The following is a 104,411-nucleotide window of genomic DNA, read 5'->3' on the forward strand; positions in this document are numbered from 1 at the left end:
TGGTGGGAGTGGGGCTGGGAAGTTTCCTTCCCAGGGCTGTGCCCTTACAGGTCAGGCGACCCTAGACAAAACCAGGGTGGTTGAGGAGCCAGCAAGTCTGGCTCCCAGCTTGCTCTCTTGTGGGAACAAAAGAGCTGGCGTTCGGGAACGTGGGAGAAGGGGACACCCCACACAAGGCCCCAGCTGGTGCGGCCAGGCTACAGGGTCCCGGCTTCTTCTCCATTGCCGGGTCAGTAACAGGACTGGAGGATCTGTGGGCAAGCAGGCTTCCAGCTGGGAGGCCTCAAGCCCTAGCTGACCCTCAGGCCCAGGCTGGGCCCTCATGGCCAGAGGTTAAGCCTGGCTTATCTCTCCAGCTGCCCTGTTCCCTGCCACTTTATCATGGAGGGTGGGCCGGTGTCAGAGCCCGGAACTCCCCTCCCCGCTGCCCGTGGGAGAGGGCCCAGGTGTGAGTAGAAGGACTACGCTTGGGCTTAGCTGGGAGACCTCTGTCCTGGGAGAGTTTAAAAGGCCCCAGGACCTTCTCCGCATCAGCTGACCTTCCCAACTGACTGCAGCATGCAGGGGCTGCTGATTTTGAGTGTGCTGCTGGGGGCTGCCCTTGGCAAAGAGGACTTTGTGGGGTAGGAGCATGGAGAGGAGGGGGTGCTCAGAGGAGAGATGGGGGAGCATTCATCCGCCAGCCAGCGCCTGGGGGAGATACATGGGAAGATGGCCAGAGGGTAGCAAATTAGCACATCCCAGAAGGCAGGCTGACGGGGGACCAGGCCTGAGAAAGGGTCCAGTCTCTCAGGACAGCCTCGTGAGCCCTGGAGAATCTGAGCCCTGAAGAGGAATTTTCAAAAGAGGAGGCAGGAGGAGGCCTGGCGGTCTTTGGAGAGAGAGAGTCTAAGCTGGGGCGGTGACAGCAGCAGTGTCTAGAAGGTTCCAGGGAGCCTAGGCCTCCCATTGCTGGGATCCCCTGTGCTTCCCCTGCTTGGCCCAGCCCCCCTGCTCCCGCCTGGGGAGCGTGCATGGCCGTAGGAGCTGCTCAGGCCCTCAGCCTCCCCTCCCGCTCTGCCCAGCCACCAGGTGCTCCGAATCACTGCCGCCGATGAGGCCGAGGTGCAGACGGTGAAGGAGCTGGAGGACCTGGAGCACCTGCAGGTCAGAGGACGTGGGAGCAGCCCTGAGGCCCCAGGGTACCTCTGAGAGCAGACGGGCTTGCCCCAGACCTCCACCCACCTGGGGCCACCTGGGACCTGGGCTCTTTCTCCCCAGCCACCCAGGAATGAGCCATGGGACCGATGATCCCTGTTAGGATGTGATTTAAACCTCCCAATTCTGGAAACTTGCTGCCTTTGCGCATCTGAACAAAAGGGCCTCCCCCACCCTCCTCCGTCCCAACTTCTAGTTCTTGTCTCTCCCTTGTTGCCTCCAAGCCCCTCCACTCTGCTTCCTGGGCCATTCACCTGACCAGACGACTTTGTGCCATGCCCAGGGGTTCCCTTCATCCTCTTCCCCTCATATTCATGCCCTATCCTCAGTTATATGGGAAATTCTGGCGCCAACGCTCCCTCCCACGGGTGCCCTTCCCCAGCCTGCAGTGACAGTGGCTTTTGTCTTCCCCAGTTGGACTTCTGGAGGGGCCCTGGCCAGCCAGGCTCCCCCATCGACGTCCGAGTGCCCTTCCCCAGCCTCCAGGCTGTTAAAGTCTTCCTGGAAGCCCATGGCATCAGATACAGGATCATGATCGAGGACGTGCAGTCCCTGCTAGACGAGGAGCAGGAGCAGATGTTCGCCTCCCAGAGCCGGGCCCGCAGCACCAACACATTTAACTACGCCACCTACCACACCCTGGATGAGGTAAGGGACCCCGGGAGGGCACTGCTCCCCACAAGCACCAAGCTCTTGGTCAGACTGGCAGATCACATCAGGGCCAGCCTGGATGTGTGTGGCCTCTGCCCTGTCTCCACGCTGCCTGGAGGCTCTGGGTTGCAGCTGCTCCACATTCAGGGCTCACAGCAGGCTCGCTCAGGGAGCTGCTAAGCGAGGCATCCAGGCTCCCTTCGGAAGCCATGAAGGCAGCCTTCCCTCCTCTGCCCCTTCAGATCTATGACTTCATGGACCTGCTGGTGGCCGAGCACCCACAGCTTGTCAGCAAACTCCAGATTGGCAGCAGCTATGAAGGCCGTCCCATCTACGTGCTGAAGGTAATGGGTGCATGCCAGTGCATGTATGTGGGCACTTCCTCAAGAATGGATGCCTGCATCTGTGCATAAGCCCAGGGTGACAGAAAACATGGTTATACAGACTCCGTGTGTAGCACAGGTGTACAAACACCTGTACACACAATTTAAACTTTTAGGTGACTCCCCTGTTCCCAGTAAGGTGGCACATTGTGCAAAGTATCCCAGAGTTGGGTAGTCCAAATAAAATGTTTTGCTCGTGACCTTCGACAGAGCTATGTGTGGGCCTGGGAACACGGTGGGGCCCGGCAGTCTGGCCAAGTCATGTTTGCCCCACGCTACTCACTCCAGTATTCTTGGGCTTCCTTGGTGGCTCAGACGGTAAAGAATCCCCCTGCGATGCGGGAGACCTGGGTTTGATCCCTGGATCGGGAAGATCCTCTGGAAAAGGAAATGGTTACCCACTCCAGTATACTGGCCTGGAGAATTCCATGGACCGAGGAGCCTGGCAAGCTACAGTCCATGGGGTCGCAAAGAGTTGGACACAACTGAGCGACTTTCACTTTCACTTGAGCTGAGGGCAGGAAGCTAGGCTCTGCAGGATCCCTGTCCAGACCCACCTCCGTCTCCCACCTGAGTGATGGCCCCTCAGATGGAGCTTCAACCTGGGGTACAGAGACCAGACAGCCTAGGGTGCACTCCCTTTCTGGGGGGTGAGATGGGGCCCCAGCTGAACTATTTCCTGTTCTTCTCATCCAGTTCAGCACTGGGGGAAGCAACCGTCCAGCCATCTGGATCGACTTAGGCATCCATTCCAGGGAGTGGATCACCCAGGCCACTGGGGTCTGGTTTGCAAAGAAGGTGAGCCTGGGGAGGTGAGGGTGCTCTCAGCTGGTGGTGCATTGGTATCCACGGCCCACAGGAGCCCTGGCCCCTGCCTCCCATCTGGAAGCAGAGGGAGGCTAAGGGCAGGCATCCATTGGTCCAGCCAGCAGATGCATGGCCTGGCCTGCTCTGCCCCTCTGCTCCCTAACACCGCCCTCCCCCTGATCCCAGTTCACAGAAGACTATGGCCAGGACCCGAGTTTCACCGCCATTCTTGACAGCATGGACATATTCTTGGAGATTGTCACCAACCCTGATGGTTTTGCCTTCACCCACAGCCAGGTATAGCCCTTCTCCTGTTCTTGGGGGAAGCGGGGCAAGCCTCTGTCCTCTGAGCCCCACAAGCTACTCTCCCCTAATCTCAGCCCCTAGAAGTTGAGGGAAGGACAAACAGACCTTTTCTCCTTGACTAGGGGTTCTTGACCTTGGCATTCTTGACAGTCTGGGCAGATAATTCTTGGTGTGTCGGGAGCTGTCCTGCGTAAACAGCATTCTGACCTCCTCAAGCCCCCAGATGAGACAACTGAAAACATCTCCAGCTTGTGGGGGACAGAACTGTTCCCAGTGGAGACATACTCCCCAGAAATTATTTCCTGCTTCTATTTTATTTCTATGGGACAACTTGCGACCAATCAGCTATGTATGGGGTTGGGGGAATGCCACATGCCTTCTTCACTTTCCACCAGTAGAACCCTCTGCCAAGTGCCACCTATCATCTCCTCCATTTTCCTTCAGCCAAGAGCCTCCTTTGCAGATCTTCCTCCCTGAAAACCAGTTGTAAATGGTTTCTGATCCCCTACTGTGTCCACACCCAAGCTCCGTGTTGATTGTGACCCCTATGGGGTGGCTAACCATTTTCCTCTCTCAGAATCGATTGTGGCGCAAGACTCGATCTGTCACGTCGAGCTCCCTCTGTGTTGGGGTGGACGCCAACCGGAACTGGGATGCCGGCTTTGGGAGTAAGGCCCAGTGTGGTTTGGGGAGCAGGGACGGGACCCCCAGAATGGTTTTTTACCATCCTTTGTCCTGTTGCTCCACCCTGCTCCTGCCCCTGCCATGGGGGCACGTGGGGAATGCCGGGCCCTCCTCCAAGGTACTCAGTGAGGAAGGTGGCCTCTGAGACCTACTTGCCAGTAAAAGGAAAGTCCTCCCAATGGATCTGAGGTCTGAAACCCATCCAGGGGTTTTCTAGTCTAACTTCAGCCCCTTCCGTCTGTGGTCACTGCACTGCAGGGAGCAGTCTCACATGAGGACCCTTCTTACCTCTCTGGGTGTGTTCATCAGCTCTGTTCAAGTTTGGCTGGGGAGGGAGGCCCAGGACCCCCAGGTTATAAAAGGCCTCTGCCCTTTCCTTATCCAGGGTGGGGGTTAGGCCTCGTACATCTCACCTCGTGCAAAGACCAGAAGCCCCTGGAAACCAACTACTCAGGTATAAAGAATGCCAGCTCTCCTCTCTCCCCTCCCACAGAGGCAGGAGCCAGCAGCAGCCCCTGCTCGGAGACTTATCATGGCAAGTATGCCAATTCTGAAGTGGAGGTCAAGTCCATCGTGGACTTTGTGAAAGACCATGGGAACTTCAAGGCCTTCCTCTCCATCCACAGCTACTCCCAGCTCCTCCTCTATCCCTATGGCTATACGACACAATCAATCCCTGACAAGACTGAGCTGGTATGTACCTGAGGTCTGCTTGCCCTCGCATCCCAAAGGCAGCTTTGGGCGGGCCCATCAAACCTGCTGAAGGCACGAGGGCCTACGCTGTGCCTGGCGCCCCTTTCTCCCACGGACCCCTGATGGCTTGGGAAGACCAGCAAGGCTGATTAGACTCTCCGCCTGGGAAGCTGAGGCACAGAGTGCTTCAGTCACTCTTGTCACGTGACAGAGCAAAGGGCAGGGCTGGACTTTGAGCTAGGACCACAAGTTCACACTTGAAGCTGCAGAATGACCAAAGGGCAGTGACGTACCAGCCAGACAGCCCATAAGCTCAGAATCATAGGGCTTCTGAGTTCCTGAGACTGACTCTGCAAGGCCCAGTGGGCTCCATGCTGTCTGCTGGGGGTGGGCTTCTGCAGGGCGTGTGCTCCTGGGTCACCCTGCCAGCCCCCAGGATACCCTGGCACTGTGGTTATGGGGGATCTGGGGTTGCTGGCCGTGACAAGTCATCTTGCTTGGCGTTTTCTCCAGAATCAGGTGGCTAAGTCCGCTGTTGAGGCCCTGAAGTCTCTGTATGGGACCAGCTACAAGTATGGCAGCATCATCACAACAATTTGTAAGTGTGCACGGTCTCGTGGGTGGTCCTGGGAGGAAGCTCAGTTGACTTTTCCTGCCTACGGGAGTGTCTCTCCCAGAGGAAGTAGCCAGGGGTGCCCCAATGTGGGGAGCATGGACAAGGAGAATGGCCCCGGCTGACTGTTGGCTTGGTGGGCAGCGGGCCCTTTCCTGACGTGAACTCTGCTTTCCTTGATACCTTCAGACGAACACTTCAGTTCCTCTGAGAACTCTTGTCCCCTTATCTTGGGGTTAAATCCAGCTTCATACATGGAGCAGGTAGAGAGTTCTGCTGGCCTTGTAGATCCCCCAAGAAATTCAACTTAAAAAATACTTCTCCTCCAATGCCCATCTATTATAGAATATATTTTATCTTTGCTCAGCTTACTTATCCATGCAATGTATCAAATAGAATTAAGTCAACAAATGTTTATTGGATACCTACGATACACTAGGGCTTGTTTTGTGTGCTTGAGATACAGTTGGGAATAAAATCAGCAGACTTCTATTCTAGTCAGGGACAGACAATTTATTCTAGACAATAAACATGAATAAGGAAATGATATTGTGTGTTAAGTGATCAATGCTAAGGAGAAAAAGAACTCCCAGGACAGGGTGAGGGGACTCAAGTAATGGGGGTAGAAGTGGGACGGAAGAAGGAGCCTCAGTGAGAGCAAAATTTGGGCAAGTGTTGAAGGAAATGAGGGATGGAGCCAAGAGGCTATTTGAGGAAGAGATTCTAGGCAGAGAAATCTTCTAGAACAAAGTCCCTACCACGTGCTCTGGGGTGGTGTGCTTTGGGAACAGCAGGAAGAGCAGAGACTCACTGGCTGCAGCAGAGACAGGTCGGGGGTGGAGGAGGTTCCGTAGGGCCCTGGGGGGATACAGCAAATTTGGGGTTCACTCTTCAGGGAAGAGTCCTGAAGAAGCAGGGCACAGGGACACACGTCTGACTTCCTGCCCCAATTGCCCAGTTTTGGGGGGCAAGTGGGGTCACCATCTCACCTCTGGCTGGCCTTGTTTTTGGACTGTTTAGAGTTTGTTTGGAGACTGTTTCAACCCTGAATGAAAAGGTTTTTGCTTTGTTCAGAGTGTTGTGGGGTTCAATTCTGACCTGGAGCCACCTCCTCCTCCCCAGCCCAGTTCCTCAGGAGCTTTGTTTATCTACTGCAGAGCTGTCTGCCAAAGACAGCCGAGGGCTTCTGCTATGACTCTGGCCCTTTGCACTTTCCCTCTGCAGAGCAGGACCCTGGGGGACAATCCTGGTTACCCAAGTGGGCAACTCTGGAATATGTGGGGGCTTGACCCAAGCTACTATTAGATGGAGGTGGCTTTCAAAATCATGGGAGCTTCCTTGCAGACCCTAGTGAGAGGAGAACCATTGCTGGTGTGCCTCTCTGGGCCTCTTGGACTGCAGTCTTTCAGGGGAGCTTCTTGGGAGGAAGCCAGGCTGCTTGGTCAAGAGCCGGAAGGTAGCAGAGGCTGACTCCAGTCGACACTGCATGAGGCTCTCGGCTTGGGACTGTTAGCTTGGCCCATGCAAATATTTTCAAGTGAGTGACCTTGTTCTGCCGGTTCTGCTCCTGCCGCAGACCAAGCCAGTGGAGGCAGCATTGACTGGTCCTACAACCAAGGCATCAAGTACTCCTTCACCTTTGAACTCCGGGACACGGGGCGCTATGGCTTCCTGCTGCCAGCCTCCCAGATCATCCCCACAGCCCAGGAGACGTGGCTGGGGGTTCTGACCATCATGGAGCACACGTTGAATAACCTTTACTGACCCAGCCCTCCAGCACTCTTTTCCTCCTCCTCTTCAGCCCTACCCAGGCAACCAAATAAAGTCCGAGAGTACATGGAACAGAATGGACTCTCGTGTGGGGATGCATGTGGCATGTCTGTCTTTTCAAGCCGGGGCAGAAGTAATTTAGTTCCTGCAGATCTCAGTGGAAATGTGTGGGTGGTTGGACTAGATGACCCTTAAACTTCCCTGCATTCCAAGGTCCTGTGAAGTTGTATCCAAGTGGCATCTGTTTTAATGAGACCACCCTGAGCTCAGCTCGTCAGTGGGGTGATTTGTTCATACCTTAGGAGCAAGCAGCAGCCACAGCTGCTAACCAAATGCCCAGCACCCCGCCGTGGTAAGGAATTCAGCTTGTACAATAGTCTAGCTAGTTGGCTCCATTCATCTACAAAAGCAATAACCCTGAGTATGAAATAGAATAATCCTGGTGGTCACTGCTTTCCCAGATGGATGTCACAGTCAGGCAAAGCTTTCTATACAGCAAAATATGGTCTCCCACTCCTGAACTAAATTGGAAGAAAACAATTGCGTTAAACGGAATCATTTAAAGATAAAAAACAAACACCAATCCCAGGGCATTTTTATTAATTGAAGTTTATCGCAAAGACTTTGCCTTTAGAGACAGAAGTAGTTTACTTCTCACTGCCACACGCTTTCTAGCATCTCTAGTACACTGTCTGCACCCCGTCTCCTCTCCCACCTGCCACCGCTCCTGATCATTTGCAGAATTTCTCAAACGTAAGACTCTCCTCTTGATACATCGCCTCCTCAGCGCCTAGAACTTGGCTTCCCTCCTTGGGCTTGGTGATTCTGGTGTCTGCGATATCACCTTAGTGGCTAGCACCACAAACACGTAGCATATATCTCAACTTTTTTTCAAAGCAAGAATCTATATTCATTTCTTCCAGATCTCTTAAGGTGTGACTGTGGAGTAGGGAGTCAGTCCTAAGAAGTTACTGGGAAGTTGAGGTAGGGGGATGGCTTGGTAGCTCCCCAAACAGGGGAGCTGGGGTAAGGATGGCAGCCTTTCCCTGTATCAGCCAGACAAAGTACAATGCTTCCAACTCCAGTGACTTAAAAATTTGTGTCTTTTTCACATACAGTAGCCTGAAGTTCAAATGCTTTTTTTTAAGGGCCCATTAAGGAATTTTCATCTTGGAGTTTTAAAAATAATCTTTGATTTTCTAAAATTAAGGTATAGTTGATTTACAATATATATATATTAGTTTCAGGTATACAAAATAGGGATTAAAAATTTTTATGTATTACACACCATTCATTTTTTATTTTAATATGTTTTTCTACCAAACATTCTGAAAAATAAAAAGGATGAGGCTGACTATACATATAGTACACACAAACTTACACATATATAAGTTTATGAGGCAAGGTGAAACGGTGTTTCAGTCTTTACAGAAAGATGATCTAAAGATTTTATAACCCTTCCTTCATGTTATCTTTTGGGAAGCATTTCCCTTCAATTTATGTAGATAAGCTGAAACCCACTGTGATGGCTCAGCAAAAAAAAAAAAAAAAAAGACAAGGAAAAAACTGATCTCACTGCTTAATACAGACTGATAAATGAAAAAATATTAAGTTAGCAAGATAGTGTATCCTCTTATTAAAACTGGATTACTTAGGGATCCAGGATAGAATTGCTTAATCTAAAGTAAACTGTATTCCCTGATAGCAGAGGCCACTTGGTTTGGTATTCAGTCTGCAAAACCCTCAGAAATACTTGACATACAGATACCCAATAAATATTTGTTGAACAAATGTTCTCCACATTTACTAGAAAACTTTTCATTTTTATAGTCTGTATTTTTGTAGGCTTGCAAGTTATTTTGAATTTTCCTGAGCTGCAATTTAGAAAGTAATGCTCTGAACAAGTAAAAGTATTAAGAAAGCTGAAAAGACAAGAAGCATAGCACCAGAATGAAAATGCCACGAGGGCAGGAACTGTGCCATTTTGCTCAACACTCGGTTTCTAGTGACTGGCCAAGTACATGACACGTATCATGCACTTAATAAATGCTTCTCAAATGGAGACATGGAAATAAATTAAAATTTTTTAACTTTATACTTTGCAGATACATATTTTTATAAATCTATGGATTAAAAGTTTTTATTTTCTAAATAAAACAATGCTAAAAGAGAAATGATAATTTTAGAAACTCATACAGCATATATGAAAAATTATTAATAACCCTGAGAGGAAAAGAGCCTTTATAAGTAAAAGGGGTTAAAAAAAAAAAAAGACTTAACATTTCAAAAGAAAAATAGAAGATTTCTTCCCCGAAGAAGAAATACAAAAAGTTGATAAGAGAAAGATACTGTTTCTCTGGGCAATTTTTTTTGTACATTAAAGAAAAATATATTATTTTTTTCCCCATCAGATAAAGAATAGAAAGACTGACAATTCAGTATTATCAAGAGTATGAAGAAATAAGACCTGTCATATACTGCTGGTGGGAGGATAAATTTATACCACCTTCCCAGGGGGAATTTGGTGATATAAATAAAACATTTCAACATATTGCTGCTTTGACTCAGTAAGTCCACTTGGAGGAATTTACTTTATAAAAATTCCCTGAGAAGTTCAAATAAACACATGTACAACATTGCAATAATAAAAATTTAAATAAAATAGAAAAGAACCTAGATAGATACCAGTATTAATATGGATATTACATGTTTACATAATGGAATATTGGGAAGCCGTTGTAGTCTGTGATTGATATGGAAAAATGGTCACAATATACTGAGTGAGACAAGCTGGTCACATGATGGAAATATTCTAAAATAGGATTGTGGTAATGCTTGCTCAACCCTGTAAATTTACTAAACTCCACTGAACTGTATCCTTCAAATGGGTGAATTTTATGGCATATGATTTGTATTTCCACAAAGTTTTTTAAAAAGCAGGCTATAATATAGTATATGGAGTATGAATCTCATTTTTGTTTGGAAAACATATACCCACTATGCCTGGAAGTAGATACTCTCCAATAATAATAATCGTGGTTACCCTAGGTGATGGTTTTTCCTCTTTACACTTTTCTGAGTTTCTTGCAATGAAAGAAGCTACTCAAACACACCAGATCACCTGTGGGTAACGTTACCTAGTATCAACTTATTATCAAAATCAAACATCTATATGACCGTCTTAATTTGTGCCCAGATTCTTTTTCATAATTTGTCTAAAGTCATTTCTTCTGCTGTCGCCCTGAACAAGGTAATTGTCTTACTTTTGGAAAAGTTCATATTCCAGACAGAGCTGGAAGTAAGTGCCCTACCAAGGGCAGGGTACCAACATCTCCTTGTTGGGGCCAGAGGTGGTGCAGGTGACAAATCCCAGGAGCCCTTGCCGCTCACATTCAATTCCTGCAGCAATCTGGGGAATTAATTAGGCTAATGCCTATTCTCCAGGAGTTTTCAAAAATCTTTATTTTAAAATGAACTCATTTACTCCATTCTTAGACCCTTATCCATGGCTCTCAGTGTGGCCTGTGAAGCCATCGGTGGTCCATAAGAATCCTTTGGGTGGTCTTTTGAATTAACACCAAGATATGTATGTCTAGCTTTGGCCTGAAGTTAAAATTGAAATGTCACTGAACACAATCCAGATATGACCTCACCAGTCCCTCATCCAGTGCAGGGCTGTTCATCATCTCAGTGATTGTTTTGCAAGGACATGTGGGACTAGGTGGATTTGAAGATGCAGATGGATTCTTGCTCTAAGGACTCTAAGGTCAGAAACATCATTCTGTGAACACACTGAGACCCAGATGCTCCTTACAGGAAACTGATATGACCAACCAAAACATTCAAACTGGCCAGATGAAGGAAGAGCTCTGAGAAAGAAGCACAGAACACCCGTCAAATCTGAAAAAAACTGTCAAAGGGTAATGAATTCTCCCCAAAGCTTTCAGGATCCATTTGGCAACTCAAACTGTGAGCATCATCTACCAACCCCAGAGACAAAGACGGCCAAATGTTTACTGCCAAACTAAAAGAAGAAAGTTAAAAGTCTTCTTTGTAACCACAGTGGTGTGTTCAGCTACATTTTTAGAGGACTGCAGTGGAATGAGAGCTCTGCTCACACACGGACAGAGGTGCAGAGGTTTGCTGCTGCTTCCTCCCATGAAGCCTAGGCCTGTAACCATGAGCCAATTCACACAATTTATGTTTCAGCCTACATCAGAAACATAGCCACAAAGGAAAGAGAAGATCGGACACAAATCATATCAATATGGTTTTATTGGAGAGTTCAACCATCAGGAAAACAGCCTACTTTCCCCGTACAATCTGTTGAAAAGCCTGTAACTCCCCTTCCCTAAGTGATACCTCATCAGGGACACGCTGAGAACCAAAACAAATCTCAGAAACCCTGGGGCACCTGTCTTCAAGACAGGTCACCAGACACAGACAGCAGTGGAACGGGGAAATTCATGGTCCCAGAAGCACATGCTTCTGTCCCTGAACTCCCACTGCCCTTCGTGTAGGTAGAGGAGGAAGGCTTTCAGTGGAATCTCAGGTAACAGGGAAGGGAGGGAGGCGGACAGCCAAGGGAAAGTTACATTTTTGTTGGTGAACTGGAGGCATGGCCAGGGAGAGGGTGTTGGGCCCACCCAGAGGGGGAAGCCCAGAGCAGTGCAGTTTTCTCAACCTTCCAGCTCAGTGACTCAAGGGCAAGTTGCTTAATTTCCACTCGACCCTTAGTCTCTCCCTCTAAGAACGGGGGTGCCTACCTTGTAGGGATGTTGGGATGGTCAAATGAGTCAAAACATAAAATGAAGACTCTAAGAATACTACCTAACACATAGTAGACGCCCCATAAATGTTTATAAGCATAAATACCTGGAAATCTTTAAGACTTGAAACCAAAGAGAAAGTAAAACCTGCTCTCAGATGGGGAGATGGTGTATAACCCGTAGCTGATGAATTCTGAAGGCTATGCTGAGCCTGAGGGGACCGTGGAAACAGGCAGACTGTAGACAGCCAGGGTAACAGTAAAGGTCCTCACAGCTTCCCGGGCACCTCCTGCAGTGGGTAATCTACAACTCTCAGAGTTACGAATGCCTCGCCTACGAAAGGACGTCCAAGGGGACAAGGGTAACAGCCTTTCCGGTCTCCAGAATGGCAGGCCAGGGCTGGGTGACCGCCACGGTGGGCCTGACATCCCAGACTGCAGTCCTGACGGATTTCTTTAGCTCACTTATTCACATATGCTTATTAAGGGGCACTGTCACGTAGCTGGTGATTTTTACCTTCTAGGAGCTTACAGTCAAAATAATTTTTAAAAATGTAGTCAATCAGTCCGTAGTGTCTAATAAGTGACCTCTGTTGCCAAACATTTCACCAGGTACCTCAGGATGTTATGCATGTGAAGAGAATCTGAGTCTGCCTTCGGAACAAAGAGGATCAGCACCAGAGAGTGAGGCCGTAAGGGGATGGGGTGGCGGGGGAAGGAGGCAGTAGAGTTCTGTAAACACATAAAATCAGGCACTGAATCCCGTTCTGCCAGGATTCAGTGCTGACAAATTGCCACCATTACACATTTTATGCCATAACTGACCTGCGTGCCGATTTAAGCACATGGCAATAGCAATTTCAATAATTACTGCAATTTTAGGAAAGTACTACTACCCAAATGTATTTTGAACACTTGGGAAGCACAGTGTGTCCTGTTTATTGTTTTCATAGGAAAAACATATTAATTTTCATCAAAAAAATAATTGAATAGAAGATAAGCATATCATCATGCTCACATAAACTGATGTAAAATACACATTTCTGATGTTTCTTGAAAAAAGAAAAAGGAGAGTATCATGGGAGTTACAACTTTGAAAGAACTGTGAAAAAATAAAAGCACATTATAGATACTGGGAGTATTTTAGAACTGGAGAAAGAAAGGTTCTTAATGATTATCTTCAGGATAGAACAGGAAGGGAGTCATGGATTTAAATCCAGGTGGACAGAAATTAATTATCCCCCCTAAAAAAGTCAGAGAACATAAAAGACAGAATCTACAACGAATATATAACGTGACAGAAACCAAAACCAACACAAGAAAAATTGCCTACATATTTCTTTCTAGCCCAGGACTCTGACTTCACTTATATTCCACAAGGGAATTAGAGAAAAGATGTTTTGTTTTGTTCTGTGTTCTTGGTGAGTAGCCTAAAGTCTTATGAATTTTTGTATAATCTCAATAGCACTGCGGGAAAAATCCCTCAGCAACTAATGAACTCTATTTGCTCTCTTTTAATTCTGACTTATACCCTAGTCCAATATGATTGTGCTAGTTCTGACTTTCTACTAAAGGTGAAAAATAAAATTACTTTTAGGCCATTTAAATCATTCTATGTCTTTCAGTAGACTAAACCTGACATTACAGCCCGAGATGTTCTTTTTGTACTCGAATGAGTAATGTTGCCTTCTCCTCCCTCTTCACTTCTTGCTTTCACGCTTCCCTCCTTCCTCCCCTCCTTTCCTTCTTTAGAGTACTGAATGTATTAGTTAGACTTTGACCATCACTGTTGCTCAGAGAGAGGAGTAGCTGTACTTTGAGGAAGCATTTTCCATCCAGGGGGTCCTAAGTTCCCAGGCAAGAGCAGCTCGCCAGCCTCTGCAACACTGATGAGAGTCCCATGGTATTGTGTTTAAGGTGGCCATCAGTCCCTGCTGGGCATGGAGAGAAACCCAGACCTTCTAACTGGAGAGCTAAGGTCTCCTGCCCTAACTGGAATGATTTCCTGATTCATTTATACAAAGAAAATAGGCGTTCCTGGGAGATACAGCAAAAAGAAGTACACTTTCCAATCACCCCAGGCTCATGTGACTCCCCACAGATCATCTCAACAGAGAGGGAGAGAGAAGTTGGCAGACTTCAGCATATTAATAGCAAACAACAAATTAACAACTATGTACTTTAATCGTCAACATTCATAATTGCACAGAGTATCACAGATCACTTAAATAATACATGTCAGTTAATCTAATGAAGAAACTAGTCATGCAGAACATTCAGAGCAATACCGTGAGCGTGTAAAAACTGTCTGCGAGTGACACTTAACACAAAAAGTACAGAATGAGAGCAGGTCTTTGAGGAGCAGTTATATAAAACCCCTACCAACAGGCAAAGCACTATGGAGAGACACACGTCAGTACAGTCAACCTGCCAGGTCTCTCCAGTAAACGCACAGCAACTCTAATAGGATCGGCTACACCGACTGTGCACACACACACACAGCCATTTCAAACGCTCTAGTGTTGTGTGGTGATGGGAATGCAGAATAGGAACAAAAGGGGCTACCACTCACTTGTAAAACTGAATCCAGTGGGGGAAATCTAGACTCCTGACTAGTCGACTTGAAAATGGAATAAACAGAACTCTGTTACAGAGAAAAAAAATTTCTTAAAAATGTATATGTGTCCAAAATGGCTGAAAATCTTGTCCATGCTAGGGGAAAGTTGAATGTGGAAAAATTTGCATTAAAAAAAATCTATGCTGTAAAGAAAATAAAAAGCCAGAGCATTTTGGCATTAGCAAAAGGCTGAACTTAGTTCTCAGGCAATAAATTTATGGGGAAACATGACAGGCTCCTCATTAAAGCTTTGTGTACGTTGGCTGAATTTTATACAAGATTCTTGAATCTTATGGAAAATTGGGCACGGCCTGACATCTGAACAATGTCCCTGGTTTGTTTGATTTCTAAAGCATCGGAAAATGTTGCACTTTGGAAATCAAGTAGAGAAGAATAAACACACTAAAATAGAACTGGGCTGAATCTGAAAGTTATTTTTCCATATGTCTCTATAAGATATTTATTACCTTTATTTCTCCTACAAATACAGCTTCCCATGCTGGAAATACTGTGATACCTTTTTTTTGGTGGTGAGAAAAAGAGTCCTGTTAAGACAAATCTTCCCCAGCAGCAATAACCACCTAAGGATAGGCAATTTTCAGCTGGCTTTTCAGAGGCTGGTTGCCATGACAAAGAGCACAATTTATTCCTCAGTCCCTTATCACAACTACAGATCACAGACCATAAAAATTAACAAGCCTCTTTTTCCTTTTCCTGATGATTTCAGAGTTCCTCATCCTTACCTGAGGTCTTTTGTTCCCCCAATTAAATGGAATGAATGTCAGTCATCTAGCAATTCAATTAATGCCGATTCAAAATTCTGGCCAAACAAGAATCTATAATCACAACCTCCTAATCACAGCTCAGTCATGAGAATGAAAAGTAAGCAGGAAATTGCACTAATTACTCAATTAGACTAATACTGTATTTCTAAGTAAGGATTTCAGGGGTTGTCAGCTCTGACAAAGGGCTGTGGAGTCGTCCTCACCTTGTGTGCTGGTGGTGACCCAACCAAAGCCAGTGTTTTCAAGGGGCCATGATTTCTACCCATCTAATATGAATATGCCTGAGCTGGATAATGGAAATTTACAACTAATAAACCAACCACAAATGAGGGGCGACTCCAGGGGGCTTCAATGAATGGCTCTCAACCCAGCCCTGTACAGTGGATAGGGCTTTCCCATGAGGGTGGCTGAGCACACATCATCACCTGTGCTGGCCCCAGAACATCTCGTGAGGGGGAGCTTCGCACACATGTGAGAGCGGCTACTAAGTCTTAACTCAGTAATGCTTACAGGTATCGGCTTCCAAACTCAAGACAGAACGTGCATCGGGTGGGTGCTGGGCAAAAAGCTCCTCAGCCAGCGGGTCCACACCTGATGGAGACCCTGGTGGCGGCTCTGAATCTTCTGCACCCCCAGGGGCAGCTTCTCAGGCTGCAAAGCCTACCTAGAGAACCTTCGTGAAACCAAGAACACTGAGTGAAAAAGAACTGGCTGGGAAGGACACACAGATGTGCCTGAAGTAGTTACAAAACAATGCAGGACACAGACCAAAACAAACTCGACCTTATTTTTTAAAAAATGAAAGCCTAAAAAAATTAAGACTTTTTTCCTACTCAGTTTCAGAGACTTAAATATTCTGTAAACAACAGGGAGGACACTAGAGCCTGTCATGCCTCTGGTTTTTGTAAAAATCCTTCCCAAGCTGGATGTGGGAAAGGAGCTGGAGATAGGAAGAGGGCCTGGCACACATGCTGAGGTCTTTGCAGCAGTTTCTGAAATGACCAACTTGGGAACTGCTCGGGGTTCCAAAAGGAGAGAAAACATTTATTTGACTAAGGCAGACAAGGTCCTTTACTTCCAGGGTTTGCCTTGCAGGTGGCCACTGCCCAGTAAGCGGGGATTCTGGTGGCTGGCAGGGCCCCCGGCAGGCAGGTTCTGACCGCTGCGGGTGCCTGGAACCTTGGCATCTCTTCCAGAAGCGTTAGCTTGGCTCAGCCGGCCTGGAGGAAGCAAGAAAGCAGGGAGCAGAGCTGCAAAAATGATTGCAGAGACAATCTGCCAAGTATACTTTTAAACTAATGAAGTCTTATGCTACACACCACTTTTAAGCTAATGAAGTTCTGTTCAGCATCTTCTTTAGGTTAAAACTTACTCTTGAGCCTTGAGATCAATTAGAAGGTGGGGAAGAGGGTAGGGATGAAAGGAAACCCAGATTATTGTTCTTTCCTTCCTCTCCACTGTCCCAACCAACCTCGCCTATTCGTCATTCCTTCTCACTAGAGAAGGAACAGGAATGACTAGAGGAGAAAGAGAAAGCACTGTGTCAAAGGAAAGGCTGGAAGTGTAAGAAGCAGCAGCAGAAGGAAGCAAAGTTTTCCAAGAAGGAATCAAGGGCTTCCCCGGTGGCTCACTGGTAAATAATCCACTGGCCAATGCAGGAGACATGGGTTCAGTCCCTGGGTTGGGAAGACCTTCTTGGAGAAGGGAATGGCAACCCACTCCAGTATTCTTGCTTGGAAAATCCCACGGACAGACGAGCCTGGCAGGCTATAGTCCTTGGGATGGCAAAAGAGTCAGACACGACTTAGCGACTAAACAATGGTAATGATGAGGGGAAAGATGGAATGCTTTGTATTCCAAGAAGGAATCTGAATGCTTTAGCTTAGCCTCTCAGCTCCTCCTAAGATACCCACTTCATTTGACTGAAAACTTTTCTTTCAGTTGTCTGTGTGCAATGCCTAATTCTTGCCATCAGCTGGGAGCACCTCCGCTCACTCATTTCCCTTCTCCTCACATAGCACCTGCATATTTCCCTCCCCCCTGCAAATATTTTAAGAATCTGAATATAAGAGATCAAGCTTCTCATATGATGAGGTTGATGTTCAAAGCTGTAAATCTCAAGTTCTACAGAAACATTATTTCCAAAGGTCAAAATATCTTACTAGGATTGTCTGCAGGACCCTGGTCCTCTTCCAGGTAATATTCTATCTTCTTTAGGTCTTCCGGGGTAAATCTCCATTTATTTTCAGCTGGTAGGGGCGGTACTTTGGGACTGGATCGTTTTCGGGCAGAACCAGGAGGAAGGGCCTGCTGGCAAGATGCTGGCAGGGAACCTGTAATCAGTCCTTCTGGGAATTTCTGAGCTAAGACTTTTAGACCTGGGTATGGAAGATCATCAGAAAAAGCACTGTTAGCATGGTAAGGCCAAGGCAAACCTGGAAAGGAGCCCACGTGTCTCCTCAACACAAGGACGGGAAATCTTTCTTAATTGCTTCACCATTAAGTAAATTACACCAGAAAATGTCCGTTGTTATGTGGGATTCTGAGAATTCCACCAGAAATTGCTTTGCTCAAGTCTTCAGCATTAAGGCTTTCTTACAGAACCATAAAGCAACATCATTCTTTCAGGAATTAGAAACATGTGCTGATTGAGGTAAGGGAAGTTTCACATATCCTGACTCCCTTCCGCCAGCATGTTTTTTTTCTATTTCCAGAATACTGAATTCTGAGCTCTGCAGGGGAGGGGAGGGGGGAAACTCTAGGAGTGAAGCAGAAGGAGTGTGAGTCCAAGTATTTGCCTTTTAAGTCCTAAGCAGAACGTAGCCCCTCACCTCCAGAAAGCATGAAGAGGTTCTCAAATCCCCGCTCGCACATGGTGGTGGCCGCCTGGCTGGCCAGCCTCTCGTCGTCGTCATACAGGATGATGATCTTGCCGTGGGCATTTTTCTAACAGTCACATGAGTTAAGGTTTGACCACACTGAGCTAATGCTCCTAGACTATACAGAAATGCCGAAGGAAGGAAAGCAGTCAAGGTTTGCCTATCTTGAGTTCAGGGAGCACGGGATGACCCCTCTTCAGGGCATCCTGGATTTTTTTTCCTGTGCTGAAAACCAGCACAAGCTGGTATCCTGTTCTTGTGTGTGTGTGTACACATAACTCTCTCTCTCTCTATATATATATATATCTCTCTCTCTCTCCAAGATGGCACTAGTTACATACTGTATACTCTTTGGCCCTTTCATCTGTACAGTCCTGGAGAGCAATTATTATAAACTCCATTTACAGATGAGGAAACATAAAAACTTGAGTGCCTGGTGTGTCCACTGCAGCCTTACTGAGAACGGTAAAAAAGTGGGAACCGCCTAAAAGTCCAGTCCTCCAGAGAAGAATGATTTAGTAAACTACAGTAAATCTTAAGATCAGATATTTTACTGCACCAAAAACAGAGTTTATACAGAGCTTGTGTTAGTGTGGGGAAATTCAAGTAATAGGAAGTGGGGGAAGCAACACACTAAATTATATATCTAAGTATGACTTCCACTTTGTTAAAAAGACTACGTAGAAGACCGCCTGGAATAACATACACAAAAGATTCCCTAAGAGTTTCTTATGCAGTTGTGTGGTTATCGGGGATTTCAGTTTTCTTTTTTATATTTTTCAGTATTTAAATTTTCTATTTGTACAATTTTTATGAGCAAAGCAAACTAAAATTTTAAGAAGAAAAAAATTAAAATAGAAGGAAAAAATTCAATCCTTATATTTTACTTGGGGAAAATGAAAAAAAAAAAAAGCTTTCTGGGGAAAAAAATGTCTTAGGACTAACTGTCAATAGATCCTAACTGTTAATCTAACGTTTCTTGTCCAACTGCAGGATGGACTAGAAAGCAGCCTCAGCAATAGCTAAAGATCCAAATTCTAAAATATGCTAAGTTAGCTAATTAATATCAGTAATAAATTTGATTCTTACAATCCTTATACCACCCAACTCCTTAAAGTGCAACAAAGGATACATACTCAAGAATATCATTTGAGTAAGGGTTCATTGTTCTAGACAGAGTTGCAATTGGGTAACTGTAAGCTGCAAAGAGAAGAAAAAGCTTAGGAAGTTTGTAGTTCTCAGTACAACTTGGCTCCAATCCCTAGCTGGTTTAACATCTAAGAGTTAAACATATTTTCAAACTCACTAGTGATAAACATAAATGCTTCTGTGAGAGAGAAGAGAACAGGACACAGTGAAGGACAGGAAGCATTCTGACATTTAGCCCTGGGCCCCTGATCCCTCTGAGAATTTCCCCAGCCTCTCTCAGAGCATGCGGTGGAGCCAACTCACAGGTTCCCGGAACCCCTCTGGCTAGCACTGTGCTGACCACAGGGTGTGGGTCGAGTCTGCCTGGGCTCAGGACCGGGCTCTGTTCTTGGGAGTGAGACACTGAAAAGCCTTTCTCTCTTACCTCCAACAATGTGGCACTGCTGGTAAGAGTCTCTATCTCGTACATCTAGCAGCAGGAAAGGGCAGTCGGGATAAGGTTTGTCTTTGGTATTGGGCTCTGTTTTCTTCACAAGCCCTTTGTCTAGATCCAGTTCCCCAACACCACTGATGACGCTGCAAGTGCAAAAGTAGGTCGGCAGACACTAGTCAGGGGTGGGTGGCTTAAAGGTCAAATGCGTTTCTTCAGAATGGCGAAAAGAGTGCTCAATGTCTTTTCAAAAAACACTTCAAAGGAAAAGGAAAATGGATATGGGCTCTCAGTTCTGTCTCTGAATGCAAGGTACTATGGATGGATTCTTATTCTATCACCCTGGACACCAAGGAAGGGATCCACTGTCCATACTCACCTTCAGAGAGTGCATGTTAGGTCATTAGCATGGCAGAGGGGGCAGAAACTGTAGGGCACATGCTGCCTCCAGCAACAAGGGCAGCATTCAGAGAAAGAAAGAGGCGAACAGTTAATCCAATGGAATTTTGATGAGTGTAAGAAAGCAGAGCAAAAGGAAAGAATAAGGTTGACCGGACAGGAAAACTGAAGACATTTCTATGTATATTATATGTAACATAAAGTAACAATGGTGTTTTAATATATTTCATATACTGTGACTTATCCAGTATGTCTTATCCTCAATGTCTTTAATAGTTATCTGTAGTCACTTAAATTTTTATGGGTTATGAGGTTAAGGTTGAAGAGGCTTTTAGATTTTGTGGCATATGATAAGACGGTGGAAAAACTACGATTAAAATGAGGAAGGTTTGTTTCTGACCCATTTCTGAAGTCATAGAATTACCAAAGTTGCTTGCCAGGTTAATATAGGCAAAATGTGGCACAAACATGAGTTGGAGAAAACATGTGTTATGAGCAAAATGCCAAGCAGTGAAATATCTGCACTGGGATAAGAAGATGATCACTCTTCTGGTAATATGGAGACACACATGCCAAACCACAGGCTGGTTGGTCTGTAGCAATAGCTCCTCTCCCATCACAGCAAGTCGAAGTCTGCCTTTAAATCCAATGAAAAGCTACAACTCTATGCCATATGGTGCATATTTTGTTGATCAAAGAAGAAAAAACTATGTCATATGAAACTACATCCTCATGGAAGCCTTGTTCGTCTATCTTGTTTTGAATGCAATTTTAGAGTCCCTGCACAGAAGTAGTCATGAAAATAATAGTAGTGCGATTGACAAGAGCAGTGCTGTCCCCAGTAGAACTAGCTTGTCTGGTAGACCTGTTTTACCAGTAGAAGAGATGGATACGTGCAGAACATTAGTACCATCTTATAACCGACAGTGAATACAGGTGAGGACGTGCTGCACCGTGAAACTGCCCCGTGCATTGGAGAGCTGACATCAAGACTGCTTTCACTCTCCTTTGCACCTATTTAGTATCAGAGCACTATGTGTGGCGCTCTGTTTTTCTTCTGATTCTAGACAGGGTAATTATAAGCTGCAGCAGACAGAAAAGGAGAGGGGGGGAATCATACTCTGAGTCAAAAGACAGTGGTTGTAAAACTGAGTCCTAATAGCAAACTTGCATATGTGAAAGCTCAGAAGAAAGGGGTTGAGGAGTGAAAATTAAAGCTCTCCTATCAATATATGCTTGCATCAACTAAGAATGCTGTGAAAAGATTCAGGAGGTGGCATTTATATATAGAGAAAATCAAATGGCTGGGATGAAAATGTGGGATTTCACAACACCAACCTGTTTCTAAGGTAATTAAATCATTGACATGGTACCTAGATTAATGAAGGTAAAATGCAGTGAAAACATGAATCTGATAAGAGCACCTCTGAAGAGTTGAGCGGCTAAAGTCCCCGGCTCCCTCACTGTTTATGAACTGCACGGGGCTTGGCGACTGCTCCCCAGGGCTCCCATTCCCGTTGGTCTTGGCAGTGATTTCAGCATCAGGCTCTGAAGTTGCAGAATCATTGTCTAAAATGAATAAATAAATAAATTTAACCTCAGAATTTGTATTTACTTGTTAGGTAGTTCCACTGAAAGTAGGTGGAGAAAAGGAACTCATATGATCATTATTAAACTGTTCTCTAAGTTCTAACATACAGATTCTCAAACTGTAGTCTGTGGACCCCAGGAGTCCTAAAGACCCTTTTTCAGGGGATCTGAAAGGTGAAAACTATTTTCATAATACTACGATGTTATTTGTCTTTTTTATCATGCTGCGGTTTGCACTGAGGGTAACCATGGCAATAACATTTTTTAAAAAGTCCCTGATAAAGTAGTAATCATAATTTTTATTAAATGTCCTCCTTAAATAACACATCTTTAAAATATTCTGTGTGATGAAATGGGAGAATCCACACACAACAAATTTGCTACATACTAACATCCCATTGGTGTTTCAAGGGAAAGTATGTGTGGGATTCGTGCTGCTTTTGCCTTGAACTCCACTTTTATGTGGAAGAAAAATTGACATGAAAACTATAGTTATTTAGGTTTGTGCATTTGGCATATATTTTCTAAAAGATGATCTAAGTGAATTTCTCATTTCAAGGAAAACAACCAATGGTATTTGTTGCAATGATTAAATTTTAAACAAAAATAGAATTTTGGAAACTATTTGCCACCAAGAGCTTGACTTCTTTACCATCTTAATGACTTTCCTGATAAGATGGGTGTTGAGGTTAATAAATGTGACTTTTTGATATTGTGTAGTGAAATCTGTCAACATTTGGAAGATAACTCTTAACTCAGTGAAAGTAGTGAAAATGAAAGTCGCTCAGTCGTGTCCAACTCTTTGCGACCTCATGGACTATACAGTCCATGGAATTCTCCAAGCTAGAATACCAGAGTGGGTAGACTTTCCCTTCTCCAGGGGATCTTCTCAAACCAGGGATTGAACCCAGGTCTCCTGCATTGCAGGTGGATTCTTTACCAGCTGAGCCACAAGGGAAGCCCAAGAATACTGGAGTGGGTAGCCTATCCCTTCTCCAGGGGATCTTCCGGACCCAAGAATCGAACCGGGGTCTCCTGCATTGCAGGTGGATTCTTTACCAACTGAGCTATCAGGGAAGGCCTCATCAGTACTTTCCAAATGACCAATGAATGATGTTATAAAATTATGTATGAGTAAAAAATACATTCAGAGTTCAAAACAGACCAATGGGCTCAATGTAACAGGGTATGAAAAGTTCATTGATATGGTTTCAGATTCCACACTACAACCAACCTTTAAGAAGGTACCAGCTATCAAGTTTTGATGTAGCGTCAAAGAAAAATATTCATATTATATGAAAGGGCTATTAAAATGTTCTTCCTTTGTTCAATTAAGATCTGGGTGAGGCCAGATTTTCTTCAGGTTACTTCAGCCCAAAGAGTATATTGCAACAGACTGAATGCAGAAGGTATGAGATATTAGCTGTCTTCTGTTAAAACAGACATTAACATGACTTACAAAAAGTGTGAAACAATGTTATGCTTCATATATATTTTTGTTTTGGAAACACAGCTATTTTGCATAAAAATGTTATTTATGTTTGCAATGGGGTTAATATTATTATTTTTAAGGTAAATAGCAAATAAATATTCTTAAAATTCTATTTAAATTTTTAATATCACAAGTATTAATAGATATAATTCACAAAAACCAAAACTCTTTGAGGTCGTCAAAAATAAAGTGTAGAGGAAGACTAGTACCAAAAGGCTTGAGAATGTGCTGTTCTAACCAGTATAATGAAAGAATAAATAGAAATAGGAAGTGTAGTTATTAAAGAGAATATAAAATTTTAATTTGCATATAACATACCTAGAAACTTTAAGAGAATCCTATGAAAATAAGGAGAATATTCATAAATATGTTAGATTTTAAAATTAATCTAGATTGTAAGGTTAATTTAAAAAAATAAGCTATTTATAAAATAAATAAATACTGACAATCAAAATATTTTTTCTATATACCAGTAAGAAAATAACATGAAGAACATCTCATTTACAATAACAGCTAGTTACAAAATATACTGTCCTAGAAAATTAACCTATTAAAGAATGTAAAGGCCCTATAAAAACTGATAAGTGCTTTATAGGTCTTATAAAAATTTTACTTAGGGACATTAAAGAAGACCTGAATGAAGAGAGAGTGACATATTGTGCATGTTCCTGACTTAGTGATTAAAGTAAAGTGATGTTAATCCTTTCCTAATTTAATTTTCAGCCTTAAAACAAATCCCAATGGACTTTTTAAAAAAAAAAAGCTTAAAAGGATTTTAAAGATGAGAAGAAAAAAGATATATGTATATGTAATTCGGAGAATCTGCCTTTTCAAGTAGTCACATATATTGAAAAGGTAAAGGATCAAAACAGTGCAGTAGAACAATGGAAAATTACAAAGAACACAGAAACAAATCCTAGGAGATAGATATATATATATAAATCTAATGTATGTTAAAGGTACAAAAACCAGTAGGTAAGAACTATTAAATAAATAGTGCTGGGATAATCTGCCAACTATTTTAAAAAAGCAACCTTAGATAACCTCTTCTTATTTTGGATTTTATGACTCTAAAGCACCAAAATGAAAATACATCAGGCTAACAGATTTAATCATAAAAAATGCAAACCTCAAATATGTCAAAAGTCAACACAAAGAAAATTAAAAATCACAAATTAGGGAAAAAATCCATGACATGTGTAAGTGAGAAAAGGTTAATATACTTAGTTCATTAATATTTTAAAACTAGCTCTTTAGTAGAAAAAAGATTGTATGCACAAAATAAAAATGCAATCAAGATAAAACCGTTAACACGGAAAGGAAGCCTTCTTTGCACTCCAGAACTGCAGGCCATCAGGCCCCTTCCCCCAAGGGAACTACCTTCAAATATTTGTCTCCTTCCCAAAATGAAACAACTACATATTTTACATATATTTATTTCTCCTCTTCTTACATATCCAGAAAGACGCTATTCATACTGCTCTACACTATGGTTTGTTGTTTACTTTTTTTTTTAACTTAATAACATCAAGTAAAGATTTTTCTCATTTATTTTCAAGGCTATATTGGTTTCCAATGAATAAAGAGATCATAATCATTTAAAGATTTTACAAATCAGTAAGTAAAAGATGAACATTCCATTAGAAAAAAGCAAGAAAGGACATGTCCTCAAAAGAAGAAATATCTATGGCCAACAAACACAGACATGTATGCCAAGGCTCGATCTCGTTTTCCGATAAATTAAAACTAAAACTATTATATACCGTTCTTCATCCATCAAACTGGGAAACATTTACAAAAGTGAGAACTATTCAGCACTGGCTAGGATGGGGAGAAATGGGTCTTCTTATTTGTTCGGTGGGAATACAAACAAGTAGAACCTTTCTGGAGATAATGTGGAATCAGCGCTGAGCATCTTAAAACGGTTCCACCCTTTGACCCTCTGCAGCAGTTTATCTTCAGGAAATAAGTCAGAACCATATAAAAATTTATGTATTTACATTACAACATTCTCTCATAAAAATGAAAAATCAGAAAAACATTAATGGCCAACAATAGGAGAATAATTAAATAAATCATGGCATATCTAAAGGCTAGACATTATATGACAACACAGCCTTTACAATTGAGCTTTGAAATCTATTTAATAGCAAAGTTTTCATGATAAAATGTTCAATGATAACAGTATAATACAAAACTATATACGAAGAGCATGGATTTGGGTGGGGAAAATAGACCAAAATGTTAATAGTGTTTATTAGTTATTTTAATTTTCTTCTTTATATTTTTTTTAACAGGTTTCTGATTTTCTAGAAATATATTTTAAAGCAGGGAAAAAATAAATATTATAAAAGGAGTTTTTTTATTCCTTCAAAAACAGCCAATGTGTATACAGATACAATCTGCTCTACAAGCATTACTGAGTGAGTTATTATTCTGTATAGAGCACTAAAAACACTAATATTACTCACACATTATGGTGTCCTACTTTACAAGAGCCTATTTTGCTCTGCAAATTTATCTCAGAAGAGAAAATTGCATGTGCCCATATGTCCTGGTGTTGCAATCTCGACAATGAATTAAAGGACAAAATCCAGGTACTTTATAATAACCAGGTTAAAACTGGGAGTACTCGTATGAGGAGACTCAATTATCTCTATTACAAAGAGCCCTTATTTCTCTGCAGTGTGAGAGGCATCCGTCAAAAGATAAATTCCTGCCTTTTTCAGATTCTCTTTATCCTCCCTAACAAAAACAAGCCCAGGGAAATGACAGTTGAGTTGTACAAACCCAGTGTTCAGTCTTCCTGAGAAACTTGTCTTGAAATCAGAAGTCAAATTCCTGGCCTATATCAACCTTAACAAAACACATCCCCCTTCAACAAGCAGCCGCACATTGACAGCTGAGGACTTCAGGATGAATAAAGACCTTTGCTCTGTGGATTCTTTTCATGACAGTACACCTAAGAGGCTTTCTTTTCAACTTGGTATTTAAGAAAGGAGATCTGGTGCCTATCTGTCTTGCTAGTCTTATCTCATAACCCTCACTCAGACCCCAGTCAGACTGGGTTATGTGATTCCCCAAACACGCTTGGACTTCTCCGTGCCTTTGCTCAGGCTGCTCCTCAGCCTGAGACAGTCTCACCCTTAACTTGCACCTGTTGAGATTCCAGGCCCTGGAGGCCATGGTATGCACGTGCACACATGTATTGGGGGGGAAAATAACAACAGAAAGACAAGGTTACTCATATGACAGAAATTCACATGACTCCATGTAAGCAGAGCTGTGTCTTTTTCATCTTCAGCTGTAGTCCCATAGCCCTAACTCTGTGGCCTGTACATATACAGAGAGCAGTAAAAATATTTGTTTAAAAAATTAATTAGTATATTAAACACATTTAAAACATTTAAGACTAAAAATGTTACAACCAGTAAACCAGACAGCTTTTTTTTTTTAAAGAAATAAGAATTAGCAAAGCAGCAGATAGCATTTCTCAGAGAGTCACAATCTAATTACAGACAGATACATCAAAGTCCCTGTGAACACAATAGCACAGGATCCCACAGTCAAATGGTCAACTTGTTATTTTCCCCAAATCCTCAATTCTCATTACCTTCTAGCCTTTGAATCTCCTCAGCTGTCACTTCCAGTGTTTGATCAGATAGGGACGCAACCTGGATGACCTGATAGAAAACAGAATGAAATGTGTAGATGTGTGTATGTTTGTCTTTAAACAGAGGCAATTCTGGTTTTAACAGAAGACGAGGAAATATCAATCAAAGATCTCCTGTTTTAAGAAACTGTCAGTGTTCCCAGTTGAAGACTAAATCTCAGGTCTTCTTACTTTGACGGCAGTAATTACATTACATTTTCTTCATTCCAGAAGAAAAAACTTGTTTAAAACATTACACAATAAACTCAAAAGACCAAAAGGATAATTTTGGACAAGAAACATAAATAAGGGTTTAAAACTGCCTTCATGTATATTCTAGTTTCAATATAACATGCTATTTCTTAAAAAATGCATAACAGCATTGTATTAGAAATTATTCAGTGAAGAAATAAATGTAATTATGGATATATTGATTACAATGTTGTACACCCAATACATAGTTTTTAAAGTACTTTTCTGTTGTAGGAAGTGATAAATTAGGAGATTGTGATTAATATACACATACTACTATATATAAAATAGATAATTAACAAGGACCTACTGTATAGCACAGGGAACTCAATATTCCATAATAACTTATATGAGAAAAGGATCTGAAAAAGAATATATATACATATAATAACTGATTCACTGTGCTGTACACCTGAAACTAACACAACATTATAAATCAACTGTACTCCAATAAACATTTAAAAAATGGTACGTAAAATTCAAATTAAAAAATAAATAAATCACTTTTCACAACTTAGCTCATTAGACTAACATCCACCTTGAGTTGCATATCACTGGAACTTTTGTTTGGGGGCCAGAGAGACATTTTGTCCATAATTTTCAAATGAAAGAAGAAAGTGACTTTCCTAAAGTAACAAAATAGCCCATGGCAGAAAGACTTGGAAAAAAGAGTACAGTCATAGATGGGAGATTACCTGCTTTCCACAGAGAAATATGTCCAAGCAATAAAGAACCCAGAATTCTAGATTCTCATTATTAAGATAAATTGACAAGGAAAAGTAAAACTTAAACTACAAATTTGATGATTAAAAAGTAGAATTTATATTTTACTGTATAAAGTTCTTTTCAAAGAAAAAAAGTTTCATCCCAATTAGCCCTCTCATAGGTGAAATATAAAGAAGCAGAAGAAAACCCTCTGCAAACATTACTCAGAGTTGAATTTAGAAATACAGAAAGTAGCACAAATTAGATAGTCTTTACTCCAATGGAAGATCATTAAACTTACCAGCTGGGCAAAAGTTGTTACTTTTAGTCTCTTGAAAAGTTCATCTTTTTTGTATCTATAATCTGCAAAGCAGAATGGGACAAATATTTTTCCAGGTTTATTTTGCTTTCTTGGAGGTACTAATTCTTTCTAGTCATCAAGAAATTTCATCAAGAAATGTACCAAAAAATGGTATATTTTTCCAGTTATCTACATGTATTTCCTTGCATTACCTCACTTGATCCTCCTGATACCCTCAGAATTAAATGTGGCAGGTGTTATATCATTTTTGCTTTGGCCAGGAGAAGCCTCCAGCTGAAATTCTAAGCTACCTTTTTGGGTCCAGCAATTTTACCTCTTCCCTTTATTTTTATTGGTCTACAATTATCCTTACTATGCTGTCTCTACTTTGACCTCATTGTATAGCATCCATTTTTGTAAGTCCTTTAAATCCTTTTCAGAACAAGCAGGGGATAAATATCTGAATTTTACAAATGAGGACAGAGACCCAGAGAAGCTGAGGTGCCCTAGGTCAAAAGCTGGTAAGACATTTATACCCCAGTATTCTGTCTCTGTCCTAGAAAGAGAATAATTATTCCTGAGGTTACAAACTATGCTAGAAATGGAGGAAGACCTTTTTTTCCTGGAGTCAATACTGGGCACAAACTTATGATTGGTCCTGATAATTTCTTGTATCAATTTTCCTTCAACTTTACTTCAATAAAAATCAACTTATTACAGTTTTGCAATAGGAAAAAGTTCTGGAGATCTATTGTATGACAAAGTAAATATACTTAACAGTACTGAACTGTACACTGAAAAATTTATAATCAAAGATTTATAATGGTAAATCTTGTATTGTGGGTTTTTTAAAAACCAAAATTAGAAAAAAAAGAAAAATCAACGGAAAACATCAATATTTATTCAATGCTAGCTTTACAATTCTGAGACATAACTCAAACTTTTGCATCCATTTGTGAAACAGTTAAGAAATACAGCCAAACTCACTTTATTATTTGTCCCATAGAGGCATGTTAAAACCTGGCCTCCCTAAACTTTTCTGAAGAAGACTTGCCAGTTCTGAAGAGTTTCCAGCATGGAACTCCTGCCTACCCCTACTCTTCACTCTTCTTCTAGTTTATATACTGACATCCTTGACTCCTTAAATACTACCTTATTATTTCAGAATTACTGAAGGTTAGCTGGATAATTACTCAAGTCTCATAAACAAAGAATCCTAGCAAAGGAAAGGCTTAAAGGTACTTAATATTATTTACTTGGTTATACTAATCATTCCCACGAACTTTCCAAAACACCAGCGCACACCAGATAGCTACTTTGGAGGATAATGTGAGCATGGTTTACCAAACACCTTGAAGCTCAGAGTCGGGAAATGATAGGATCTTAAAAACATGCCTTCTCTAAGTACCTCAAGACTCTTTCTGATGAGGAACTAAAGCTTCTCTGTTCTAAAATGTCCTAAAGATAGCAATTTGGCTAAAAATTGATTTTTCTTCCTGGAAATTCTTAAAACAGTTTCTTCTAGATACAACAAGATAACAAACCCAGACGCAAAGTAGCTTCTAAAACACATCAGAATGCAGACCCGAATAAGCTGAGCAGAAGCTTTAGAAAGTGCAACTCAACTACAGTATTTCTCTCAGTTGCCATCAGCTTGCCCACCCAAAGTCATTTATGTAAATCAAAACGGCAATAAGTCAGCCAATGAAAATAGTCAATAGCTTTAAAAGAAGTTTGCACTGTGGCATTTATCCATTGCTATTCTTTTGGTATAGTTAACATAGTTGGAAGTACTACTCTAGTTCTTCACATTCTATGTACAAAATACACACATTAAAATCCTCTTTATATAGAAATCACCTTAAATAAGAAAACAGGCACTGCTGTTTTCTAATGATCGGCATTTCCAGCATCCTCTCATACGCACTAGAAATTGCACTGCACGTTTGAACCTGAACTCTACATACCTGGTTCTGGTTTAGAAGGACAGCCATCATGAGGACTTTCTGACATTATTACTCAGATAAAAGATTAAGCTAGACGCTTTACAGTAAGTCTTAAATTTTATAAAAAGGATAACTTGGAAAGCTCTGTCAGTCTGTCCCTGCAAGGGCGAACAGAGCTTTAAGAATGGAGCTTCTGCTACTGTAGCTTCTCCCGGACTCTATAATGGGGACAAACAATCCTAGTTTCAGATATGTTATCAAGTGTTGCTTCTCCGGTAAGTCTGGAGTCTAAGTGTGTCTCTCTCGAGTTACTGGAAGGACAGAGACCTAACTATCTAGGATGCTTCACACCGGGTCCAACCAGTGTCATCTAACCACCAGAAGCCAAGAATGGGCTTTGTGAATGGTCAATAGACACAGGGTGTCTATTTTCCCCAGGCAGAGTTGAAAGAATATTCAGATCACAAAGGAATTCTGCGTTTTCAGGGTTCTGTTAAAACGCGTTATTAGCAAAGGGAAGTTGGGCTCACAGTGGAAGACAAATCAAAGGAAGTAACAGGACAAGGTTTGTGATTTCACAGAAAGACATGGCATCTAAGGTAATCTGAGAAAAGAGATGGGTTTAGGGTGTCACAAAACAAGGCAACATTCTCTCCTCCTTCTGACCCAAAAGAACACCTACAACAGAAGATGGGAAAAGAGAAGGAAATATTTTCCAAGATGTAGATCCCAAACCAGAATCTGAAGTAATTCTAGCTGGAGAATCAGCACAAAGTGTGTGAAACAAGGTGAGTGGAACCTCCTGTCTTACTAAAAGGAAGCCCACAACTTCTGAAGAGGGAAGGTGAAGTACGCATTTTCAAGGACTCTAACCCACAGGTATTTCTTTTGGGAGATAAGCTCCATTTAAAGTTGATATATCACAGAAACCACATTGTGCTTTTATGAGGAATATTTTAAACAGGGTTTCAGCAAGCTGGGTGGCATGGGACAATTTTTATATGGGACAAATTTTGGTGTGGATGGGTGAGTTTACACTCGGCTACCTTTGCTTAGGCGGTGAAAAAGGCTACAAACCAGAACAGAAGCAGGCCAGTTGAATTTTGCGCCCAGTGGATGAATTAAGGATGACAACAATAAAGTTTAGGTGAGTAAACAAGATTTTTTTCATAGTTTAAAAATTTAATATACACATATGTATGAGTGTAAAGTGGAATATTTTGCAGATACATAACATTTTAAATATATAGCATAAATGTATAAAGTATAAAATATATAAGAAAAAAAGGATACTGTGATATTACACATTAAAAAACAAATGTCTATAGCATCAGTCCTTATAGCTGAATGTAGCAAATAACAGATTCAGCACGGAGCTGCTCCTGCTGCTGCTGCTGCTAAGTCGCTTCAGTCGTGTCTGACTCTGTGCAACCCCATAGACGGCAGCCCACCAGGCTCCCCCGTCCCTGGGATTCTCCAGGCAAGAACACTGGAGTGGGTTGCCATTTCCTTCTCCAATGCATGAAAGTGAAAAATAAAAGTGAAGTCACTCAGCCGTGTCAGACTCTTAGCAACCCCATGGACTGCAGTCTACCAGGCTCCTCTGTCCACGGATTTTCCAGGCAGGAGTACTGGAGTGGGGCGCCATTGCCTTCTCCAGGAGCTGCTCCTGAGTCCATGTCTATTGTCTGGGGTTTCTCAATACTGCAGCAATTCAAAAGGAACAGGAACATTATCATTTAGATTAAAAGTCCTGCTATGTATGTAAAAACAAAAGTTCTGGTGAATTCTGGATTTGTAATATTTTCTTCTCAGAAGGTATATTCTACCAGAGCCAGGTCCTGAACTGCTACCAATCAGAGCACCTCTCTGCTCAATACTGCCCTAGCACTGGGTTCTCCTACTGAAGCTATGAGCAAATCCATCTAAGAAAACAGATGTCCCTGCTTCTCTGATTCTGGCCATGATGTGTACATTTTACATCTGTTTTGGACACAGATTGAAAAATTATAATTTTGTGCAAGCGCAATGCACTCAGTGACTAGAAGCATATCTTTGCCAAAGATTAGTTTTTTAAAAGGATGTGTATGAAATATGATTTTTAATTAAAAGAAAGCTGACTGCAATGAATTTATAATGCATAACACTACTTTAAGAATAAGCTCTTTCTCACACCTCTCTTTCGTGAATACTGTCGAATTTATACTGAAAAGAATGCTATGAAATAAGATATTATTACTCCTATCTCAGGTACAGAGAAAATAAGAAAATAGGAAAGATTAAGTACCTTGAATACAGATCATAAAGACTGCAGTGCAATGAAACTAGAAGCTGGGGTTCTCACTGCTTAGCTAGAGATTATTTCATATTCCAACATTAATATCTCCCATGGGATTTAAGGTGGGCAGAACTCAGACCCAAAGACCACAGCCTCAGCAGCTGACCCGATGGTACAGTGTTCCCCACATCCTTCAGGGCATCTGCCATGCTCACCTGACTCCCATAGCTTTGTATGTGAGTCACCTGTAGAGTATGGTTAGGATTGTTAATAACCAACTTCCAGAGCCACTATAGGGTTCCATTACCCCACACCATAAATAGTCTTACTCACTTTTTTTGATCTCTTCTAGCTTCTCAATGTATTTAGTCATACTGTTACCTAAAAAGAGAAGGATTTTAAATATGCTTTTAATGGAAGAAAATGACGTCTGAGCCTTCCCATCCTGTTTTTACAGAACTGCAGCAGACAAATGGATCAGACAGTAAACAGTCTTTATACGGCATTGTTAAAAGATAAGGAATCCCGGGAAATGTTTTGGTCAAACGTGCTAAGCTGAGGTGCACACCCAATAAACATTAAGAAGTCCCCCCAGGCACTACAAATGATCGCTTTATGTAATTTCTTTTGTTTCTGAGTTAAGCCTTTCATCCTCCATTTATTTGCCCCATAAGCTTTTTTTGTGGGGAAGGTGTGCAGAGGAAGAGAAAGAAGCAACAACCTCTGAATGTCTAAAATGAGCTGCCGTGCCCGGCCAAGTAACCCTTTCCTTTTCACTGAATCTTTGTGGTTTCCTTCTCTTCCCTGAACTTGGGTCTTCCACTATTCATGCTGATACTGCAGCCTGAACTAGACCACACAGTCTGTACACCAGTATTCACCATGGATTTGATTTGCTGAGAAATCACAGCAGATCCTCAGCACTGTGGGGAGTCCCCCACCCTCATGTTTTATGGCCTGGTTCTATAACACTAGGTTCTAGCCAAGGTGGTTTGGAGAGTTTTCATGCATTAAAACTGGGCCAGGATCCTTATGGTTTCCAAATGAACTAAAGTCTGGTTCTCAAGCCAGGGGCTATTATTTTTTACCGAGCATACTTCGATTTGATTCAATTCAGCACAGCAAGCTCTATCTGGCACCTAACATGTATAGCAAAAAAAAGGAAAACACTAAAAATACTTTTTCATTTCTAAAACTGTGCTCCTAACTTTTAAGCCTTGAGAGCAACTAGTCAGTTTCAGTCACAAACTTTGGGTAAAAGAAGTGCTCCCGATTAATGGTATGAACTTATGGTTTTCAGCACTGTTCTGAACTTTTCTTCATGTGTAGGTGACAAGCAGAGAAAGAAAATTATTTCTCTGAAACTCAAAGCACATTTTCAAAAAACAACTTAACATCACTTGTTATTATTAAATCTATACCATCATGGAATAAAATTTCACTGAGTTAGAACATTCTTTTTTCATCTGGCAACACACAGTCCCCAGATCAGAACCGAAGAGCAGGACTGATTCAGTGCAGTCCTGGACCCAGACCGTATCCTTCCAGAAGCTCAGAGACGTGACAGTAGTAGGGCTGCTCAGAAGGCCTGAGGCTTCTCAAGACAGACACTGAGAACACCTCAGAAGAGATCCGAAAAGGCCCAAAGCCCAAGGCTGGAATCAAATATGATCTTTTCTAGGTTCTTCAGGCTGGAATGAACCTGAGATGTTGACCAGATCTCCACAGTGGAAACCATGAATCCTTCCCAGACTCACAGCCTCTCCTGTGCAAGTCTGCACTTGGGCGGGAACTCAACTGGTCAGTACTTGGGTTAGAAGACAGGGCAAATGGCATGCTCCTCACTGTCCCACAGGCTTACTCTTAAACGACTTTATAGGAGCTTCTGGTTGCACATTCCTAGGCCCCTTTCAATGCCAGGCTGTTGACGTGGCAGTTAGTTTCTTTTCACTGGAGAAGCAAGCTTCAGGTCTCCTTCCAGAATTGCCGAAAAACTGAGGTACAAAAAGGTCCACTGACTTGTCCGGAGACAGCAAGTTAGTAACTAAATTGAGATTAGTATTCCCAACCTCCTGGTTTCTAACATGGCTCACAGAAACACACTGCTTCTCTAGCTGTGCTGTTTTAAAAACATGATTTCACTGTGAGGTAAATACGTAGGAAGTGTTACTTTCTTCATAGTAGCAGGTGGGAACCATTTCATGCTCTCAAATTCCCTGAGGCATGCTATGCATGGGAAACAATAGCCAACCTTATCAGATAGTCTTTATTATTAAAACACTGCATTTCCAGTCTATAGCAGTTTCCACTAACAATGTGTCTAAAATCCATTTCTCAGTCAGTTAACAACATGTTCAGAATATTTACACAGCACTTCATCTTGTACCAGCAGAGCCTCACAATGACCCTGTGAGGTATGTTTTCATTCCTACCGATTATTTTTTCCACTAAAGGAGAAGGCAGATACAAAGTCTTTTGCAGAGGTGTACAAATACTTGGCAAAATTAGGAATAAATCTAAGAGTGCTATTGATAACAAGCTTTTTTCATTATGGCTATTCATTCTCTCCTGTAGGGGGGAAATAAAAGAAAACGGAAGATTTCTGCATTGCTTCAATTGGAGAAATGACTAATCAACACAAGAGAAATCCTTAAAAATGATTTTAGAAAGTACGAAAAGTAGTATTTTTACCCCACCTCATGTACTGCTTGTATCTTAACTAAGCAGCTCATCTTACTGGATCTAATTTCATCGGAAAACAGCTTTTTGACCTTTTAAAAAGAATACAAATGAATCAATTCTATAATTGACTTATTTATAAACATATTTTTATTTTATACAAAAGTAAGGAGGCTAAAAGACTATCAACAGAATAATTTTTTTAATTGAAATTACACATTACCGCCAGATATATTTTCCTAGACAAGACTTTGATTAAAAAAGAAAGTCAGTGGCTCCCCACTGCTTACTGACTGAAGTTTAAACTCCTTGCTCTACTGCTGAAGGCGCCAACATCTTACCTACCTCTTCAATCTTGCCTTAATTATTAAACTTGACAAACTCTGTGAGTCTTTGGCTCGCTAATATGTCACCTTGCCCACATAATCATAATAGCTCACCCAGCTGGAAGTGACCTTTCCCTCCTCTGAACTTCTATAACACTCAGCTTACCGCTCACAAGTCATTTATCATTGTACTGCCTTATTTGTGTGTAAGTCTTATCTATCTTATTATACTGAAAGCCTCAAATAACTATTTACACGCACACAGACACACAAACACACACACAGAATATCTTTATCCTTTCCACTGTCTAGTGTTGGAGGCACTCAAAAATATTTGCTAAATGAGAAATACTATGAAGATGTACTAGCTGAAGAATCCTTATAATGGATCATATCATAATGTAAATAATCATATCCCAATTTGCTTTGAGTTTTTGGATGCCTGATTTTCTCTAAGCTATACACAACTTGATTTATATATAGTACATATATGTTACGTACTACTTAAATGACCCATATTGTTTTAGGACTCAGGTAATAGAAATGTATAAGGTGGTATTTAGCCTCTACTTAGTTTATAATTTAAGTTTCCAAAAAGAGATATATAAAAAGGTTTTACAAATGGAATCAAGAGAAAGAGACAACTATATTGATATTGCTAAGCAAAGATACAGCACAATCAACGAACTGAGGGGCTCATTCATTAGAGTTTTTCCTTTGTTTTCCTATAATGTAATAACCTTATTTGTACTGAGCCAGTAAGAAAAGCAAGTGATTTTGAGCAGCAGTAATCTAAAGTGGTTAAGATTTATAAGGCAGGAACTCAGTTGCTAAGAGACAATTCCACTGCTTTATTTTTCTTCAATATTTCCCTCCTCTATGGAGAAGTTCTTTTGGCTCGGAAGGAGCAGAAAGCGTGAAAGAGGCACAGAGGTCCTTTGTTAATCTCAATAAGTTACACGAGCGCATAGCGCTTTCTGGTTTGTAAAAGGCTTTCACATACATTTCTTCCTTTGGTATAAGAAACAGAATTAAATACCAAGCAAAGATGAAGAGTACCTAGTCTGTAATGAGTTTCAGTGCTTAGGATCAAGGCTATTAGCAGATATTCAGGAAAAGTAAAGACTAAGAAGAAAAAAAGAAAATGACTAGTTTGTATGGAGATAAGAAAAGTAAGATGAATTTTTAAAAAATAAAAAATGGCTACAAAAGACTGAGTGGAGATAGTCTATGGAATTTTAGAGAGCTAAAGAAATTTGAAATTAGATTGAATATAGATTGAAATGAGAGAATAATGCCAGGAATGAAAGCGTTTAGGAGACTAACAAAGGGAGAGCCCTGTGGTTTGGAAATTGTCCCTTAATCAGCCTGCAGGGCTACAGACAGAAACCCAGAGAGGGTGCTTGAGAATACACAAGGGCCCTGCGGCGGTGGCTGAACAAAACGCCGGCAGGGATTTCATCGGAAGCATAATCCATTCCGGGCACAGTCTGGCAGTGCTGGGGAGCTGGGAAGATACACTCAGGAACCTATGGAACAAAAGAAATATTTGAAGTTCAAAATAATTCCGATATTTCTAGCCATGGCTATACAATGGTGTTTGAATTTATAAGAGAAGTAGCGTCAGAAGGACAGAAATAAAATATTATCTTTACCCAGGAAGAAGATATCTGGCTTTGAAGAAATCAGTAGAAGGCGATTTGGGTGAAGATTGGAGATGCCACAAAATTCTTGATTTCTTGGGATTAACTCTGAGTTGCTCACTGTTTGGTAAGAAAAGATTAAAGACCCATCTATTTAGCCTAGAAATGAGAAATGCTCATTTGTTCCTGTGCCTATTTCTGCTGCTCTGACTGCAGAGCTTAAAAATCATACCTCAGACAGGAATTCCTTACTTTTACTTGACCTTTAAAGTCAGTCTGGTGTTTTCACAGCCAGGATCCCTCACACTTTTCGCCTTATGGCAGACACACATAAGTGGTAACATTTGGACACAACACTGAGGTTTGGGCTGTCTCAGGCCCTGACGGCTAGCCACAGGGCTAAAGAGATCAGTAACCCATAGGCTGCTGTACTGAATATACAGAGAGGTAAGTCACACACACACAAAATGAATAGAAAAAAATGAAAATCTTTCCCTTAAATTGACTTTAACATAATTTTTAAAATCCAAAACAAAAAATCAAACACTAGAATTACATTTCTTCCATACCGACTTTAAAATACACTTGGTTTCCGGCAATGAAGCGCACTTTGGCCCTTCCAAAGGTATTATAAAACTAGACTTCTGCTTCCAGGAAGATGAGGTAGGATGTACTTTTCTCTACTCCTCCAGCTAAGTACAACAAAATCCCCAGATGACCCACAAAATAGGAGGAAATATCTGCAAATTATCCTTCAGATAAGGGTCTACTATCCAGGGTATATAACAGAACTCTTGTAACTCAACAATAAAAAGAAAAATAACCCAACTGAAAAAAGAAAACCGGCCAAGGATATGAATAGCCATCTCTCCACAGGAGATGTATAATTGCCAATAAGCACATTAAAAGGTGCTCAACATCATTACTCATTAGGAAAATGCAAATCAAAACCACAATGAAAATACCACATCACACCCACAAAGATGACTATAATCAAAACGATGGACAACAGCAAGTATTGTTGAGGATGTGGAGGAAAAAAGAGCCCTCCTACACTGCTGGTGGGCATGCAAAGTGCAGCTGCTCTGGAACACAGTTTGGTAGTTCCTCAAAAAATTAAACCCAGGGTTAACATCTGACCAAGAATTCAACTTCTAGGTATATAACCAAGAGAACTGAAAACAGGGTAAAAAACATGTATGCTAATGTTTTAGCAGCATTATGGTCAAAAAGCATAAATAAACCAAACATCTATCAAATGATGAGAAGATACACCAATTGTGGTGCTGTGCTTAGTCGCTCAGTCGTGTCCAACTCTTTGTGATCCCATGGACTGTGGCCCACCAGGCTCCTCTGTCCATGGGGATTCCCCAGGCGAAAATACTAGAGTGGGTTGCCATGCCCTCCTCCAGGGAATCTTCCCAACTCAGGAGTTAAACCCAGGTCTCCCGCACAGCAGGAGGATTCTTTACCATCTGAGAAATCAGGAATAGCTATATAAAAGAATATTGTTTAGCATTAAAATAAAGTATTGACACATGCTAGAACAATGATGAACCTTGAAAACATTATGCCAAGTGAAAGAAGTCAGACACAAAGGTCACATGCTGTATGATTCCATTTTTACGAAATATTCAGAAGAGGCAAAGTCAGAGATACAAAACATAGATTAGTGATTACCAGGAGCTGGTAAGAGTAAGGCATAGGAAACTACTGCTTTGGGTATGGGGTTTCTTAATGGGAAATATTCGGGTGGCGCTAGTGGTAAAGAACCCACCTGCAAATGCAGGAGATGCAACAGATATGGGTTTGATCCCTGAGTTGGGAAGATTCTCCTGGAGAAGGAAACAGAAACCCACTCCAGTATCCTTGACTGGAAAATCTCATGAACAGAGGAGCCTGGCAGGCTACAGTTGCAGGCTTCATGGGGCTGTAAAGAGTCGGACATGACAGAGCATGCGTGCACACACACACACACAGAAATATTCTACAGTTAGATAGTATTGATGGTCTGACAACCTTGTGAATGTTCTAAAAATGTCTGAATTGTACATTTTTAAAGGTTGAATTTTATGGTTGTAAATTATATCTTAATTTAAGAAAACATACCCAGTTGGAAAAAAAGATTGAATGGAAAAAGAAAATCCTGGAAGGGGTAAATTAAGAGTTTGGGATTAGAAGCTACATATTACTATGTATAAAATAGATAAACAAGGTCCTACTGTAGAGCACAGGCAACTATATTCAATAGCTTATAATAACCTATAGTGGAAAAGAATCTGAAAAAGAAAATACATTTTATGTATATATATATATATATATATATGTATAAAACTGAGTCATTGCTATACACTAGAAACTAACATGACATTATAAATCACCTTGCCGGAGAATTGATGCTTTTGAACTGTGGTGTTGGAGAAGACTCTTGAGAGTCCCTTGGACTGCAAGGAGATCCAACTAGTCCATTCTAAAGGAGATCAGTCCTGGGTGTTCTTTGGAAGGAATTATGCTGAAGCTGAAACTCCAGTACTTAGGCTACCTCATGTGAAGAGTTGACTCATTGGAAAAGACTCTGATGCTGGGAGGGATTGGGGGCAGGAGGAGAAGGGGACGACAGAGGATGAGATGGCTGGATGGCATCACCGACTCGATGGATGTGAGTTTGAGTGAATTCTGGGAGTTGGTGATGGACAGGGAGGCCTGGCGTGATGCAATTAATGGGGTTACAAAGAGTCAGACACAACTGAGCGACTGAACTGAACTGATACTTAAAATTTTTAAAAATACTGGACATTATATATAAAACAAACATAAGAAGACTCTGATAGGTGGAGCAAGGAAGGCAGATTGGCTAGGGACTTTGGGACCTGAGCAACGACATAACGGTTGAGCTACCTGGGGGTGTGTGTGTTTGTTTTTTGTCTCATTACCCTCAACATGGAGCTGAAGAAGCCAGAAATCCAAATATACCAACAGATGAAAAAATTCCTAACAAAAATCTGCTATCTCCAGCCAAAGGACAGTAAGACAGAAAACTATCAGATAATAACTACCTTATTCCAGTTGCATTCCACAGAAAAGCTATGTCTTACCCTTACCTGCCCATAAAGGCCAGATGGAGAATCTTGATTTTCATCTTTGTTGGGCTGTGATGAGATGCTATCAGAGTACCAAAAAGGATGAGAAAGAGGCTGGGGCTGAAAATGCACTCAAAGATATAATTGCTGAAACCTTTTCAAATTTGTTATCAGTCCCTGGTGGCTCAGACAGTAAAGAATCTGCCTGCAATTTGGGAGACCAAGGTTTGATGCCTGGGTTGGGAAGATCTGGAGAAGGGAATGGCAATCTACTGCAGTATTCTTGCCTGGAGAATTCCATGGACAGAGGCTACAGTCCATGGGGTTGCAGAGTCAGACACGACTGAGAGACTAATACTTTCAACACTATCAAATTTGGCAAGTAATATAAACTTCAGATTTATAATAGAAGGAAATACTGTTTGGCGTTTACTCCAAAGAAATCCACAGTAAGATGTTATCATAGTCAAACTTCTGAAAACTAAAGAAAGAAATCTCAAAAGCAGCAACAGAAAAATGACACCTGACCTATATGGGAAAAGCAGTTTGAATAACAGAAGATTTCTCATCAAAAATCAGGTGTCCAGAAGAAAGTGGCACAATATTTTTCAAGTGCTGGAAGAAAAGAACTGTCAATTGGAATCCTATACGAAGAGAAGACACCCTTTAGGAAAGAAAAGAAATCAAGACATTCTCATTAAGGAAAACTAAGAGACTTTGTTACCAGTTCAGTTCAGTTCAGTTGCTCAGTCGTGTCCGACTCTTTGCAACCCCATGAATCGCAGCACGCCAGGCCTCCCTGTCCATCACCCACTCCCGGAGTTCACTCAGACTCACATCCATCGAGTTGGTGATGCCATCCAGCCATCTCATCCTCTGTCGTCGTCCCCTTCTCCTCCTGCCCCCAATCCCTCCCAGCATCAGAGTCTTTTCCAATGAGTCAACTCTTCACATGAGGTGGCCAAAGTACTGGAGTTTCAGCTTTAGCATCATTCCTTCCAAAGAAATCCCAGGGCTCATCTCCTTCAGAATGGACTGGTTGGATCTCCGCAGTCCAAGGGACTCTCAAGAGTCTTCTCCAACACCACAGTTCAAAAGCATCAATTCTTCGGCGCTCAGCCTTCTTCACAGTCCAACTCGCACATCCATACATGACCACAGGAAAAACCATAGCCTTGACTAGACAAACCTTTGTTGGCAAAGTAACGTCTCTGCTTTTGAATATGCTATCTAGGTTGGTCATAACTTTCCTTCCAAGGAGTAAGTGTCTTTTAATTTCATGGCTGCAGTCACCATCTGCAATGATTTTGGAGCCCAAAAAAATAAAGTCTGACACTGTTTCCACTGTTTCCCCATCTATTTCCCATGAAGTGATGGGACTGGATGCCATGATCTTCGTTTTCTGAATGTTGAGCTTTAAGCCAACTTTTTCACTCTCCACTTTTACTTTCATCAAGAGGCTTTTGAGTTCCTCTTCACTTTCTGCCATAAGGGTGGTGTCATCTGCATATCTGAGGTTATTGATATTTCTCCCGGCAATCTTGATTCCACCTTGTGTTTCTTCCAGTCCAGCGTTTCTCATGATGTACTCTGCATATAAGTTAAATAAACAGGGTGACAATATACAGCCTTGATGTACTCCTTTTCCTATTTGGAACCAGTCTGTTGTTCCATGTCCAGTTCTAACTGTTGCTTCCTGACCTGCATACAGATTTCTCAAGAGGCAGATCAGGTGGTCTGGTATTCCCATGTCTTTCAGAATTTTCCACAGTTTATTGTCCACACAGTCAAAGGCTTTGGCATAGTCAATAAAGCAGAAATAGATGTTTTTCTGGAACTCTCTTGGTTTTTAGACCTATCCTAAAGAATGGTTAAAGGAAGCTCTCTAATTAGAAAGGAAAAGATAAAAGAAGGTATCTCAGAATATCATGAAAAAAAGAATTCACTAAGCAAAACTATGCCTCTTTTCAAGTACCCATGGAACATATACCAAGATGGACCACATCCTAGACAATAAAATAAACATCAATACATTAAAAAAAATAATATATACAGAGTACATTCTCTAACAACAGTGGTATCAAACTGGAAGTCATTAACAGAAAGATAACAGGAGAATCTCCAAATACTTGTAACTAAATAACATACTTCTAAATAACCCATGGATCAAAGAAGTCTTAAGAGAGGTAAAAAGATACACTGAAGTGAATGAAAATGAAAATTCAACATATAAAAATTTTTGAGACATAGCTATTAATCAGTGCTGAGAGAAATTTGTATTACTAGCTATATGCATTAAAAAGAGGAAAAATCTTTAATCAATAATCTAAATGCCTATCTCAAGAATCTAGAAACAAGAGCAAAATAAACCCAAAGCAAGCAGAAGAAAGGAAATAATAAAGAGAAAAACCAATAACATTTAAAACAGAAAACACAGAGAAAATTCATGAAACCAGAAGCTGGTTCTTTGAAAAGATCAATAAAATGGATAAATCTATAGTGAAGAAAAAAAAGACACAAATTACCAATGTCAGTAATGAAAGAGAGGCTTCACTTCAGACATTACAGATATCAGAAGGATAACAAGGAAATGCTACAAACAACTCTATGCACATAAATTTGAAAACTTGGATGAAATGTATGAATTCCTCAAAAAACACAAACCCACAACTCATCTAATATGAAACAAACAATTTGAATATCCCCTTAACTATTAAAACATTACATTCAAAATTTAAAAACTCTCAAAAAAGAAGTCTCCAGGCACAACAGTTTTATTGGAGAATTCTACCAAATATTTAAGAAAGAATTGACACTAATAATATACAATCTCTTCCAGAAAAACAGGAGGGAATACTTCCCAACTCATTTTATGAGACCAGTATTACAACAATACTAAAACCAGACAAAGACAATCCAAAAAACAAACCAAAACTACAAACCAATGTCCCTCATGAATAGAGACACAAAAATCTTTAATGAAATAATAAATAGAATTCAGTAATATATAATAAGAATTATTATACCATGATTGAGTGAGGTTTACTTGATGAATGCAAAACTAGTACAATATTTAAAAATCTATAAAAGTAATCCATTGTATTATCAAGATAAAGAAAAAATATGTATGATTATATCAGTTGAGGTAGTAAAAAAGTATTCAATAGAATTCAATTGTCATTCGGGATTAAAACTCTCAGAAAAATAGGAACAGGAGGAAACTCCCTCAACCTGATACAGCGAACAATGAAAGACAATGATTTCCCTGTAAGTCTGGGGTAAAGATAAGGATGTTTGCTCCAATCACTCATTTAACATAGCTCTGCCAGTTCTGACCAGTGCAATAAGGCAATAAAAGGAAATAAACACATGTAGACTGGAAAGGAAGAAATAAAACTTTCTTTTTTTAGATGACATGATTGTCTACATAGAAAAGCCCAAGGAATCTACCAAAAACTCCTCCCTTACCTAATAAGTACTTTTAGCAACATCTCTGGATACCAGTTAAATGCACAAAATTAAGCTGTATTTCTATATGCTAGCAATGAAAACATGGACACTGAAGTTTAAAAATACAATACCATTTAAAATTGCTCAGAAAAAGAGAAATACTTATCTGTAAATCCAACAAAACATGTATAGGATTTATATGCTGAAAACTGTACAATGCTGATGAAAGAAACAAAAAGTCAAGTATATGGACAGAAATAGCATATTAATGGAATGTAAGACTCAACATAGGAACATGTCAATTTTCCCCAAATTGATAAGACAGGTTGAATGAAATTCCTATCAAATGTATATCAGTATTTTTAAAGTGTAAATAAGATTATTCTACAGTTTACATGGAAAGCCAAAGGAATTAGAGTAGCTAAAGTAATTTTGTAAAGAAAAATAAAGTGGGAATAATCCATCTAACCAATATCCAATTTACTATATACAGCTACAGTAATCAAGACTGTGGTATTGGCAGAAGGATAGACATATAAATCAATGGAACATGGAAGCAACCTAGATGTCCATCAGCAGATGAATGGATAAGAAAGTGGTGGTACATATACACAATGGAATATTACTCAGCCATTAAAAAGAATACATTTGAATCAGTTCTAATGAGGTGGATGAAACTGGAGCCTATTATACACAGTGAAGTAAGCCAGAAAGAAAAATACCAATACAGTATATTAATGCATATATATGGAATTTAGAAAGATGGTAACAATAACCCTGTATGCGAGACAGCAAAAGAGACACAGATGTACTGAACAGTCTTTTGGACTCTGTGAGAGAGGGTGAGGGCAGGATGATATGGAAGAATGGCATTGAAACATGTAAATTATCACATGTGAAATGAATCGCCAGTCCAGGTTCGATGCATGATACAGGTGCTTGGAGCTGGTGCACTGGGATGACCCAGAGGGATGGGATGGGGAGGGAGGTGGGAGCAGGGTTCAGGATGGGGAACACATGTACACCCATGGCGGATTCAAGTCATTGTATGGCAAAACCAATACAATATTGTAAAGTAAAATAAATTAATTAATTTTTTAAAAAAATCAATGGAAGAGAATACAGAAACCAGAAATAGATCTACATAAATATGCCCACTGGTTTTCGACAAAGGTGAACATACAATTCAATGGAAGAAATGCAACCTTTTAAACAAATGGTGCTAGAGAAATTGGACATCCTCAAGCAAAAGTTAATTTCAATCTAAGTTGTACATCTTATACAGAAATTACCTCAAAATGTATCATGGAAACATTTTGTTACATATAAACAAATATTTATAAACAAATAAAAACATATAAACCTAAAATACATAACTTAAAAAAAATTATGATAGAATATCTTTGGGATCTAGGTTAGGCAAAGCATTCTTAGGCCTGACAACAAAAGCAAGATCCATAAAAGGAAATACTAATATCCTGGACTTTACCCAGATTAAAAATTTCTGCTCTTTGAAAGACCCTGTAGGAGGATAAAAACACAGGCTACAGACTGGCAGAAACCATTTGCAAACCATGTATCCAACAAAGGACTAGTAACTAGGATATATAAAGAACACTCAAAATTCAACAACTAAAAAGCAAGCAATCCAATTAGAACACAGGCAAAAAAGACAAACATTTCAGTGAAGATGAAATACAGATATATAGATGGCAAAAAAGCACACAAAGAGATCTTCAACATCATAAGTCATTAGAGAAATGCAAAACACAAGGGCAATGATAGGCTACTACACATCTATCAGAATGGCTAAAATTAAAAATGGCAACACCACCAAATGCTAAGGATATGGAGAAACTGGATCACACTGCTGATGGGAGTGTAAAACGGTCCAGTCACTCTGGAAAACAGTTTGGCAGTTTCTTAAAACACTACAAATGCAACTGCCAAACAACCTAGTAACTGCACTTCTGGGCACTAATCCCGGAGAAATGAAGGCTTATTTTCACACAAAAATCTGTATTCAAATGTTTATAGCACATTTACTTGTAACAATTAAAAAGGGGAAACAATTTAAATGTCCTTCAATAGGAAAATGATTAAACTTGTGACTCTGCAATTCCATGGATAGTAGCCCACCAGGCTCCTCTGTTCATGGAACTCCCCAGCAAGAATACTGGAGAGGGTTGTCATTTCCTACTCCAGGAGATTGAACCTGAGTCTCTTGCATTTCCTGCATTGGCAGGCGGATTCTGTACCACTCTGCCACCTGTGAAGCCCATGGTGCATCCATACTATGGAATATTCCTAAGAAGTGAAGTCGCTTAGTCGTTCCCGACTCTTTGCGACCCCACGGACTGTAACCTACCAGGCTCCTCCATCCATGGGATTTTCCAGGCAAGAATACTGGAGTGGGTTGCCATCTCCTTCTCCAGGGGATCTTCCCAACCCAGGGATAGAACCTGGGTCTCCTGCACTGCAGGGAGACTCTTTACCATCTGAGCCACCACTCAGGAATAAAAAGGGATGAACTACTAATACATGCAACAACCTGGTTAAATCTCCAGAGAACTTCCTGAGGAAAAAATCCAGTCAAAGTTATATACTGTATGATTCCATCTATATAGAAGTTGTGAAATGACAAAATTATAGAAGTGAAGAATAGATTGGTGGGAGCCAGGGGTTAAGGAGCAGGTGAGGGTGGAAAGTGGATATGAAGTATCCTTGTGGTCATGGAAAAAAAGTTCTATATCCAGACTCTATCTATCACTGCCAGTATCACGGTTGGGGTAGTGCAGTATAGTTTTGCAAGATGTTACTATAGGAAACTAGGTAAAGTACACGGAATCTCTGTTTTATTTCTTACCATTCCATGTGAATCTACAGTGACCTCAAAAGCCCAGATGGTAAAGAATCTGCCTGCAATGCAGGAGACCTGGGTTTGACCCCTGGGTTGGGAAGATCCCCTGGAGAAGGGAAGGGCAACCCACTCCAGTAGTCTTGCTGGAGAATTCCAGGCAAGAATGGACAGAGGAGCCTGGTGGGCTACTGTCCGTGGGGTCACAACGAGTTGGACACAACTTAGTGACTAACACTATCTATAGACACTAACAAGTTTAATTAACAAAAACACTAGATTAAAAAATTCTCAGAATATAAAAGGATATAGGCAATTATTTTGTATTGTAAAAAGAAAATACAAATATCTCAATTTCCAAAAAACTGAATTATTTTCAGATATCATAATTGAGTCAAACTTTGGTTATGAGTTGAGGAACTGAGGAGAAAGAAATGGGTTTTCATTCATAAAACACAATTCAATTTCCAGGAGGAAAAAAAAAATGATGTAATAAACAAATCTATATAGCTGAAAAACATCTCAGCTCTTACAAATTTTAATTTTGAGAAGGCTCCAAAAGAAAGCATTAATCAGTCTTTAAAACATTATCTGTACTTCTCAGAGAAAATATGTATTTTTAATAAAAGTACTTCCTTCTCAGAATAACTTTTTCCAGAAGGGTGGATCACAGTTGCAATTATGGGGAGATAGGTAGAGACGCAGGAGCTGAGGGCACTGGTGGTAGAAGAAATGAGGCTGGAGGAAATAACTGGGACAGCGTAGCCAAAGACACAGGACACAGGACCTCAGGCCAGGTCTCCAAAGTTGACTTTTTTATCCTGCACACAAATCCTAGTTCTGTCTCCTTTATTGAACTTTAAGTAAATCACGTAATCTCTGGACTAAGATTTCCTCTTCCTCAAAGACAGAGATAACATTTTTTACCTCCTCCCATAAAACAGGATATTTGCAAGGACAGATATCTGAACAGCACAAAAATGTTTGAAAAAAAGGTCCCAAGAAAGTATCTGCAAAACAGGCTCATTTAAAACATTTAAGTCCATTTTATATGGGGAAAAATGCATAACAGAAGAAAATAATTTTGAAGAAGACTAGGAGAAAGAGAAAGAAAATGAATGAGATTTGAACAGTCAACATATCAATTTATTTTCTTAGTTGTCTTGAGGTTATAGGTAGAAAATTCAGTATTGCTAAAGGCATGTGGTACTCCAATCTACTAGCAAAGCCATCTTAATAGGATGGATTTTCCACAGCAGACTTTAAGAGGTTGAAAAAAACTAAACAAACAACCAAAATCTCACAAGACTGCAAATCCACCAGGGGATTGGGGAGTGGTTTTCATCCTGACACTGAAAAATGTCAACAGCATGGAAATAAGCAGTAATGCACTCTTAAATTTCATTTTACCTGAATTGCAGCACTAATTTAATTTTGTCTGGTATTTTAGTTACTCATTCAAGTCTGTCTGCCTCCACTTGAATCTAAGCTCTTTGATTGCAATAATCAACAGTTCACACTCATCTTTACATGTCCCATAGCCCAGAACTTTGCATGTAGCTTCACTCTGCAAATAGGGAATTGAACATGCACAAAGTATAATCGATTACTCCCAGGTATAAGCAATATACTTAAATTGCTTAATATACTTAAAGGTGTTCCAAGATAGAGGTGACGTCCTGATATTTTTATTAGCCTCAGTCCTGTAACTTATTAAACAATGTTTGTTTGTTTGTTTTTTAATCAGTTTTGCAATTTATAGTAAGCTCAATTATGTGAGTGGAGTTTTTAAAGATAATCTGAAAAATAGCTTTCATAAGTCCTGAACTCAAAAAGACATCAGACAAGACAGTGAGAAACTTTTAGCTATGATTTGTTATCAGGCATGACATACTGCTTTTTGTCAATAATCAGCTATTAAGATTTTTTAAAAGTTTTAATTTGTTAATCTTTACTCACCAGTGTCTAGTCTTGACTTCACATGCTGATACCTTGGGTTTTGTGGTATCCTTCTGGTCAGATACTAAAAAATAAGAAAATTCACAAATAATTGGGTTACTGTTGGGAAAGGGACAATGTACTTTAACAATTAGAACAAATTCTAAAATTTAATTGAATTTAAAGATGGAAGGAGCTCTAGAGGTCCACCTGGGCTCCTCACTACAGCTTCTCCACAGGTGAAGATGGTTATCATGTTCTGTCAAAACATTTCCATATTTTGTCAAAATAATCTCATAGCACTATGCAATTAGGAAAAAAGCTCTTGAAAATGATTTCCGACATTGAGCCAAAATTGATCTAATTTCCACCCAGTCCACTGATACAACCTAGAATGAACCATTCCACCCTGCCTCAAGCAAGCCATTAAAATAACTAAAGGCAGCTCTTTTCTCCTTTTTAGTTTTCCCCTTCAGATGATGATTTGAAGGCTGTCTTCTCTGGATGCCCTCTAGATTTTATCTATGCAACCTCTAAAAAATGGCACGCAGACCTGAGCACACTGCCCAGATGTTGCCAGGTCAGGACCCCGCTTGGCAGGTCTTTCCTGCAACTCCCCTTGAGTTGAAGCTTCACAGATGTCATCGTGATGGCATCTGCTCTCACGGCAGCTGGGGTGTATCATGGGCTCAGGGAAAGTTTATGGTCAGTAAAAAGCTGTCAGGTCTCCCCTGTCCTGTGCTTTGGTAGTAAATCTGAATCTAAGTACAAGGCATTTACCCATATTAAATTTCAGTGGCATTTTCAAAAGCCATTAAGAGAGGGAAGGCTAATGAATAAAGACATTACAAAATACAATTTTCTTGCTCAGGCTTTTTTTCTGGCCTACAAGTATGAAAAGCAGATGTTCAGTGACAGGTAGCAGTGGAATTTGAGATTAGAACTGGGTAATATCTCTCCAGCTTCATTTTCTGTTCTCTCCCACATGTTCCTGGGTTGAAGTTGCCCAAATGTTCTCCAAATGTACCAGGTTCACTCAGGTTTCCAGTCTTAGCAAATTGTCAACTGTCCATGTGTAAAACTTCACTTCCTCTATAAAGGTGTCCAGGGTGAAATTAGCTACTTTCTCTCTGGCTCCTAGAGGACTGAACCCTGCAGTATTGTTTATACCTTGACCTTCTTTTCTAGCCTAGGATTTCCTTGAGGGTAGGAATGATAACTTACTCAAATTTGTTTTCACCCAGGACCTAGCACATGGAGGGCACATTTACTGATATTCAACCAATAAATAAATATCTAGAATGAGGATTTTGTTGTTTGCTGTTCAGTCACTCAGTTGTGTCCGATTCTTTCTGACCCCATGGACTGCAGCCCGCCAGGCTTCCCTATCCTTCACCATCTCCTGGAGCTTGCTCAAACTCATGTCCATCGAGTTGGTGATGCCATCCAACTATCTCGTCCTCTTATCATCTCTTTCTCCTCCTGCCCTCAATCTTTCCCAGCATCAGGGTCTTTTCTAATGAGTCGGCTCTTTGAATCAGGTGGCCAAAGTATTGGTGCTTCAGCTCCTGCATCCGTCCATTCAGTGAATATTCAGGATTGATTTCCTTTAGGTTTGGTTGATCTCCTTGCAGTCCAAGGGACTCTCAAGAGTCTTCTCCAACACCACAGTTCAAAAGCATCAACTCTTCAGTGCTTGGCCTTCTTTATGGTCCAACTTTCAAATCCATACATGACTACTGGGAAAACCATAGCTTTGACTGGATGAACCTCTGTTGGCAAAATAATGTCTCTGCTTTTTAATACACTGTCTAGGTTGGTCATAGCTTTTCTTCCAAGGAGCAAGTGTCTTTTAATTTCATGGCTGCAAACACCATCTGCACTGATTTTGGAGCCCCCCAAAATAAAGTCTGCCACTGTTTCCATTGTTTCCCCATCTATTTGCCATGAAGTGATGAGACCAGATGCCATGGTCTTCATTTTTTGAATGCTGACTGTTAAGCCAGCTTTTTCTCTCTCCTCTTTTACTTTCATCAAGAGGCTCTTTAGTTCCTCTTCACCTTCTGCCATAAGGGTGGTGTCATCTCCATATCTGAGGTTGTTGATATTTCTCCCGGCAATCTTGATTCCAGCTTGTGCTTCATCCAGCCTGATATTTCTCATGATGTACTCTGCATATAAATTAAATAAGCAGGGTGACAATATATAGCCTTGATGTACTTTTTTTCCCAATTTGGAACCAGTCTGTTGTTCCATATCCAGTTCTAACTGTTGCTTCTTGACCTGTATACAGGTTTCACAGGAGGCAGGTCAGGTAGTCTGGTATTCCCATCTCTTTAAGAATTTTCCACAGTTTGTTGTGATCCACATAGTCAGTGGCTCTAGCACAGTCAATGAAGCAGAGGTTTTTCTGGTATTCTCTTGCTTTTTCAAGGATCCAATGGATGTTGGCAATTTGATCTATGGTTCCTCTGCCTTTTCTAAATCCAGCTTGAAGTTCATGGTTCATGTACTATTAAAGCCTAGCTTGGAGAATTTTGAGCACTGCTTTGCTAGCATGTGAGATGAGTGCAACTGTGCGATAGTTTGAACATTCTTTGGCATTGCCCTTCTTTGGGACTGGAATGAAAACTGACCTTTTCCAGTCCTGTGGCCACTGCTGAGTTTTTCAAATTTGCTGGCATATTGAATGCAGCACTGTCACAGCATCATCTTTTAGCTCAGTTGGAATTCTATCACCTCCACTAGCTTTGTTTGTAGTGATGCTTCCTAAGGCACACTTGACTTTGCACTCCAAGATGACTGGTTCTAGGTGAGTGATCACACCATTGTGGTTATCTGGATCATTAAGATCTTTTTTGTATAGTTCTTTTGTGTATTCTTGCCACCTTTTCTTAATATCTTCTGCTTCTGTTAGGTCCATACAGTTTTTGTCCTTTATTGTGAGGATTATATTACTATATTACTATTTAGTTTCTTAGAAGAGAACATTAGATTTTAAAACCTATATCATTTGCCCTTGAAAACATAGTTAAATTACAGCATGCCCTGTTGGGAGGACTGAAAAACAAATCCACATGTTAAAATACTTTTTCAAATGACTCACAAAGCATAAAAAATAGGGTATATATATATATATATATGTCTTACAGAATATCTATTAGTCAGAGTTTTTGATTTTGTAAACCAGGGAGAATTTTTTAAAATTGGGATACCTACAGAAAATTATCCACATTTAATTTTGACAAGGACATAAACAAAAACAAAGTAAAACCTCACAATTTCCATCTGCTATTTTAATATTAAAAAGAAAGAAAAAATCCTAGAATAAAAAGATCAGCTCTACAGTGTTATTAAAAAACTCATTGATATTGTCTGTGTTTTTCATTTCACCCCAGGCAAATAAAACCTTTGTCATGGACACTTGGCATGAGTACTCAGAGGTGGAACCCCCGAGCTTCTTTATCCTGAGACAGGTTGGAAAGCTCCATCTGATCAGCAACCCCGCTGTCGGTAAGAAAAAGTGACTCTAACGTCTAAGATGAAGACAGAGAAGATTCTTAAGTGAGAGATGGAAAATATTCAAAGACTGAAAAGAGGACTATAGGATGAGTTCCCCAGAGGGAGACGATACTGTGGCAAAACAAAATAAAACGAACAACAAAAACCCAGGGAAAATATGTGCCTGTTAAATTAAGTCAAGGAAAGCTAAAACTCGAATTTAGTTATCGCAGGCTAAGGGGTTTTCTTTTTTGTCTTTCCCTTTCTTTCTTCCCTTCACACGCTGTATTTTTATAGTTTCTATACACTGTTTCCTGTTTTTACTCTTGTTTTTCCCACTAGTTTCCTAGCAAAGCTTATTTTGAAAGATTCCAGGCTAGTTTCTGCTGAACCAGGGGGATTTGTCCATACCTCAGCCAACATAGCTAAGAAGTGAGGGTGTCTCTGGGGACCAGGTGTGGTGGCAGCAGAATGATGGGGGGAGAGAGTGTGGACAGCTGCAATGGCTGAGCCTTTCCCGCCCCCGGTTTTCCCTTACATAGACTAATGAGAAATCCATATGTTACAGGACAAAAATGTAGTGTTTCTTGCCCATTTTCCCATTTTGGTCCAAATCCTTGTTCCTGACTTTCTGGTACCAACCATAACATAAAACTCTCGTGTTCTAGCATATGCAGAACACAGTTTATGGAACTGCCAGACTTTTTTTCCTTAAAATCCTTGCTTTCAGGGTGACTGTTTCTTGACCTACTGACCAACTAGCTTCTTTTTTTCAATTACATAAACAGGATGGAATGGTGGAAAGTGAAAGAGCTGAGAAAAGCAGCTGTTTCAAGGAGGACTATTCATTCATTCGACAAAGGCTTATTGAGCACCAACCATTCATTCAGTCGACATCTACTGGGTGCCTACTAGGAGTAAACTGCCATGCTGAGGACACAGAGGTAACAAAACCCGGTCCTTGCCATCCAGCTCTCTCTGATGCTAGGATGTGAGACAAGCGAGCAGATGTCACACTGCATGATGAACAAGCAGAGGGAAGCAGGGGGTGTGTGCTAAGATTGGAACTACTTCCTGAGGAGTGACTTCTGAGCTGAAACCTGAGGGCTGAGGAAGTCAGTCAAGCTGAACTAGTAGTGGGAGCTGCAGGGTTCCTGGTAACCGTCAGACCTGCGGGACTATGGGCAGTATGGGGCCAAGTGGGGCTAGAGAGGGCGAGAGCAGAGCACAAAGGGCCTCGTACTCATGCTGAGAAACCTAGAGTTTATTCTGTAGATCACTATGGATCCTGTACATCAAAAGGGGCCATTTTGCTCCTCCAACTCACAGGGATATTTGTCAATGTCTGGACTGGGTGGTGGGTAAGTTACCAGCATCTAGTAACTAGAGGCCAGGGATGCTGTTAAATATCCTACAACGACAGGAGGAACCCCCAACCCCCAGAAAGAATTAGCTGGCTCCAAATGTCGATCGTGCTTAAATTGAGGAACCCTGGTGTTGATGGGAGTAACTGAGGAAGGTTTAGGGAGAAGGGATGGGATCCTATTTCCATTTTAGGAAGATCACTCTGGCAGCACCCTGGAGAACTAATAGGATCATAGTCAAGAGTGGAGGTACAAAGATCAGGTAAGAGGTTGTGCTCAGAGAATCTGTGGTCCTAAGAAAGTGGCAGTAAAGGTGAGAGGCAGTTTTAAAAAGTCTTTAAGATATAAAATCTTTAAAACTGACCAGTATAACAGGGGAAGGGCAGTGATTGTCATTGTCGTTCAGCTGCTCAGTCGTGTCCAACTCCTCGTGACCCGTGGATGGTAGCCCACCAGGCTCCTTTGTCCATGGAATTTTCCAGGCAAGAATACTGGAATGGGTTGTCTTGGACTGCAAAGTGATCCAACCAGTCCACCCTAAAGGAGATCAGTCCTGGGTGTTCATTGGAAAGACTGATGTTGAAGCTGAAACTCCAATACTTTGGCCACCTGATGTGAAGAGCTGCCTCATTTGAAAAGACCCTGATGCTGGGAGGGATTGGGGACAGGAGGAGAAGGGCACGACAGAGGATGAGATGGTTGGATGGCATCACCGACTCGATGGACATGGTTTGGGTAGACTCCGGGAGTTGGTGATGGACAGGGAGGCCTGGTGTGCTGCAGTTCATGGGGTTGCAAAGAGTCGGACACGACTGAGCGACTGAACTGAACTGAAAGGACCTTCCCGACTCAGGGATTGAACCTGTGTCTCTTGCATCTCCTGCAATGGCAGGCAGATTCTCTTCCACTGTGCCATCTGGCAAGCCCAAAGGACAGTGATACCATTCCCCCAAAAAAGGACTTAAGGAGGAAGCATATATTGGAAAACATCATGTATTCTGTTTGGGGCATTTTGAAAATGAGGTATCTGTGGGTTATCCAAAATGGAAGTGGCAAGCTGGATATCTAGGGGGTCTGCGGCCAAGAGAGATTTCTGAACTAGAAAAAAACAAGATTTGGGGGTTGTCAGCATGCAGGCAGCAGGGGAAGCCATGGGAATGACAGAATCACCACTGGAGAATGTACAGGCTGAGGGGGAAAAATCCCCAACGTTTATGGTCAGGTGGAGAAAAGCACTGTGGGTGAAACTTGCAAGAGGCCACAAGAAAGTGGGTCATGAGAATTAAAGAGGAGTTTCAGGAAGAAGGGAATGGTCAACAGCGATTGATGCTGTCAAGTCAGAGAACAGGAGATCAAATATGAACAAGTGAACAAGAATGCAGGTCAAGGAAGAGAAAACAGAAAAGTGCATTTGGACTGAATGAACCAACAGTGGTTGATGACCCTGCTGGGTGCCGTTACGGTAAACTGACACCAAAAAAAGCGAAAAAGCAAGTTAAGTGTATGAGAAGGGAGCATAGTAGCCAGTTGGGTCTTTTTTTTTTTTTTTCCTTCAGAGTCGCTAAGGAGTAGTTTTTGTTGTCTGAAGAAAGGAGAGGTTCGAGGATGTTTATAAACAAATGGGCTGAATAAAAGGCTGAAAATGAGGCGAGAAGTTATGAAAACGAGGGAGTAGGAGAAGATGAGGCCCAGAGCCCAGGCGGAACGTGCAGCTTTGGAAATATATTTAAGATAATGAAATAAGGGGACTTGCCTGGTGGTCCAGTGGTTGAGACTGCGTGCTTTCAATGCAGGGGGGTGGGTTTGATCCCTGGTTGGGGGAAAAAGGATCCCACAGGCCCTGTGGTGCAGCCAATAAGTAATGAAATAAGATAGGTGGTCATGATGAAGGTTCAACGGGAGGGAGGAGGGAGAAAGTTGAGAAAGTTCATGTTTGTGGTATTAGTACAGGCTCTTTGAAAGCAACCAAAAGTGTCAGAGGCCCTTTGAGGGCTTACATCTCTAGGGAGGGTCGAAGGAAAATACCCTCCCCATCTACCTGCCTAGATAGCAGGTAGTCAGCTATCTAGTTTAACTTCTAGTCAGCTTTCAAGACCCAGCACAAGCACATCTTCCAGGAAGATTCCTCCTCTGGGGAGTGCAGCCAGATAGAAATCTCTTCCCTGCCTAGACTGTCACAGCACTTTGTACCGTTTACACCCCTCACTGCCTGCACTGGGACAGAGGCTCTACCTCTGTACCTGGTACAGGGCCTTGCGCCAGCGTGAGAGTAGTTAAGTACTGCCAGATGCGTGGAGGTGGTCCTGAGACCTGAGCCACATGCAGTGTGAGTGCTAGTGCCCTGTGGGCAGCACTGACATCAAGGGCTGGAGGAACCTGGAACAGAGAGAGCTCTCACACTGGGGGTGATACAGGAGACTGAATGGAAGAAATGGCACTGGAGCTGTGTTTCAGGGGTTGAACTTCTGTGGATAACAAAATGGGGAAAACGGATGGAAAAAGTATTCTAAGTGGAAGAAATTATAATAGCAAGGACACTTTTAAAAGCATGTTTGCATGAGTGCTAAGTCACTTCAGTCGTGTCTGATTCTTTGCTACCCTATGGACTGCAGCACGCCAGGCACCTCTGTCTATGGGATTCTCCAGGCAAGAATACTGGAGTGGGTTGCAATACCCTCCTCCAGGGGATCTTCCCAACACAGGGATCGAACCCGAGTCTCTTATGTTTCCTGCATTGGCAGGTGGGTTCTTTACCACTAGCACCACCGGGGAAGCCCCAAAAGCATGTTGAGAGAACAGCAAACTGTTCTATTTGCTGGAGAAGACCCAACGATAATAAAGGTAATTGCTGCTAACATTTACTGAGCACTTAACTGTGTTGTCAGGCACTCAGCTAAGCATTTCTCCCCATTCTCTCCTTTAATCCTCACAACCACCAATAAAGTAGATACTAGTGTTAGCCTCATTCTACATATTAGGAAACGGGAATAAAGAGGTGAAGTGACTTTCTGAGGTTAGCTGGTAAGAGTGATAGAACCTGGAATTAAACTGGACAGTCTGGCTCTAGAACTTGAACTCTTACTCTACTGCACAGCCTCATTCAGGCAGCGGTTCTGAATATGGGGTCCATGGATGGAACTTAGGAGGTCCATGAGTCCCATGAATCTCTATGTAAAAACTTCGAGTGTATGTGCATTTTTCTAGGGGAAGCGTCCTTGATTTTCACCAAATTTTCAAAGGGGTCTATCACCAAATAGTTAAGAATCACAGGTATATAGAATCCTATGCCATAAGGTTGGACATGGATACAGAAGCACCAGGTGGAAACCCCTGAATTTATAATAGCAAGGTCTGAGGGTCTGGACTAGCCCTGGAGATGATGGAAGATACCAGAAACACTGAAATATGAGCCAGACAATCAAAGGAGTATTTTGGCAGATCACTATTACATGCAAGGTAAGACCATGTATTTGTGAATACATGGATGTTGGGGAAGAAGGGAAAAGAATGAGATGTCAACAGTGGGGTTTTTCTGCAGGAAAATCACTAAAAAAAATGAGGGAGATTGTCTGAATCACAGGTCACTCAAAAACGAATAAGCTTTTCTGACTTCCCACTTCTTTTCAAATGAAATTCACAAGGTTGTTCACATTAAAATGACAATGTATGATTTACAATTAAGGACTTAAAAAAAATTCCATTACATATTTTGTTCAGAATTTCTCTACTTATCTCATTTGCATAAAGAGAAAATCAATAAAATGAAGGCACTAGGTATCAATTTTAAAAGAGATTTTTTTTTTTAATCGGAGTTTTAATCTGGTCCAATTCTGCTGATCTTAAGCACCAGTCTGGACCCACGTTGCATGTGCAGCAGCCCTTACTTTGCCAGCAGCTACCACCTGTGGTAGACTGTATTTTTCAAGATGGCCACAACAGGATTTCCCAGCCCACTTACGCTGTGATGTTGACACTCCTCCCAATGAGGGGTGGGGACCTATGTTCTTTCCCCTTGAATTTGGGTGGGCATGTGACTGATGGAGGTGATGCCACAGGACTTCTGAGCTGGATCATAAAAGACAACACAGCTTTCACCTGGTTCTTCTGAGACACTTGTTCTTGGGACCCAGCTCACACCACAGGGAAGGCCAAGTCACATGGAAAAGGTCGTATGTAGGTGGCATGGCTGACAGCACCAGCTGAGGTCCCAGCAACAGACTATATCAGCAATCTGATGTGAAAAAAGCCTTCAGGATAACTTTAGACCCAGTTTCTGTCTGTCTGCAAAACCACATGAGAGAGCCCAAGTAATTGCCAAGTTGAACCTAGTCAACCTCTAGAACTTGACCAATAATAATGTCAAGTTATTACATCTCCTATACACTCTCTCTCTCTTCTGGGGGCTTTATGTCCTTACAATAGTATCCTTTTAATGAGGTTTTTACTGAGGTTTTGGAAGGGAGTGCATTTGTTCAATACACTGTCTTCACCCAGTAGGTCATGATCCTACCTTCTTCAGTTTGTTGTTGTTCTAAGCCACTAAATACTGAGAAAACTCATGACAAACCAACAGATAATTGGAACGCCATCTCACCCTTTTTACTTTCTAGCTAACCTCCTTGTTTTATTTATATTTTTTGGCTGTGCCATGCAGCATGTGGGATCTTAATTCCCTGACCAGGGATTGAACCTGTGCAGAATGCAGGAATGAACCTTGCAGTTGAAGTGCAGAATCTTAACCACTGGCCTGCCAGGGAAGTCCCTCTAGCTATGCTCCTTGTTGGTGGGGGGGACCCCTACACTAAGTAACTGCATCTTACTCTTCCATCCGTTGCAACGTGGCCACTGTCCGCATCATTCTACTATGGTTCCTGGAGGAGCTAGCCAATGTCAGAGATCCCCTACTGCTAAATATAAGCTACTTTTCAGCCTCTAACTCACATGACCTTTCTGCACAGTGTTATATAGTCCCATCTTCTTCAGTTTTCACTTGACTTCAATAATGGCTCTCTCCTGATTCTCCAATGACTCATGGATCCTTCTCTTAGCCATTTAAACACTGTCTTCCCTAGGATTCCATCTTCTTAATCTGTAAGTTCTCTGTGGGCCATTTAGCCTTAATTCTATTTACATGCTTCTAATTTCCAAATAGTGAACTCTAGCCTTGACTTCTTGGAGAAGGCAATGGCACCCCACTCCAGTACTCTTGCCTGGAAAATCCCATGGACGGAGGAGCCTGGTAGGCTGCAGTCCATGGGGTCGCTAAGAGTCAGACACGACTGAGTGACTTCACTTTCACTTTTCATATTCATGCACTGGAGACGGAAATGGTAACCCACTCCAGTATTCTTGCCTGGAGAATCCCAGGGACAGAGGAGCCTAGTGGGTTGCCATCTATGGGGTCGCACAGAGTTGGACACAACTGAAGTGACTTAGCAGCAGCAGCAGCCTTGACTTCTCCCAGCTGAGATATATTCATTTACTCACTTAACAAATATTTAAAGAACAATTGTGTGCCAGGCAGTGGCACAGTACAGACAAGATCCCTATCATTTCTTGTAGATGTGCCAGAAATAGACAAGCAAATAAAATAATTACAGATCATGACCTACTGGGTGAAGATAGCATATTAAACAAATGCACTTCCTTCCAAAACCTCAGTAAAAACCTCATTAAAAGGATATTATTTTAAGGACATAAAGCCCCCCAAAGAGAGAGCGAGTGTAGGAGAAATGATAACATGTGTTTTTAGAAGTCTAGGAAGCCCATCAACAAGTGAAAATTACTTGATATACTCAAGAAAATTGAAGGGAAAGCCAAGAAAAGTTCTTAAAAGGCCCAGAAATTGATAGCTCCAGGCACCTCCAGAAGTAAAAGGGCTGAAATAAGCAAAATTGGTTGAAATTTGAATAAGAAGCTAGTGGATCTTCAAAACCTTTTCATTCTGTGCCACTGGGTGACTGCCCTTCCCTCACCACAGCAGCTATCCATAGAGTTATTTCTTGAAAAGGGTTTTTGGACTTGGGGCGGGATGGTTTCCAGACATAGGGAAAGGCTATCATTACTGAAAATAGGGATATTAAGTGACTGGTGCATACTCATGTTGAAATTTAGCCCCTAACTTTAATTTCTCCAGCAACTCAACTAGGCTTCTACTCTCAGGCTTCCCTGGTAGCTCAGATGGTAAAGAATCTGTCTGCAATAGAGGAAAACCGGGTTCAATCCCTGGGTTGGGAAGATCTCCTGGAAAAGAGAATGGCTACCCACTCCAGTATTCTTGCCTGTAGAATTCCATGGAGAGAGGAGCCTGGAGGGCTACAGTCCATGGGGCTGCAAAGAGTCAGACACAGCTGAACAACATTAAGTGTACAAAAGAATTGTCTTAAAAAATGTATATATGTTAATTAAAAAATACTTTTTTGCTAAAATATGCTAACCATCATCTGAGCTTTAAGCAAGTTGTAGTAGTAACTCAAAGATCACAGAACATCATAACAAACATTAATAAACAGTTTGAAATAATTGTGATAATTACCAAAATGTGACACGGAGACATGAAGTGAGCAAACGCTGTTGGGAAAATGATGCCAAAAGACCTGCTTGATACAGAATTGCACAAACCTTCAATTTCTGAAAATGCAGTATCTGCTAAATGCAATAAAACAAAATACGCCTGTACGAATACACATAGTAGCATCATTCATAATAGTCCGAAAATGGAAACAACGAAAGTGTCCATCAATAAAAGAATGCATGAAAAAAAATGTGGCATATCCATGCAAAGGAATATTACTTAGTAATAAAAAGAAATTAAATATCAAAGCATAATACAACATGCATGAGCTTTTAAAACATTATGAAAGATGCTAGTCACATAAGACATTTTGCATAATTAAATTTACATGAAACGTAGAGAACAGGCAAATCCACAGAGACAGAAACAGACAGGAGAGGATTAAGGAGTGATAGCTAGAGGTACGAAGAAGGCAATGGCACCCCACTCCAGTACTCTTGCCTGGAAAATCCCATGGATGGAGGAGCCTGGTAGGCTGCAGTCCATGGGGTCACCAAGAGCCGGACACGACTGAGAGACTTCACTTTCCCTTTTCACTTTCATGCATTGGAGAAGGAAATGGCAACCCACTCCAGTGTTCTTGCCTGGAGAATCCCAGGGACGGGGGAGCCTGGTGGGCTGCTGTCTATGGGGTCGTACTGAAGTGACTTAGCAGCAGCAGCAGCAGCTAGAGGTTACAAAATTTATTTTGGGGGTGATGAAAATGCTCTGAAATTGGTTTCTGTGATGACTGCACAACTCTGTGCAGATACTGTTGTTGTTTAGTTGCTAAGTTGTGTCCAACTTTTTCCGACCCTATGGACTGTAGCCCGCCAGGCTCCTCTGTCCATGGGATTTCCCAGGCAAGAAAACTGGAGAGGGTTGCCAATTCCTACTTCAGGGTATCTTCCTTACCCAGGGATTAAACCTGCATCTCCTGCATTGGCAGGTGACTTCTTTACCACTCAGCCATCTGGGAAGCCCCAGTATCAGTTAGGAAAATGCAAATTAAGACCTGTCCGACTCTTTGCGACCCCATGGACTGTAGCCTACCAGGTTCCTCCGTCCAATGGATTTTCCAGGCAATAATATTGGAGTGGGTTGCCATTTCCTTCTCCAGGAGATCTTCCCGACCCAGGGATTGAAGCCGGGTCTCCTGCATTGTAGGCAGACGCCTTACTGTCTAAGCCACCAGGGAAGTCATCACTACACACCTATTAAAACAACTAAAATAAAAAATGCTTCTAATACTCAATGTTGCCAAGAATGTAAAAACACTGGATTTCTCAAACACTAGGGCTGGGAATGCAAAATGCTACACCCGCTCTGGAAAACTGGTTTGGCAGTTTCTTAAAAAACTTAACAGATGGGACTTTCCGGTGCTTCAGTGGCTAAGACTCTGTGCTCCCAATGCAGGGTTTAATCCTTGGTCAGGGAACTAGATTCCACATACTGCAACTAGGAGTTTGAATGCTGAAACTAAAAGATCCTGCATTCCACATGCTGCAACGAAGACCTTGCACAGCCATATAAATATTTTAAAAAGAAACACACCTAAATATAAGCTTACCATACCACCCAGCAACTGCACTCTTGAGCATCTATCCCAGAGAAATGAAAAGTAACATCCACACAAAGAACTGTACCCCAAAGTTCATATCTCTGTTCTGTTTGTTGCCCAAACAGAAAACAACCAAAATATCCTACAATAGTTTAATGGTTAAACAAACTGGTATACATCCACAGAATACTAATCAGCAATAAAAACGAATGAACTATTGCTACAGGCAACAACATGAATGTGTCTTAACAGTACTATTTTGAGTGAAAAAAGCGAGTCTTAAAAGGTCACAAACTGTACGATTTCCATTTACGTAACATTTTCAAAATTACAGAAATAAGAGGCCACATTAATGGTTGCCAGGGGTTAGGATGGTGAGGAGGAAAGTGGGTGTGACTAGCAATGAGTAGCTTGAGGGAGAGATTTGTGGCGATGGAATAGTTCTCTACCTTGATTGTAAATCAACACTCATGCAAATCTTGATTATATTAAATCTACACATGTGATAAAATAGCTCCAAACTACACACATATTGTACAAATGTCAAATTTCTGCTTTTCATATTGTACTATATTTACATAAAATATAATCATTGAGGGAAACTGGGTATAGGGTACATGGGGTCACTTTGTACTATTTTGGAAACTTCCTGTGAATTTATTTAAAAATAAAGGTTTTTTTAAAAGGACATTAGAGCTCAAATCAGAGTTCTTAAGAATTAACAACATGATGGCAGAAATTAAAAACTCAATAGAAAGACTGGAGGATAAAGTTACATCTTCCAAAGAGAACAAGAAAACAAAGCTGTAGAAAATAGGAGATAAAATTTAAGAAAATTAGGGAACCAGTCATATAGAAGCAATATCAGAATAATGAATTCAAGAGAGGATGGAGAAAATGGAGGACGTGAGTCAACAACAATTTTTAAAAATGTTTACAGAATAGAAAGACATGAGTTTCTGGTGCCTCTCCCCCCAAAAAGTGAGAACAAACACTATCAAGAAATATCTTTGTGAAACATCATAATGCTGGTCACAAAGAGAAGATTCTATGAGCTTCCAGAAAGGAACACTCAAGTGGCATACAAAGGAACAGAATGGTTTTGAACGCTCCACAACAAAAAGTGAATGCTTATTAGACAACAATGCAATGTTTCCAATAGACTGATGATTTCTAACCAAGAATTCCATACCTAACTAAGCTCTCAGGCAAATAAACATGAAGGTAAAATAAAATTTTTAGATATGCCTAATGTTGTAGACATAAATTTAAAATATTTATTTCTTATGCAATCTTTCTTAAGAAAACAACTGGCAGTTGTGCTCCATGAAAACAAGAGAGTAAGCTGAACATCTTTATCCAGGACACAAATACGCAACCATAGAGGGCATCCCTGTTCCTCTACCCCTACACTCGTAAGACTATTCATCCTCTTTCTCCCATATTTCTGATCTCATTAATGGCATCAGCACTAATGAGTAGCCCAAGCTCAAAGTCATCCATCACACTCTCATTTCTCAGAGTTAATCATTAAGTCAAGATTATTTTATCCCCTAAGTATTTCTCTCTGACCCTAGTTCCACAGCCTTACTTGAGCTCTGTATCATAACAACCACCTAACCCCAATCTCCCTAGCCCCAGTCCTAGCCCCCTCAAATCCAGTGTCTGCAGTGTGATTACAACTACCACCTAAAACACGCAACTGATCATGGCACTGGGCTGCTTAAAACCCCAAAGCTTCTCAAATTCTGACCAGCAGTCAGTAGGCCTTGGTCAAAGTGTTACTCTTCACACCAACCTCCCCTACATCCATGGTAGACATTACAATGGATCATGGCACTCCCCTGCAGAGCCTAAATTCAACCTTTCTCAACAAAGGTGCAACTTTCTCAACAAAACTCATAGACATCCATCATGAGATGAAACAAGCTGCAACTCCAGTTTATTACACTGGCAAGGCACAGAGGCCCTGCCTCTCTACGAGGTGCTGTCTACCTGAGTGTTTCACATCTCCTTAACTTGGCTCCGGCGGTCCTCTCTGCCTGGGATGTTTCTTCATCTGCCTAGTAATTTGAGACTTCGGATCATCTCCAGGCTACTTCTTTCATTCCCTCAGGTGAGCCCTAGCTTTCTTCTCTGCTCTCCTAACATCTATTCTCCAAACACATTGAACTCAAATTGTTTATAAGTCTTCCTCACTAGACTTAATAAACAGGCCTTGTCTGATTCTCTTTGTATTTCTAGCAGCCCCTGCACAGTAGGAATCCAGTAAACATTTGTTGCCGTGAAATGACCCCATGTGCAGAGGGCAACTGAGTGTGAAACTGCCAAGTAAAAGGTCTTAATCGAGGAGGAGGTAAAATTTATGTCATATTTTGCGTCCTTTCCAATTAGCTTAGTCTACTTATTCCTGCTCTTTCTGTATCCCCATAATCAGAAATGATGGTTCCTTTGATTTGGTTCCTTTAGTGTTTTGGGCTTCATCCTGATGTTACTTATTTTTTTAGCTGCCATTCTTAGACTGTAAGCCCTCTGAGGGAAAGGATTGTGTCTTCATGCACTTCGCTTCTTTTGGCGACAAACACAATGAGCCTGTGCGGGATGGTGGCCTGTCGGCCGCAGGATAAGGGTCAGGCATTTCATTCCCCCCAGACCCGCCCCACCTCCCTCCCCCTCCAGACCCCTCCTCACACCGCCGCTTCCCGCCTTCCGGACGGCGGAAGTCGCTGGCTACTCTTCCCCGCCCACGTGGAGCCTTTTCCGGTGCGCCCGCCCCCTCCGATTCTCCGATCCGGACCTGGCCCTCACCTCAGGATTCCCAATGTGCCTCCGGACAGACATATTTGCTCCAACCGACCACGCCCGGGGTTCTAGCCTCACCGGTAGCCTCTAACCCTAGCTTCCTACCCCCACAACCCCCGCTCAGCCGCCTCCCTACAACCTCTTCTCCGATTGGCCTGCTTTCCCCTGCCAGCCAATGGATGCCCTGTTTACTCTCTCATTGCAGGGTCAAGGGAGAGAGGGAGAGAGACGCTGCTCAATGGTTGCCAAGGGCAACGCGGGACGCCGGCTGGCGAGGCTCTTTGTGCTCTCGCCTGGGCCTGCAGACTCCAGCCTCCGCGCGGGATGAGGGACGCGGGGGGAGGGGAAGCTGCAGACAGCGCGTGGGCGGCTGCGGAGAGTCGAGGGGGGAGGGGCTCGAAAGCGTGGAAAAAGCAAGTGTTTCTAGCTAAGGTGGAAGCACAAACACCGCGCAGGGCCGCCCCCCTTTAGGGCTCTTTTAGCCAAACATCTGGATACTTCTTCCACAATAAAGGATAGTTATGGGACATGGTTGTTCAGCAGGGATGAGAATCTGTAGTTTATTTTCAGGTTAATATGCAAATTGTGCAAAATATCATGTGGAAATACAGGCATTATTGTTGCTTTAAAAGCTTTTAACTAGCAACAGAACGGCAGCCTTAATTGCAAAGCACACACATCATTCTGTGAGTCTTCATTCATTTAACAAATATTTAATAAGCACCTTATGAGAAAAGCTGCAGAAGGTTTTGTGGAGGATGGGAGGATGACTAAGACCCAGTCCCGTTGTCATGGAAACCATTGTGACTCCTGCCATCAGCCACCACCTGTTCTTATTCCAGATCTGAAAATTAAGTCCTAGCACCTTTACAAAACAATCACACACACAGTTTGACTTGGCTCCAAAATGTCCCACCAAATCCATCAAAATTATTATTTCCTTTTACACGGGGGGGGGGGGGGGGAACAAACACAGTAACCCTTTGTCCTTTGCTTTAAGTTGTTTTTCCAGGAATGGAGAAAGGTTACCCTGAACTGTTCATACTGGCTAGCTCTCTGCTTGTGAATAATAGCATACATCTGAGCTGTTTCAGGGTCTGGGCAGATGACCCATTCAACAACATGGTGTGACATGCCCTTGTCCTTTCAGACTCCTTAGCAACCCACCCTTCCAGTCAAATCTTGAGTCGTATTGTCACTCAGAGCTGCTTGATCTCCAGGATCTTAAACTGGCCACAGCTGTCTTCTTGCACGTTCATGCCTCCTGAGTTTTAACTTCCTTGTTATCTCAAATCCTTCCACTATTTGCAATTACCAGTTTTTCTCCCCTCCACTAAAATAAGGAAGAGTTTAGAGACTCCATTGGAGGTGGGAGTATATTTAGAAGCTTTTGCATAGCAAGCAGAGGCTTCTGGACACATTACAACTTAGATGTTTACCTGGTGCAGTGGGGGTGGTGTGGTGATAGACATTATGGGTAGAATAAACAGGAGAAGGGAAAGCAGAGAGGGAAATAATAAGGGACTAAACTACGGGGTTGTGAGAAAGAGGAAAAGAGATTTAAAGACATGAGAAGAGGTAAGGAGTGCAAGAGATAGGAAGGAATCAAGGATGGTTATCATTTTTATACCTTGGAGACTGAATGGATAATAGTGATAATGCATTAATCAAGTTAAAGTACAACGGATGTCAAGAAATCAAAAGAACAGAAAGTACAAGACCCAGTAGCTCATCCAAGTTGGAAGCTCAACTTCCATTTATCAGTGTTTGGACTCACTTCTCTGTATGGTTGGCTCCCCTGTGTTGCAGAGGGAATGGGAATATCAGGTTTCTTTGCCTCAGCAGTCGTGGTTGTCAAATTCGGGCTGCATATAAAGCAATCAGAGATATTACAGAAATGTGGCTTCTCAGGTCCAATTGTCAGAGATGCTGACTCTTTGTGTCTGGGGTAGAAATGTAGGAATCTGTAATTTAAATGTGTCTTCCCCCACTCCCACCCCTGAGTCTGATGCACAGGGTCCAAGGGCCACACCTTGAGAGACTAAAAGAGCCTCCTATTAATATTTCCTTCCATTTTGCCTCAGTGGAATTTTTGGAAAGGTTAAAGCTATAAATCAAAAGTTTTTAACATCATGAGTTTCTCTTTAGGATTTCTTTTGGGTCCTGCTATAGCAAAACTGCTTCAAAATTAAAGCAAGGTGCTATCTGCAATATGAAAAGTAGGTAAATCACACAACATAGTAATTCATAGAAGAAAAGCATTTGATAAACTGTGAAGAAATATCCAACTAGTAGGGAAAGAAATAAAAAATAAAACAATTAGATCTCGTTTTTTGACTAACAAATAGAAAAAGTTTTGTTTTCTCTTCTTTTAATGATAAATGCTAAGTGTTGGCTAACAATTTGTGAGACAAGCGTGCTCGTACATTGTGAGTGTGAATACAAAGAAGTGAAAAGTAATTCAAGAGTGGGTATCAAAAAAGCCCTCTAATTTTAATATGCTGAGAATTCTTCCTGAGGAAATAATCAGAGAGCTGCACAAACATTACACCCACAAATGTTCACTGGAATCTTATTTTAAATGATGAAAAACTGAAACAACCTAATTGATCATTAGTTTAAAAATGATTAAAATAAATAATGGCATATCCATAATGAGTAATATTATGTAACCATTAAAAAATATGTTTCAGGGAATAATGAAGGCAATGGAGAACTAACTGTTCCTGACAGAGGAAATGGAAAGAGCTGGAAACAATTTTTTAGTTAATAGACTCCTGATTTGTGTGGAGAAAAACATAGGTATTCACATATACAAAAAAATCTGAGCAAAAAATATTTAAAATGTAAACCATCTCTAGATTATGGAATACAGTTATTTATTTTATTCTTTACACTTTGTGCATTTTGCAAATCTGCTTCAGGGACTGTGAATTAATTTTATATCTTAATAAAAACCATTCTCTCCATAAGAAGCAAAAAACTTAATTCTGACTTCGGCCTGAAAATTGTCTCTGGTCTTTGTCTGGGCCAATTTAGAGCTGAACTGAATTCTACGCAATTCTGCTCTCTGAAGAGCTATAGCTCTCCCGTTCTTGGCAGTAAAAGACTCTCTAGGCACTTGAGTAAGATCCTTGCAATCAGAGTCATGATTGCTAAGAGGTTCAAGCTTTGTTTGTAAGAGAAGAAGTTCTGATTCTTTTCTTTAAAAGTTCCTACTTTCACTGATTAACTTATTTTTCATGAAGTTAGAAGTGCTCTTGTGAACTTCCATTTGTTGGATGTCTTCTTTTTAACCCTGTATATGTTCCAAAAAGCTTTTGGTCTCTACAGAGTCGATGTGAGCCCCAGGTAGGTAAGTGTTGCTGGTTTAGGGCTACTTACTGTCTTAGGCACTCCTGTGCTTGGTCAGTCCCCTCCACCCAGCCTCCTCTCCCCAACAACTAGATGGGTATTTGCGTACCAAGCAGACTGGCCCTCTCTGAGCTAAAACCTTCTGGACCCCTTTATGCCAAATCCATCCTCTCCTTCAGTCTCATGCCATTAGCTCTCCATCTCCAGCTCTCAGCCCAGTTTCCTGCTCAGAGCCCAGCATCCTCCCCTCAGACCTGTCTCATGACAATGTTTCTGGGATCTGGGCCTTGGCTCCCTTCCTTGGCTTCATTTACCTTCATTCCCTAAATGATGTGCACTTCCAGATGTTAAGGAACTAATTCTTTCCAATCCAGTCCAGTCCTGGGTTCCTTCCCTGAGCCCCCAGAAATGAAACTATCCCTGAGGCAGTGAACCATCCATCCATTGGCCGCCCCCACGCCCATCCGCCGGGCCCCCCCACCCCCCGGGCCCCCCCACCCCCACCCCCGGAATGAGGTCTCTACAGTTCTGGTAACAGTTTGATGTCCTTCTTACCTGGTGGTGGAATGTACCGAGGAAGGAGCACATTAACCATTGATTGAAGAGCTGACCCTTGCCCTTCTCCAGCTTACGACACAGTTAAATTGCTTTATCTGGGCCCAAAGACCTCCAGCATCCATGCAGCCCCTTCCAGGGGAGTAATTCCTACCTCCCAGAATTTCTTTGGCTACATTGCTCACTGGTGAAACAAAAAAATTGGCATGCTGGTTCCTTACCTGATCGGATTGGCATTCCCACGTGTACAGTTTTGCAGCCACTTCTGAGAGCCACATGAGTCTCTTACACTATATACTACACTATAGCATTTCCTCCCAGGGAGATCCAAGACCTTCTTTACCACTTGTGAGCCTAGCACATTTAGTTGTCATATGTCATGTTTTGCTTCTGGGATTTGCATAGAACAATGCTTTGCCATGGAACCAGTTCCAAGTGGACTCTGAGCAGCCAACATGGGTCTCAGAATGGTCTGCCCCAAGGTGATAGAGGAGAAGTCAGTGTTCGGAGTTAACTGTGTCACTCTGGGCACAATGGTCAGCTGGAGAGCTTGTGCCCCATAAAAATCCAGTAAAAGTGGCTCAAGTGTGTCATATGGTCCCATTTCTCAAAATAATCTAGAAACCTGGATTCTCATGTGAAATCTACAGGCCACTAAGTCACAACCCCTGTGCTAGACTCTGTAAATATAATTCCTGTGCTTCTTGGTTTTTAAATAATCAAGATCATACCCAAGGTAAAAACAAACAAACATTGGTGGAAGCCCTGCTTCTATTTAGGATGGAGGAAGCAGCAAAGGACATCACTCACATCTTAACAATAAGAAAAAAATGAATAATCTACAAAATCATGTTTTCTTAAATCCTTCAGAGCGCTGAGATCACAAGGTAGCCAAATAACCAAATTTCAAGAAGTGACAAGTTCTACTGAGGAGAGGAGGGACACACAGACTGCTTTATGTTTGGCAGACCACCAGAGAAAAGGTGATGGCCATAGAAGTGGGCAAGAAAAAATCAGCTACAATCTTCACTAATTCCTAAAGGCTGAGTTTAGCCTAGCAGATCAGTGTAGAATAACCGGGAACCTGTGTTTGTTAATTTTATGCATCAATTTGACTAGGTGTGATACCCAGATATTTGGCCAAACACTATTCCGGATGTTTCTGAAGAGGTTTTGTTTTGTTTTTTAATTTACATAGCATTTAAATCAATAGGCTTTGAATAAAGCAGATTGCCCTTTATATGTGGATGGGCCATATCCAATCAGTTGAAGATCTTAAAAGACTGAGGTCCCTGGAGGAAATGGGAATTCTGTCAGCAGACAGCTTTTAGATGTGAGGTATAGAATCAGCTCTCCTCTGGGGCTTTTGCCTGCCAGCCTACCCTACAGATTTTGGACTTGCCAGCCTCCATAATTGTGACAGCCTCCATGTATATCTGAGAGAGAGAAAATAAATCTTATTTGTATTTAAATATATAAATATACATTTGTATCTATATGTATTTATACTGACTTTGTTCTCTGGAGAACCCTGACTAGCACAGAGCCCCAGCCACAAGGAGAGTTTCTGTTCACTTGCAAAATCTTCTCCATGGGTGGTTAATAGGTGCTCCTGAGGAAGACTGGGGGCAGGACAGGAGATCAGAGGGAGCCCCCTTGGAGGTATAGGTTTGTAGAGGTAACTGGCTGCTGCTGGGAATAGGCACAAACCACCACCAGGGTCCATGTCATCTGACCCTTCTTTATTAAAGCAAAAAAGCTTTAAGCCACAGGAGGAGAGGCAGTAGACCCTCCTGCCCCCAGGGTCACCAGGAGAGAGGTTGAAGCAAAGACCATCTGCAGATGGGGGATGGCAGGAAATCATTTCTCACTCACAGGAGCTGAGTGGACATCTATTGTTTCAGGAGGAAGTATAGAAGCAGAAGCTGTTTGTTCCTGGGGCAGTGCAGGGAGGGTGAGAGAAATCATGGAAACCTCGGGTCCAAGAACCTACACCAACGTAAAACAGAGGTAGACAACCACTGGGAGAGAAACACATGCTTCTCTCCTGCTCAAACCCCACCAAAGACACAAGGCAGAGCTTGGCTATCATTGGAGATGTGGGGAAGGAGGGTAGGAACATTAAGAAGGTCCCGCTCCCCAGGCGCAGATGCATAGGCCTTATCTGAGACTGGACCAGGAGAATCAGGGACCACCACCTGCTTCCAGCACGGTCTGGTAACAAGCAGCCTGTTGCTGAGGTGGAGACAAGACTGTGAGAGAAAATCCTCCAGCAATCCTTACTCCATACTAAGCACAAGGCAATGGCACTTGCTGCTACACCAAGGGTAATGATAGTGACAACTAAATCACACCAGCTCAACTACTGCCTGGGAGAAGGCACTGGCGACACACTCCAGTACTCTTGCCTGGAAAGTCCCATGGACAGAAGAGCCTGGTAGACTGCAGTCCATGGGGTCGCTAAGAGTTGGACACGACTGACGTGACTTAGCAGCAGCAGCAGCAACTGCTGCCTACATCAACTCAGTTCAGTTCAGTCTCTCAGTCGTGTCCGACTCTTTGCGACCCCATGAACCGCAGCACGCCAGGCCTCTCTGTCCGTCACCAACTCCCAGAGTCCACCCAAACCCATGTCCATTGAGTCGGTGATGCCCTCCAACCATCTTATCCTCTGTCGTCCCCTTCTCCTCCTAACCTCAATCTTTCCCAGCTCAACTCAAGCCCCATAATAATTGCCTAATAGAAGAAACATGACTCTTTCCAGGCATAAACACTATTTGCCTCCATCTCTATTGGCTTCTGCACATAATGTCCAGCATTTGATAACAAATTATGACAATACAAAAAGGGAAAAATGAGAGCAAGAGGGGAAGCCTTATCATCAAGAGATAAAGCTATCAACAGAACCAGATCTCAGCAATAAGGGCCTATCAGATAGAAACTTCTAAATGTCTACGACTAATACATTAAAGATCTAGTGCAAAAGGCAGAAAACATGAATGAACATATGGGAAATTTTGTAGCTAGATGGAAACTCTAAAAAGTAAATGTGAGAGATAAAAAATACAATAGCAAAGATCAAGAATTCTTGTAATAGAATCATCAGCAGGCTAGATAACTGGAAGACAGTACATTAGAAATTATCCAAAGTGAAACACAAGGAGAAAAAAGTGGGGGAAGAGGGCACAAAAGTGAGAATTTTAAAACTGTAGGACAGGAAATTCCCTGGCGTCCAGTGATTAGGACTTGATGCTTTCACTGCCAGTGCCTGGGTTCAGTCCCTGGTCAGGAAACTAATCCCACAAAAAATGGCCAAAATGGCCAAAAAAAAGAAAAAACTGTGAAACTGTGGGACAATATCAAGGAGAAGGTAGAGAATGGGGCAATAGAAATATTTAAAGATATAATGAATTTTCCAAATTTTCCAAGAATTTTCCAAAATTAATGACATACAACAAACTACAGATCCAAGAGGCACAGAGAATCTCAAGCAGCATAAACACAACCAAACCAAAACAAAGTCACATCTACCGATACAATCATATGTCATTTTGTATGTGCTTTACTAATACTGCAATTTTTACAAACTAAAGTTTTGTGGCAGCCTTACATTGAACAAGTGTATTTTCAATTTTTCCAACAGCATTTGTTTACTTCATGTTTCTGTGTCACATTTTGGTAATTCTCACAATATTTCAAACTTGTTTCAAACAAATTATATTTGTTATGATGATCTGTGATCATTGATCTTTGATATTACTACTACAACTTGTGAAAAGCTCAGATGATGATTAGCCTTTTTTAGCAATACAGGATTTTGAAATTAAGGTACATATATATATATATATAGGTTTTAGACATAATGCTATTGTACAGTTAGTAGTCCACAGTATAGTGTAAGCATAACTTTTATATGCACTGGGAAACCAAAAAATGCATGTGACTAGTTGTATTGCAATGTTCACTTTATTGTGGTGGTCTGGAATCAAAACCATGATATCTCTGAAAAATGCCTATATGCTCACAATTTGCTAAAAACTAAAGATTTCTCTTTTTTGGAATAAAATCTCAAAGGCAACCAAGGGGCGAAAATTATACACAGAAGAAGAAAGATAAGAGTACAGCAAACTCCTTGTCAGTAGCTATACAGAACAGAAGACATTTTTAAGCACAGAAAGGAAAAAGTCAACTTAGAATTCTATGCTCAGTGTAAATATCTGCTGAAAATGAAGATGATAAAGACTTTTTCCAGACACCAAAAATTGAACGAACCCATTGCTAATAAACCTGTATTACACAAAAAGTTAAAGAAAGTTCTTTGGCAGAAAGAGTATGATCCTAGTGGAAATTTGGACATATGTAAGTGAAGAGTAATGGAAATGACAAAATGAGGATAAATATAAAAGACATTTTTAAATATTTATTCTATTTGAAAGAAAATTTACTAAGTACAAATAGTAACAAGGTATTATGGGAATTATAACATACAGAATTAAAATATATAACAATGGCACAAAGGTTAGGAGAGGAAATTGAGATGTACTGTTGTAACGGTCTTAAACTAAACGTGGAGTGGTATGTTATTTCAAGGTAGACTATAATAAGTTTAGGATGCATATTGCAAACACTTAAAAAGTCATAAACAACAAGATTAATAAAATACTGCTACTCCAAAGAAGGCAGAAAAAAAAAGAATTAATAATAAATGGAACAAATAGGATACAAAGAGCAAGATATTAAGTTTCAATCCAAGCATGTGTGTGTGTGCATGTTAAGTTGCTTCAGTCATGTCCAACTCTCCGTGACCCTATGGACTGTAGCCCACCATGCTCCTCTGTCCATGGGCTTCTCTAGGCAAGAATACTGGAGTGTGTTGGCATTTCCTTATCCAGGGGATCTTCCCGATCAGGGATCGAACCTGTGTCTCCTGCGACTCCTGCATTGCAGATGTATTATTTTACCACTGAGCCACCCAGGAAGCCCAATCCAAGCATATCAATAGTTAAAACAAATATAAATAATTCTACACCAGGAGTCAGTAAACTATGGCCCTCAGCTCAAGCCTAGCCTGCTGCCTGTTTTTGTAAAATAAGTTTCATTAGAACACAGTCATGCCCATGAATTTATCCATTACCTATGGCTTCCTTCTCACTATAATGGCAGAGTCAAGCATTTGCAACAGAGACTGGATGACTTTCAAACCTAAAATACTTACTATCTGGCCTTTTGCAGAAAATATTTTCAAACAAACCCCTGCTATAAACACCCCAATTATCAATAAATGGTAAAGACTATTATATTGGCTAAAGAAAACCATCTATTTGTTATCTACAAGAAATATACTTTAAATATAAAACTACTCATTGGTTAAATGTAAATGGATAGAAAAAACTATACCATGTAAACACTAATCAAAGGAAAGCTGGACAAGGGAAAGGAAAGTCTGTTCAACAAATGGTGCCTTAGTGGGGAGGAATAAATTAGGAGGTTGGGGTTAACATACACATTACTATATATAAAGTAGATATATATGTAATATATATATATATATATATATAAAGTAGATATATGTGATCAATAAGGATCTACTTTGTAGCACGGGGAACTCTACTCAATACTCTGTAATAACCTGTATGGGAAAAGAATCTGAAAGAGTAGATATGTGTATATTTATAACTGCATCGCTTTGCTGCACACCTAAAATTAACCCAACATTGTAAATCAACTATATTCTAAAGTAATATTTTTAAATTGTGCTGGGAAAACTGGATATTCACATGTAAAACAACAAAGTTAAACCTTATACCATATACAAAAATTATCTCAAAATGTATCAAAGACTTAAATACAAGAGCTAAAACTATAAAACTGTTAGAAGAAAACATAGGGAGAAATCTTTATAACATTGGACTTGGCAATGATTTCTGAGCCAAGAGCTCAGGCAACAAAAGAAAAAATACTTAACTGATCTTCATCAAGACTAAAACATTTATACTTTAAAGGACACTGTAGACAGAATGAAAAGATAAGCTACAGAAAGGAAGAAAATATTTGCAGGAAAAAAAATTATTGCGTAATCAGAATCATGAATCTGATAAGAGATTAATATCTGGAATGTATGAAGAACTCTTAAAAATCAACACCAGCAACAACAAAAGAAAGAAACAGCCAAAATTTAGAAAGGGCAAAGACTTAAATAGACATTTCTGCAAAGAAAATACTCAAATGACCAGTAAGAACATGAAAAGATATTCAACATCATTAGTCATTAGAGACAAGCAAATTAAAACTAAAATAAGATACCGCTTGATAACCAGTAGGATGGCTAGGATTATTTAAAAAATGGAAAACAAGTGTTGGTGAGGATGTGGATTGGAATGCATATGCATTGCTAGTGGGAAGGTAAAATGATGCATCTCCTATGTAAAAATACTTGTGTATGTGTATTCAGTAGTTCAGTCGTGTCCAACTCTTTGCAACCCTATAGAATTGTAACGCTCCAGAATCCTCTGTCCATGGAATTTCTCCTGGCAAGAATAATGGAATGGGATGCCTTTTCCTCCTCCAGGGGAATCTTCCCAACCCCAGAGATCAAACCCGTGTCTCCTGAGTCTCCTGCATTGCAGATAGATTCTTTACCACCAAGCCACTGGAGAAGTCCATGAAAAAATAGTTGATGGTTCTTCAAAAACATAGACATAGAATTACCATGTGACTCAGCAATTCCACTCCTAGGCATATACCTGAAAGAGTTGAAAACGGGACCCAAACAGATATTTGTATACTAGTGTTCATATTTGCATTATTCATTATTATTTGGCATATTAGCCAAAAGGTAGAAACAACCCAAGTCTCTATCAACTGATGAATAAACAAAACATGCTATATATGTATATATATATGTAATATATACTTTAAAATTTTAAAATGGTAAGCTTTCTGTTATATATACTTTATCACAATGAAAACAAAATAACAGGTTGGACTGGCTATATTAATTTTACACCAAGGAGACTTTAGAACCCTTCAGTGATTTTCCAGAGTCTTATGACCAGATCTTATTCTTTAGATGACACATAAGACCTTTGAAATTCTGTTCTCTGCCTACCATTTCAGCCCAATCTCTTACCATATAGAATGGCTTCAAGTGGGCCATGTTGTCTCTTGCCCCTGAGTCTTTGTGCTGGCTATTCTTTCTGTTTGGAAAATCCTATTTTCACTCTTCACTCTCCCTTTAGAATAAAATTCATCTCTTCCTGGCAGCCTTCCCTGACTAACTTCTACCCTCATCTCAGACGTTGGGAAGTGCTTTTTTTATTTATTTGTTTGGGCTCCAGGTCTTTGTGGTGACATGCAGGATCTTTGTGGCAGCATGTGGGATCATTTTTCTTTTTTTTAGTTGTCACATGGGAACTCTTAGTTGCAGCATGTAGAATCTAGTTCCCTGACCTGGGATTGAACCCGGGCACCCTGCTTTGGAAGCGTGGAGTCTTAACCACTAGACCACCAGGAAGTCCCTGGGAAGTGGTTTTTCAAAATGCTTCCATGGAACTCTTCCATGGTAGACACACCGTGTCTACCATGCTGAGCTGTGATGGATGATTCCGTGCCTGCCTCCTTCACTACCTTATCAGCTCCTTGAAGGCAGGAATGTAGTTCTTTGTATTTCCAGTGCCTGATACGTTGCCTGGCATATAGTAGGCACACAATAAATATTTGTCAAAGGAATGAAATTCTGTGACAGTGTTCATGAAGGCACTTGGGAGATCAAACCATAGGAAAACTTCCCCTTTATCACACTGGTCATTTTTAACCTTTTTTTCTGCTGTCTAATATATCTGTACATAGGGCACAGTTGTAAAGTATCGTCCAAAATGGTAAATAATATTAGCATTTGATTGTTGAACTAGTGAAATCCACACAAAATGAATGTGAATAAATGTCTGCAAATGTCATCCTAAGAAACAGGATGCAGCAGCTCCTGGAAATTTAATCAAGGCATGATGGAATGTGGAGCAAAGCTGTAACCTAATCAATGGCCTTAACAGCTGAAAAAGGAATATGTGAGCAGAAGAGGGGTCTGTAGGGAGTGCTGAAAAGTGGAGCCAAGGAACAAACATTTGTCATGATGTCTCCAGCCCTGTCAAGGGAAAGAGTTGTTTTTTGACCATTTGACACAAATATGCAGTCCACTCTATATCCCTATGGATGCCACAGAGCTCGTCCAATTCCCTCCCTTTGTTCTGATTTCATGCTCACAAACAACCTCTTGATTATAATTTGGCTTTCCATGTAGATTTTCCAACAGGAGAGAATACGCTGACCAGTCAGCATGAACATCTGGTCTCTTTGGCAAGGAGCGTCCTCTTTGTATATGAACGCATTGCATTGGTGTTCTGGTTTATACATCAGTCAGTTCATACACCCTGGGGGCTGCGGAGGTGCTCATTCTCCAAGCTCTTGTGAGACTGCCTGCGAGGTCCTGTTCCCCTTTGCTTGCATCCTGCCTTGGCATGAGCTGAGGACAAAGTATCACAAGTCAGCCACTGCTTCTCCAGGTTTGAGCCCTTCTTGTTCAGACTTACATCTTCCCTGTAGAAGAAAAGGGCTTTTGGATCCACAACTTAAGCTGTTGCTCAGGGTCTTTCATCAGAACTTTCTCTCCTCTTCAAACTTTTGGCCTCTGCTGATGATACAGTTCTCATCTTTCCATACCATGATTCCTTGCCAGTGTGTTTATTTATCTTAATAATCATTTCCAAAGGCCTGAGATTAGGCAAAATAATTTCAAGAGAACATGGTTAGAATTGATATGAGTCTGGCGAGGACTTACCCTGTAAAACTCAGGCACAATTAGCATGGAAGATACAAATGGATTCCAGCCTCTACTTGGTTGTTATTCTTGTTGAAATGGATGCTTGGACAATTTCTATAGGCCTAAGGCCACAACTAATGGGTGTTCTGTGGGGTGTTTTGAGTTCTAGAAAAAGTTAGGGGCTAAATTAATGGAGCTGCTGAGAGGAAATGCCAAATGGATCTACACTAGGCTGGAGAGAGACCTTGAATACATATTAAGGCTGAAAGGAAGCTGTATAGAAAGTAGAGGAAAGGAAGATGGGGTTGGTGAACTCTAAGGGAAAATTTGTAACTAAGGGCTTCCCTGGTGGCTCAAATGGTAAAGAATCCGCATGCAATGCAGAAGACTTAGGTTCGATCCCTGGGTCGGAAAGATCCCCTAGAGAAGGAAATGACAACCCACTCCAGTATTCTTGCCTGGGGAATTCCACGAACAGAGGAGCCTGGTGGGCTACAGTCCACGGGGTCACAAAGAGTCAGACATAACTGAGCAACTAACACTTTCACTTTCAAGCATTTATCCTTCCTTTTCAGCAGGAACTGTGTTTCAGGGTAAGCAAATAGCCCTAGCCAATGAGGCAAAGTGATAACAGAAGAATGCCAGCAAATAAATGCAGAAGGAATTACACAATAAGGAAAGCAATAGTTGGGAAATTCTAATGAAAATATTGTTTCAGGCAAGGTGTGTCAATTGATTTTAAAAGACTGGTGAATCATGTTGAAGAGCTGATACCTGTATAGCACCAAAGCAACACGCCACAAAGAGATTTCCAGTGGTAAGGTGAAAAACGGGTTCAGCAAAGGTGTTAGACTGTCATCACTGTCATCCTGGCCTCAGTCTTAGTGTTTCTAAGAGATGGTCATCCACGTGTTATGTGTCCTATGATATGACTTAATATTGAGTACACAGTATAACCTATGATACATTCTATCCAAATATACCTCACTTGAATAAATACTTTAGATATAAGTTTTATTTTGTATGAAAAACAGGAGATGGAGGCACAAGTCGAACAATACCACGAGGGAGTAACCAAACAAATCCTGATGGTAGGATGTTCTACAAGACAACTGATTTGGCTTCTTCAATAGTCAGTGTCATGGAAAAAGGGACTGTGCTATGTTCAAAGAGACTTGAGAGACATAAAAACAAGAGGTTCTCTAGGGTCCTGGATTGGATACTGATTCAGATGAACCAATTGTAAAGAACATTTTTTTTAAACAAATGGGGAAATTGGAATTTGTATTGGGTACTAGATTAAATGAAACTTACAGAAAGGTCAAGACGACTGGAAAAAAAAGGCTTCAAAAAAGTGTATCTAGTAATATGTCATTTTGGTTAAAACCTTCAGTTCAGTTCAGTTCAGTCGCTTAGTCGTGTATGACTCTTTGCAACTCCATAGACTGCAGCACGCCAGCCTCCCTGTCCATCACCAACTCCAGGAGCTTACTCAAACTCAACTCCATTGAACTGGTGATGCCATCCAACCATCTCATCCTCTGTTGTCCCCTTCTCCTCCTGCCCTCAATCTTCCCCAGCATCAGGGTCTTTTCAAATGAGTCAGCTCTTCGCATGAGGTGGCCAAAGTACTGGAGTTTCAGCTTCAGCATCAGTGCTTCCAATGAACACCCAGGACTGATTTCCTTTAGGATGGACTGGTTGGATCTCCTTGCAGTCCAAGGGACTCTCAAGAGTCTCCTCCAACAACACAGTTCAGAAGCATCAATTCTTTGGTGCTCAGCTTTCTTTATAGTCCAACTCTCACATCCATACATGACTACTGGAAAAACCATAGCTTTGACTAGATGGACCTTTGTTGGCAAAGTAATGTCTCTGCTTTTTAATATGCTGTCTAGGTTGGTCATAACTTTCCTTCCAAGGAGTAAGCCTCTTAATTTCATGGCTGCAGTCACCATCTGTGGTGATTTTGGAGCTCCCCCAAAATAAAGTCTGTCACTGTTTCCCTGTTTGTCATGAAGTGATGGGACCAGATGCCATGATCTTAGTTTTGTAAATGTTGAGCTTTAAGCCAACTTTTTCACTCTCCTCTTTCACTTTCATCAAGAGGCTATGTAGTTCTTCACTTTCACCATAAGAGTGCTGTCATCTGCGTATCTGGGGATATAGATATTTCTCCCAGCAATCTTGACTCCAGCTTGTGCTTCATCCAGTCCAGCATTACTCATGATTTACTCTGCATATAAGTTAAATAAGCAGAGTGATAAAATATAGCCTTGATGTACTCCTTTTCCTATTTGGAACCAGTCTGTTGTTCCATATCCAGTTCTAACTGTTGCTTCTTGATGTGCATACAGATTTCTCAGGAGTCAGGTCAGGTGGTCTGGTATTCCCATCTCTTTCAGAATTTTCCACAGCTTGTTGTGATCCACATAGTCAAAGGCTTTGGCATAGTCAATAAAGCAGAAGTAGATTCTTGGAACTCTCGGTTTTTTTATGATCCAGTGGATGTTGGCAATTTGATCTCTGGTTCCTCTGCCTTTTCTAAAACCAGCTTGAACATCTGGAAGTTCACAATTCTCATATTGCTGAAGCCTGGCTTGGAGAATTTTGAGCATTACTTTGCTAGCGTGTGAGATGAGTGCAATTGTGCGGCAGTTTGAGCATTCTTTGGCATTGCCTTTCTCTGGGATTGGAATGAAAACTGACCTTTTCCAGTCCTGTGGCCACTGCTGAGTTTTCCAAATTTGCTGGCATATTGAGTGCAGCACTTTCACAGCATCATCTTTCAGGATTTGAAATAGCTCAACTGGAATTCCATCACCTCCACTAGCTTTGTTCATAGTGATGCTTTCTAAGGCCCACTTGACTTCACATTCCAGGATGTCTGGCTCTAGATGACTGATTACACCATCGTGGTTATCTGGGTCATGAAGATCTTTTTTTGTATAGTTCTTCTGTGTATTCTTGCCACCTCTTCTTAATATCTTCTGCTTCTGTTAGATCCATACCATTTCTGTCCTTTATCGAGCCCATCTTAGCATGAAATGTTCCCTTGGTATCTCTAATTTTCTTGAAGAGATCTGTAGTCTTTCCCATTCTATTATTTTCCCCCATTTCTTTGCACTGAGGAAGGCTCTCTTATCTCTCCTTGCTATTCTTTGGAACTCTGCATTCAAATGGGTATATCTTTCCTTTTCTCCTTTGCCTTTCATTTCTCTTCTTTTCTCAGCTATTTGTAAGTCCTCCTCAAAGAGCCATTTAACCTCTTTGCATTTCTTTTTCTTGGGGATGGTCTTGATCCCTGTTTCCTGTACAATGTCACGAACCTCCGTCCGTAGTTCTTCAGGCACTCTGTCTATCAGATCTAATCCCTTGAATCTATTTGTCACTTCCAGTGTATAATCATAAGGGATTTGATTTAGGTCATACCTGAATGCTCTAGTGATCTTCCATACTTTCTTCAATTTAAGTCTGAATCTGGCAATAAGGAGTTCATGATCTGAGGCACAGTCAGCTCCCAGTCTTGTTTTTGCTGACTGTATAGAGTTTCTCCATCTTTGGCTGCAAAGAATATATTCAATCTGATTTCGGTATTGACCATCTGGTGATGTCTATGTGTAGAGTCGTCTCTGGCATTGTTGGAAGCAGGTGTTTGCTACGACCAGTGCGTTCTCTTGGCAAAACTCTATTAGCCTTTGTCCTACTTCATTCTGTACTCCAAGGCCAAATTTGCCTGTTACTCCAGGTGTTTCTTGACTTCCTACTTTTGCATTCTAGTCCCCTATAATGAAAATGACATCTTTTTTGGGTGTTAGTTCTAGAAGGTCTTGTAGGTCTTCATAGAACCTTTCAACTTCAGCTTCTTCAGCATCACTGGTTGGGACATAGACTTGGATTTCTGTGATACTGAATGGTTTGCCTTGGAAATGAACAGAGATCATTCTGTCATTTTTGAGATTGCATCCAAGTACTGCATTTTGGACTCTCTTGTTGACCATGATGGCTACTGCATTTCTTCTAAGGGCTTCCTGCCCACAGTAGTAGATATAATGGTCATCTGAGTTAAATTCACCCATTCTAGTCAATGGCACCCCACTCCAGTACTCTTGCCTGGAAAATCCCATGGATGGAGGAGCCTGGTAGGCTGCAGTCCATGGGGTCGTGAAGAGTCGGACACAACTGAGCGACTTCACTTTCACTTTTCACTTTCCTGCATTGGAGAAGGAAATGGCAACCCACTCCAGTGTTCCTGCCTGGAGAATCCCAGGGATGGGGAAGCCTGGTGGCTGCCGTCTACAGGGTCACACAGAGTCAGACACGACTGAAGTGACTTAGCAGCAGTCCATTTTAGTTCACTGATTCCTAGAATGTCTACATTTATTCTTGCCATCTCCTACTTGACCACTTCCAATTTGCCTTGATTCAAGGACCTAACATTCCAGGTTCCTATGCAATATTGCTTTTACAGCATCGGACCTTGCTTCTATCACCAGTCACATACATAACTGGGTGTTGTTTTTGCTTTGGCTCCATCACTTCATTCTTTCTGGAGTTATTTCTCCACTGATCTCCAGTAGCATATTGGGCACCTACTGACCTAGGGAGTTCATCTTTCAGTATCCTATCTTTTTGCCTTTTCATACTGTTCATAGAGTTCTCAAGGCAAGAATACTGAAGTGGTTTGCCATTCCCTTCTCCAGTGGACCACATTTTGTCAGACCTCTCCACCATGACCCCTCTGTCTTGAGTGGCTCCACACGGCATGGCTTAGTTTCATTGAGTTAGACAAGGCTGTGGTCCATGTGATCAGATTGGCTAGTTGTCTGTGATAGTGGTTTTCAGTCTGTCTGCCCTCTGATGCCCTCTCTCAGCACCTACCGTCATACTGGGGTTTCTCTTACCTTAGATTGGAGTATCTCTTCCTGGCTGCTCCAGCAAAGTGCAGCTGCTGCTCCTTACCTTGGATATGGGGTATCTCCTCATGGCTGCTGCCCCTGACCTTGGACGTGGGGTAGCTCCTCTCGGCCTCACCTGTGCCTGCAGTGGCCACAGGACTGGAAAAGGTCAGTTTTCATTCCAATCCCAAAGAAAGGCAATGCCAAAGAATGCTCAAACTACCGCACAATTGCACTCATCTCACACGCTAGCAAAGTAATGCTCAAAATTCTCCAAGCCAGGCTTCAGCAATATGAGAATTGTGAACTTCCAGATGTTCAAGCTGGTTTTAGAAAAGGCAGAGGAACCAGAGATCAAATTGCCAACATCCGCTGGATCATGGAAAAAGCAAGAGAGTTCCAGAAAAATATTTATTTCTGCTTTATTGACTATGCTAAAGCCTTTGACTGTGTGGATCACAATAAACTGTGGAAAATTCTGAAAGAGATGGGAATACCAGACCACCTGATCTGCCTCTTGAGAAACCTGTATGCAGGTCAGGAAGCAACAGTTAGAACTGGACATGGAACAACAGACTGGTTCCAAATAGGAAAAGGAGTATGTCAAGGCTGTATATTGTCACCCTGTTTATTTAACTTATATGCAGAGTACATCATGAGAAACGCTGGACTGGAAGAAACACAAGCTGGAATCAAGATTGCTGGGAGAAATATCAATAACCTCAGATATGCAGATGACACCACCCTTATGGCAGAAAGTGAAGAGGAACTCAAAAGCCTCTTGATGAAAGTGAAAGTGGACAGTGAAAAAGTTGGCTTAAAGCTCAACATTCAGAAAACGAAGATCATGGCATCCGGTCCCATCACTTCATGGGAAATAGATGGGGAAACAGTGGAAACAGTGTCAGACTTTATTTTTCTGGGCTCCAAAATCACTGCAGATGGTGACTGCAGCCATGAAATGAAAAGACGCTTACTCCTTGGAAGGAAAGTTATGACCAACCTAGATAGCATATTCAAAAGCAGAGACATTTCTTTGCCAACAAAGGTTCGTCTAGTCAAGGCTATGGTTTTTCCTGTGGTCGTGTATGGATGTGAGAGTTGGACTGTGAAGAAGGCTGAGCGCCGAAGAAGTGATGCTTTTGAACTGTGGTGTTGGAGAAGACTCTTGAGAGTCCCTTGGACTGCAAGGAGATCCAACCAGTCCATTCTGAAGGAGATCAGCCCTAGGATTTCTTTGGAAGGAATGATGCTAAAGCTGAAACTCCAGTACTTTGGCCACCTCATGCGAAGAGTTGACTCATTGGAAAAGACTCTGATGCTGGGAGGGATTGGGGGCAGGAGGAGACGGGGACAACAGAGGATGAGATGGCTGGATGGCATCACTGACTCGATGGACATGAGTCTGAGTGAACTCTGGGAGTTGGTGATGGACAGGGAGGCCTGGCGTGCTGCGATTCATGGGGTTGCAAAGAGTCGGACACGACTGAGCAACTGATCTGATATGATCTGATAAGAGGTGTATCAAAAAAGACCTTGCTGCAATTTATGTCAAAGAGTGTTCTGCCTAAGTGTTCCTCCAAGAGTTTTATAGCATCCTGCCTTACATTTAGGTTTTTAATCCATTTTGAGTTTTGTTGTATGTGAAAGTTTCACACTTCTTTTGTAAAATTCAGTCCTAAGTATTTTTTGATGCTACCGTAAATGGAATTGTTTCCTTAATTTTATTTTTGAGTTGTCCATTACTAGTGCGTGGAAATACAACTGATTTTTAAATCTTGTATCCTGTAATCTTGTTAAAATTTTATTAGTGCTAACATTTTGTCTATGTTTTAGGATTTACTATATACAAAATAATATCATCTAGAAATAGAGATAGATTTTTACCTTTTCCTTCCCAATCTGTGTGTCTTTTTTTTTTTTTTTTAATTGTGCTGGCTAGAACCTCCAGTACTATGTGGATTAGAAGTGTTGACAGCAGACACCCTTGTCTTGTTCCTGATCTTAGGGAGAAAAGCTTTCAGTCTTTCACCATTAAGTATGTCTTCTGAGGGGGTTTTGTAGATGCCCTTTTATCAGACTGAGGAAGTTCTCTTCTATTTATAGCTTTTTTAGTGTTTTTTATTATGAAAGGGTGTTGACATTTGTGAGATGCTTGTTCTGGTATCTATTGAGATGATCATATGATCATATGGTACTATGCTTCATTCTATTAATATAATGTGTTACATTGATTTTCATACATTGAACCAAAACATATTCTGTCATAGTGTATAAGCCTTCTTCCATGTGGCAAGATTCAATTTTCTGGTATTTATTGAGAACTTTTGTGTCTAAGATCTTAAGGGATAGTGATCTTTAGTTTTCTTAAATATCTTTGTCTGGTTTTGGTATTAGGTTAATATTGGCCTCATAGAATGAGTTGGAAAGTGTGCCTTCGTCTTGTATTTTTTGCAACAGTTTGTAAAGGACTGATGTTAATTCTTCTTTACATATTTGGTAGAATTCACTGATAAAACCATGTGGTTCTGGGCTTTTCTTTGTAGGAAGTTTTTGATTATTAATTCAATCTCTTTACTTGTTATAGGTTTATTCAAAATTTCTATTTCTTCTTCAGTCAGTTTGATAGTTTGTGTCTCTCTAGGAATGTGTGCGTCTTATCTAGGCTGCCTAATTTTTTGGCATACGATTATTCATAGAACAATTTTTATAATCATTTTTTATTTCTGTGAGACACTAGTATTGTCTGTCTTTCATTCTTGATTTTAGTAATTTGAGTGACCTCATATTTTCTTGGTCAGTCTAGCTAATTTTGTCAATTTTGTTGATCTTTTCAAAGAACCAACTTTTTGTTTCATTGATTATCTCTATTATTTTTCTATTGTCTATTTCATTTATTTCAGGTCTAAGCTTCATTATTTACCAGGGGCTTCCCTGGTAGCTCAACTGGTAAAGAATCCACCTACAATTTAGGAGACCCCGGTTCGAAAGAGATAGACTACCCACTCTAGTATTCTTGGGCTTTCCAGGTGGCTCAGATGGTAAAGAATCCACATGCAGTCCGGGAGACCTGGGCTCAGTCCCTGGGCTGGGAAGATCCGCTGGAGAAGGGAATGGCTACCCATTCCAGTATTCTGGCCTGGAGAATTCCAATGGCAGAGGAGCCTGGCAGACCATGGGGTTGCAAAGATTCGGGACACAACTGAGTGACTTCACTTTCAAGCTTTATTATTTCTATCTTCGTGTTTGCTTTGGCTTTAGATTGCTCTCTTTTACTAGTTTTACAATATGGGAGGTTAGGTTGTTGTCAAGAAAACTTTATTCTTTTAAATATAACAATTTAAACTCTACACTTGCATATGAGGACTGCTTTCGTTGCATCCCAAGAGGTTTGGTATGCTGTGTTTTCATTTTCATTTATATCAAAGTGCAGCTAACCCCTTAACAGATGAAAGTGAAAGTGGAGAGTGAAAAAGTTGGCTTAAAGCTCAACATTCAGAAAACGAAGATCATGGCATCTGGTCCCATCACTTCATGGGGAATAGATGGGGAAACAGTGGAAACAGTGTCAGAATTTATTTTTCTGGGCTCCAAAATCACTGCAGATGGTGACTGTAGCCATGAAATTAAAAGACGCTTACTCCTTGGAAGGAAAGTTATGACCAACCTAGATAGCATATTCAAAAGCAGAGACATTTCTTTGCCAACAAAGGTCTGTCTAGTCAAGGCTATGGTTTTTCCTGTGGTCATGTATGGATGTGAGAGTTGGACTGTGAAGAAGGCTGAGTGCTGAAGAATTGATGCTTTTGAACTGTGGTGTTGGAGAAGACTCTTGAGAGTCCCTTGGACTGCAAGGAGATCCAACCAGTCCATTCTGAAGGAGATCAGCCCTAGGATTTCTTTGGAAGGAATGATGCTAAAGCTGAAACTCCAGTACTTTGGCCACCTCATGTGAAGAGTTGACTCATTGGAAAAGACTCTGATGCTGGGAGGGATTGGGGGCAGGAGGAGACGGGGACGACAGAGGATGAGGTGGCTGGATGGCATCACTGACTCGATGGACGTGAGTCTGAGTGAACTCTGGGAGTTGGTGATGGACAGGGAGGCCTGGCGTGCTGCGATTCATGGGGTCGCAAAGAGTCAGACACGACTGAGAGACTGAACTGAACTGAACTGAACTGAATTGACCCTATGTTCATATTTATTTTCTTCTCTCAATTTTTTATGAAAATTGGACATTTAAAATAATAATGGCAAACCGGAATTCAGATTGGCAATCTGGAATATAATCTTTAAATCAGATTCTCTCCTCTCCCCAGGGTTTGTCATTGCTGTTTCTGTTTGTTATTGTTTGTTTAATGACTTTTCTGAACAAATTCTGTAAAGTCTATATTCTTTGCTTAGTGGTCAGCTAATAATAGGCAGACATTTCTAGGAATCAATAAGCCTTCCAGTCTTTGCAGAAGAGTTCAGTGTGTATGTTGGGGCACTTCTTCAACACTCAGCTAGGCAGTTGAAAATTCTTCCTTTGCCTTCACTTCCTGCTTGCTCGGGCTTCCCTGATAGCTCAGTTTGTAAAGAATCTGCCTGCAATGCAGGAGACCTCAGTTCAATTCCCTGGTCAGGAAGATCCACTGGAGAAGGGAGAAGCTACCCACTTCAGTATTCTTGGACTTCCCCTGTGGCTCAGCTGGTAAAGAATCCGCCTGCAATGCGGGAGACCTGGGTTCAGTCTCTGGATTGGGAAGATCCCCTGGTGAAGAGAAAGGCTACCCACTCTAGTATTCTGGCCTGGAGAATTCCATGGACTACAGTCCATGGATTGCAAAAACTCAGACACAACTGAACAACTTTCACTTCACTTTCTGCTTGCAGAGACTCAAGGTCAGTAAAAATTAGTTCTTAAGGTCTTTGCTAAATATATGCACAGCCCTGGGTATGAGCACAACCCAATATATACACGTGGCCTTCTAGATATCCAGGAATATTTTTACATATTGTTTCACTGTCAAATTTTCCTGTTAAGTGTTTTGGTTAGTCTGTTATTTGCCCCATCCATTATCCAATGGATGAGGCAGTTGTGAAGTTTAACAAGTACCTCTAATTGTTTTTGATAATTGTCTTGGGGAAAAGGTTTTTGGCATTAGATGAACCCTGAGTCAGTCAAATAAAACCAACCTCGCAGGTGAGATCTCCCAGGATCCACCAGGTAGATCAGATTATGACAATTCTTTATGAGTGAGCTTTGAAGGAGCTCCAGCTCCATTCTGCCCCTCTAGTAGCTGCCAGGCGGTGGGTTTTCACTGTAATTGTGAAGTGTTGGTTTCCAAGACAACCGTGGAGCTGGAAAGACATGCATTGGAATAGGGCAAATTAAATTATTATACAAACCTCAGTTCTTACTGAGATTTAGCTTTTTTAAAAATAAATACTTTTTGGATTACTGTAACTATTTAATTTCCAGAGTTCTGAAAAAAATTGATTCTGATTATTTTTGCTAGTTTTCCATTGTTTTTGCAGAAGAGAGAATTTTGAGGTTCTTAGCCCACTGTTTTTGCTGACATCACTCAGTAGCAGTAATTTCTAGGTATATGTGTTTTATTTTGTAGATTTGGTTTGTCAACATTTTCTTATTTTTCACAATACACATGTGATGTGTCTGCAAGAATAAGTTGTCATTTACATAAAGAAAAATAAATAAAATCTAGAACTAAAGTCAATGAAATTTTAGTTGCCATCTCAGGGTATTTGGCTATTCACAGACCATAAATTAGAAAATTAATATTCTTTTAATTTTCTCTGATTTTTTTTAAACTTATCATTGTCAGTTTACTTCTAATGATTAGAAATAAAGCCCTTAAAATGAAAAGCCTACCTGCATTTTTGTGGGGGCAGCAAAAAAAATGGTGTGGTGACCATGATTCTTCAGTTAGTTTTAAGAAAGAGAACTCCTTGGCCAGAGAAGTCATTAGAGTGACCATATGTCCTGGTTTTCCTGGGATAGTCCCAGCTTATACCTGGTGTCATACTGTAATACTTCATAGCACCCACTTTACATTCACAAGTGTCCCAGTTTGGATGATAAATTTTATGGCCACTCTAGTTATTGACAGCAGCAGGCGGTGAGGAAGCCAGGAGAATACTCAGGGACTGCTGCAAGAACACACAGGAAGCCAGTCTAGTATAAAGACTGGCCCTGGGGATGAACAATTCAAAGTCCTGAGTTCTGACTCTCCAACAAATGCACAGAGGTTTCTCAGGCATCTCTTGGATCGCCATCTTGGGTGAGTTCTTGATGAAGGTTGATTCCTTCTGAGTTGCTACAACGCAGTCACTAGATGCTTCTCCCACCTGCCTTGGCTAGCCAGGTAGTTTAGACCCGTCTCCAGGCTCTTGCAGGCATTTCCCATTTATCACTGGTGAGAGAAGCCGCATGGTAGGCCCTCTCTGGGCACCTCGAGTTGGAATTTGTGGTGCTGAGTTCTCTGGTGAAAGAAATTCTGCTATAATGGTCGTCTTGGTGTCAGGAGCTTTGCTGAAGCTTCTTCAAAAGTACAGAGAGAGAGACTCACGTTGGCTTCAGGGACTTAGGTAAGTAATCAGGTTTGGAAGAACAGAAGCTGAGTTGTGTTGCCTGGAGTTTACTGAGAACAGTTCCTGATTTCAGGGTGGCTCTTAAATGCAAAGTCTGGCTGTGGTGATTTTTGGATGCCTCTGGTGTGCCTCATGTTTCATTAGCATCTAAGATTTTGGGAGGAGAGGAGTATCAGACAGGAATTCTCCTTGTCTGGGGCTAGTATCTGGATGTTTCTCATCAAAAAAATAAAATGCAGCAAATCCCAGAATCCAGTGAGATTGCCACAGCAATGCAAACCCTTTCTACAGACAAAATCTTCTAACAAAGTAGTCAGAAAGCAAAGGTGATTTCTGACTTCATCTTCTGAAGACCTTCATCAAAGGTCTTCATCTGAAAACCTGTTCTGACCCTCACATGCAGTGCAGGCATGGGCCTGGGGTACTGATAATGCAAAGCTCTTTTAAAAAACAGCCAGTGATTAGGCGTGGGGTAAATTGGCAGGTGGGGTCGAGTCAATATTAACTCATATTAGACAAGATTCAGCTGGAGAGAGAATCTTTTAAAAGGTATTCTCGAGTGCCTACAAAATTTTCTGCCACATTTATTTTTTTTTCTCTTTTCTTTAGTTAACAAACTGGACTCTATCCACTGATTTTCAAATATTAAGCCTATCTTCTGTTTGGGAGATAAACTCCCCTGTTGGTCATGATGTATTATCATTTTTACATATTGCATGCAGTTTATTAATATTTTATCTCTTCGTGGAGAATATTGACCTGGAGGGTTTTTTTGTAATGGGTTTGGTTTCAGTATCATGGTACCGTTGGTCCCATAAAATGGCTGAGAAGTGTTGCCTCCCCTATTTCCTGAAAGCACTTGTGTAAGATTGGTATGATTTCTTCCTAAATATTTAATAAAAACCAGTGAAACTATCTGGGCTTGGGGTTTTCCTTGTGGAAGGATTTTTTATACTCAACTCTGAGTTATAATTTACATGCACTAATTTTAGGCACAATCCCCTGAATTTTAACAAGTGTATCGATTCAGATAACTACATCTGCAAGTAATTCCTTATCTCTCTAAAAGTTTCACCATGCCCTGTGTAGACAGTATACTTTCCCTTCATCCTAGGCTACCACTGAGCTACTTTCTATCCCTATAGGTTGCTGTTGAGTTGTGTCTGACTCTTTGCAACCCCATGAACTGCAGCACACCTGGCTTCCCTGTCCTTCACTATCTCCTTGATTTTGTTCAAACTCTTGTCCATAGAGTCAGTGATGCCATCCAACCATCTCATCCTCTGTCGCCCACTTCTCCTCTTGCCCTGTCTTTCCCAGCATCAGGGTCTTTTCCAGTGAGCCAGTTCTTTGCCACAGGTGGCCAAAGTATTGGAGCTTCAGCCTCAGCACCAGCCCTTCCAACGAATATTCAGGGTTGATTTCCTTTAGGATTGAGTGGTTGGATCTCCTTGCTGTCCATGAGAAGACTCTCAAGAGTCTTCTCCAGCACAGTTTGAAAGCAACATTTCATTGGTGCTTAGCTGTCTTTATGGTCCAACTCTTGCATCTGGAGATGTGACTACTGGAAAAATCATAGCTTTGACTGTACGGACCTTTGTTGGCAAAGTGATGTCTCTGCTTTTTAATACAGTATTTAGGTTTGTCATAGCTGTTCTTCCAAGGAGCAAGCGTCTTTTAATTTCATGGCTGCAGTCACCATCCACATTGATTTTGGAGACGAAGAAAGTGAAATCTGACACTCTCTTTCCACATTTTCCCCATCTACTTGCCATGAAATGATGTGACCAGATGCCATGATCTTAGTTTTTTGAATGTAGAGTTTTAAGCCAGCTTTTTCACTATCCTCTTTCACCTTCAAGAAGCTCTTTAGTTCTTCACTTTCTGCCATTAAAGTGGTATCATCAGCAAATCTGAGGTTGTTGATATTTCTTCTGGCAATCTTGATTCCAGCTTCTGATTCATCTAGCCTCACATTTCACATGATGTACTCTGCATATAAGTTAAATAAGCAGGGTGACAAAATACAGCCTTGATGTACTTCTTTCCCAGTTTTTAACCAGTCTGTTGTTCCATGTCCAGGTCTAACTGTTGCTTCTTGTCCTGCATACAGATTTCTCAGGAGACAGGTAACGTGGTCTGGTATTCCCATCTCACTAAGAATATTCCACAGTTTGTTGTGATCCACACAGTCAAAGGCTTTAGCATAGTCAGTGAAGCAGATTTTTTTTTTCAGCATTCCCTTGGTTTTTCTATGATCCAGTGTATGTTGGCAGTTTGCTCTCTGGTTCTTCTGCTTTCTCTAAATCTAGCTTGTACATCTCGAAGTTCTTTGTTCACATACTGCTGAAGCCTAGCTGAAAATTTTGAGCATAATCTTTCTGGCATGTGAAATGAATGCAGTTATATGGTAATTTGAGCATTCTTCGGCATTACCTTTCTTTGGGATTGGAATGAAAATTGACCTTTTTCAGCCCTGTGGTTGTTGGTGAGTTTTCCAAATTTGCTGGCATATTGAGTGCAGCACTTTCACAGCATCATCTTTTAGGATTTGGAATAACTAAGCTGGAATTTCATCACCTCCACTAGCTTTGTTCATAATAATGCTTCCTAAGGCTCACTTGACTTCACATTCCAGAATGTCTGGCTATAGGTGAGTGACCACACCATCATTTCTTCTTTTTTGCTGAGTGGATATACTAAAATTTGTGTATCCATTCACCTGTTAATTGACATTTGAGTTGTTCTAGACTTTATTATGAATGAAACTGCTATCAATATTCATATACAAGTCTTCTCTTCAGTAAACAGGCATGGAATTGCTGGTTTATATGGTAAGTGTATGTTTAATTTTATAAGGAATTGCCAAACTGTTTTCCAAAATGGTTATACCATTCTACCTTCTCACAATATGAGTTCCAATTTCTCCACAATTTCTCCAACACTTAGAAAGGTAGCTTTTAAAAACTGTGATCATTCTGGTGAGTGTGTAGTTGTAAATTATTATACTTGTAGTTTTCATTTCCCTGATGACTGATATAAATTTATCTTTTCATGTACTTATTGCCTATGTGTCTTATTTTGTAAAGATCTCTTCAAATCTTGTCTCATTTTAAAATTGGTAGTTTGTCTTCTTGTTAATAAGCTGTGGTGGATCTATAGATATATTCTGGATACAAACCGTTTATCTGATATATGTGTTGTGGATACTTGCCTTTTGGGGCATCAGTTAATACTACAAATTGTATTTTTTGAGAACTTTCCTCATTTCATCTTGGTGGTCAGAATTATTTAAAATGTTATTTTATTACCCTTTTAATGCCTTTAGGGTCGGTGGTGTTAGCATCTTTCCATTCCTGACATCGGTGACTTGTGTTCTTTAGTCCTGGATCAGTCTAGCTAAGGTTTCTCAGTTTTGTTGGTCTTTTCCAAGAAGTACTTTTTCACTTTGATAATTTTTCCATTATCTATCTCTTTTCTCACTTGTTAATTTCTGCTTTTATCTTTATTATTTCTTTGCTTTTATGGTCATGGGCTTGCTTTGCTCTTCTAATTCAGTTCTTAAAGGAAGCTTAGGTCATTGATTTCAGATCTTCTTTCTTTTAATAAGATAAAAGTTGTCCTATAAGCACTGCCTTAGCTGCATCCTAGAAATTTTAATATGTTGTATTTTCATTGTCATTCAGTTAAAAATATTTCCTTATTTTCCTTGTGATTGCATCTTTAACCCATGAATCATTTATGTTTGTTTATTTTCCTTCTATTTGGGGTTATGAGGAACATATGAAAGAAACTTAAACTCCCATTGACATTTGATTTATTGTTAGACATCTTTAAGCCTTATTGCATGCCTGTGTTTGTTGCCTCCTGTAGCATCCTAATAAGCTCACCTGCATCCAAGCCCCACAAGTACACGTGACTTCTTACTGCTTCTTTCCCTCTCTTCATGCTGGGTGGAACCTCTTTCAAATTTTACTGTCAGGTATTTCTCTTTATAAAATGTTGCACATTCACTATCCACTGTCTTTCTGTGTTCTGGACTTCTCTGAGAAATTGCTCTCTCATCACTCACTTTGGAACTTCCACACTCTGTGAGCAATTAATATTTCTTTGATCATCCCAAAGGATCACTGTCATATTGACATCCAAACATAACGTTGGAGCATCTCCATGTTATGGTGGAGTTGCTATAATAGGATTGTTTTTTTTTTGCATTCTAACTCAATGCCTTTGCAGTCAGAGAATACACTCTGTATAATTTCCATCCTTTTACATTTGATGAAATTTATTTTATGGCCCAACATATAGTTTATCATGGTTACTGTATCATATGAACTTGAAAAGAATAGCCTTTCTTAAATCATTAGAAGTAGTGCTCTACAAACGTCAATTAGGTCAACTTGATTAATAGGGTTGTTCAAGTCTTCTATATATTAACTAATTTTCTGTCCTTTTGTTCTATTAATCACTGAGAAAGGAAGGCTGAAATCCACAACCACAACTGTGAATTTGTATAATATTTTTAGTTACACTAATTTTTCTTTCATGTATCTTAAAGCTCTGTTATTAGATGCAAACGTATTTAGTTTTACTATGTCTAAATGACTTGATTATTTTAGTTATTTTTTTTCTTGTAGGTAAGTTTTTATTCATCTATTGGGAAATATTTTCATGCTTTTCTACATATACTCTGTTGATATTTAGCAAAATATAAAGCAAGAGAGGACATAATGTCATATATAGCATTATCCTTAATACTATAAAAATCAAACAAAGAAATAAAGCAAAGCAAATAAATTCTGTACTACCTGGTCAGATTAACTCGGGAAATAGCAACCTCACCAAAGGCTATATAGGCTTATGATTATTCCATTATGTTATATTTTAGGTTTTTTAAATTGTCTTGTAAATCCATAAGATACAATACTTAGATGATTTGATTATTTTATCATTATTGAAATGTTCTAAGACAGGAAACAGTTTAAAATACTTCACAAAATTTCATTCCCTCTCTGGTTTATGTAACCTAACTAAGCTCCACATTTTACTACCTGGATTAGGTTCTATTGTATTGGCTGTATTGACCTGAGACTGGGGAGATTATCTGGGCAGGCCTGACCTAATCACATGAAAGCAGAAAGATTTCTCCAGCTGGTCACAGAAGAGGCGTCAGGAATTTGCAGCTTGAGAAGGATTCAGTGCTCTTTGCTGGCTTGAAGATGGAGGGAACCACATGACAAGGAATGAGGGTAACCCCTAGGAGCTGAGTGAGATCCCTAGCTGACAACAAAGAAATGGGGAACTCAGTTATACAACCACAAGGAATTGAATCCTTCTTACTACAGTAGCGAACTTGAAAACAGCTTTTTACCCCCAGAGTTTCCAGATGAAAACTCAACCTGACTAATTTGAGCCTTGTCACGTCTTAACTAGAGAAACCTGTCAGGCTATGCCAGTCTTCTAATGCACAGAGTGTGAACGAATACATGGATATTGTTTTAGGCTGCCAGGCTTGTGGTAAATTATTATGCAGCAACAGGAAACCAGTGTGGTTCTTCCTTAACTCTTAGCAACATTCTAAGTCTAATAAAGTAGACTTTATTCTAATGTCTACTTTCTCTGATATTTCTATAGATGATCCAGATTTCTTATAACTAGTGTTTGTATGTTATATCTCTCCATCTTTTTATTTTAGTCTATTTCTTTGTACATCAAGTCTGATTCTTATAGTCATCATATAGTTGGGCCTTGCTTCGTTATTTACTCAGACAAGCTCTGCCTTATAATTATTTTCATTTATTTACATTTAATTACATATGGATGTGAGAGTTGGACTGTGAAGAAAGCTGAGTGCCAAAGAATTGATGTTTTGAAGTGTGGTGTTGGAAAAGACTCTTGAGAGTCCCATGGACTGCTAGAAGATCCAACCAGTCCATCCTAAAGGAGATCAGTCCTGGGTGTTCTTTGGAAGGAATGATGCTAAAGCTGAAACTCCAGTACTTCGGCCACCTCATGCGAAGAGTTGACTCATTGGAAAAGGCTCTGATGCTGGGAGGGAGTGGGGGCAGGAGGAAGAGGGGTCGAGAGAGGATGAGATGGCTGGATGGCATCACCGACTTGATGGATGTGAGTTTGAGTGAACTTCGGGAATTGGTGATGGACAGGGAGGCCTGGCGTGCTGCAATTCATGGGGTCGCAAAGAGTCAGACACGACTGAGTGACTGAGCTGAACTGAACTGACATATATTGTCTGGCTTATGTCTACCATCTTGCTACTACTTTTCTATTTATCTCATCTGATTTTTGTTTTCTTTTTCTTTTTTTCTGCCTTCTTTTGCCCTAACTGCATATTTTTTAGTGTTTCATTTTATTTCCTCTAATGCATTACTGGTTACGACTCTTTGTTTTTTCATTTTTGTGACTGTCCTATGTCTTATAATATTCACCTTTAATGTGTTACACTGCACCTTCATATAGTATCATATTTAATATGAAGCATGCAACTATATAGTTCTACGTGTGCTCAGCTGCTCAGTCATGTCCAACTCTTTGTGACCCTATGAACTGTAGCCTGCCAGGCTCCTCTACCCATGAGATTTTCCAGGCAAGAATACTAGAGCCAGTTGCCATTTCTTCCTTCAGGGGATCTTCATGACCCAGGGATGGAACTTGTGTCTCTTATGTCTCCTGCATCGGGAGGCAGATTCTTTACCACTGGCACCACCTGGAAAGCCCATATTTCTACATACAACCCCCATATTTGGTTTCATTGTCATATTTTACTTGTACATACATAAATCCCACAATACATCAATCATATTCTAGTTTAAGCAGTCAAATATACTTTAAAGAAATTACACAAACAAGAAAATTTATTTATTTTAACCCACATACTTGCCACTTATGATGCCTGTGTGTGTGTGTGTGTGTGTGTGTGTGTGTGTGTGTGTAGATCTGAGGTTTCTTCCTTCAAGAAGTAATCATTTTCCTTCAGATTGAAAAACTTCATTAACATTTCTTGTAGTATGTAGTACTGAAGACACATTATTTCAGCTTTGTGTTTGAGAATGGCTCTATGTCGCCTTCATTAAAAATAATCTTTGTATTTTGGAATAAATTTAGATTTATAGAATAGTTGCAAAGATAACAGAGGATTCTCATAAGTCCCTCCTGATTTCTTCTATTTTTAATATTATACATTTGGCAAAGCTAAGAAACCAACATGATATTAATTAAATTCTAGAACTTTTCCCATGAATATCCTCTTTCCAATCCAACATCTTATCTAGGGAGCGACGTCACACTTAGTACTCACGTGTCCTTAGGTTCTTTGGGTCTGTGATAGTTTCTCAGTCTTTCCTTGTGTTTTATGACCTTGAGAGGTTTGAAGAGTACTACTCAGGTCTTTTTTTTTAATGTTCTATGATTTGGAGATTTTTTTTTCTCTCTGATAGTTATGGGTTGTGGGTTTTGGAAGGAAGATCATAGAGGTGAAGTGCTTTTTTCATCACATCTCATCAGGAGGTACACAATGTCCACATGATATGGTCATATTATTTTATCATTTAGTCTATTAATGTGAATTATATTAATTTATTTTCTTCTCAGCTTTATTGTGATGTTATTTACAAATAACATTTGTAAATTTAAGATGTACATTGATGATTAGCTACATATTACAAAATTAATACCACAATAAGGTTGGTTAATATCTCTATCCAGTCACATAATTATAATTGTGTATGTGGTGATAACATTTAATTATAGATACTTTTATATTGATAATTTCTAAGTGTTGATTCAGTCTTGCATTCCTAATATGAACTTCACTTAGTTATATGTATTTTCCTTTTTATACATTGGTGGGTTCAATTTACTAGCATTTTGTGTCTAATTCATGAGAAATATTAGTCTATAGTTTTCTTGAAATCAGTCTTTGTTTGATTTTTGTATTTAGGATAATTCTAGTCTCATAAAATAAGTTGGGAAGTGTTTCTTTCTTTTGTATTTTCTGTAAGAGAGTATGCATAGTCAGTGTTATTTCTCCATTAAATATTTAATAGAATTCACATTGAAACTATCTTTTACAGGGTTTATTTGTGGGGGGTGTTTAAACTACAAATTAATTTTTTTCTCTAATAGATAAGAGGGTTATCAGAACTATCCTTATCTATTTCTTCTGTGGCAAGTTTTGGCAATGTGTGTCTTTCAAGGAATTGGTTCATTTTATCAAAGATTTTGAATTTTGAGACATAGAGTTGTTTTTATTTTTTTTTTTAATTAATTAATTTATTTTAATTGGAGGCTAATTACTTTACAATATTGTAGTGGTTTTTGCCATACATCGACATGAATCAGCCACAGACAACATGTGTTCCCCATCCAGGACCCCCCTCCCACTTCCCTCCCCATTCCATCCCCCAGGGTCATCCCAGTGCACCATCCCTGAGCACCCTGTTTCATGTGTCGAACCTGGACTGGAGATTCACTTCACATGTGCTAATACACACATTTCAACACTACGCTCTCAAATCATCCCATCCTCGCCTTCTCCCACAGAGTCCAAAAGACTGCTCTTTACATCTGTGTCTCTTTTGCTGTCTCGCATTTAGGGTCATTGTTACCATTTTTCTAAATTCTGTATATATGCGTTAGTGTACTGTATTGGTGTTTTTCTTTCTGGCTTACTTCACTCTGTATAATAGGCTCCAGTTTCATCCACCTCATTAGAACTGATTCAAATGCATTCTTTTTAATGGCTGAGTAACATTCCATTGTGTATATGTACCACAGCTTTCTTATCCATTTGTCTGCCGATGGGCATCTAGGTTGCTTCCATGTCCTGGCTATTGTAGACAGTGCTGTGATGAACATTGGGATACACATGTCTCTTACAATTCTGGTTTCCTTGGTGTGTATGCCCTAGAGTTGTTTTTAACATTGCCTTATCTTTTGAATATTGGTGGGGTTTCTCTTCTTTTATTCCTAATATTGGTAATTTTAATCTTCTCTCTCTCTTTTTCTTTTGGTTATTTGTGCTAATATTTGGTTCTTACTGGGAAGTAGGGGACATTCAGGGAGCAACAACATGCCCAGAAAATCAGCAGTGAAAATCACTGGTCTAAGAACACCTGTAGATTTTTCATTCTCAGTGAAAAATGTGATTTCTTGGTATTAGGAAGGCTAGTGCTATTGATCATGCTGGGGATCTCTGTATTGGGATGAATGGTGAATTTATGTTCTAGCATAATTCCTTGACAATCTGAGTTAAATGGGTACCTTTAGACATGGGTCTAGAATGCTCTTGTGATAAGGGATAAGTTAATGGTTCAAGGTTCTAGAAACTTGCTTTAAAGCTCATTCTTTGAGATTGTTAAAAGCTGGTTCTTTGGGAGCATGTTTACAGGAAGTAAATATTTAGGCATACTGATCAGAAAGAAAAGAACAAAATTACCACTATCAGGAATAAAGGAAGGGATATCACTACAACTCCAACAGACATTAAAAAGATAAGAACAGGGGCTTCCCTGGTGATCCAGTGGTAAGAATCTGCTCCCAATGCAGGGATTTGATCTTTGGTCAGAGAATTAAGATTGCATATACCTGAGGCAACTAAGCCCACACACCACAACTAGCAAGCCCGTGCACCACCAATTAAGAGCCTGTGCCCTGCAACAGAGGCCCAGAGCAACCAAAATATCAATCAATCAACATAAGAAAAAAGAAATGCCAATAAATATCTGAAAGAAAATGTATGCCAGTAAATCTGACAATGATTCAAACTACCAAAGCTTTCTCAAGGAGAAATTGGTAACCTGAATAGTCTCATATCTATTAAAGAAATAGAATTTGTAGATTTAAAAATCTCCCTTCCCCAAAAAACAAACTGAGCAACAAAAATCCATCTAGGTCTAGATAGCTTCACTGATGAATTCTACCAATAATTAAGGGAGAAAAATACCAATTCTATACAAAATTTATCAGAAAAGAGAAGAAGAAACATTTTCCAATTTGTCTTATTCGGTCAGAGTTGCCTTGATACCAGAGTTGGCAAAGACATTATAAGAAAACTGTATATCACTATCTTTCATGAGTGTTAATCACACAGTCATGTCTGACTCTTTTGCAACCCCATGGGCCGAAACCTGCCAGGCTCCTCTGTCCATGAAATTCTCCAGGCAAGAATACTGGAGTGGATTGTCATTTCCTTCTCCAGGGATCTTTCATGAACATAGTCAAAAATTTTCATAAATGTTTAGGAAATCAAATCAAATAATACATCATTCACATTTACTTAAGAGGAATATGTCCACACAAAACTTTGTATATGAATGTTCATAGCAGCTAAACTTGTAATATCTCAAAACAGAAACAACCAAAATATTCATCTATAGATGACTAGATAAATGGATAGTTGATTCCAGGTACCTGTGGAATACTATTTAACAATGAAAAGGAACAAAGTTATGATACGCACAACAACATGGATAAATCTCAAAATCATTATGTTGAGGGAAAGAAGTCATCCAAAAAGGAGTACATACAAAGAATTTTATTTATGTAAAATTCTAGAGAAGCCTAACTAACCCATCGTGACAGATACTGGCTCACTGATTGCCTGGGGATGGGGTTGGTGGATAGGAATTGAGGAGAGGAAAATAAGTGCACTACATGGAGCAGGAGGAAATTTTGGGGGTGACAGATATATTCATAATCACTAACTGGATTATGGTGATGACTTTGGGGATATAAAGATATATCAAAATTCATGAATTTTGTTTTAAATATATGTGATTTGTTGTACATCAGTTACATATCAATAAAACTGTTAAAAACTCACCCTTAAAAAAAGAGAGAGGGCTGAGGAAACCTTTTAAGTGGATTTGGTCTCTGGTGGTTAGCCATCCCTGGCTCTGCCTCATGCTCAGTCTTGGGTTTCCTAACAGCCTGGTTCTCCCTTATTTTGACCCTGTATCTTAGCTTCTACTTCCTTTTGCTGCATCAGAAGTTTATAGGGTTAGAACTCGAAGAGAACTGGTTCTTCTCACTCTTTCTCTTAAGCCCCTCTTATATCCCTACTTTCCTCTCGTCATTTTCAAAGCTAAGACCATTTCCAAAGCAACAATTTCTGTTCCCTCTATATATCCTCTGTATGGTCCCTGGCCCTATAGGCTGAGGCCCTTCTGTTGCCTCTCTATAAAACCAAAAGTTTAAATGTAGCAAGTGTTGCCATCTGTTTACTTTCCAGTGCTCTTGAGCGTTTAGCCTTAACCTAATTCCATCCTTCGAATGCAGTAACTGAAGACAGTTTCACCTCTGAAGATGGTCCAGGCCGCTACACCCAGGGCTTTGGGCCCTATCTCTTTTGAGAGGGTGGCAGAAGACCTCTTTTCCTTCATATTCTATTTTCTTTCTGTTTCCGGGACTCATTTTAACCAATTTCATAGCCTCCAGCTGCTTCATCTTGAGAGCAGAGAGTGCTACACTAATAGCAGGCAGCTCTCTCAGTGCAATTTATGGCTTCACAGCTCTGAAAATTACAGTCATTTGCAGTCTTCTCCATTAGTGCCCTGACCCCATCCAGTTATGTCTGCATGTTTTTGGTTCCTGATGTTTAAAGCTTCTTGTTGCTTTACTACCTGAGCTCCCCAAGCTGAAAATGTACTTTTTCCATTTCCTGTGGGGGCCTTCTAATCTGGCAGTCATGAATATTCAGATCATAGGGTCACCTTTGTTTGTTTGTTTTCTGTTATTGGGTTCACTAATTCTATTACAGGCCTGTAGTTTTCCAGAGCTAGTTCTCTGATAGGAGAAATTATCAGTGAATTCTGATTCTTCCCAAAGTTCTATTACTTAGGTTAGTCCTGTCTACCTCTTTCCTATGAGCTGGCTAGTTTTGCTTTAAACTTCTCCCCAAATTAGTCCTATCCCAGTGTCAAACCCACACCTGGCTTCTTGTGGCTCCCCTCCAGTGAGTCTCATCAGCTATTCATACATTAGGCCAACCCTGAGGTCTAAGTGAGTCCCACTCCCTGGATTCTTCGCCTCAGAAGCCAGGGATGCTTCAGTAGTGTTGTTCTCAAACTGGAGTGTCCATCACTTTCACTTCAAGGGTTTGTTAAAACACGAATTGCTGAGCCCATCCTCAGGGCTGCTGATGCAGAGGGACTAAGTTTCTAGATGATGCTGATATTGCTGGTCAGGGAACTGCATGTTGAGAACCACTGCTGTGGTCCGTTCTCAGCAGTCACCCAAGGCAATGTATTATCCTCCTGTCCCTATTCCTCTTTCCTTTTTTATTGGCTACTGGTTTATCTTCCCATCTGTCTTGCATGCACATCCTTGGTTCTTTCAGTTGTTCCTTACTCCAAGCCCTTTGACCCATCTTGCTGGTTCTTTGCACTCCAGGAAGCCCCTTCTCTAGCTCCAGCCTCTTGGCAAGGGAGTTCCTGTTAATATTTCAGTACCAAAACCCTTAGCCACCTTGAAGAGGGGTGTCCAGAACCACTTTGGCCAAATCTTAACCCACAATTCTCCTAGCCGTGGCTGCCTAAGCCATCTCCCCGCAATCACTGCCTTGCCTTGAAACTTGCTAATTAACACCTGTGGATTTTATGCTAAATATCTCTGGACTTCCTTCTGTTAAATTTGACATCTCAAGTTATTATCATGGGCACTAAGAGGCAAGCTCCCTGGATTTATTTTTAATATTATTTCTCTATCAATAGCTTTCTGAAAGTGTATTTCAATAGTACATTCTGGAACAGAGGCTAGGAGATAGGTAAGTGTATCTCAGGTTCTGCTCCTAACACATTCTTTTTTTTTTTTTCTTTCTATTAAATGTCTTGAGTGTCTGACCACCCATCCTAACCCAGAAACAACTAAAATAGTTTCCTTCTTCCTATCTTCATTTCTCAAAGCAGTTAAATCTGTATTTATCCTTTTAAGAACATTTATTTCATGCAGTATAGTCTGGTTGCTAAGACATCAACCATCCTAAGCAGTGCCTTTTTTTCTTCTTTCTCCCTTAAGCCCCTGTTATTTTCCTATTTGCCATTTCTAAGCTAAGACTGTCTCCAGGGCAACGGTCCTCTGCTCACCAGCGAGGCCTCAGCTCCTGCCCCCCTGCCGGCGCTCAGCAAAGGCCCCTCCACTCTCTATGTGCAAATTGAATTTCCTGAACCTAATGCTCTGGGTGCAGGCTGATTGTTTTTTTCTTTTGTTTGGCCTTTGGGGTTATAATTATTTAATTTCTTCATCCACCTCAGTCTAAGAATCTATATTTCCAGTTTAATTCTCTCATTCCTCTCCACCTCCTCTTGTTCCTTGTTCTCTAAAATTTGCCATCCTGGCGAAGACTTATTGATTAAGGTTTCCAGAGGGTCCTCACCCAGGAGAGACTGAAGCAGCAGTGCCCTTTACTATCCTGTGATCAGGTTGTAGATGTCCTAATTGCCATGAGCTTGTCTTTTTCCCTGTTTTTTCTAACTGAGATATAATTGACATATAATATTATGCAGTGTTTAAGATGTATAAAGTGTAGGTTTGATACATTTAAATATTGCAAAATGATGACTACAGTAGTGTTAGCTCATCCCTCTGTCTTTTAATCAGGTCCTCCTGGGGGGCAATTTTCATGCCATCCCAGGATGAATAAAAGAAGGGACCCATCCTGTCCTTCACTGTGGTGTTCTCAGTCCCTCAGAATGATGTGATCTATGATAAAGTTTTTCTTTTCCTTTTGATGAAAGGGGGAAAAAAAAGACCAGGTGCCAGCTAATGGTCCTTTTCTGGGGAAGGACAGTCATTTCCATTTTGTCCTTACTTCTGTGGTGTTAGAACGTCCTTTTATTTTTATGACCCTTTGTAGATCTATCATATCGTATTAAATCTGTGAACACTAAACCTTCTGGGCTCCATCTCTCCTCACCACCAATTCTGAGGCAAAAAGCTGCTGCCTAGAGCTTGTTGTTTAGAGATGAACTCCTCCTGACCCTAGAAATGAATCTGCCTCTCCAAGAACACTAGATTCCTACTCCTCAAAGAGATGCTAATCCAGACCCCAAGCCAGGGCAGGATCCCATACTTTCCACATGAGATGTTACCCAGGAATGCAGCTGCTCTTAGGATTTACGTGACTGGCCCTGAACCTCAGTCCCTCATGCATATACTAACATCAGTTCTGCCAACCTCTCCAGATGTTAGCCCTGCCCTCAAAATCCCAAATCTTTCTGAACCCTTGCCTGATTTCTTCTTCTAGCAAAGTGTCTGGACACTGTGAAAACCCCAGGCACATCCCTTATGCCTTAAAGAAACAGCTCTCAAAATTTTCCACCAAAGCATAGCAGAGGAAACTGAATTCACATTAAGGCGAGAATGAGAGGCAGCCTGAAGGGCTTACTGCAAGCAAGAAATCTGTATTTTATCTTAAAATCACATGTGTTTCTTGCATTCTACTTCATAATACATTCTTATTTGTATTAATATCAGTTCAGTTCAGTTCAGTCACTTAGTCATGTCCGGCTCTTTGCAACCCCATGGACTGCAGCACGCCAGGCCTATCTGTCCATTGCCAACTCGGAGTTTACTCAAACTCATGTCCATTGAGTCGGTGATGCCATCCAACCATCTCATCCTCTGTCGTCCCCTTCTCCTTCTGCCTTCAATCTTTCCCAGCATCAGGGTCTTTTCCAGTGAGTCAGTTCTTCACATCAGGTGGCCAAAGTATTGGAGTTTCAGTTTCAACATCAGTCCTTCCAATGAATATTCAGGACTGTTCTCCTTTAGGATGGACTGGTTGGATCTCCTTGCAGTCCAAGGGACTCTCAAGAGTCTTCTCCAACACCACAGTTCAAAAGCATCAATTCTTCGACGCTCAGCTTTCTTTATAGTCCAACTCTCACATCCATACATGACTACTGGAAAAACCATAGCCTTGACTAGATGGAACTTTGTTGGCAAAGTAATGTCTCTGTTTTTTAATATGCTGTCTAGGTTGGTCATAACTTTTCTTCCAAGGAGCAAGCATCTTTTAATTTCATGGCTGCAGTCACCATCTGCAGTGATTTTGGAACCCCCAAAAGTAACATCTGTCATTCTTTCCACTGTTTCCCCATCTATTTGTCATGAAGTGATGGGACCAGATGCTATGATCTTAGTTTTCTGAATGTTGAGTTTTAAGTCAAATATAAAAGTACTTAAAATTATTTACCATCAAGCTAAATTGGCCTGACACTTCAGAAGTTCAATATCCTTATCCTGGAGCTTGAGTCCAGGTAGCACATGAAAGTAACCCCACAATCGTTTCAGCCAGCCCACATCCCAGAATGGCCACATTGTGTATCACGTGGCCACCTTCAGCTGAACTTAGAAGTCCCTCTTTCATCTTTAGTCAGCCACCTTTGCCATTCCCCTCCAAGCCCAATCTTATCTCTACTCCTTTCTGCCATTTCCCCTCTATTTGGGCAAGAACAGGGTTCCTCTTGGATGGCATCCTCCTTAACTTCTCTTTCATTGATCACAGAATGCTGCTATGCGGGGCATGTAGACGGCTTGGGTCACTGTAACAATTACCAAAGACTGAATGACTTACACAACAGGGATTATTTCTTCCAGTTCTGGAGGCTATAAGAAAGTTCAAGATGAAGGTGCTGGAAGATTCAGTGTCCTGTGAGCATCTGCTTCTTGGTTTGAGGATGGCCACCTCCTCACTGTATCCTCACATGGTGGAGAGAGAGACTTCTAGTCTCTTCCTCTTCTTAGAAGGATACTAAGCCCATCACGGAGGCTCCACCCTCATGACTTCATCTGAACCCAACTACCTCTCAAAGGCCCAACCTCCTAATATCATCCCATGGGGGATTAGAGTTTCAACATATGAATTTTGGGGGGACACACACATTCACTTAGTAACAGTGGGCTTTATGCTATGCTCTCTTAGAAAAGCACCAGAGGATATCGCCTTGGGCTGTGTTATTCTAAAGATAAAAACAAAATAACTTTATCCTAATTCCAAAAGCAGGACATTATAGTATGTGCTTAGTTGCTCAGTCGTGTCCAACTCTTTGCAACTCCATGAAGTACCAGGCTCCTCT

At 40.9% G+C, this 104,411-nt stretch overlaps 2 protein-coding genes and 1 long non-coding RNA gene across 9 annotated transcripts; 2 read left to right on the forward strand and 1 right to left on the reverse strand.

Moving 5' to 3' along the window:
- The first annotated feature begins 515 nt into the window (after positions 1-515).
- CPA1 (carboxypeptidase A1) lies at positions 516-7,203 on the forward strand. Its single transcript, XM_061414716.1, has 10 exons — positions 516-623; positions 1,065-1,146; positions 1,612-1,845; positions 2,091-2,192; positions 2,928-3,029; positions 3,225-3,335; positions 3,922-4,012; positions 4,522-4,721; positions 5,235-5,319; positions 6,911-7,203. Exons 1-10 carry the CDS (start codon positions 559-561, stop codon positions 7,096-7,098), a joined length of 1,260 nt encoding a protein of 419 aa, XP_061270700.1. The 5' UTR covers positions 516-558; the 3' UTR covers positions 7,099-7,203.
- Positions 7,204-14,037: 6,834 nt separating this feature from the next.
- Positions 14,038-64,246, reverse strand: CEP41 (centrosomal protein 41). Of its 7 annotated transcripts, none has more exons than XM_061414722.1 (13): positions 64,108-64,134; positions 48,342-48,405; positions 37,008-37,115; positions 35,044-36,881; positions 32,681-32,728; positions 28,124-28,185; positions 26,827-26,896; positions 21,556-21,700; positions 19,727-19,878; positions 19,286-19,353; positions 18,106-18,220; positions 17,437-17,652; positions 14,038-16,494 (listed from the first exon to the last, which is right to left on the reverse strand). In XM_061414722.1, exons 5-13 carry the CDS (start codon positions 32,718-32,720, stop codon positions 16,346-16,348), a joined length of 1,017 nt encoding a protein of 338 aa, XP_061270706.1. In that variant the 5' UTR covers positions 32,721-32,728; positions 35,044-36,881; positions 37,008-37,115; positions 48,342-48,405; positions 64,108-64,134; the 3' UTR covers positions 14,038-16,345. The 7 variants fall into 7 exon arrangements, with proteins under 7 accessions (XP_061270706.1, XP_061270705.1, XP_061270707.1 ...); XM_061414721.1 differs by lacking the exon at positions 64,108-64,134 and adding an exon at positions 59,721-59,825; XM_061414723.1 differs by lacking the exons at positions 37,008-37,115; positions 64,108-64,134 and adding an exon at positions 59,721-59,825.
- Positions 61,493-64,645, forward strand: LOC133246419 (uncharacterized). Its single transcript, XR_009736028.1, has 4 exons — positions 61,493-62,523; positions 63,178-63,415; positions 63,544-63,637; positions 64,320-64,645. It is a non-coding gene; the product is annotated as an uncharacterized LOC133246419 (long non-coding RNA).
- The last annotated feature ends 39,766 nt before the right edge of the window (positions 64,646-104,411 follow it).

This window comes from Bos javanicus, chromosome 4, assembly GCF_032452875.1.
Source record: "Bos javanicus breed banteng chromosome 4, ARS-OSU_banteng_1.0, whole genome shotgun sequence".
Lineage (NCBI taxonomy): Eukaryota > Metazoa > Chordata > Mammalia > Artiodactyla > Bovidae > Bos > Bos javanicus.

Coding starts and splice junctions, on each gene's coding strand:
- CEP41 (XM_061414719.1), bottom strand. CDS start 64,140: ATGTCTGTCCGGAGGCACATTGGGAATCCTGAG. Junction 19,879..21,555: donor AGCCGCTCAACTCTTCAGAG/GTGCTCTTATCA, acceptor TTGCACTTGCAG/CGTCATCAGTGGTGTTGGGG. Junction 16,495..17,436: donor GGGTCCTGCAGACAATCCTA/GTAAGATATTTT, acceptor TGCTTCCTCCAG/GCCGGCTGAGCCAAGCTAAC.
- CPA1 (XM_061414716.1), top strand. CDS start 559: ATGCAGGGGCTGCTGATTTTGAGTGTGCTGCTGGGGGCTGCCCTTGGC. Junction 1,846..2,090: donor CCTACCACACCCTGGATGAG/GTAAGGGACCCC, acceptor CTGCCCCTTCAG/ATCTATGACTTCATGGACCT. Junction 4,013..4,521: donor CTGGGATGCCGGCTTTGGGA/GTAAGGCCCAGT, acceptor CCCCTCCCACAG/AGGCAGGAGCCAGCAGCAGC.